This window comes from Motacilla alba, chromosome 2 (assembly GCF_015832195.1).
Source record: "Motacilla alba alba isolate MOTALB_02 chromosome 2, Motacilla_alba_V1.0_pri, whole genome shotgun sequence".
NCBI classification, from domain to species: Eukaryota; Metazoa; Chordata; class Aves; order Passeriformes; family Motacillidae; genus Motacilla; species Motacilla alba.
Genome location: NC_052017.1, coordinates 93,011,013 through 93,155,191, shown reverse-complemented (window position 1 = coordinate 93,155,191; position 144,179 = coordinate 93,011,013). Strand labels below are relative to the sequence as shown.

General features: G+C 41.6%; 1 protein-coding gene across 2 annotated transcripts; it reads right to left on the bottom strand.

Moving 5' to 3' along the window:
• Nucleotides 1–31,985: 31,985 nt before the first annotated feature.
• ZNF516 (zinc finger protein 516) lies at nt 31,986–134,037 on the bottom strand. 2 transcript variants are annotated; one of them, XM_038123638.1, is made up of 6 exons: nt 133,899–134,037; nt 89,449–91,467; nt 47,361–48,830; nt 42,385–42,489; nt 41,409–41,476; nt 31,986–34,952 (listed from the first exon to the last, which is right to left on the bottom strand). In XM_038123638.1, exons 2-6 carry the CDS (start codon nt 91,343–91,345, stop codon nt 34,893–34,895), a joined length of 3,600 nt encoding a protein of 1,199 aa, XP_037979566.1. In that variant the 5' UTR covers nt 91,346–91,467; nt 133,899–134,037; the 3' UTR covers nt 31,986–34,892. The 2 variants fall into 2 exon arrangements, with proteins under 2 accessions (XP_037979566.1, XP_037979573.1); XM_038123645.1 differs by lacking the exon at nt 133,899–134,037 and adding an exon at nt 133,753–133,846.
• Between the last annotated feature and the right edge of the window lie 10,142 nt (nt 134,038–144,179).

The following is a 144,179-nucleotide window of genomic DNA, read 5'->3' as shown; positions in this document are numbered from 1 at the left end:
ATGTAATTAAATATGCCAACAGAAAAAAAATAGTCCTTTGTCAGATTGACAGCTAAGCACTTACTTAAAAACATAACCTCAAGTGTGTTCAAAGCTGAAAATCCAATCTGGCTGACATTTTGTCCTTCAACACATGTTGTCGTAATCCCAAATTAAAGGCTGCCCTTATATTGTACCAAACTAAATCACACACATTTCAGAAACTTTGGCACGTAAAGGAAGCACAGTGCTACATAAAGATGGTGTCAGACCAAATTTTCAGCCTTCTTTGTTGGTGTTTTGGCTTTTTCTCAGACCTTCAAGGTTATATACATTTCATGGTTTAATTTCTGTTATTCCCTAAGGCACTGGTGCATATTTACCCACTAACAAAAATAATTCCTTTGAAACATAATAATTTATAATAGGCATATTATGATCCTTTCAGCTTTATTGTGATCTAATCACTAGGCACGTATTTAGGAAATATAAAATCCTTTCAAGACTTTTACCTTGAGACAGGCTAAGAATGCACAATGCACAAGCACACATTCATAACAGTTCCCAGTTTGGTAAGATGATCCATTCTCCAAAGCCATAGATATAAAAAAAAGTTAACTGAACATTAGCCACCTTTCAAACCTTAATTGCACAACTTGCTTAAAACAGAAGATTTTGCAGAAATGTTTTTGTAAATTAAAGGCATGTTCAAGTTGCAGACATAGAGAGAAATTGAAAAAGTCAATTTTGGCTACATTGTCACTTTGGTATGATTTTATCTTTATGGATAAATGTCAGAATCTAAATACACTCAAATAATGGTGTTTTCTATCCACTGATGGCCAAACTTCAAGAGTTTTTCCTTGAATTAAGAAGAATGCCCTATCACCATATTCTGTATCAAAACCCCTTTTTAGTGGTTTGGTTGTTTTTCCTGCGAGTGCAGTGAACTCTCAAGCAGCTCCCAACCCCTGTGCAGTGGAGCTGTATCAGCAGAACAAAATCCTGGCACACCACACCATTTTTGCTGGCAGGAGACTTTATGTAGTAGTGATACACCAGCCTCAAGGTTCCCTATTCCTGCTAAGGGATTGATGATGATAAATAACTAACTACAGTAGGGCAAGTAGGTGACGAGAGTTGGAAAATTCGGTAAAATAATAATATGCAGTTTGATATGGAGGATGGCTTTATTCAGTTATTTCATGTCATGGGATACAAACTTGATTCTTCAGTGGATGAACTTGAGCTGTGCCTAGTGTGAAGCAGAGAAACTTAGTGACTGCAATGAGTATGCCTATTACTGCTAATAAAATATGTGCTCCCAACATTTCCTTAGTGAAAGGACCTCTTCCATCAACATCTCATAATTAAGCAATACTCATATTGTGTCACTACCTTTTTTTAAACTACCAGTTGCAAATATCTACCAGGAAGTCTGGCAGACACGTTATTTTTTGAACATAAATTTCTAATTGTAATGTCTACAAGCTAAAGCTTGAAAGCATGAACACTTAAGATTATGATACCTGCAGAAAAATAAAATAAATCCAAATCTTTGCAATTTAAAAACCAGTTCTGTAATCTCTTTCTTATCATCTTAATTCAAATTCTTCTTTTAAAACTGTTCATCTCTGTAAAACAGACTTACAAAGTCCATTATTTTTGTTTGATGCTTACCAGAGAAAAAACCTCTAACCTGATGGGCTACAAAGTAGGTATTTCTTATGAAACCAGACAATTCTTCTGTCCTTATGCAATGAAGGTTAAACAAGAGGCATGGGTAAAGGTGGTTCTTTGACCAAAACATCTATCCTGTCCCATAGTTTGATTTTCCAGGTATTTATACTTTTTTCCTATTTAATCCATTTAGAATAAAATCCTGAAGCAAAATTCCATTTTGAAAATATCCCATCAATCTCACCATCCCATAATTCCTTATGGTTTGACTTGCCCTTGGTGGGTTCATGCCATGCTCAGCAAGGAGAATAAAGCAGCTTAGGGAGGGACTTGATAAGTTTTGGTGCAAACCAAAAGTTTCAGAGTTCTCCAGTGCTCTTTAGGGCTGTACTAACACTAAGTGTTGGGGGCTAGGAGGGCTGTGAACAAAACAGGGGAAGAAGAAAAGGCAGAGAACAACAAGCCACTGGATTAGGTGGGGGGAAAATTGGAGAAAGAAGGACTGCTCTACAACCCATAGCCATGGCTCCAGCTCAGGTTACCTAGATATCAGATGTGGATATGGTTATGGGTATCTCAGCTGTGTGTCTCCATTTTGAGCTACTTCCTAGTGTCCTAATAAATGAACTGTGGGTAAAAGCTCCTTCTGTAGTGGTATCAGATTGTCAGCCTAAAGAAAATAACATTACTACTCTTAGTACCAGTGAGAGTTTTTCCTATTGTTTTGTTCGTTTGGTTGCTTTTTCTGTGGGCAGTAATAGGAACCTCGGTAAACTTTAATCAAAATACATGGAAACTTAGATGGACTTCAGGTAAAAGCTTCAGTGACAAAAATAAAGAAAGATATAGATAGATAGATAGATAGATAGATAGATAGATAGATAGATAGATAGATAGATACAGATAGAGATAAAGATAGATAGATAGATAGATAGATAGATGATAGATAGATAGATAGATAGATAGATAGATAGATAGATAGATGATAGATAGATAGAAAGACTGCCAGACAGTTATAGACAAAACAGGGTTTTTATCTGTGATTTGAACTTCCATTGCAGATGGGTACTTCCAGGTTAAACACATACACAAATGTCCTCCCCTCCTCCTTCTGTGCAGCCCTGCGGGATAGGGCATAGCCTAACCTTACTCCAGCTTCTCTGTTTTCATCTGCTGAGGGACAGTGAACAGATCAGGAAGCCTGTTGTTCCAAATCTGAAATTCCAAGTGCATTACTTGTTCAAATTAAGCCATGTGATACTGTTTTAGTTCATTGATTTGACAACTGTGACATTTAAAACAATGTTTCTGATACAGAAACTGCTTGAAAAGCAAATGAAAAATGTCCCAGAAGCAAACTGTTGTGGAAAGTAAGCACAGCTGGACCCTAATTCTTTAATAAATTGGAATGAATATTCCCAGAACAAATTTTCAGTATTTTGCTGTGTTTTTAAATTGGAAGACTTCTGAACTTGCATGACACCTGGAAAACATACCATCCTCCCTCTCTCCACAAACTGAGTATTTCAGGAAATTTTCTTGTCTGTACAAAGAAAAGCCTCTAAGTTCAAGGATAATAATTTTTAGGTATAAAGTTTAAAGCTACAATACACCGAACTTCTAAATAATTGAAGCATCTAATGGTACAAATACTTGTTTACTGAGATGTTCAAAACTACCAAAGCTGCTTAAAACACCCCAAAAGTATATGGATGTGTCACTTGGGGACATAGTTTAGCAGTGAACATGCTGGGTTATGATTTATCACACATATGATTATGATGCTGAGATTTAGAGATAGAGATTTATCACACTGATCTTAGAGGTCTTTTCCAACCTTAGCAATTCCACTATTGTATGAAAGTGACTTTAAAAATGCTGTTATCTGCTTGTACCCCTGCTTTCTGCCTTTCCATCTCCTGTCTTCTCTTGTCCCATTGTCTCCATTGCCGGCCTTTTTTCCCTTACTTTCCTCCAAATGCCAGACTAAAAATACTTCCCTTCAGCTTTCTCCAGCTCGGTCTCAGCATGCTGACCATATCTTTGCCTTGATTCCCAAGAACATTAAAAACAGTCTGTGAGGGATATTGCTGCACAGCTTGATCATGTAAGCAACAATGCTCTAGTGTACCTGTAAGATGCAAAGGCACTGTAAAAATAGAGAGGGAAGAAAAAAAAAAAAAGTATTGTTCTCATTCTTCCCAAATGAAGTAAGAGGGTCATGGAAGATGTTTCCACACTCTCTCCCTAACCAATTTTTTGGCCAGACTGCTCTTCCTTCCCCACTCATCCATGAGGAGTTGAAAAGGGCAGAACCAAAAGCAGCACGAAATAGGAGTGAGACTTGTAAAGACAATGAAACAAAATGAATAGACATAAGTAAAATAATCCTAAAACAATGACAGCTCTCTTTATTGTAAAAACCGAGATGATAAAATGGATAGTAAAACTTTTAATCGCCTCTTTACCGCAGTGCAAGACTGCTGCTGTCAGAGTCCTGCAGTCAAGCCGTGGTGAGACTGAGCAGGTTTTTTAGAGTTTCATTCTTCATCTGCAGATTTCAGGAATGAAAGGATTGTTCCTAAGAGAGGAAGTTAAAATTTAAATTGCCCAATTTCTTCCTTAGGCTGGCATATATCAAAGGTATCAATTGAGTTACGCTGGTGGGGAAGAGATGAAAATCTGGTCTGCAATCTTTAAAAGAAAATGTATTTCTATTGCACATTATTAGAAAATTATTTTTTGTTGCCTCTATAAGACAACAATAAGAAAGGGAGGGAAAATAAAATGTTTTAAGTACTGTACTATGTCCCATGGACTCTTTTTGGAGTACCAGTCAGTCATCAGTCCCAAAATAAGATTTTCCAAGGCTGCAAGGGATTCCAGGTATGCAGGAATCCAAAACTTGTGGCCAGAAGCCCCGGTCCCGACAACAGACCAGGAAAAAAAGGCAGACTTCCACCACAAATCTGTCAAGCTTGAAACATTTCCATGAAGCATTTCAAGTTAAACTAATCACACCTTTTTGAGTTTTGTCCTGGCTCTACTCAGGGGGCCTATAGTTGTGCCAGGTTTCTGTAAGAGAAGAACAGGAAAGCCTGAATCAAATGCATTGAATTGTAGATAACAGTGATCTCCAAAGTCCTGTTCTGAGTCTGGCCTGAGGGGTGTTCCAGTTCTTCCTTTACAGTTTATAATTTTCCCCCTACATTTATTTCAAAACCACAATCTTCTCTTCTAGTCTTGGACTCATTTAATGAACTGAAAGCAATCTGCCACTCCTGATGACTGACTGATGGAGTCTGCTTCTATTTTTAAAATAAAGCCATGAGCAGACTAAAGCATGCCTGAGCCAGGCTAGGATGAGAGGGATGCTTGAATGAGTGGGATGGTTGCAGTAGAGAAGGGACAAATCAGATATTTAGGCTCTGTGTGTCTTCTTGGGCTGGTGACTTAGCAGACAACTTTGCCCTTTACCAATAAAATAGGAACAAAACTACCACTCTCCCTGCTGTTCTGCTGCTTTATGGCACAGGAAGGGAGAAAAGAGAAGAATGTATTTGTTTGGAGCATCCATCCACCATTCAGATCCTGGAACCCACACCCCAGTGTTATGACCTGGCCACACCACCACATCCCAGGAACAGCCCTCCTGGGAGAACAGGGCGCTCCTGGCTGCTGCTGTGTGTCTGACAAAGTTGGTAGGCAAACTAAGATGGATTTGAAACTTCTCCTCCTAGCACAGGAGGGGAAAAAAATTAAACAAATGGGCAACAGGATGTCTAATGGTGCTAGTACAATCAATGGCAATAGTAGCTGTAATAGAGCCAGCCTTGAAGCGAGCTGCAGAGTGGTGATGTACTTTATTCTTTGTAATGATCGTTGTTAACTAATATTTGTCTGCTGAATGCCCACAGGTCTTTGTCAAGGATCAGGCCCCCACTATGGCTGGCCCTGAAGACAACCTAATAAAAAGCTGCTGTCCTCTAGAGCTTGAAATTGAAGCACAAGTCAAAAGACAATAAGTGAATTCTGCAAAGAAACAGGTGGACCCCAGGGTAACAATGAGACAAATGTGTCATGACATGGCCTGAAAGTGGCCAAACAGTTACATGCAAGAGAATGAGAAATGCTGCTATTTCTGTTAATTTGAAGAGTCTCTCGGACAGTCTATCTAAGTTAAAGTTGCCAGGTCTTTTGATGCCTTTTCAGAGTTGAAGTCCACCTCCTGGTAAGCAGCTGTCAGCAAGGCAGGGAAGAGGTAGCCTCTCTCTCAAGGTGACATGAAGTGAACGTGGGAGCAGCAATGTTGATACCTAAGGCTAATTCTCTGCACACAGTCCATTTGAACTGCATCTTCCAGAAGCCAAATCAGACTTCCCAGGCAGCTAATAAAAGGGATTTGTCTTCTGTACAAACTGGCTGCTTCCAAATGGCCACTGCAGAGTGAGCAGCCAGTCTCCTTCCCCAGGCTCGCACTCTTCAGAAAATAATGATGGCTTTGCTGTCTCTGCTGACCAGCTCTGTACTGAAATGGGAAAGGTTCCATACGTGTAATAGGAGCTCAGAGACCATGGTAATGAGTATGGTGTAAAAAATGATAGATAGGTGGATGGACAGATACCTCTTTATCATTTTTCTGAGCCATCCAATTTCCCCAGGCACAGAGTACACCCCGGAGATTTGGGTTTAAGGCAGAGAAAGCTTTACACGATGGATTGAGTGTTGTGTAAATATGTAAATAAAGAATAGCTCTTTAATTTTTTATGAGGAGTGCATTTTAAAGCCCTGCTTTGGTCTTCTTACTCGGGAAAAATTGCCACCTAACAAAATGGCAGTCATACCTGAACAAACATAACTATGTTCTGCACATAAAACACCTGTATTAAAAATTAACTAATGAAAAAATATTTGAATAATATTAAGAAAAGCAAAAAGCTTGTGCATCAGACAAAAGCTTCCTGGGGTATGAAGTGCATTTGGCTATCAAGATGCTCTTTGTAGGCCACATGCTGCTTGCTGACATGCTTGAATCCTAAATAAACAGACTTTATACAGGGAAACTAACAGGGTTCAGGGGCAAGTGGAATGTCACAGCCACCCTACTGCCATGTGTGACGTGTCTGGAGGCGGTCTGTGCACAACAGCGTGCACTGGTGGCACCGTACAGGACTGAGCTGTTCAGCAGCAAGACTGGCACCTGAGCACCCAGAAGATGCCAGGCCCTCAATATGACTCCTGCAGGACTGTCAAGAAAGACAGCAATGGGATTTAAGCACACCAGCTCCCAGACTGGAAGCTGGCAGAGGGAAGTGGAGGGCTGATCAGTGCCCTCTGCACTGTCTGAGCTGGCTGTAGGGTGCTGGGTCCCAGGCAGGCACATCTGCACTCCATGTCTCAAACACACGGCCTGTGCCTCAGCACATCAGCTCAGGGGCCCCTGATGTGACCCCAGTTTTTGTGGTTTCCTTTGTCCCCTCACAATCCCTCTGTCGGTGCTGCAGTAAGGAGACCTGCATGGCTCAGTTCCCAACTGCACAGAGGAACTGGCCTGCTCCTGCCTGCCTGCCTTGCCCTGTCCTGGTCTGCCCTTACAGACCGAAACCAGGAAGGGAGAGGAAGCGAGCCCCCAGAGCAATGCATTGCAAGTGGTTTACATGGAGAATGGCTAAGGCAAAGCAGCATGTGCATCTGGGAACAATCCTGAGCTGGTAGGAGCACAAACAGCACAGTCCAGTCATAATTGCTCTATTCCCCCTCCAGGATCTCCATCAAGATGAGAAAGGTTTCAGCAGTTGATCACCATCATTCAAAGGGAAAGAATAATTTCCAGAGCTCTGGTTCTGCTTGCACATAAGAAAAAAATCTTGGAGTTTTACTGCTAGAAGTCCAAGTGCAAATATCATCCATGAGAACAGACTCTGCCATTAAAACCATCCTTGCTTTGTTCATACCACCAAAGACACTGTGTTCTGCCTAACTAAAGGTCACAAAAGAGTAGAAATTTGAATGCTTCTATCAATGCTTCTAGCAATCCAGGAGATTTCACATAAAGCCTGTAATCCATCCAGTAAGCATATCTACATGCATGCATACTTACAGACATTTATATACACACACATACACACAATGAAGGAGGAAATACTCCCTTTAATAGCATGACCTTGTTGTTTTGTACCACTGTTTAAGAAAGGGATTATTAATGAAGCCAGCAGAAGTGCAGCAGTGTTTGTTAAGGCATCAAAACCACCCATTCCTCTTTTTTTTTCAGCAGAACTGAATACCTCACATACATCCAGACTCTTGCAGTGTTTAGGTGTAAATAACACCCGGTGTGTACAAAGCTCCCCCTTTCATATTCATTACTGTCATAGCTTTGAAAGGAAAAAAGCAGAGGTCATTTATTAGAGGTTACTTTTCATGCAAAACACCCTGTGGTTGCTGTCATTCAGAGCTACTTAGTCTACGCCCTCAGTCATCTATTAGCAGGGCTTCAGGTCATAACCTTTAGTGGCATTTGGAATCCCAGAACCTCTGATTAGTGCAGGATTTACATATCCTTCAGTAAAAAATGCTCAGCTATAGAAATGCATGAAGTGTTGTAAATTTGTTTGGCCTTTTGTCTGGAATACATATGAACTCTGCATTCAAAGTAGGGTGCATTAAACTATATTTGTTTATCGTGTTGTAGCTCCTCTATTAATGTGGCGTCCATTAACCCATTAAAGACAAACTGTCCTTTCAAAATGGGCTCATAATTGAGCACAAAGAGGAGGTAGACGCCAGTGCAATTAATAGGTTCAGATCCCACAAGCCAAATGTTGGTGCTTCTTTAGGCCTGTTCTGCTTTTCTCAGAGAAGTAGCCATGCCTGTACAAAGTTTGATTTAATGGTCTCTGCTGGGATCCGTATCATGAAATTTTACTGGAAGGTGTGAAAGTACTACCAAGTTGCTGCCTTGGCAGATGGTAGCAAGGTGTAACCAATCACACATTTTTGAGTTTCAGTAGTGTAGAAACATCATTCATTTGCAATATAGGATCAATACATGTTGGGGCTTCGTGTTGCTAGAATTTAGAAATAGAGCCAAATTACACAGTTCTTCTAACAGAAATGCCATTAACAAGCATTAGCATGACTAATTGGCTGATTTAGCTCAGCAGAGAGGATTTGTCAAACAATACTAAAGCCAGTTTCCTAGATATTTGAGTACTTGTGGTGCTCTTCTACATTCTGATGTACTTCAAACAAGACCTTTTTAAAGGGTATAGCATTCATGGCACGTGGCTGGAATCAGTCATCTGTGCGTCTGAGAGGACCTCACCTGAACGGAAGTTCTCAAAGTCATACACAGTGAGAGACCATCTATGTTTTATTTAGGTTGGTTATGACTCTCTTTGCCTGGATGTGAATCCTAATAGTGATAATAAAAGTGGTACCCTGTGCAGTGGGGGCTTCTCTGTATCACCAGAGAGCTTCACCTGGACATTCCAGCCTTTGAGTCAAATGAAATTCCTGCCAGAAGTTCATTTAGCCCATGGTCTGCCTCCTTGGAAATTTCTGTTAATTCAGATGTCAGTGAGCTCCAGTGAGAGCACAGCAAACAGAATACTTGCCGGGAGTATTTTTAATACATGCGTTATGACTTTGTGTGGTTATATGTCCCCTCTAGGTAAAACTGGAGATATTTTCACAATTAATTTAACAAAATTAATATTATTTATAAGTACTATTAATACCTCCTCACACCAAATGAATATATGACCTTGCATATAGGCTGGTGGACATCTCTGGGCCCCAGTTTCTTTCCATTTACAATCCAACTGAGAGGTGACACAGTCTCAAAATTCTTTGTTGAAAGAGCAACCTCAGCTGCCTCTGCCAGATCCATCCTTATTTCTGCATGTCTTGGTGTTCCATACACTCAGATGTGAGAGGAACTGCTTCATGCCCTGCAACCAATATCAATGGGAGATACAGTCTGCAGGGATGCTCCCTGCATGGATGGAGTTTTGGCTGACTGATCTATGGTCAGCAGAGAGGATATCACCTTGGCATATCTATCACATGTCAAGATGCAAATGACTGTCCAGTTCTGTATCTACTCTTTGGTTTGCCTGCAAGTTGAGAATGTCAGAATGGCCTGGCCTCCAAGTGTGAAATTTGACTTTTGAGGTCACATCAGTGCATTGCTTCATTCAAAGGCTGTATCTCTGGAGGATTTAAGGTATTTAAATGTATCTCCTGTTTAAATTAAACTCAGTGATTAGAGGCAGAGGGACCCCACATTTGGGTGATTTGCTGCACTGGCTTGGAAGCAGCCCACCCTCCAGGGGAGCAGAAGGACACAAGCTCACCTTTAAATTGGCAGCAATGGGGAAAGACTGAACCTGTGAGCTGCATCTCAGGTGATTATAGTAAACTTGACTTTTTCAATTCAGGAAAGTGTGTGAAGGCATACAGGCTAAAAACGAGAACCCTGATCTAGACACAGCCCAAGAAGAAACCCTGGCCCTTTGTCTCTTTCTTACCACAGAGAAGCAATACCTTTTCAATTATAAAAGACATCAAAAGGTCTATCTGTGACAGACAGAAGGCTAAAATGCATACCTAGAAAATGTCATTTTCCTGCAACATCAGGTTCTGGAATGGGTATCTTCACTGATCAGGCTTTCTAACTCCTCAAGGTTACCAAACTCTTCAGGGTGGAATCATGTGTGCCCATCTCACTTTACCTTTCATATTTCCAGGCAGAACCAGATGAAAGGCAGAGTGCCATTTTCCATTCTGCAGGATCAGAAAAGAGAATGACACAGAGCCTACAGTTACGTGAGCTTATGAGCAAAGCTGAGAACATTTCCTTTGGGAATGTGCAGTGGAGAATGATCAACTCCAAGACATACTGAAAATAATATCAAGGGTCCAGCCATGTCTTCCATTCATTTTTTGAAAGCTTGAAATGCTACTGACTCTCCAATGCTGTAGTCAGAAGTTGTAAGAGGCAGGATACGGCCAGGTGAACATGCCATCTGATATACCTGATCCACACAGAGAGAGCCTGAAACACACAGGAAAACCTCGCTGCCACTCTTACCTAGATGTGGTACTGCCCCAGTGCACATTAATACCTAGAGTAAACAACACATTTAAAAAGCTCATTGGTAGGTATCAAGGGATACACGTGAGAGATGGTTTTCTGGGCTTTCATGGGATTCCAGGAAAAACTCATCAGTCAGCCCCTGATGACAAAAGGAGCTTCATGCATGGGACAGTGCTCACCACCCACAGAATAAGAGCCCTGGGGGACATATCAAGGGTAAGGAAGGATTAATAATGGGAAACAATGAAAAGTAATAGAGAATGGAAAGTAAGAAGTAGTAAAAGAGATGGAGCAATGGGATCAAAGCAGTAAAATCACTCTGAAAGCAAACTTTCTCACATGGTCGGTTGAAAAGAACAGACGGCACATGGACTTAACTTATTACAGCTGCTTGTCAGCACAAGTAAGGCAAGCCTACAGATACCTCTGAGCCCAACGACTTCAGCCTGCCTTTGGCATGCACATTTATTCAAAGTTAAAATGGTTACAGTTGCACTCTAAAACAGAGATTGTTCTGCTAATATGAAGAGAGAAAACTGGAAACCTCTGTTCCACAGTGATAAAAAAAGTGACCAGCTCCAGCAATTTGTAAGAGAACTTGCTTTCTTCTAATATTTAAGCAGATAATTTTCATTCATCAAAGCTTTTACACCAACTTTTAGGCTGTTGAACAACAACAGGACTCTAGCCCACCTTTAGTTAAGATGGAACACAAATGTTTTGCTAAAATGACATCCAAGGAAATAATTGTTTACATAGAAGTCATGGAATGCTTTGTGGCCACCTTCAGTGAAAGAAGACTGAATTCCATGCTGCATGGTTACAAATCGTGTTTTAAAAAATGAGTTTAATTTAGAAATCATTTCATTAAGATAAATACAATTTTTCCTAAGAGAAATTCTCTATCCTTTGTTTTCCTCAAAACCTGGTTATGTGAAAGTATATTCAGGAAAATATTTGAAATACTGCTATTGTTTAAACAGAGGATGATAAATAAATTCAAGCATTGATCTGTCCCTGCTACTGAATAGAAGGAGCTGTGTTGAGGTCAGCACTGAGAAGAGTTGTCACCAGATCCCTGCCATGTCCCATCAGTTACTCATGCACTTTTGATGTACCAGACACCCACTGTGGTTTAGTTGAATTAGATGGGTTTAGCTTCTGTTGGACCTTGAATGTGAATCACATATTCTCACCTAAATAAGGAAATAAAATTAAATACAATTTTGGTCAACCCTCTACCACAAGTGAAAGTTTTGTGTTTGTATCTACAGGTGCTTAAATCTCCATACATGCAGACAGTTTTTAGTCGGTTATTCCAATTGTCTGTCTTACAGATGCATCACATTTGCTGTGTTTAAGAACACTGTGACCTTCCCCTGCATAGGAGACTGTGACTGCAAGAAAAGACATATCCATATGTTCTCCCCTCTGCTTCTCCCTCCTCTGCTTCCATACTCCCCCACATCCTGACACTTGCTCAGACAAGAAGGTCTGATAATTTTCCCACTGCACAGGTTAATTCATTTCATTACTCCACCATTCTTCAAAATTCTCCACTGCGGTGCCTATGCACTGCAGCACCTCCAAATAGAACTCTCCTCTGTCTTAGGGGCTTGTGCACTGACCTTATCAACTTCTCTTGGAATGATAGCCATAAACAGCACTTTAAACACCAGATTTATTTAAAAGCAAAGTGATCAGGAGAGCACAGCACAACCAGAGCTTAGGGAATGTGTTTTTTCCCTCTGGCTCTCCCACTGACTGGCAATAAAGACTTCAGGCAGGTTACTGAGTTCCTCTGTGCTTAAGTTCAGTGCTCAGACACGTTTCTTTCTAAACTTCATGGTCTCAGAGACAAGGCCTGTCTTTTGCTCCAGATTTGTAAAATGACTGGCACAGTAAGGCCTTGTTAGTAGCTGGGGTCTGTGGCTATCATGGCAATACCACAGATGCTGTTAACATTTCATAATCAAGTAATGCACTGCAAGTGCATTTAGCACCCAACAGTCAAATAATGTAATAGGTCCCTGCCATAATCAAGGTTAGGTTTCACTTAAAACAATAACACTAAAGAAGCCGTCTGAGTGTGGAAACTGCAGCAGACTTGAGATGCAGCCTCTGTGACATTTCCCTGGCTTACACAAGCATTTTCTGCCTTCCATCTGAGCTGCCAAGGCCTGACTTGCTTGCTGTTATATAAGAGAAGGGGTGGTGGGCTTAGGGTCACAGTGGCCACAGGGCTTTTTGTCAGCCAAGCACGTGGGCAGCATGGGTGCTACTGCCTGAAAAGGTGTTGTGTAGAAATATCCTCACTCAGCAGATGACTGAGAGTGAAGCTGCTCAGCAGAACACAAGGTGAACAAATGGAAATGGAGCGGGGAGGAAACCACCATCTCCTAAACGACCCTGCAACACCCTGTGCCCAGCCAGGACTCTGCTGTCCCCTCCTGCAAAGAGGAGGTTGCAGTAGCTATGCAAACATCTACTGACCTCACTGAAACACGTGGCAGAGATGAAGTAGGTGACAAACAGCAAAGGCACCATTTCCTCGACAGCCATATTTATAATTTGTAGGCATACACACACATACTGTAGAGCAAAACTGGGACCTAAACAATTTGTGTGCATTGATTTTTGTATTAGACTGAAGCTGTTCAGTTCACCTCTGACATCTCTTAGCAGATTTTTTTTTAAAACTAGCATGTGACACAAAGTGAAAAATCCCTGTTGAGCTGTCTCCATCACAAGTGTCTTCACCTCACTGAACTTTGCCAGTAAAGCATCCAGGAAACACAATGATGCCACTTTTAGTCATTGTCTCATTTTCCAGCTGTTGGTAATGGACACACTGTGCCTTAGCCTGTTATGATAAAACTGAAACCACACTCTGTGTTTTATAGGCCTCTGCTATTTTGAATTTGTGACATCTATGCTAAAATAGGTCTTTTTTGACTACAACTGGAAAAAGGCACCAATAAGCTGAAACACATTTTATTGCAAAAAGGTGAGAAGGATTATTTTTAACAAATTTCATAAACAGATTGGTGGGTTTTTGATTTTTAAATACTGAAGATTTATAAAGAAAAACAAAATAACAGGTCTCTATGGGTCTTGTCTTTCTGTATCACAGGGAAAAATCCTTTGAAATGTTTTAGATGTAGATGCTGCTCAATGAAATATCTCCTAAAGTGGTCAGGTTGAGGATTTTTTTGGAGAAGAGAGGTGCAAAGCCAGCAAATCGAGCCAGACCAATGTATTTGTATAATGTGCGTGAGCAAACCTCAGTGAGCTGGGACTGAGACTGCCTGGTGAAAACTAAGGTAAAAGCTGTAGCCTGGAATAGGGAGGTTCCCTCTCTCTGTTCCTGGGAGTCTTGTGCATTGCCATAAATGACCACCTGAAGGCTTTTCCAGAAAGACAAACAGCTGAGGTAGTGGGTAGCATTTTAAAATCAGGCTGTGGCACAGTTCCAGCTTGAGGGACTCCAGCAACATGGGACTGATGAGAGAACCCCCTGGGTGAGTGGGTCACACTTGTGACTACATTAAATTATAGCAGTACTGAACCTTCACAATGGGCTAAGATTTGGGGGACCTGAAAAAATATAATGAAGTGGCCAGTGCTGTGCAGCCCCCTGCCCCCAAATGGCCCTCGGGCTGGACTTCCCCAGCCAGCCAGAATAGTTTTCAAGGTGTGCTCTGCACCAGAATTACCCCCCATGAACAGTGTCCTACATTTATCCCTGCTTCTTCCACTACCCACAAGAGCAAGTGCAATGCTGCAAAGGAAAACTTCCAGCTTCTATTCAACAGCTACCAGTGATAATATCTAGGAATTACTCCTTTTGTTTTCCCATTATTATATGCATCACAGGGGAAAACCAGGAGGCGGGGATGGGAGAAGAGAGACCACCAGCTGTTTCCAAAACTCCCAGCTGATCTATCTGGAAGATGTTTCACACCTGGGAGGGAAGTTGCTGCTGTGTGAATGGTGGTAGTTACTTAATCCCTAACAGCCCTGGAGAACTGGAGGAGGGCACAAAGGCTGAGGCAGTCCTGCTTGTTGCTATTGCCAGCCCTTGTTTTAGCAGCCCAGCACCATGTCCTCCTGACCTTGCCCCTCTCTCCACTCTCTCACCCCCAGTTTAAACTGGAAACGAGTCAAATGTTTTCCTTAGGCCTGCAAGTCTAGTTCTTTGTAGGTTTGACTTTTGTGTTGGAGTTTTTTTCAGATGAAAATGCCTTGTTATGTGTAACATATGGATTTTATAAAGGTGGCTATGTATTAGAGGTAAAACAGAAAAAGAAAGAGCAAAGTTTATTATTTTACACAGTGGAGTAGACACCTCGTATGGTTAATTCGCGAGTTAAATGAGTTTTCCAAGAAAATGTTTAGTCTTTCATTGAACAATTATTTTAAATACTCTGCCACCAAGAAGTAAAGCAGTGTAAGTTTTATGAACATGTATTTTTTTTTCCTTTCACGGAAACATTTGCTTGACTGATCCCTTATAGTTCCAGAAACAAATACGAGTGCATTTGCTTAAAATAACAAAACCACACACAATACTTAACTCATTAGGATGATTTAGCAGCGGTTCAGTATTTCTTTTGGCTGAGTGCTCTGGATGAAATCCTATGTACACAGCCTTGTATTTTACACTAATACTTTTACTTCAGGTTATACAGTAATCTCTGTCAGGCGCTGTGCCCCAAGTACAGAATTAAAAGCTATCTGCTGGTGGAATGTCTCTGTCAAAAGGGCATGTGCAAAATAGATTCTAAAAATTAAACTTGTTTAATGCATTACACTTCATGGGTGTTAGAGCGGAGAATTAACTGAGATAGTAAACCCATACTCCCCACCACTTAAAAGATAAACACAGTCACTGAGCAAGGGATATATTTGTAACTGTGAGAAAAAAAATTGCCTCAGTTCTAGAAAAACTGTCTCAAACTGTCCTCTTTCCTTTTCATGCCTGACACATGTAGAAATTAAACCTGTTAAGTTGTAAATTTAATTAAAAGAAACCTCATAAAATATATTAATACAATCTCTAGGAGCACTCCTCTGTACAAAACTTTTATTGGCTTCTCTTTTTATATGCCAGAATAATCCTTTGTGAAATTTCTCCTTAAATATATTTAATTTATATCTCTGTGGCTGGTGACACTCACACTTAACATCCCTGCGGTATGGAGGCAGCTGGCTGTACCCTACAAACTGTGTTTCGAATGTGTGGCACAAGCTTTTCCAGCTGAAACTTGCCAGATGCTGTCCTGTGACCCCACAATCCTCTGCCTGCTGCTCATGACCATTTAGGTACCAGAAAGTTACTTTGAGGAAGGGTGACAGAATCTTGACCTAAAGAAGACCATGTACTTACAGGCACCATTCTGCCATCCTTCCACAGGTTTTTAATGTTTCTAGTTTCCTACTGGCTTAATTAGAGCTGCAGGGGAGCTTCTAATTTTTCTGGTCACACTTTATTATCTTCTGATTACTAATCATTAGTCTTCAACTTTCTCTACAGCTTGGGTTTTTTTGATTTTTTTTTTTGGGGGGGGAGGGTGGTGCTTTACGGTTTCTTTGCTTTTTTAATTTTTTTTTTTTAATGGCCAGGAATAAGATATATATTGAAAATCAATTTCCTCTTGTCAAAGTAATTGCAAGCTGGGCTTGATAATTTCTTTGTTCGGAGCAGATACAGAACTATTGTCTTGGCCTCCTAAATTGGTACGCCGTACCCCATGCTGTCTGCAAGCATGAGTGTGGAGCCATGCACAGTAGATGCTGAATATCCAATATAACTGTGGTGTCCCTGTCTAACAAAAACTAACTCCTTCTCCTTTTTTTTCTTTTTTTTTTTTTTTTAATGGAAGAGAAATAATGAGACAACCACACAGCATTTTAGTCCACATTTCTCTATTTCCTTCTCATAAAAGGTCTCAAAGAAATGCAAAGCACCATTGAAGAGTTCAAAGACATACCTCAGAATGTGACTGCACATTCAAGGCACACTGACATATTCAAGACTGGATAGCTCTATTGGAGGGAAAAAAAAAAAAACAAGGAAAGAAAGAGAGAGAGAGAGAAAAGAAAGAAAAAGGCTCAGCATACAAAACACAATACACAATATCTACTTCTACTGTGTGAAACTCACTGCATTCATTTTGCTCACTGAGCAAACTAGGTCCCAGAGTATAACACGCACAATAAATCGAGCCCTTTTTTTTTCCATAGGACCTGATTTCAAGAGAAGCTAAAAATTACCCAGTGTAAATGATGCAGAGGCTGATGCAGCTGAATTTATAAATTGGGTTGAAAAGTTTGACATGCTGAATTAGATTATACTATATAATGCATCACTAAGTAATTGATATGTGCATTACATGCAAAGAAAGCCTCGCTAACTCATGTGTAACTTTCTTTTTTTTTTTTCCACATTATTGTGTAACTTGGCCGTTGGCTCATTGTCAGTTGAACAAATTTTAAAAAGGTGATTTAGTCCCTTATGAGCTGAATAAAAATTTTGCTACATTCTGGTATTTTAAAAGTAGAATACAGGACAAAGCTACACTTTTTAAAAAGTAGAAAATATATAGGAACGCATCAGAGCATTTAAAGCCTCTTTGGTGGCCTTTTTTCCATTTTTAGGGAAGTTTTCCTTACAGTTGCTCAAGAAATGTAAAAGTCCAGATGAAAGATGTGCTGTACTGGCACCAACTGGAGAGGTCATCAGAAATTTAAGGGAATGGGGAATACACCATTTCCTCAGCTAAAACCAAACAATGTAACACAGATTTCTGTCTTCTGGGAGTACACTAGAAATCTTTCTTCAAATCATACCAGAAAGAAATTTCAGTTTGATACTGGCTGTTCAGTATATTTACAGTCTTCTACTGATGATCTGCATTTATTTCAAGAAGATGAGAGCATTTCCCTCTGCAATTACTAGCATATCTGCTCTGATGCAATGCTGATTGCAGCACAGGGCCTTAAATCTCTGTAATCTGTCTGAAATGTTATTAAATATTAGATTTCACTGTGATTTGTTTTCTTATCATTTTACTTGTAACTTTGCTGCCATTCACCGCCAAGAGACCTTGAACTGGAGGCTATGGCTTTAATCTCAATTTGTTATACTAAAATGCAAAATTAAAGAAGAATGAAAAAGGTTGAATATTACCAAGGAATGTAATTGATAACACTGTGTCAGTTTTGAGTTTTAATATTATAAACTGAATTTTATGATACTCTACCCTAATAGTGACATATTTAACATTTTAAGACTGGATATAATAATTTTATGGGACAAAATGGGTATTGTTAGAAGGTTATACAGTAGTACTTTATCAAGTCCTTGTATATTAAATACCAAAACACTATGATAAAATAATAGTAAGTCTCACTTCTCCTTGGAGAAGAAAATCTGTTTTTAATGTCTCATCTCTGGTTCAAGACCTCCTGGAGGTCTCTGGTCAGGAAGCAGTGCAGTGCAGTACATGCCACCAAAGCTCAGTGCACAGGGCTATGGGCAGACAGCATTTACAGAGTTCTGGCAGCTTTCTTTTGAAAATACAAAGCAGGGACATTTTTTATCCTGACAAATCCTGCTTTGCTTCCAGGAACTCCTAGTTTGGTAATTGCCCAAAGGACATATACCAAAGGGAACAAGCATGAACATGCTTTCAAACAGTACAGGAGCAGCCAGAAATGGATGATTTTGTTTTTCTTCCCCTGTTTGACGACTTCCCAAAACAGAGGTTCTCTCTTCCGTATAACCAGCCAGACTCAAACTTCCTTACATCCAAATCCTTCTAATGCACCTCTGGCATGCTGCTGGCTATGATGCTTGTTAATTTGCATCACATTTTCCTTCCAAACTTCTCTTCTCCTGACCTCCATCTATCTCCCTCCCAGCCCATCCCTAAACTGTGGAGAACTTGGGATATATATTAAAAAAAAAAAAGAAATATGTAGAAATTCAAATCCATGTTTCAAGTGAGCTACCTTGCCAGAATGTGGCAGGATGTCATCATTTGTAACATTGGTACACATCTGTCATGGTAAAGGCAATTTTCTGGATGGGAAAAGGGAATAATTCCCTCTTGACAGGAGTCTGAAATTAAGACAATGTCCAAATGCAAAATAAAACTAAAAAAAAAATATTGGTAGAAATATTAGATGCTAAGGCTGCAGTATGGCAGCAGCTCTGGAGATGAGGTATAATATGTGAGGGTACAGATGTACAAAGAGGGAGGATAGCACAGGACTTTCAACCATGGAAATATCCAGATCAGGATACTGACCCAGCAGCTCTATTGTGCTTTGTCTGTCTGAATCACCCAAGCAATGTTCTTCCTTAACAGTCTATCCTTAAAGTGCATATAATAAAACGAGGCCACTGAGACTCATACAGGGCTGGAGCTCTCCACTGATTTTAATTCACTAACTAGAAATGCTGCACAAGGTCAGTTTATGTCGAAAAATCTGTATCAGCAGAGGATGACATTGACCCTTTTTTCAGAAGAAAAGGATAGGATTTGAAATTGGGGTTTTGTATAGATTGGGAAAAGTGTCCACAAAAAAGAATGGCCACTGCAATTTTATACATACACGTATGAAGGGCTTTTGAAGAGCTGTGCCGTGCTTTTGTTAGTTATATAGAGCTCTTTCATGATGCACAAAGATCAAAACAATTGAAAACTGCCAGGTAAAAGAGGTTTGAGGGAGGTTTGAAGAGGGAGGGAGAGAGGAAGGAAGGAATGAGGGAAGGAATGAGGGAGGGAGGGAGGGAAGTGGCGGAAGGAAGGAAGTGGCGGAAGGAAGTGGCGGAAGAAAGGAAGGAAGTGGCGGAAGGAAGGAAGTGGCGGAAGGAAGGAAGGAAGGAAGTGGCGGAAGGAAGTGGCGGAAGGAAGGAAGTGGTGGAAGGAAGGAAGGAAGTGGCGGAAGGAAGTGGCGGAAGGAAGGAAGAAAGTGGCGGAAGGAAGGAAGTGGCGGAAGTGGCGGAAGGAAGTGGCGGAAGGAAGTGGCGGAAGGAAGTGGCGGAAGGAAGGAAGTGGCGGAAGGAAGTGGCGGAAGTGGCGGAAGGAAGGAAGTGGCGGAAGTGGCGGAAGTGGCGGAAGGAAGTGGCGGAAGGAAGGAAGGAAGGAAGGAAGTGGCGGAAGGAAGGAAGTGGCGGAAGGAAGGAAGTGGCGGAAGGAAGGAAGGAAGGAAGGAAGTGGCGGAAGTGGCGGAAGTGGCGGAAGTGGCGGAAGTGGCGGAAGTGGCGGAAGGAAGGAAGGAAGGAAGGAAGGAAGGAAGGAAGGAAGGAAGGAAGGAAGGAAGGAAGGAAGGAAGGAAGGAAGGAAGGAAGGAAGGAAGGAAGGAAGGAAGTGGCGGAAGGAAGGAAGGAAGGAAGGAAGGAAGGAAGGAAGTGGCGGAAGGAAGGAAGGAAGGAAGGAAGGAAGGAAGTGGCGGAAGGAAGGAAGGAAGGAAGGAAGGAAGGAAGGAAGGAAGTGGCGGAAGTGGCGGAAGGAAGGAAGGAAGGAAGGAAGGAAGGAAGGAAGGAAGGAAGGAAGGAAGGAAGGCAGGCTTGTACTTTGGATATCACGAAATATGAAAAGACTATCTATCTACATTTGATGTTCATGAATGGGTTAACAATAGAGTTGGCTGCTCTAGAAAGTGGTGTCCAACAAGCCCAGGTGTCCCTGATGTAGAGCACCAAGCACAACACTTTATTGCTTGTATTTGTCATCTCTTACTGCAACTGTAATTTAGGGACAGATTTAGGGAGAGATTTAGGGACAGAGTTCTTTTCCCAATTCATCGCCACAAAATACAGGTCACCAAAGGTCTTGTCAGCTGCTGTATTTTCATGGTTTGCGATCAAATTCACATCACAGATGAATACCCTAACACTTGCAATGTCTTTGTCTCTCTCCTTCTTTGTGTGCATTTACACACAACATGAAACATTCTTCATTTTATTCCATCAGAGATATATATTATTTTCAATTTTATTTTTTTCATTCTAGTGTATCACAGGATTGGAAAATGTTAAGAGTAAAATAGGGATAGCTATCTATAGCAAGAGAAAGCCTACTAAAACTTTCAAAAACACAAAGGACAACATTCACCCAAAACAGGATCCAGCTAGAGTCTGTCTCCATCCATGGACAGTCCTGGAAAGAAAGGTCACTATCATCTTCCTCTTGGAAGAGGATCACAAAATAATTTCTGAGATGTTAGTTTCAAACAGACATCAATCACTCTGCCTGCAACATTATCCCAGGTCTCAGTACAGAAAAGAAACTTTTATTTAAACATGCCAGCTGTGTTCAAAGTGAAAGGAAATTCCCCTAAAAACCCTTTCAAAACAAAAATGAATATCAGTTAAAAAATAAATAAAAATCAGCCCATATTTATAAAACAAGAAGAGCACAAGAAGAGAAAAAAAGCCTGTCTGATCGCACTGCAGAAGTATGTGCGCATTTTGTAGTACAAAGAAAGGAAGTGAAGCTATAGCTGATTTTCTCTCCGTTTTGTTTCTTTTTTTTACTCAGAAAAGAAACACACACAAAAAAATTAAATAAAAAGTGAGTTCAAAAATGCACAGGGAAAAGGAAACCCTCGTTCTCTGTAATTCCACCTTTGGAGATGTCAGCAAACATAAAAAGCTGTGCCAGCAGCGGGACAAATCATTAAAAATATGAGGAGCCACATTTTGCACCAGGTTGAAGTCCCAGGGGAACTGTGACACCCAAGCAGGAGCAGCTGGCAACTCCCCCAGGGCTTTTGTGCCTGGAAACAGGAGGGCAGAGCTGGCACTGGAAGGGGCTGGGGCCAGCACTGGGCTGGATTGACTGTCCCAGCATCAGGGCACTGCAGCAAAAAGAAGGGCACTCTGTGTGCTTGCACACTGTGGGGTGCTGTTCTAAAAATGACTCTTCCTGACACATGACTGCTGTGATTTGGCTCACTGCTTTATCAGAGCAAAAAACCAAAATAACCCCCCAAAAACTCAATAAACAAACAAACAAACCAAATTTAAAAAAAAAATATCAATCTTCTAGAAAAATTCTGTTAACGTTCAACCTGGAGACAAAGGCTGAAACACCCAAGAGGCTGATCCCAGAGCCGCAGCACCCCAGCAATAATTAAAGGGAACATTTTTGTTTTATGGCACAATATAGTCATGGTGTTTGGACTTGTCAAAACAAACAAACCATATTCAGGGAAATCTGTGGTACAAAAGAGCTAAACAAATTATGGGGTAGAGGCAAACATGGCCACACCATCAGCATTCAAGACCTGAAGAAAAGAGTGGAAACTTTCAGGGTCTGAAAGCGGGAGTGGAAAAGCTAATTGAGCACAAATGAAAGGATCTATTACGGCTGAAAGAATAAGTGAGAGTACAGGCAGGACAATACTCTCATTTATGATTCAAATATCCATGGATAGTGCAGTACAGCTTTAAATACAATTTACAGCCTTGATTACAAATGACTATGTGCATCAACTTGGAAGCAATGCAAAGACTGTGAGCGGGAGAAAGAGCCTGCCTTGTCAGAAAGGAAGGAGAAGGGGATAAGTGACGGCAGAGCTGGGCTGGACACTCAGAAGCAATTGGAATGTGCAGAATTATGAAATAGGGCTTTTAAAAACCTGAAGATGAACTGATTAGTGGGCAAGAAGGCTCACATTTAGAATAACCAAATTGCCCAGTGATAAGATTATAAAGGGAGATTTATGTTAGATAATCACAGAGAGATCAGGGGCAAAGGAGCATCATTTTGTCCCTGTGTCTTCTAAAAGCAAAATATAAATATATGAATGTGGTAAAAATAATAAGTACTGGAAATGAAGAGCAAGGACAGGCTCTTATTTTTATGGAAAGCAGCAGCAGCTTTTTTTCTCAGCCTGCATGAGACCCAAAACTGACCTGAAACCACCCAAGTTGTGAATTACTTTCTATGCAGAAACTGCTTGTATCCTCACTGCCTTTTTTTTTTTTTTAAGCTATTACTTCTGTTAAATTTCCAAGAGTTGGAAAATTCTAAAAATCTTACAAAAAGCATAAAATTATTTGGGCTATGTAGCAACAAAATTAGCACTGGATGGACATTGGCACCAAAGACAGTGCACCTTGAGGTTCCACAGGCTGTATATTTTCTGTATATTTCTTCTATTCCACATCCATTCTGAGCTCCAGCCATTGAGTACCACAGCAGCTAACAAAAGGCATGAAAATGTAATCAACCCTCCACAGGTCCCACTTTCCCAGTTCTCTCAGAGCCCGTCTGAAACCAGGAACTCACTAAAAAGCCAGTGGTGGGAGTAGATCTCAGTGACAAGGAGACAAGCACAAACAGAAGCAACAGCTGGATGAAGGTCAGGAGGACATCAGTACCTGAGAACTCAGCCGTGCCGTGCTTTTCACTAGGATTGGCTAAACAACACTGGTAATTACTTTGCATTTACCTCTTCCCAGAGACCTCATTGTCTTCCAAGTGGAAATCGCTCACTCAAAGTGATCTGTGCCTCCAGGAGTGTCAGTCTTAATCATAGGCAGTGCACCATGTTCTCAGGAGTGAAACCCAAATTTTAAAAGCCTCCATGCCTCATGCAATATATAGCAATCCCTTGACTAAACCAAATTTAGGGGTGGCTAAATGAAATTAAGGAGAGTTGAATATATATCCCTGCAACATCCAAACCCATTCCCACTGAACACTTGTCAGAATCGGTTTTCAAAATTTACAAGTAGTGAGAACAGCCAAACATCAGGAATTACCCCTCCTCTCATAACCAAAAGCCACAAACTCCATAATTATGTGCACGGGAGACTGGAACTGTGTAATGAGGAGGAAGAAAATGAGAGGCTTCTGATGGCTGATTCAAGTCAACAAAGCCCTCATCTCTGAGCCCAAAGAATAACCACACAAAGGACAAACCCAAAGTCTCTTCTGTTTCCCTGTCATAACCATTCACTGCAGAGCACAATAATGCTGGGGCAACTGTGTGTCATTTTACATCTTTTGTAAGGGGTCGGGTGGCACCTTTCTTAAGCAAGGCAGCTAGCAGGAGTAGCCCAACACAGCACCCTTTCTCCACAGTTATTCATTTTTTAAGGACACTGTTTTTGAAACGAAAAGAGAATGAAACTACATGGCATGCATTCCCAGTCTCAGATCAGGAGTGGAAGAAAATAATGGCCACAAACTGCTATACAATTAGGTCTGTCTTGGAAAGAAATTATACTGATGTTTTTCTAAGCAATGCCAGGTGGTTTATTCACCAAATAATGAGACACTAAATGAATCTAAAGATTCTTGGCGACTGGTAAATACTTACCTTGGACTCCCTATTCCTCTCTTCAAGAAAAGGCTTGCTTTTCCCAAGAGTTTTCTTAAGTAGCTCCTCAGCTGTGATTAAAAGTAAATAACAGTGGTCTGAAGGTTGGTTAACTTACACTTGTTTAATGATACAGCTCAAGGAACTGCAAGTGCACCTCAAATGCCTCATTGATTTAGTAAACAGCTTCAGCCATCAGAAGACCTTGTTTTTAAAGTACACAATTCGCTTCCAGAAACAAAAAAAAAAAAATCCCAAACTGTTGTAGTTTACTTTTCTCTACTTGATCACAGCTCAAAATCCTATTAGGAAAAAAAATTATTAACTCTTCTAAGCTTCATTATTTGTAAGAGCAACAAAAACATGGAATTTTTTCCCTGACACTGCAGAAGGAGGGAACACAAGCTCTGGGAGCAGGAGGTGGCCACGTGTGGGCAGCAGCACAGCAAGGACTGGTGGTGTCCACAGCCCAGCACAGAGGACCAAAGGAGCCAGGCTGCCTCCAGAGCTGAGCGAAGAAGGGGGAGACCGTGTGTCACCAGGCTTCTGCAGCCTCTGGGCTGTGCATCCGCTCTGGAGCAAATCGGCAGACAAAGTAGGACCTGAGTGCACCTGGCTCCAACACTTGCCCAAGTAAAAGCTGGTGGGACGGCCAAGGACCTCAGAGCCAACATGGCAGTAACTCCCAGAGTCATCCTGTGCCCCCGGGGCCAGAAAAAGACCAGCTGAATGATCCCACTGACCACTGGGAAACTCAATGTTCCAACAAGAGCTCTGTCCTGATACAATCCCTGCCCTATGCTGCTCCATCTTTGAGAACTAGAGAGGGCTCCAGCTCCAAACAAAACTGACCTGGGGACAGAACCCCACCTGTACAGGTACAAAGCAATTTAAATAAACCTGGGGCTGCTAAGGGCAGGCTTAGGTGTGGGCTGCTCGCTTTTCCCCCTCCTGCACTGGTGTGGTGGGCTGGGGTGGACACCAGGGTCGGCAGAAGCACCAGCACCCAGCAGGTGACAGCCCTGGGGTGTCACTCAGGAAAAAGGCTTAAAGGGAACAAGCCATTTCAGAACTATCAGCAGACAGCAAATAGAGCAGCCGATGGATTTTGCTTCCCTTTCTTTTTGTCAATTTAAGGAGAGAAGCACATTATAAAAATATTAATAATGAAAAAAAATGCTGTGAATAATTCTTCGCTTATGGTTTCTCCTCCAAATATTCAGAATTAGTATTGCTTTGACCATCTTTGTCCGAAGATCGCTCCCATTTCAAAAGATGACTGTTCACAGCCAGAGATTCAGAATTTCGTTTATGTGAATACAAATTGATATTTATGAAAAATCCTACATCGAAAGTACATCTGCTAGTGTAATTTTCTAGAATATTCCACAAAACTCTAAACATACCGAACATTGCAAGGCTTCCCAAGAAGAACTAATTACAATGCCCAAATTAATATTTGAAGAAAATCTTGACGCAATGGCTCTGTTCTCATTTAAATATGTGACTACTCTCTTTATAATGTGCAAAGCATTATAATCATTTATATATGTTCCAAGTGATATATTACTGAGTTGAACCTAGATTCCCCTTCTTTTGTTCTGGGTTCATAACCTTGCTGTATTATCTTCCATAACTCTATAGCTTGCTAATGCATAATTCAAGCCTCTCTTATTGACAAAAGGCGGCAGAAAGAAAGAATATTTCAATGCCACTTTCCCACGTAGATAGTATTGCTTTCACTTCAGCTGGTATCATTTCCATACTAAAGCCAAATCTTTTAAAGTACATTAAGTATCATTTTCATAGCTTATTCGCAATTGATTCACTGGGACAACTACATCTGTTTACCTCCATCTTCTGAGACTACTTTATTGCAAGTTTTCTGTTGGGTTTTATTGGGGTTTTTTTAGTCGTTTTTTTTTTTGAAGTGGGTTTCTTGCCAAAAGAAGAAACTTTAGTTAAAATGTTATGCACTAATGCATGACATCAGCTTCACACTAATCTCTTGATTTAACTAGAGCTTTGCTTTAGGACTAGTGTCACAGCTTCCCCAGATACAAGTGTGGAGCAGAACCATTTTGCCATCATCCTGCAAACCCTGTTCTAATCCCTTCCCTGTGTAAAGTAACTGTAAACAGGCAAGTATCATGTTCCCATGCGTCTCTGAGTGCAGGTCAAATTTGCCCTTACAGTCAGCCATGCATCTGTGCAAAAATCCCACTGATGCAGTTCCTTCAAATACACACAGGTGGGAAGGAGAAGATAGTCCCATTTTTTTTTGCCCATTTCCCATATGGGTGATGGATACAGAGAACTTCAGTGGTTTTCAGCCTCCTCTGAGAAACAGACTGCCTTCCAATGGTACAAAAGTGATACAGGCCCATTGATAGAGACAGAATAATTAAAAAACAATTAAAGGCTCCAAGAAATAGCCAAGTATCAACCTTTCCTTTTCATTACCTGGGCAGGTTAAGACTGTCAAGTTCTTGTGTCTCCACAGACACTCAGTTCAATGTCCTCTCATTACAGCATTCTTTGGAAGCCTAAAAAAGGACACATCTTCCTTTACAGACGGCTGTAGGGCAGCGAGCAGCTACTCTCCCAGCAAAGAGATGGTCACCACACCCTTCCCACAGTCCCTGCTGTGTGTGGCCCAGCACACTGTGCTGTGCACGGAGCTGTGCGAGGTGAGGCTCCTCTGCAGCCTCTCTCCCTACCTGTGCATTTATCTGAGCTGTGAAACCCTGCTCCCACCTCATCTAACTTGCCCTGGCAGGCAGCCTGGGCTCAGTCTACTCTGCCTATACATGCAGCATCCAGCACCCAGCCACCATTTGTGCCATCCCTCGGCTGCAGTAAGAGCAGAGTTTCAGGCAGGTCTGTGAATCCGGGAGTGCCAGGGCCCATCCCCACAGCAGGTAGCACCATGCACTGCACCTTGCTTCTCCAAGCTGCAACTCCTTTGCCTCACAGGCAGCTTAAAGGCATTCAAGCAGGTAAGTGCCGTGGTCAGAGGGGGAGTTTACCCTCGAGGCTGGTGCAGCATCACTTCTGCATGGCTGCCCATGGCAGCTTTAGCATCAGGAAATGTCTCCTACCATACAGTGCCCAGCAGAGATGGACACCTACCTAAGAAGCCCTTTATATAACGAAGGAAACTGCAATCTTACAAATTATTCTGCCAAAAGTGGCATGAAAAATTATCAGAGGATAATGGCAAGGCACCTGGACTCCCTGGAATCATATTTACCAAACCAGCCTCAGGAATAACACCATCTAGCTAGGTTTACAGCGCTGGTGCTTCTCTCTGTGCCACCTCAGCCACTCACCTCTTTCTTGCAAGTTCAGCTTTCTGAAGCATTCTGGCTACAGTCAAAATGATTTCTCTAAATTTAGGAGCTTGTTTATTTTTTTCTAAAAACTCTCAAAGACTCATTTTCTGCAGAATACTCAGAAAACACAGCTTGAGAAGCAAAATTCAGGTGGGTTTAATGGTGCCTCCAGCTGTGTCTCATTTTAAAGTCACTGTTTATTCAACAGAATCAATGCAAAGCAGAATTAACTTAAGTTACCAAATAGTTTAAATGTCATGGTCTGAAAAAGTAGCAGTTTAGGAGAGTAACACTGCTGCCACTTGGAATATTCCCCTTCTACTTGCCTCACCTTAAAAGTCATAGGATTTCTCATATAAGCCATCAGATAAAACAAAATGAAAATGACTTAAGTAACATTGTAGGGAATTCTGTATGTTTCTAACTCTAAAAGCACTAGTACTTTAGGGGTAGTGTAGGAAATGGTGCTGTGACATAAATCAGCAGCCTTGCCAGCAGCAAGAAAAACGCCCATGTCACTTTTGACACTTGCTCACTGCCTGTCCTTTCCCTGGAATTTCACTTGGGTCTGCCTGGATTTAATTCTAGCACTTGCAATCAACGTAGCTCAGGAAGTTCCTGCAGTTCTCAGAGATGTGAGAGAGCAGAGCAGAGAGCAGAGCTTCCCCATTTGTGGCTGTGAGCTGGGAAGCAAGCAGGTCAGGGGAGGGAGCCCAAGAAGAGCCATGCCCATGTGTCACTGCTGGGCAAACAGCAAGCACAGGCCCCTTCACCACCCGAGTGCCAGCCCAGGGAAGGTGGCAGCAGGCAGCCTTGCCCTTTCAAGGCACAGGGATGGTAAGCAACCAGAGACTGAGGACCTGAGGAAATGTCCACATAATTCCACCTTGTTGTTAGCAAATTTCCAAATATCTGTCTTTGTAAAGAGACCCTAGAACCTACCACTAGACCTACAATTCCTAGAGATAAAAAACGTGATTCATGTTGCACCTGGACTAAGCTTCCTCCTGTCCCTCTAACAGTGCAGTCCAACACTCCCTAACAAGGACACTCTCTACTCTTGTAAATATTCAAAAAAAAAAAAAAAATCAAAAATCATCTTGGGAAAAGCCAATCATTCCCATATCCATAGCAGGCTTTTGCACGTTGTCAGCATGGACACGCAACTGATTTGCCATTTGTCAGGACAAGAAGATAGGAAACTCCAGCAGAGGGGACAGGACTAGGCAAACTCCTGATGTGGACTTCTTGTAAACAGAAAACTCTTCCCAGCTGCCTGTCCCCACCGCTGCTTTGGAGATGTCATCTCCTGTGAGGTGCAAGCAACCAGCCCCATCTACGTTCTCTGAAGGAGGAGAGGAACACAAGGAAGAAAAATTTGAGAAAGCAGTAGCCAGTAAACTGGTAACCATTCTATGTCCATGGTCTTCTGTGGGTGAGGTGACTGCTGTGACCTCCCACTGCTGGCTCCCGTGGGGAAGAACAGACCCAGTGTCCCTGCAGCAGCAGCATGACTCTTGTCAAAACTCATAGTAAAAGCAAGAAACGGTTTGGTTTGTGACCTACCTTCACTAAGGGAAGTCCCTTACGGAAAAACCATGCTTATTGGAGCACTGCTCCGGCACGCTTTAATAACTTGTACACCTCAGAAACCACCACTGGCTCGTGAATTGTCCCAGGCAAAGCACAACACTGCCCTGTCCCAGAAAATTAAGCTAAATTCTGGGAGTAAGATGAACCGGAGGGTCAGTGTCCCTTTTATGTCATATCATAACAGTGAATATTTAGAAGATAAAGAAATCATTTTTCTCTGCTTAGAAAAACCTTCTGATGTTCCTGTGGTATTTTGGGTTGACGATGATGAAAGATGACATGCACAGCTTTTCACTTACAGAAAGGGAACATGGGCAACTCACATTTTCTAAATTCCTCACAAGTAACTCACCTGATGACACAGGAACAAACAAATCAAGCCATCTGTACCAATCTCACCTGAACAACTTCAATTTGAGATACAAAGGATTTCACAAAGGAAAGAGCCAAGTGTCTGAAGCCATTTTAGTATTGGACATTTTTTCTTAACAGCTTTAAGCATCTCCAGCTCTTTTATCCAACATACTACAAGGCATCTTAAAACATTCTGTATTACAGAATGCTATCTGAATGTACCCTCTAGCATCCTCAAAGGATTGCTCCAGTTCAGCATCTGTTTAAAACACTGAGCCTTCTTGCCTGTCTTTTTTTTCCCCCTTCCTGCTTAGGGCTAATCAGTCTACTTGTTTCTCTAGAAGAGCAATATGCTTCTAAGAATGCCTGAGGTATTGGAGAGACTCTTCAGTCCCCCCTCAACTTCTACCTCTGATTCACTCATCAGTCAAGAAAGCAGAGATCAAAAAAAGGATTCCCTTATTTTCTGTCAGAACATCATTCAGCCTAAGAACATTTTTGCAGAATAAGATGATTCACTGAGATTAAATTATATGCTTATTTTCAGAAGTTTCCAATCCATCTTCCCAGAAGCTGTCTGCACACTCCTCCTCTCTTTCATTTCAACAGAAGCCCTCTGCAATAGGCACACAGCTCTTCTGGTTAGGTTTCAGAGTTTCTGCTCCATCTCCAAATTCTTTTCATCTCTCAAATTGTTGACTTTGCCCTTTTTGGCAATATTTTCACTCAATGGTGATTCCCCTCTGAACTTCTTGCTCCACTTCTGTCCTCTCCTTGGTCCTGTTCTCAGCTTCGGCCTTCCTCAGAAACTGCTTTCCATCTACTTCAATTTCAGATGGTCAAAACTTAGCCCTTTATGATCTTTCATGGGTTTTCTTCCTTTTCTTATGGCCTTGTGAACAACATCCACTGCAGTATTCAAACCCACAGAGCTGGGAACCAAACAAACCCCTGGTCTGTGCCTGCTTCCTACTCACAGCATACTCCTTCCTCTCTCACTAGCAAAAGCATCCCTTACTTTGACCAGTAGCTGGTGGTCAGTTTGGAAACACTTGCTTATACCCAACATATATGGATTTAGTTTTTCCCTGTATTTACTCTGTGACTAGCAGCCTCAAACAAAAGGGCATTTTTTCCTAGTGTTTTGGGGTGGTTATGGTTTTCTTCCTCCCAAATGCAGTATTAATAAATGCATGGGGAAAAAAAAAAAAACAAACAAGCAAAAGTATCATTGTAACAGCTACTCTATACTTGGAGATAGCTAATGATGTCATCACATGGGTACAAGTCCCTCTTGAAAATGCCAGCATTCCCAGGGTCCCCTATTAGCTGTTTTCTATGGGATTATGTTTTCAATTACCTTCAACTGCTTTACACCACTTGCTGCTCCAGAAACAATGATTTCATAATTTGTAATTAAATTGTGGAAGTTTTTCTATGCACAACACATTCCATTTCATTTGTGTTACACTCCAGTGGGAGTGGGCTGGTGTTCCTTACCTGCGAGCTCTCAGTGAATCCACGCGTGCTCTGTCTCTGAACACGGGACTGCCCTGAAGTGTGGGATCCTCAAGCACAGCAGAAGAGAAAGGAGAGAGCACAGGTGGAGAAGACTCTGCAATTTGGTGCTTTGCACAGAAGTGCTGGCTTAAAAATAGTGGCTTGCACGGAGGCTGGTAAATTTGACTTGTCATAAAATGCAGCCTTTGCCCCAGCAATCCAACATATTTCAAGTATGAAGAAGTTACCTCTAGCTTTGTTCCAGGCCTTGTGACAGATTGGTTTTTCAAAGACAAATCCCCACCTATGTCAATGAATTCCAGCACTCCTGGTGGAGCTGCTGAGATACACTTGAGGTAGCCCAGCATGAGAATACGGCAAGGAAGAACAAAACCAAGCACAGGCCTGGTCAGAAACTCTTTAGGCGTGAGAAGGAGTGAAGAGGAGGGATGCACTCCCACTAGGATTTTGTAAGATGGCTCCAAGTATCACACACGCTGTTATGGCTCCAGTAGGATAAACAACACCACAAAGTTTCCCAAAGCAACACATTTACAGGGATTACCATGAAACCTGCAGGATATCAGTGTCTGGAAATCCTCCTAGTGAGAAATTTGCATCCTGCAGTCAATAGCAAACCACTTTTTGCCCCTACCAGTACATGCTGCTTTCTAAAGGATAACACTCAGTTGTTTTCATTAAAGCTCAGTCTTTGATAGGACAGAGGCAGCAATTTATGCTAAGGTTTATCACTAAGGACTTTTAAGAGGTTTTAAAATACAAACCTAAAAACTGTCTTGGCTTTACAACTGGCTTAACTTGTTGTAGAATGCAGCCATTTATACTCAACATTTCTGACAGAAGGAATTTCAAGAATGCAGTATGGCGGCAATGTAGCTGATTAACCCTGTGGAGAAAGTTTCTCCAAGTTGGACTTTTGGTCAGTGTACAACATTCAGGATACAAAAATACTCTGGAGGTCTTTCACTTCAGCCATAATAAAAGAGATCTCCTAAACTTTAGCTAAAATAAACCACACACAAACCAGAGAAAGAGGGAGATAGAGAGAGAGAGATGGCAGATACACTGAGAATCTGCAGTGTAGATAATCAAACCCTTTATTGTCTAAGTTACATTAGACTTGCAACACCATAAAAACCTGTTAAGAAGAAGAAACAGTAGATTGGTAGAGGTAGTAGAAAGTCCCTGTAACAGTCATAAAAGGGCTTTACAGGAGTGTGTCATGCCAAAAAAACTTATCATGTTGCTTAAAAGAGCTGATCAAAGCCCATTTGACTAAATAAATAAGAACACAACTCATTTTAAATACTATGGTCTAACTAAAATAACAAATCAATACAATACAATGATAAAGAAAAAACCCAGAAATCGTGGGATTCACTTTCAAAAACAGATGGTCCTTAAGGTTGGTTTTCCCCCACTCACTCTTATTTCTTGTTCAATTAAGTGAGAATCTCACTTCTGTGCTATACACAGCATATAATTATTTAAACTGATTTCCCCTACTGTTGTTCTTCATGAAGCTAAATTATGATTGTAAACTTTGCTGATTAGTACCCTGGCAATGGCAGTGACAGCACTAGCTTCTCTGGCAAGAATTGGGAAGAAAATTCCAGAAAGAAGATTTTGGCTCTAAATATTAACTCAGATTTTCTAGTTCAGCTTGCCAAAAAATACAGTTAAAAAAAAGGAGAGAATTTACAAATGTACACTACACTTTTGTGCCATTTTGGGTATAGAAGAGTTTTTAATAACTAAACCACAAACAAACAGGTTCAGCAACTAGCTTTTCTGCATTCCTGAACTGTCACCATTACTTTCTCCCATGGAAAATATAACTCAGAAAAGCAACAAAACAAAAGAAAAAAAGAAATTTAAAAAAAATCAAAAACAAAGAGAAAGCTAGTGCAAACCCAAAACGATAATCATTAAGCAACACAGCAAAATATTTAATTTTTTCTTTCTTTTCTTTTCTTTTTTTTTTTTTTGGTGTACAATGGAATGTGTCTATGCGACCTCCCTCAAAATAACTTCACAGAACAGTTAATTACAATCACTTTTAAGTACTTGCACAGACATTCCTAACTACACCGAGACTTACAGAGAATTCTGGTTTGCATCTCGTGTAATAGCATAAGGAAAATCTAGTTTAAAAAAAATAAGTAAGAAAGTTAATTTGCATTGTTGCAAGTGTTGCAAAGTAACAAAACCTGTCAAGTAAGTCAAAACAAGTAACAAGTAGTATCCAGCCCAAATTACTGACTAGATTTTTTTTAAAAAGTAACCCCCCCGCCCACCTGTTAGAACAGAACTGTTAGAACGGAAAGATTATGTTTTAAGGTTTTTTTCTGCCTTTTTTTTTTTTTTAACAAACCTTTTGTCAGAAGCCCATTTCTACAAAAACAGCACTATTCCATTACTGTATTAAGTAAACTGTGGTCTCACCTGTATTAAAGGTTAGCATCATTTCTGTACATGTAAAATTATTGCTTTCTTGAAAAATATATTTAGCATGCTAGTTGTTTTTTTAACTCCATTTCCTGCCTTTACAAAATGTTACAATTTAAAAAAAACAAACAAACTAGTAAAGCTTTTGCAAAAATTTTCACAGAACATTTTCTTTCAAGGCAGCAGTAACTTTTGATAATGCATAAAATTATATGTGCAAAATCTGAAACTTTCAGAAATATTACCATCACACATAGTGTCACAGCAATAAGAAAAGAAAATATTTATATCTGTGGAATACATTTTTAATTGCTTACACTGCATGGTTTAACAACCTGTTATGTGCCACAACCCCACCTTGAAAACTTGCAGTTAAAGAGTTACTGTAGAAGAGGTATATAAAGCTTTTTTTTTTCTTTTTCTTTTTTTCCTAACACCACCAGTGATCACCAAGTACAAGACATGACACATTTATATGAACATTAACCTGCCACCACAAAAGAAGTTCCTCGTCTTTCCAGAACATCAGTGGGCCCAAGGAGGAGCAGCAGCTGGTCTGCTGAACCAAAAGCAGGAGCAGAGAGCACCTTATGGCCCCAGGGCTGCCTGAATCCATTCAGTGACACCTTTTCTCTTCCAAACAGACAGATCAGCGGTGTTAGACAGCTGAATGTTGTATTTTCTCCTTTTCATTTTTCATTAAGTGAAGACTTCCTTTGTGACCAGGTTGAAGAAAGTAGCCCTGTTACAAAAAAAAAGGTCCTGAGAGTAAAACACAGAAGCCTGTTTTTTTTTTTTCTCTTAGTGTTCAACTAGCTTTTCTTTTCCAAAGCAGAATAGAAGCTTTTCTCGGGAAGTGTTTCAATTTCCATATTCACATACTATTAATGGTGCGCAGTCAAGAGCAAGAGCACTAGAAATGCAAGTGGTCCCCAAACTGTAATGAAACAAACCATTGCAGAATGACGGTCTTTCTCCTTAGTCCCTTTAATCCTTCATCAAGCATTGCTTTCTCAGCACCGAATGCCACCTTTTCCCTGCACCCCCCCATTCTTCCTCTCACTGTTGTTTGTTTTGTTTTTTTAATTTGCTTTTCAGCATGACAGGCAGTGGCAGTTTCATTAATTAATACTTCTCCAGCCCTCGAATCCACTGCTGTTTTTCAAATGTATCAAATAGTCATTGTGAGCATCAGGGAGGTTTTTGTTACAGTGCTTAACTTCTTCATGCTGTCCAAATCACATAAAGTTTAATTTTTCCAGTGTCTCAAACTTCTCTTGATTAATATAGATGCCTTGTGCCGCCACAGTGCTTGCCAACTCCACTGTTTATTATAAAGGAAATAAGGAACCATGGGACTGATTAGCACGTCAATTTATATATATCTTGCGTAGCATCTTCATTTGTTTTCAGATGATTAACACCCCCCTCCTGGCAGAGCGCTGCTCCCAGCCTCGCGCAGCAGCTCCGGGTGCGGCCGCGGCGGGCAGGGGGATGCTCTGGAGCGTGGGGGCTGCCGGGGCTCCTCCGCCCGGGATCTAGGTTCCCTTCCGGAGATGCAGCATGTGGGTGACCTCTGCGCTGCCGTGGTCTCTCCCCTGCAAGAAGGACAACACGGGGAAAAGCTCATTCTCACCCCTGCTCCCAGGCATGACCCTCCAGCACGTTCTGCCGGCATTCGTTACCCTTTATTAGCATCATGTACATTCATCTTGACCCACCACGTGAGAACACTTCAGGGTTTTTTTTTTAAGCATCTCCACCAAGAGCAAAACGTGTCAGGCCCATATATAGTCCCATATAAAGATGGACCAGAACAAGAAGTAACAGGATCTGGCGGAGCAGCTCAGAGAAGGCTGAGAACAAGAAGGGAAAGAAGAGGCCTCCAAAAAGTGGAAATTATGTGCTAGCCAAAAGGGATTCACAACTGGATCAGTGTTTTAAAAAGGCTGAAGTTTGAGGTCACAGAGGCAGCTAAATGAAGAAAAACTGAATTCTTGTGCAGGTCTGTCAAATGCTAAGGCGGCTTTTTTCCCCCCTTGTCATCTTCCTTTTATTTTCTTAGACAATTTTCATGAATAATTACCACTTTGAAAAAAAAGTAGCAGGGATATTCTAAAATCAAGTGAAATTAAAGACAACATCATGAATAAGTGGGAGCCTGCAGCTCCCAAGAAAAGCTTTAAAATGACATTTAGAGCATCACTGTCGGAACAATGCAGTTTACAATCCTGATCCTAAAACAACATGGCAAGATTAATCTTACATAAATGCATTATCCTTAAGCTAAAGTCTTGATGAAGTGAAACAGACCATTTTAAATTAATGCAACATAAAATACAGCACCCATGTAAAATCCAAGCAAGTTTCAAGCTGTGCCTATGGCAGCCCTCGAAATAGCTAAAGAAAGCCCAGCTCTGGTTGACATAATGTATTAAGTGCATCTCTTTTGTTAATAGATTTAGAAAATTCCTAATTAAACCTGGCCCGAGATTCATGACATTTACCAGTCAAAGTTTGGTTTTAAGTCGGAAAGATTTGCAACAAAATTAAAGAAAGAAAAAGCTGCTGTACAGACTGCAGTATATTTGAAATGTAGGAAACAGTAACTGAATGAGAGATGTGATAAAACTTCCTTAGTTGGATGCTGAATTTCCCGCAGTAAACTAAGAAAGATGCTTTACATTTTTGCACGGCTGCATCATGCCTGAGAGACACAGCCACAATTCCAGCAGGAGGCATCCATCACCGGAACGCGTCGTGTCGAACCGGCTCCACGTACACGGGGGAGCGCGGCACAGCTCCACGGGGCTGGGGAGGAGGGAAGGAAGGGAAGAGAGGGGATGGCAGGCCCCTTGCCCCACTTTCCCTGGGCAGAAACTGAAAAAAGGGGTGTAATTAGGGGGCCCTCTTCTGGCATGGATGGCCTCCGAGGCGGTGAAGGCGCACCCTGCATGTCATGGACCACACAGCTCAAGGGATCCAGGAGAAGGACAATCCTTCCTCCCCACACCTGCAAGGACAGCGCAGAGGGGCTCAAGATGCTGTGTGGCTGGGCCCCTCTCAGGCACAGCTGTGCTCCCCATTTCACTGGCGAACAGAACCTGAGCTTCACGGGTGCCAAAACCCACCCAGGGGCTCACCTGCCTGTACTTACACCATCCCAAGGTATGGTCACATTTTGAACCAGCTGATACAGAGCTGGATTGAATTCTTCCTGAAATTAAATTTTTTTCTGTTTTAAAAACTAGGCTTTCTTCACTTTCAGTGAAAAGCAGCAGATCTTTACACGAAACCTACAGCTTCCATGCCAAAAGCTGCTCTCACAGCAACTTCCAGGGCTTTTCCCCAGTTAACAGGAAAAACCCAGTTTGTGCGCAAGTTAATATGCTGGAGACAGATCACTGCATGACATTGAAGTAAACTGCAAGGAGTACAGATGCCACTGCAGTTTGCTAGCAAGGGACAAGTGTTGGAACAAGAACTACAGCTCCAAATGCTGTCTCTAATGCTCATAAAGTAACAGACGTACAGCACATGCATATTACTCAGATGCCAGTACAGCAGCCTCCATGGTTCCTTGATTGTTTGCATTATAATCTCCATATGTATGAACGAGACAAATTAGGTTGCCATTTATTTGTTCATTATCTATTATTTTGATTAATGGAATTCTTGTTCTCAGAATAACTATTTAAAAATAACATTTGCAATAATGAGGACTGAACTATTAATCATGATCTTTGGAAGAAACTCTGCAAGGAACTGGGGCAAGACATTTCATATGAACAAATGTCATAAATAGGACTCCTAAGAGACAGTACTAGAATTTTGAGTGCAAGAAAACCCAAACCAGCCAAACTGAGAAACCAATAGTTTAAATAACTTTTTAATCTGGGTTATGTTTTTTTGCCTCCTCCGTTTCTCTGTAAAGTTGCTTTAGGACAAGCAGAGCCATAGTGTTGCTGGACTATAAAAACATTACAGGTAACAGATGTCCCCAGCTTCTCCCCCAAGCTCCTTTACAACACACATATAGACACGTATATAGTGTTCTCTTGATGGCTCTTTCCAATCTTTCTATCCCCCAAGCTCGGGCTATTCACATTTATGTGATGTGAAGTACTGAATGCTGCAAGAAATATTTTTAAATACTTATAGTGGAGAAAATAAAGGTTTATGGACTCCTTAATGAAGGGTCACACAGTATCCTTGTCGCACAGTATCCTTGTCACACAGTAGGTACAGGACGTACTGCACACCTGTCTTTTCAGTGAATGAGGCCCAAAAACTGTGATGTCCAGAGCTGTTTCACAAAAAAGGCCAATCACGGCCTTCTGGCATGGGGAAAGCTTCAGCCAGAGAATTCAAGATACCCAAAACCAGTTTGGGTTTTTTCCCTGAGCTGCAGCTCATAATTGATTTTCTGTAAATAAAAGACTGTTCTTCTGGAGAGCACAAAGGTTGGAGTTTTGGGGATTTTCCTTGTTTCACTCACACAGAAGATGGAGAACTTGGTGTCTCTGCCTCCAGTGCTGCAAATATGGTTCACGTACATATACACTCAATTAGAGAGAGCTCTCCCTCATTGCCAACCAGGAAATCATGCCTTTTGAAAACCTGATTTCTTGTCCCTTAAAAATTTTAGAGAGTATTGATTGACACTGGTAAGAGCATAAACTATATTCCTAAAGCAGACAAGGTTTTTATGAGGCTTTAAAAACGCAGGAGTCAAAACCACACGCCGTACGCATTTTAGAACCTGCCACCACTGCTGTCACCACGGTGAAAAAGCAGGCTCCAGACTGACTCCTGTACCTCTGGGAATTGGGCTTCTGGCTGCAGCATCAGGCAGTGCCTCTGAAATGACCCCACGCTTTAGGAGAGCCTTGCTTTGAGACACACACACGCACACGTGGTTGCAGGGCCCCTTCTGAAGGGGAGCCAGCTTTTGTCTTGCCATGTATGAGCAATTGGAGTGTACTCCCCGAATTCATGCCTGCTAAATCGTGTCTCTGGATGCTGCTTAAGAGTATTCCAAATTAAGATACATATTCATTGTAGATAAGCAAGTTTAATTATGTATATACTGGGATATTTAGCATTTATAAAAATATTCAGAATATTCAATATGTTTAATATGGCAGCTTTTCAAGAGAATCTATGTGACTTAGCACAGATTGTATTGACTTGGGGTATGTAATGAGCATTTTTTGTCCTTTAGATAAAGAAAAGTAGGAAATATTCCAAAGTTCATGGGAAATTAATTTTAAGTAAAAATGTCATTTGATTGGGGTTTTTTTTAAAGAGCATTCAGGTAGAAATAAGAAACCACAATAAATAATGCTATGAATGAACATCTTATTTCCTACATTTCGTTTATATTTCATTGGTGCTGATAACAAAGCATGAAACACAGCCCAGTGCCAACAGCAGCAAAACTGTGTGTGTTTGATCTTTTTTTCACACACTCCTATAGGTAACCTCCTTTTCACAAATGCTGAACACCTGCACCTCCTGTTGGTGGTTCACTACCCTAAAACAGGGTTCTTATTTAGACACCTAAATATAGATTTAGCTGGTTCTTTTTTGAAAAAGCCTGGCTGTAGAACCTATTTTTAACATGCAGAATTAGAATTATTCTGTGATGAAACTGTTCAATGTAGCACTGCTGTAAGCTACCATGCTGGGGGATTTTAAAAGCCCTACCTAACATTGTTTCCTGAAGGAAACCTTTAGAGATGATCTGGCTGACTAGAGAAGGGAATGGCGGAACTGGGAAATACTAATGTTAATATTTTTACTCTTTAACAGACTACTCAGGGGAAGCTATTTTACCTGTGAGGTGGAAACATTATGTAAAGTGAATCATTTCCACTTGACATCAAAAAAAAACCCCTCTTCCCTTCTCAAACTACCATATAGGTAACTATTGTTTCTTGCTCGGAGCGTGTGCACGGCACTTCTGTAACTTGAACTGACTTTACACCCTAAACTCTCATGAATAGATCTGTCCCCAATTAAGAAACGAAATGAAGACATGGAGTGACAACGTCTAAAGTGGGAAATGGTAATGTTAACGGAATGCTGTAGGCGCCGTTCTCACTGAGAGCTCATTTCTGCGCTTCTAAAGGCCCCCACAGCTGACTGTGGAAATGAGAGCATTCCCTCTGTAACGCCCAGGGACTGTGCAGGTGGAGTCTTCTGGGGCAGCACAATGCCTGCCTGCGACGAGAGCCAGCGAAACAGCAGACAGCTGAATAATCCCCCCGACACAGACACTGACAAATTGAGACAAAGGTTGGTACTGAGGAGCAAACAAGACAAAAGAAAGGAAACGATCTCCTGCAGGAGTGATCACACCGCATCTTCTGTGGAAGAAACACTGACTGGCACGAGATGAAGCCATTGAAGAAGCTAACCCCTACTCGGTGCTCTGCTGTACTGAGAGATGCTGTAATTTCATCAAATGCTTCGAAGGCAGACTGGCAGATAGAGAGAGCAAGCTCCCTTCACCGTGGAAGAAGTTAGTCAATAAATTCTGGCATGACAATAGTTTACAAAGATTACGAGTCAATTAATTGTGAGGTAATATAACCCAAATTACAAAGGGAGTCCAGATATGGTCTGAGCTGCCACATTTCTTTTTGGATACATATGGCCATTCTAGAATTTTTTTGGAAATGTATTTCCAACTTTGACCTTATATTTTCTTCTAGGAGAAAGATGCCTTAAGAATGTGACCTCAACTACACATGAGGAGAGAAAACAACGAGCATGAAAAGATCAAAGAGCATTTTACAAGATGCTTAGGTTTACTATATCTATGTTACTAAACTGATGAGAACCAAAGACTAGCTGAGCGAGCTGGCAGAGCTGCAGTGTTTCACTCTGTTACATTGACTGTATCTGTGTCTCTGTTACTCAGAGATGTGTCCTTGCAAAATTTTATCAGATAAACATCATAAGGGGGACACTGCAATGTAACTTTGCAGCTACTGTCCCACAAATGCATAGCAAACATTGCCCACAACAACAACTGAAGTGCTATGCCATCTTGGTGTCAATTCAGACACTCCTGTGACAGAGGTTGGGTTCTCCATGCAGCCTTTGGGCCAGAAAGATGCAAGGGCACAGAGAAGGTGCCAAGAGTCTTCATGAAGGGTGCAGCATATGAACCAGGCAGTGCAGTGGAGCCCAGTGAGAATGTTTACTGAGCAAGTAGAAACCAGTTCCTAAACTTCATCATGTTGGGGGTAGCATGGAGATGCATTCTCTAAGCATGGCTAAAAACGTCTGCAACAGTTTAGTAAGAGAGAAGAGGACAGTGGCTACTACAGTGAAAATTAAACTAAGAATGAGGATGAAAGGAATAGAGAGTGATGCTGGAGGCAGTTTCACAATGGAAGTGTGTGCTCTGAAACAAACCTGCCAAGCTGCAAATGGAACGGGAAGGTCCAGGCTATGACACTGTTCTCCAACGATGTAAGATGCACAAAACAAATTCAGTTTAATGATTTCCTATGTAACAGCTTTGTCATGTATAATTCAGAGCTCTGAGAAGTGTTTGTTAAGACAGGAAACAGGAAAGCACACTAACAGAGTCCATGGAAACTGGTGGATGAGAGCTATTCAAAGTCAGATACTGGGTATCAGGGTGCAAATACTCTTCAGAAAAATACAGACTAAACATTAGTTGTCTTGTTGCAGCAGAAAACGTGTTAATTGTAAAAGCAAATTTCCAGGAATTCTTTATGTACTATCTCACTACTACACGTCAGTGCACATTATAGAGTTACCCATTCCACCCAGTCCCCAAGTAAGCCAGTAACATGTTTATTTAAACACTAACTACCTGCTTTAAAATTAACTGACTCTCTATATAACAGATTCTGATAAAATGCTTTAAAAATTTAAGAGCTAAAAATTAAGCAATACCGTTATTATTTATACACGTTACAGAACAGTCAGTGCTTTAGTGATGAGTATCCCTGTGCAATTTTTTCCCAGCTACCACATTAAAAACCAAACACCCAATTAATTGTAAAACATACTTGTTTTGGGGCATCTGCGGAGGTGGTGTGAACTTCAGTACCTCGGAGTCCATTAGACTCAAACACCACTGTGGGAACAAGGGGGCTTGTTAACAGATGAACATTCAAGCTTCGTTAGTGTGTGTACATTTATTTGAGACCATTACAGATTAACCACGTTCAAAAAAAGACACCAGCTACTAGCCTGTGGCCGGAAAATACCAATTTACCGTAACACTTACTGTAAGAGAGTGTGCTAATGGCAGCCTAGGGCCACTGCCCTTTTTAATTCAGACTTCAGCGCTGAAGAAAGCAATCACTGACAACATTAATTATCAGTGTGTGTGTAAAGGGACCCACTTCTTGCATTACTTACCATTTGGCTTCTGTCATTTTGCATCAGACTGGCTTATGTATGCATCATTCACACTTTTGAGGAGGAACCTGCTACTCTCACTGTCTCATGCAATGCTCAGGAGGGCTCATGACACTGGTGGCTTCAGCGTCCTCCAGCCTCAACCACAGACCGTGTCAAGTTAAAAAAAGGCTGGTAGGGATTTCCCATTTTAGGGCTGACCACTCTGAGGGAAAATCTCGTTTCCCACAAAAATGTTCCTGTCAACAGCAACGATGAGGCAAAACAAAGCCTTATGTTGTGCTGAAAGGGGTACTTTGATTTCAATTTGTGCTGGTGGCAACAGAATTCATTAGCATATTCATTTCTGAGTACCCTACTCTCTAATTAAAATAAAACATTTGCAAACAGACTTATCTTAAATGCATTGCAATTTTATGGAGTTCAGGCAGGATCAGGTAAGCAATATTTGGAGAACAAGAGCAATAGTCATAAAAATAAAAAACATGTCTATTAGATTTAGGTACTGGAATTACTTAAGTTAACATGGTACATGAAACGTAATTCTTGCCATTTTTTTAGCTGAATCTGAAAGCAGGCAAGTGGGAAAGGGAGAAAGCAAGAGTGAGTGTGAAAAGATACCTGTGTGGGACCTCTGATGAGTCCTGAGGTGGCTGGGTTGGGTAAAGCATTTTCCACATTCTCTGCAGACACAGTCTCCTTGGCGTGTTTGTGTCCTGAGCATCCCTGTAGTCAGGAGAGAGGGAGGGAAGGGGGGAGGAGGGAGTGGGGGGGGAGAGGAGAGAGGAAAGTTGAGAAGAAAACATTATGCCAGAAGAAAACATCATTAGTATGTCTAATGTGTCATTATGTGAGGCTACCTTCAGGCCCTGGATGACAACTGTCAGCCTTCATCTAGGCACTGGCTGACAGGCCAGGCACACACAGGACTGCAAGAATGCATAAATTACATTGAATTAAAAAATGCTCCCCATGATGTGCCCGCACCAGGACTGGCATGTCAGGTGTGCGCTTTTCAGAGCAGCTGGATCCACTTCTCAGCCATCACCCAGCTTTGTCAAGCAGTACATCAGGCAAATCAAAGTGACTCCAGCGTGGCGGAGACAAGTCACATGGATAATAGGAAGTGAGTAGGACCAGAGCCCGACTGTCCCCCCCAGGCGGCAATACCTCAGAGACAAATGCAGAGCGAGCGGAGCCATCGCAGACTGATCAAACCTTTCGCCCCTGCCTACCTGCCTGCCGGTGCTGCTCTGACCCCGGACCTCTGAGGCACAGACGAAAGACATCTGTGAATGAAAGTGTCATTCCGGACATTTTGAGCTGGTAGCAGCACAGCAGCCTTCCCCCCAGCCCTGGGTAAACATGTTTTCTAGGCCATTAGCATTTGTGGAAAACCGCTCAAACCTCTCCTTTTTCTCCAAAGGTCAGTTTACAGCATCTGACTTAAAGGGCTGGTCTTTGTCTTTTTGCTGCTGATCAAAAAAGACACATTTGACTTTTATTGGGCTTTTTTATTATTTAAAAAAAATGTTTGAACATCATCTTTTCTATTTTGGTAAAACACTCTCTTTGGAAGAAAAGAGCTGATGTTTTCATTTGCCACTGGAATACTTTGGCTTTTAAAGAAATTCGAGAGGGATGTCAACAGAAGTGAAGTTTCAGCTTTTCTTTCATATTCCCCCCCTCCCCCCAGTTACAGCATTTAAAAAGAATAAAATTGTGACCAAAAAAGTGTCAACAAAAAACCTCCACACAACTGAAAAATCAACTGCAGGATGCCACAAGATTAATCCAAAATATGGATGCTGCATCTAAAAATGAATGGAGAAGAAGACAGCTGCCATTTACTCTGCTGGTACGATGCCAAGCATCCTGGGATGGTTTTCACCAGACCATATTCTGCAAAGGAATCTCTTGCTGCCAAAAAAACTCCAAACAAACACCCCACTCACAGACTGTTTTCTTCTTTTATAATAGCACCTCCTGCAGATGGCAGCACAGTCTGCATTATGCACCTGAATACTCACTCACAAAATTAAGTTTCTGACCGTCAAATACAAGACGATCATGATTTGGGGAAAAATCTAGATCAGATACACACACAAAAAAACCACAAACAAACCAACAAACAAAAAAAAAAAAAAACCTAGGGAAAAAAAAAAACTCTTAAAAAATTTAGAAATCACCTAAGTGTTCTAAAAATCAATGAGAACCTTACTGAACTGTAACGGGATGGGTTTGCCTTGTAAGGAAGTCAAGATAAAAGCAGGATTTCTGAGCTGTTATGACCATTTCTCCCCTCACTGTACAGAACTGTAGCTGCAGGCTGGAAAGCAAAGCTGAGGGAAGTGTGTGGAGGAACCAGTTGTGGCCTTTGCGGGAGTGCCATGCTGACTGCTGAACAGGCAGGGACTGGCAGAGCAGCTCTGTGAGACCCAGGAGAGCTAGGTTCCTCAGGTCATGGTTCTGACACCACTGGAAAGACATTCAATCCCTCTGTAACCCACGTTTCCTTCTGTTGAAGGGGAATACACTGATCTCGGCAGCCATCACCAATCTGATCCACCAGCCTTCATGGAAGCACCTCTCCTACCCATGAGGGAAGGTTTATCATGCTGTTTATAAACGGATGTTTAAAGACAAAGGATGAGTGGGTTAAGACCTAACCCCTCCCAAGCACTCACTTTATGGGAGTTATTCAATAAGCAGGTGGAAAAAAAATGGATTGCTTCCAGGTGTATTTGCCATTGTTGCATTTCCCAGGTAGCACCAGAAGGCTTTTCATAGTTCAGAGCTTTGAGCCACGGGCGTGGCTGCCACAAGGCAATACCCCTGTGAGTCATCACTCAGGTTATCCTCTAGGTGAACAAAAAGGGTGGATGACTACAGGTGTTCGATAATTCAGGTAAAGGAGCACCACTGTGTGAATGGGAGCTCCTGTGAAATCCATGCTCAAAGCTGGTCTCAAAGGAGCCCTGAAGACAGAGAGCATCTGCTGCCATAACCCACCCTTTCCTAATATATAAATGGCACGAATAAAATAAATAACCTCTATTACATGTAACAGTAAGATTCTCTCCACAGGCATTTCAGAAGGCTGGGGAGTGTGAAACAAACCTAGCCTAGCGCAGCAAGCTTCATGTTTGCAGCTGTATCACAGCAGTACACACAACAACTCTCTTCCAAGGACACACTGGAACAAACACAATCATCAAAGAAAGAATCCTAAAAACAAATGCAGCCACTCAAAAGGAAGTTGAACACTGTACTACCACACACTAAAATAATCTAGTGTGATCCAAGATGACATCATATACCAAAAACCCAAGGAAAGTCTATTGGGAATATTCAACTGAGGGGAAAAAACATGACAAATAGTATACATAATCCAGATTTTTGGATGTCTTTTATGTCATAATTGCCATATTCACATTACAGTATTAAAGCTAGATGGGATGATGCATACTGACTCAGAGGACTCAGCCTATCTAGAGCCATATGTTATTTCAGATGAAGTTCAATTACCCTCCTCTGTTTGCAGTTGGTAGGATCTCGTTCCTTTTGCCTGAAGCAGCTTTTTATTTGGGTGCTATGAAAAAGAGCCGTCATGCCAATTGGTTTGGAGAAACATCAGCAACCTGGAAGTTGTATATAAAATGAAGACAAGCTACATTAAAAAAAAAAGAGGTTTCAAATTCTGAAAACTTGATTGCTGTAAAACACTTGGAATGAAAGAAAAGGTTTCAAGGCAGAGATGGGCACTAAATAACTTCCAGTTAAAGTGTCTCTAGAAATCACTGCCCAGCAAAAAACATTTTGGCAATAAAACCCCTCTTTTAAAAGGCAGGTAAACAGAGACCTCTTTAGAAACCCTGCCCCTATTTTACTTTGTTCCGAAAGTCATCATGAATTTTCTGGTCCTTGCCTTCACTTAGTCATCTTCTATTTCCTAGCTTTTACTGTTTTTCTCTTATCCCTCCTAACGTGGCTGGGAGCTCACTAGATCAGTAAGATTTCTCTGAGCAGGCTGACACCATGTACTATTAAATAACATCAAGGAGGGCACCCACGCGAAGGTACCCCCAAGTTGGGAGTGGTACAATTAACTGGTACTTAGAGCAGGAAGTGGGCAGGGAAAAACTTTAGACAACAATCCACTGGGATGGTGAAAGCAAAGCTGACTGGACAAAAAAATCCTAAGGAACACTGAAACTGTAGTTTCAAACACTAAGCATGTCCTCCTCTGCTTCCTTAACAAAACCCAGGAGCCTGATGTTGGTTGCAATCACCACACAGGTCTGAAGCTCCTGCGAAATGATCTGCTCGATAAAAAACAGCCCCTACGCAGCACCACCTTTGAAGTGACTGAGCAGAACTGGCAATGGAGGTGGCTGAAAGGTGCCACTCATGGACTGTGTCAGATTCTTCCCTCCTGTCTCCCCCACAAGGCCCTTCCACCAAGACCTGACCTAACACTCTGGGCTCCTTCCTTGCCTCAACTTGCACACACCTTCTGGGCTCTAGCTGTCCTCAAGACTACCAGCTTCCAAGGGTCCTGGGTTTTGTACACTTGCAAAAGCTCCATTTCACACATGCTTCTGACCAGAGTGTATTATGTCAAGTGAGGACACCAGAACACCAGCCTGGAATGTGTGATCTTTTCATGAGGAGTTAATTTGCACGACTTCTACAAAGAGAAGAAGGGTATAAAAAATAGCACGGTTTGCAAGTGGTAAGAGGTGAGACTACGGCTCCAATTCTCCTCCCCAATAGACACACACACATCTCATGTGTAAACAATCAGTGTGATTTTCAGTTTCCACTGAGACAAACTAATTCTGCAGATCATCAGAAGAGTATGGTTTCAAATGCAAATACGTAGGTATATTTTTATTTATATGGCTGTTGAACATTTTTTGTCCCCATGCTTTTAAACTGGCTATTTGTGCAACTGATTTTTCTGCTTATGTGAATTAGCAGGCACGTGTTCAGCTCTACCTCTTTTTAATTATAAGCATAAAAACAGATCCAAAGACTCGTTTGAAAAATACCTAGTAGCCTTTGATATGGACAAATAAGATCTTAAGACTTTTGTCAAGAAAGACAAAGGACACTGACAAGCGATTATCCCTCTGTGTTGCTGGAAGACTTGTTTGCAGACAAAATTGAACAAAACCTCCAAAATAACATCACAGATAAGCCCCAGAGGATGTTTATTTTGCCTGAAGCAAAAAGATGATGATGTGTGCCAGCACCAGCATATCAGGGGGATCTTCCTGTGACAGCACATCTGTGTAACTCTAGCCTACTTGAAGCAAGAGGACAAAAGAACAGCAGTACTCCAGGTGGAACCAGATACATTTAACCTGCGACAGAAATGTCACACAGTGCACAAGGGGGGATGCTACAATGCTAAGAGAGCAGTAAACAAACCTATTCAAGCCTATCCAGCAATGATAAAAACAGTGAACTTGTAATCCTAACTGTTAAAGGCAGAGAAGGAAAAAACTGGGAAACAGCATGTCATGGTTCTGAACACAGAAGGAACAAACAAGCTATGTCCCTATCAATGGAAGGGCTTGTTAAAATCTTACCTGTGTGATCTAGGACAGGGCTGTTGGCACCACAAGTTTGGTACAGTGAAGCAAGGTCCTTTGGAATGTATGTTTTAAAGATATTTAAAATGTCCAAATGTTTCTCGTGCCCATCTGATGCCAGATCCTGTTTGCTGGAGTGTAAAACCGGAGGAACTCCCACGGCACCGGGCTGAGGCTGCAGCACTGGACTGCCTCGTGCTACGGTTGTGCAGTTTGCCAATGTCCTCAGCTCACTTCCAGCCTTCACGTGAGGCTCCCTCTGAGGCACCAAGGGCTCTTCATGTTTAGGGTACTGCTCACTCTTACACAGAGGATGGTACTGCAGCGGGGGGTTGTATTTGGCCTTCATGGAGTCGGATGCACAGTGCTTACCTGGAGAGGCAAAAGCAGTACTTCCTTGGGGAACCCCATACTTTTCCACTTGCTTACTGTTGGTGGGCTGTGTGCTAGGCCTGGATATGACTGTTTGAGTAGGTGTTACACTTCTGCCGTAGGCTCCCGTTTGCGGAAGTTTGGAATTTGCTTCGTATTTGCTTTTTTGTTGTGCTGCTATGCTGTACTGCTCCTGGGCATGGTTTAACTTGGGCTGTCTGTAGCCATCCAGGCCTGACACACGTGAACCGCAGTGGCCGAGCGCATGACTGTCCTTTGACGGATGCGTACTCCCGGACTTTGCAGCCATCCCGACAGAAAGGGAGCTGGGTTTGGAAGCTGGCAACGCGCTTGGCACTTGCGTACGTGTAAATCTGGCAATGGGCAAAGGCTGGCATTCCTTACCACCGAGAACAGGAGGGGGGCCAGTGCGCCCACTCCTCGCCAGAAAGACCAGGTTGGTTTTAATACTCTTGAATCCGTTTTGTTGAACCCACGGGGGTACCATCGAGTTACAGCTGATTTTGTGCAAAATTCTTTTGTGCATCCACAGGACTTCAGGGTAGTAGGTCTTGTGACTGCAGAAAGGACACGGGTAGACAATTAAAGCAGCCTGCAAGGATGTATTCAGATATTTATTGCATGAATTATCCCTTGTTGATTTTTCACTCAAATCGAGTGGAGCTACCTCTAGAGCTTCAGCACCTTTGTCTATCAGAGGATGCTCCCTGTGAAAGTCTAGTAAATTTTCTCTAGCACAACTAGCCTGCACTTCAAGTGATGTTTTCAAGTCCATGACCATGTCTAAAGATGTCTGGCCCATACCCGAAGCAAAGCTAGCAATGTGACTGGAGCAAGGAAGCCCCTGGCTGTGATGAAATACTGGCATCTTGATGTCTGCAGAACCTTGGTATTTTGAAAAGGGTTCCTTGATGACACTCTCCAGTGCTGAGACCAGAGCAGGAATCTCTGGTTTAGATTCCCTGGCCTCATTCTCTCTGGCACTGCGGCCTCCCAGCTTTGGGAGTTCATCCAACTGAGATGTTATCATTGGGGTTTCCTCTTCGGGGAAGTTGCAGGGGTATGGCTTTCCATCTGAATGGGAGAAACAAAAAAACATCATGGTCATTTTACACAGAAAGGAGCCCAAAAGACAAAGAAGAATTCGAGATTAGAAGAGGACAGACTTTGGTATTAATATGGTAATGATGTGCTACAGACCAAATGTACTGTAGGAGCAAGAAAATCTTGAAATAAGACACAACAGTTCAATTTACTTCTGAATATGACTGTGTAGTCTGGATAAACTCTCTAGTACTGTGTGTTCATGACATTTGGAAGAAAAAACAATTCAATAACATACCCATGTTAAAATTCTGGGGCTGCGAGAAAAATAAACAAATCTGCAACCATTTAATGCTTTAACAAAAGCAAAGATAATGGAGCCAGATAAAACTGACCTAGTTAAAGGTCTGTCAGCGCTTCCATTACAAGCCCCTATTTTCAAAGGGTTTATAACTCAGCAATAAAAATTGGCTCCACACGGAAACCAACCATATAAGCAGGTATAGCATACAGAATAAATTGCCCACTTAAGGGAGACTTTTGCAGTGGCCAAGTATCAAAGATGAGTTATAGAGGATGTAAATTTTGAATTTTCTGTCCTTTCGTTTAAAGCAGATATTTTTCTTCTGGTTCAATTTTTTTTTCTTTATAACATAAGTTTATGTTTGAGTCAAACTTTAGGAAAACTTTGTGACTGCTCAATCCATAGGAAGATAAGAATCCAATATTTCAGCCATTTGATTACAGAATTCAAAACACACTTTTAATTTTTCTCATTTCCTTTTCACTTCTCAGCTCTCCAGAGTAAATTTATCCACCTAACATATGTCCTGGAAAGGGAACATACTGGCCAGTAATTAAAACTGTTTAGAGTGAAAGAGAAGAGTAGGAACTGTTTTGCTGGGAGTGTGGCTACATCTGCCTGCTCTCCTGAAGCTGACCTCTGAGAGCCACTGATGAAGCCAATGAATCCCTTTAAAATCAGTTCACAGATCAATTCCACAGAGATTTTCATCACAGCAGTAATACTGCACTGAATCCATTTAGCATGTAACTGAATTGAATCATCTGACAAACTTTCAGTTTCAATTAACACGCACTTAATGAGCCACTGCCAGGCAAGTATAAGGAGACCGTGTTCCATCTAAAACCAGTCCAAAGCGATCACTGCATCCATAGGAGGGGTGAGAAGGGGAAAGGAGTGAACTGCTCTAGAGCTGCATATCCTCTCACATCAGCTCAGAAAAGCCAGCCCTTCAGAAAAGCGAGCGCCCTTCATTAGTGCAGGGCACTGCCACGGGCATTATTCTGCAATGGAAGAGCCACGCTGTTGACTGGAGCTGCTGTGCACATAAAGTCGACTTATCCTCACCTTCAATTCAAGCAAGAACATTTTTAAGCTTTTGTTTAATTCGAGGTAATTAGGTTAAAAATAACCCATAGGTTTGCAGCCTCGCAGGGCTGAATGCTCACTCTGCTAAGACCATTTTCCTTTCGAACTCTCCAAGGGAAGTCTATTTGGGGGAAAAAATCCCCACAACCCAGAAACTTATTTTCCCATGTTGCAGGCGACAAGGTTTTTGGGAAAACACATGCCCAGCACTACTAGCCAAATTTACTGTTTGAAACAAAGACACTGCATGCAGCAGTGAAATCTGACACTGCACATCTGTGTTGTTTTCAAAGCATATCTGTCAAAGCTCAAAATACGTGTGCTCTTAAATAAGATTTTAAGGCTTCTCTTTATGATCACGTGGAGTGCCTGCTTTGATCATTGTAGTAAATAATAAAGCAAAGCAAAAACAAATCCTTTGGTTGCAGCAGTACTCAATGGAGAGAGAACTGACCTGCTGGCTGTACTGGGCAGAGAAGGGAGGTGGGAGACCCCTGCCAGCCCCATTCCAGGGACTACACAGCTGGGAGGCTCTTGGTCCACCTCTGCAGCTGTGATGAAGTGGGGCATCAGCAGTATGATATCTGCAACTCCCAGGCTGCTCTGAGTACCACAGACATTCCTGTGTACTTTCTTGTTTGGTCAAAATCTATGTACCAAGCTGTTTCAGCAAGGAGGACAAGGTCAGAGTGTCAGAGGTGGCACATCTCAGATCTGGGCTTGGTCTTTAGGTCTGGACTGTTCAGTTTAGATCTGTACCTGGGGAGGGGAGGAGGAGGAGAAAGCAGAGAGATAGCCCACAGTCCCATGTGCCCCCCATAAAGCCTGGGACTGCAAATTTTGAGGTGGATGCGGGTCTTTTTGCTCTATTTTCTAGTGCATCCATCTATGAAAAAGAGATTTTTCACGAGGAAAATGTAACACAGAGCAGGAAAATGATGAAGACATTTCTGAGGTGTACAGGCCTGCAGTTGCCCCAATGCTGTCAGTGCATTAGATGAAAATTTGTACGGCTATTACAAAACACAACCATAAGCTTCTAACACCTCTTCATAGTGTCTTGCTAGATTCAAGTCCTCGGATGCCTCACAAGAGCAGTAATGAACTTACCAGGAATAATTTTAAAGCTTAGATCAAGAGGCTCAATAGCAGTATTTATGCTAACTGCTTTTTTTAAGTGTACTTTAAAAAAAAGATAAACAAAACAACAACAACAAACGAATGAACAAACAAAAACCCAAACAAACAAAAAACCCCACATCCATACCCTACTTCCCAAGCTTTGGACAGAAAAAATTTTCATCTGCAGGCCAACTCAGACTTCCTTCACAGTACAAAGCATAGCCTATGGTCTTCCCTAGTCCCATCCTGCCCTCCACCAGGGATCCAGCACTACAGATCTCGACACCCAGACTGCCTCGTGCCATCCTTCCCATCATGGCAGGTGGTCCAGGCTGGGCAGTGAGCAGGTAACAAGAGCCAGGTGGAAGAAGGAATGCAGGCAAGAGCACAGGAAGACGGTAAGCATACTCAAAAATATAGGTAAAGTCTTTTTAGAAAAATAGATTAAATTTATTTCTGCCTGCTCCCAGCTACTTGCCCCAGCTGAAAAGGGGTACTAACAATCCTTTTAAATCACTGGTATGAAATATTGTTCTAACCAGCCCAGTGCAGGCATTACTGTCACCAGAAACTTTTGAAATTTTATCATGGCCAGGTCAAAGCAAAAAGCCATGAATGAGATGACTTCTGCTTGATCTCCAGGGACTATAACTCATATTCCCCATTGAAAGAGTTTCTGGCTAAGCATGCTCTCGCTTTTATCCTACAGTCTCCATCATCTCCTTATATTTTGTCTCAATTACTTTGTTTCTTACCCCAAACAGCTGTTTTTATCTCTTGTACTTTAGAGTGAGAAAGGTCCTTTTACTACAGGAGAAGTGTTCCAGTTTTTCTGTATCACAGATAGATGGGCAACAGCTAAAGCAGAGGAGTTTTCCAAGGCACCTAGCTAGGAGGTAGCTGCTGATGCCACCACCAGCTTCACTGCAGCTTCCACTATCAACAGCATCACAGGCCACAGGGAAAGAAAAGCAGGAGAATACAAAACACTTAACTATATGAAAACCATGGTCTAGAAACACAATACTATTCAGGGATTTGAGCAGTTCCTCAGAAATGCACCTAATGCCCTCACCCACTTACTCACACACACAGACAAAAGCAACTCCCCTTTTCCCCACACACACATATCCCTCTTCTCTCTTTCCCCCCCTCACATGCATAAACTCCACTTGTTTTCTTCCCAGCACTGTTTCTCCAAAAAACAGAATTTCAGAATGGGCTGCACAGCTGTTTTAATTCATGAGGTTTCCTATAAAGTAAACCAGGCTACAAGGCTGAGGACAATGGAATCGTGATTCCTATTCAGAAGAGCAGAACTAGCTAGAAATTGGCCCCTTTTCTGGCTAGTGTTACAGCACTAGGAGTCTAAGGAAAAGGAGCAGATGTGTTGTGTTTGATTTTCAGTAAACATTTGATAGTGATTTGCACTTTGAGATGAATACTGTGGCTTGATTTGAAAACCGACTGCAAATAAATCATGATAAAAGCAAAGGATAACAAGGGAAGAAGGTGCAATATTGCAAGGACCTGTATTAGGTCCTATTTCACTTGGTATTTTCTTTAATGTTCCAGAAGAGATTCTAGACAGCATGCTAACTTAAATCTCCAGGAAATATCACATTTGGAGGAGCTGCAAAAATGATGGGGACAAGGAAATAATGCACAGGGACTCAGAGAGAATAGAGATGCAGTCTGAAAATAATCAAATGAGATTCATTCTATGGAAGAAAAGCAGGCTAAGACAAGTGAAGGGAAATGATCCAAAAAAATCCATGCAGTGGGAAGGCAAAATCTGGGAAGAAGCAATGTTGAAAATAACTGATGTTACAATAGACAGCAAGTTAAATATGAGTGTACTAGATGAAGTTCTCCAGCTTAGCTTTCAGAGATGAAAGCACACATTATAAAAACAAAAATAGAACTATCCCTCTGAAGAAGACACGATGGCCATGCAGGTCACACTGGGTTTTGAATATAGAAAATATATATTGAAAACATATATTAAAAAATCTATATAAATATATACACACCATAATAATAGGCACTATGCAAAAGCCCACAGTAAGCATAATACAGTGGGACCCAGCAGGGGAAAAAAGGCAAAAAGCATTTTTGCCACAGAAAATTCAGGTCTTTTATTCTGTGAAAGGAAGGTTCAACAAAAACAGTCCATGCCCCTAGAATATCTGTGCAGATCTGCAAATACAGGTAAATCAGAAGGAGTTCAGAGAACTGCCACAGAAAAGTAACCTCCCCAGAAAATAAAGACAGAGAGTTCCCCACATGGCTGAGGGAAGACAGAAGGGTGACAGGCCAATGTCTGCAGCCTCCCCAGGAGTTCAAGCTCCAGAAGAATTATGTCATCCTGAGCACTGGAGTCTATCAACAACAATCAGATCCACTTGCATTCTGAAAAACTCATGATTAACAGAAATTAAAAAATAAAAAAGTATTTGCAGCTTGAGGAATAAATGTCAAGGGAAGAGGTGAAACACTACTTGGACTGCAAAACCTGCATGGACAAAAATATGGACTATCAACACATAAAAATCCATCTTTTTCATAGGGAGGCAGAAAGCATGAGTTACTCCTCCCCTTTGCTCTCTCAGCACAGCAAAGCAAAACCCCACATTAGCCAGTATCCACACACTGTAACTGCTTCACAGACATGTGCCAAAAAACTAGCCTTCCTTTCATATTGATTCCAGACACACTTAGCTTAAGAAAGGACTCTTGGAGCATTCAACAGCGAGCCCATGACAGTCCTTAGCAGCAGGCTTATCCTCTGAGCCTAGCTCAGCTGTTCAAAGATACCTAGTGTCTGTTTTTTCAGAGGAGAATTTGTCTTAGCTGAGCCATGCCCCCTGTTCTAGCTGCCTGTGGGTCAGGTTTTTTATACTCCACATGCTGCCCACCACTTCCCCTGCTTTCTGATCCCGTTTTGCCACACAGAGGATCCCACATGGTGGCAACGTGAGCATGAAGCGAGAGACAACTCCTACAAACCCTCTTAGGTTTTCTTACAGCACAAGACCACGTGCCACAATGAGATACTGGGAAGATAAAGTTATGCTGTTTTGATAGGAGATACAGCCTCTCATGTGCAAAGCTCCTCTTGCTTTACACGTTGTTAGATGTTTTGAGGGGTTCCTACATGAGCTTCTTAATAATTCAGAGAAAGATCAAGGACTAGACTGGAGCACTCAGCACCACAGGATGGGGTAGGGTAGCAGCTAAGAAAGTGATACTGAGGGTAGAAAGCACACAATCATCTAATATCCCTGCTTTCTCTCCAACGAATTTTAGAATTGACGGTGAGTGGTTTTGGCTGAGGTTTGAGGTTTTTAACAGGGCAGAAACCCAGCATAGCTCTTGATGCTGGCTGACACAGATGGTTTGTCAGTCAGACAGCACACCCTGTCCCACAGAGGTTTCCCTTCAGCTACACTAGGAGGGAAAGAGACTAATGCTGTCCCACACCACAGCCCAGGAACACATGGAAAGCAAGTCCCAGGTGCCCCGAGAAATCCTGCCTTCGTCTGGTCATGAGCAAGATGCTTCTGGTTTATATCACACTGCTTTTTTCTTATCACTTTAGAGTATTTCTCTTAATTGTGTTGTGGCTAGTTGTTGGGGAGTTAGTTTTACAGTTCCACGAAATCAGCTATACATTTCTAGCAACCCTATACATCCTTAGCAAATAAACCCAGGTCAAGGGCTGACCAACCAGAAGTAGCAGCCCTTTGGTACAGTGGGCACCGTCTCCCCATTCTCCTTTTTCTACATGTAAATTTTAATTATTTCCCACTGACTTTCTGAATTCATAGCCAGTAATTTCAAGCAAAGCATCCTGATGAGAACTCTTTACTTTCTATCAAGTATTTATTGGGGAAGGATGATGACTATGAAAACCCATGATCTCACAAGAAGAGAGAGGTCATGCCTTGTTCTGGTTTTCTTGGGGGAGGGGGGGCAATGGGCCCAGAGTAGAAAAACAATTATCTGATGACAAAAAAATTATTTTTTTTTAAGGCACTCCTGGTTTTGGCCGGGACAGGGTTAATTTTTCGCAAAAACTGGGAGGAGGCATGGCCAGGACCCTAATGTTATTCGATACCACCTCAGGTCATTGCTAGGTGGAGGGGAAAGGGAAACTCTATCACTGTTTAGGAGAAGGGAGAAACCTGGAGACCAGAGAAGTGCTGTATTTGTTTGTTGCTGATTTTTTTTTTTCAGTGTAAATAGTTTCTTTGTCTTACACCTCTTATTATTAATACTGTTTCTGTTTGGCTTTTTTATCTCATTTCTGTTCCCAGTAAATTGCTCATCTCAATCTGTGATTTCTGCTTTTTGTGCTTGCAATACAAGGGAGAGGAGGAAGTGACCAGCAGCAGCATGATGTTAGTGGGAGTTCCAAATTGAAGAATACTATTCCTAAAGCACAACAGGCACCCCAGAGTAACAAAATTTAACATTTTGTATACCATTTACTTCCCAAACAGTACTACTGCTGTTGCCACAATGATTACATGACTAACGGTTGGTGTCTTCAATTTTTTAGGACCGTGCTATGATCGCATAGCATTTTTCAGCAAATTTTCCTCTTTTTTTTTTTTTTTTTTTTTTTTTTTTTAAGGCTTCCCTTTATTCCTGGAACATCAACATACTGATTTATTTCAAAGTCCGTTTTCCTTAATTTCACTAACTTTACCCTCTGCAATTTCTCACTTTAGCTACAAGTTACTTTTTACCCTCGCTGTCAAATGCATGGTCCTTCCAAAAGAGTGCAGACTCTTTCAGAGAGTGCAAACAGCTGAAGGGCCCTGTTGCACTGTTCATTTCCCTTCCCCTGCAGAACTGGGGGACACTGCAGGGGACAAAAGCAGGACAGGCCAGCCGAGCCCACCACTTCCAACGCTTTCCAGTCTCCATTTGACTAATCTCTCCAGCATTGTCCAGTAGGACACTTGCTGCTTATGAAAACAAAACCCACAGAGCTCTCAAAATCCAGACAGCAAAAAACATGAATAGGTGACCATCAGACTTAATAATGGACTGTACATGTTGAGATTTCTGAATTATTTTAGATTATTAGTGTTATTAACATCAGAGATACTGTGTTGGTTTTGCATTTCAGAAAGAATCTGAAATGTCACCAAAGTGAGTGGAAAAAAGCACAAAAAATTTAGTTGATTACATTTGAAACTTAACCTTTTAAGATGAGTGAAATCTGAGTCTGAGAACAGTAACAGTACAGTACACAAAAGACCCCTCTCTACAAGGTATTCCCTAGCTCAGTAAAATTACAAATTCCTCCACACAGCAGAAATGCTTTAGAGTTATGTCACACTTCAAGATCACTTTTTTTTTTCCAAAAGAAATGGGAGGTCTGAAAACATCCGCACAGCTACAGATGCAAATGCCAGCAAGGTTATTGGAATTTCAAGCATAATCAAGAGAATAGGCACCAACAAAGTAACTAAGAAACTAGGCTGGAAAGGGTATCAGGTCCAAAATCTCTCAGACTGAAGTACACATTGTTAGATACTGGAAAAACAAGCCTGAAAGTTCACAGTGAACTTTTTTCTCTCCAGCTACAATGTTTTCTTTAAGACTATTTGGCTTTGTTGTTATCTAGGGGACTGATTCTACAAGGCTCCCAAACATCAAGTGGCTGAACCAGCAGCTCTATATGCAAATTATTCCAATATCCTCTTGCACAGTACCTTTTCATCACCCTCAGCTTTGCACCAGTGCACATCAGGCGCAAAAAGCTTTGCAGTGAACCCCAAACACAAACCCTCTTCCAGGGCAGATGCTTTGGGATCTGTCCCAGGTTATCAGCCCTTCCAGACGCAACACAGACATGGGGCTTACAGAAGGAAAGCATCCACAGCAGGGCACTTCATTAAGTGAAAGTGCAAATGTAAATGTGGGTAAAATGGCTGCTGCTGGCAGTGTGCCACAGACACGACATTTTCACTGTTCATCACATTCCTCTGTATCTCCTCAGTGACATCTTTTGATAAGTCACTCTATACATGGTACACAGGAATTCTGGGCAGTGGCAGAGCTAGTTGTGACTTACAAGTCCTTTCACCCATGTGTTTCTCACAGAGGTCTGTGAGCATATTCTCTGCCCAGCAGCAGGCAAAAAGCACCACGTACTTATCTGCAGGTGAAGCTGTAGCTCCTGTTATCACAGCCTTTCTAAGTGCCTTTCTCACCCTCCATCCGTATTGTATCAACCCAAGGGTAGTGAAGACTTCTCTGGGGCTTTCACTATTGCAGAATGAAGTTTGTCTTTTATCTAGAGCTGAGGGCAGGTGACACTGGTCTGACCAGTTCTAAAAAGTAAGGCTGCAACTAATGCATCTGATCTCCATCCTGACCCCACATCCTGCTCTCATCCCCAGCACAGCCCCTTCTGGGACTTGGGACCGGACTTCCCGCTCATGGACCACAGCCCCTCTATGCCCTCTGAGCTTCAAGAGCATCCTGATGTCTTCCTATCTCACACATAGCTGTTTTAGCTACAGTCTGGATCCTGAAAAAGGTGAAGGAATGGTAAGTACTTCCCTAAAAATTGTGGGTAAAATAAAAGGGCCAGAGGAATACATATACAAAACCAATACAAACACATTTGAAAGCACTGCTTGCCAAAATGAAACTGTACAATTTGGCATTGCCTGAAACGTTGCTGCTCATAATATACTTAAAGAAAATTATGGGATATAAAACCCCTGGAATGCTCTTCAAAATTAGGAAGCGATTAGGCCAGATGATACCAATTTGACTCTTAACACAGCTTTGTCATAATTTCAGCGTTAACAGCAACACAGCAGAACTGTTGCAAAACCTAGGCAGAATACCTCCAGTAAGCTCTGTGGCTGCTGCACATTTCTCTGTGTGTGGCCCTGCCTGTGAAGTTTGGTTCAGGTAGATGGGGGGAAAAGAAAGGGTCTAAGACCATTAACACAGCAGGATACATAATTAAATTTGAGAGAGTTAGATTTGGGCAAGGGCTGTTGTAGGTTTTGTGGGTATTGGTTCTTTTCTTTTCATTTAAGGCATAGGAAGAGAAGTGTGATTGGCTTTGATGCATCAAAAATACTTGCAGAGGAGATGGAAAATCATGACTCAGATTTTTTTAAGCAAGTGGCAGCGTGCCTGTACAATCCCTCCAAACACAGATCCAAACAGTTGTAAATCTTACTGGAGATTTTTTCCTTTCATTCCAACAGTCAGATTTGCCACAATGTCTGCTCCACAGCATCTTCTTGACCACCACCTGTTCATCTTCCTTCAAGCGCATTAAGGAGGAAAGCTTTCCAGGCCAGGACTGCGGACTGGCAGCCGTCCCACACAGCTTAACATTCCTCATCCAATATTTCATTTCTCCCATCATTTGTTAAGCATGGGTAGCGTACTGCCATACATCATAAAGCCCTTTACAACAGCTACTCAATCTAAAAACAGAGGGTACAGCTGTGCTGTCAGCCAGCATTCTGCAGAAATACCTCAGCTACAGCCGGGAAGCCCAGCGTGGTAACAGAGGCAGCAGTCACAGAAATAAGAAGCTCTGCATGACCTAATTTGCCTTGTTTCTCCTGCTGAAGGCCACGCTACCATAGCTGGTGACTCTGCTAACAGACTTAAGGCAGTCGAGAATCTCTACTGTGCATGTCCATCACAAAAAATACAGGAACACATGACAGAAAGGGGAACTTAGATTGTAGGTATTACACAGATTTAAAGATGTGGTAGTTATACAGTGCTTGGACAGAAAATAAGCTTTCTTGGACTTAATGTTTTTCTCGCTTTCAGAGGAAAAAGGACTTTGAAAAGAGAATGGAAGCAAATAGGGTTGGAATAGGGAAAGAAGTACATACTATCAAACCCAACACATAGGCTGGACAGAACTATCATTCTTTGACAACCACCTGGAAACCGGATGGAAACATGATGCCCTTGGTGGGGTGTGGCATTGCTGGATCATAATTAGCACCATTATGTGGTGCTGCAAGCACATGGCAGGACTGATGAGGGACCAAGCTCTGCAGAGTTTCCTCAAGGTGGAAGAAGGACCTATGAAACTGAAAGATCAAGAGTTGATTTGAAAAGCTCTGACCAAAGGGAACCAAGGTTCCTGAGGAGGATGTGACTGTAGGCACAAGGGCAGCCTTTGGCTACTCAGCCAAAGCCACTGACTCAGTACCCACTGCAGCTGAATTGCACCGAAGGCACTGTCCATGAGACACAAGCTGCAGCCCAGAGCCAAAGGCCTCAAGAGAAGAGGCTGGAGGTGCCAGACCCAGCTTGCCTGTAGCCACCTCTGGCTTGGCATTGGCAGTGTTTGCCCCTTTTGACTGCACAGCACACGGGTATTTGCAGGTGGGTAATTGCTACAAAAGCACCTTCCCTTTCCCCTTCCCCTTCCTTCCACTACCCTCCCTTGGGGTAGCAAGGACAACAGAAGGCACTTCTGGAAAAGTAAATGGTCTTTCAGACCTGGCTTGAAACAACTCTGTGACAGCCTTATGCAGATCACTGAAGACATCAGCCCTTTACTCAACTTCCATAATCCCTTTGAAGGGCTGACAGACAAAGCAGGCTGGAACCTAGCACCACCAGCACAGCAGCAGAAAGGGCAGCTGTCCACAGGCAAAATGTGCTCTTAAAGGGATTTGGAGCTTTAGCATTTTTCCTGACTCCATTCCTTTTATACTGAGGGGTAAATGTGAGAGCTCATGAGAACACCAGAGCTCTGGCTTCACTTACATTCTTCCTTTTAAAGTCTTACAATTCTAAAAAAATAAGTAAAGGGAAAAAAATAACTTTCAGGATGTCATTTAAAAGACAAAACAAATAAATACTAATGTCTATTAAACTTTGGTGGAAGAGACAGAGGAAGTCCTCTGTTTGGGAAAGAAGTCAGATGACAGTCATCCCAGGGTGCATCATGTAACTCAAAAAGGTCAGGAGACAAGGTCTCAAAGATATATTGAAAAAAAGAAGAACCAGCTGTAAACTTGTTTTAACGAATCTTTCAAATAACAGAAACTTTGTTATGCTAAAGGATGATGAGGAAGACAAAGCAAATCCATTTGGAAAGTGGCAATAGAAACACATCACTTAAAATAAGCTTCAGAGACAATGAAACAGTAATTCTGCACCTGTGAGCCACAATTATTTATATCACCACCTCATTTTAATAACAGCTGTGTGAAAATGCTAAAACATTATTAAATCTGAAACTAACTACTGCATGTAGCACATAGGAAGCTTCTCCGCTTTCCAATTAGCACCAAGGCTTAAGCGTTAAAAGCAGCAGAAGCAGAAGAAATGCTGAAAAACACTGCCACAGGCTGGCTTAAATTGGAATTTCTCCTTTTCAAAAGGATTAAAACCAGAAAACTTAACAACCAAATACACACATCCAAAAGGGCAGGAAAGTACTTCGATTTATTTCCTTCCCCCAGCACTCATTTTATTGCATTCCTTACAAGTGAGCAGGTAAGTCTATTTAAGGGCAACTTGAAAACCTGGTTTGATAAAAAAGAATTTCTACACATGTACCTGCAGCATTCTGCAGCACCACTCTGGGTGAGGGGCTCTGTTGATGTTGCTGGCATCTCTCACCTCCATATTGAGAGCAAGCCCTGGAAAGATCCCTGGCCCTGCCATGGGATTAACAGAGGAAGATTTTAAAATGTCGATGATCAGTTATTTATGAGGTGTCCTTAAACAGAAAGATGTCTGACGTTTCAGTGCAAAGCTTGTCTGCTCAGACATGCAGACCTGGCAGGATGGAAGAGCATCTCACTGGGAACAAGAAATAAGCTGCACCAGCTCCTGGGCAAGGGCTTGTTGTATTTTTGTAGGAAGCAGTACTGACACGTCTCCTCTTGAGGAGTTTAAGTGTTAATTATTCCCCGGTGTTAAGGACTAACAGGGACCTGATTTTTTGGAAGCTCAGGAAGGCCATCTGCTTTCCCAGCAGCACACAATAGGTGAGAACAACTCTACTGGGGAGTGGATGCACTGGGGAGGGATGAGGGGAACTAAGGTAACCAAACCACCCTCACCCCACTGTCCCAGACGTGTACCAACTGCAGGGTCTGTTTTTATGCACATAACACTCCACAGGAGGAAAAAAAAAAAAAAAAAAAAGAAAGATTAAGTTACTAATAAAGAAAGAGTTCCTTGGATCTCCGATACGACTTCCTTATCATCTACCCACAGCCTTCTGTTACAAATGGCAGCACACCACCCATCCCAAACACAGTTGGCCCCTTAAGACTGCTTCTAGACAGAAATAAAACTTGTCTACAGAAGAATAGACTTAAGAAATTATTCTGGTTAATTCAGATTCTTAAATAGTAGACAATCATACTGAAAAACACATGTTTGCTCAGATATTTACTAAGAGCGTGTGTGTGTCTTCCCAGGATCACCACACAATGAAGTACTTAGTACCACAACTGCTCTGAAAAAGATGCAGATTAAGCCAACGTCACAAAAATAAAAATGTTTTGAAAATCCTTCTCAAAGTCAGAGTAATTTTAAATCTATTCACTAAGAGGCATTTAATCCGCAACTTAATCCACCCACACACCTGACTACACACAAGTTCCAGGTGATATCTAGTCCTTATGTACAGACATCGCTCACATCAGGCCAATTTCAGCTTTAGTTCTTTAATCAAAAGGAACACACAGCCTCTGAAGGGGCTTCAGGCCCTTGTGAGGGAGCTTCCACAGCAAACACATCCCTGGAGTTCAGCCACACGCTCTCAGCACCGCGGAGCTCACACTGGCACCTTCACCTGTGCACAGGTAACGTGCTCGGCTGAAACCCCACGCAGGGACTCACTGCCATGTGCAGCACGTTCAGCCTGCTCCTGCCACCAGCGCAGCTCCCCAAAGAGCCCAGGGACGCCCATTTGCACAGGACATCGCCTTGCGGGACAGCTCCGGTATTTTCACTGCCACTAACAGCGCAGTCACTTTTCCTGCATGCCGATGTCACTCCCTGGCTCGGCAGCAAGCAGACACCGGGCAGCTGCGGGCTGCTGAGCAGGAGAGCAGGCCGGGCAAGAGAAGGAGGAGGAGGAGGAGGAAGAGAAGGAGGAGGAGGAGGAGGAGGAAGCGAGGGGAGGTGCTGGCGCCGGCCGTGGCCGCCAGGTGGCGCCGCCGCCCAGCGGATGACGCCGGGGCCGCTTCCCAAAGGCAGCGCCGCAGCCTCCGGCCGGGACCGGGTGGGGATGCAGCCCGAGCGTCCTGCTCCAAGCCCTACCCACAGCCCAACAACCCCCACACAGATAAAAAGCAAACAAACAAGAACAGGAAAAAAAAACCAAAACAACACAAAACAAAAAAAAAAAAACCAAAAAACACCAAACACCAAAACAAACAAACAAAAAACCCCAAACAAATACAAAAAAACAAACAAAAATCCCATGCCATCCATAACCAAATTTATACATGTCATTCCACCTCTGTGTACTGGGGACACAAGTCCTTCGGTGACCAAGTGCAGGGCTCCTGTCAGAGCTGTGGTGCAAAGTGATGCTCTATCAAGTGGCAAATGCTCCCTTCAGGACTGAGGTGTGCTGATGTGGTTGATGATGACACCCAAATCACCCTAACTCAAAGTGTCTGCCACTATCAAGAAAATATAGCTGTGGTGATTCCAAGAACTTGGAGAGTAATGACAGAAAGGCCAAGGGTTTCCTATAAAATGAACTATAATTTTTTCTTTTTTTTTTTTTTTTCCCAAGTTCTCTTTATTTAAATAGCTCTAACATGGTAATACAGATTAATTTACAAGGAAGCACCATGCAGATGGTGGAAAGGCATCCATTTTAAAGGAGACAAAACCTCTAGCACAGACCTTTTGACTTTTGTTCACTGCCCCTACTATGTAAAAAACATCCATGTCAAAGCAGGCCGAAGTTTGGGTGGTCAGAGTAGGATGAGGTAATGCCAACCTCTATCCTTCTCTACAGAGTGTCCTCCTTGATGCATGGTCATCAGTTAGCCCACATGTTCTTTTCCACAGGAAAGGATGGCTTCAACTTTCCTAGCCAAGCCACTGGGGAAAATACAGAAACACGGGAGAAGAGAATACAAAGACCTCACAAATGCAAAAACCTCTGCCTGCCAAGTGCTAATTGAGAGAACATTCTTGCCAATTAAAAAAGTGCTCTGCTAGTGGGAGAAGCTTCACTTAGAGCTAACAGGAAAGCAAACTAATAAGCAGTAACTTGCACACGAAAACAGGTATCTGTGGAGATGACAGCTGACATTTGCAACCAGGTCAGTTTTAAACTACTCCAGACTGCTGGTTTGTGGTTACAGGAGGGCAAATTAAGATGTTGCAACAACAGATGACTAAATTAAAAATGTTTGGAGAATGCACGTGAACAAAGACTTCAGATTTTGCCAAACGTAGCAAGGAAGAAGAAAAGTACAATATTGTGTTCTGAATTCAACTTAAGACAAAGACCAGGAGAAGGATAAATGGAGCCAATTCTATTCCCAGGGAAAAAAAAATCAATTCTTTAGAGGAAGGAGTCCTGAAATGAAGGCCTAAGTTTTTTGAAGCAATGAAAGATTTTCGGTACTCGTATTTTATGACATTAAAACATATTTTATGTGCTTTCATTCACAAGGCATAGCTTCCAGAAGACAAGCACACTTCATCATGCTCTGCAGAATGTGCAAACTCTCTGCCACTGGGCACCCAAGGGCACTTGGGCTCTCTGGCATTTGTTTTCACTTCCAGCTTATGAAGCAATTAGAGCAAACCACTAACTCTTCCCTGATGCCTCACCTGATGCCTCACTTTTCTATTTCACTATCTGGGAATAGAAAACAACAGCAGCCAAGTCAGAACACGCAGTTTAAGGATGTTTTGCAAAGTTTTATAAAAAGCAGCACTTCCAAAGTAAATTCTCAAAAAAATTGACTTGGTTTAAAGATTTAAGGTTAATTCACATAATTCGTTCATCATTTCAGGATGAAAGTTTCCTGAAAAATATAAGAGCACAAATGAGCACTGAATTTACCAGGGACTTTCCAAGGCTCTGTCATAATTCTGTGTGTTTCTTGATGAAACACTGGCTTTCCCAAGCTCATTGCTGACAATTCCTCCTTCCCCGTCTTTTGTTTTTTGCTTCTTAAAGAGCCTTTAAAGTTTTCTTTTGTCTATAATTAAGAAATTTTGCACTATGAGGTACCTCCTTTCATCTTCTTTGGGCTGTGCAAGAAGGCTTCTCATGAGAAGGGAATCCTTGGCATAGTTTCTAGATAAGCCAGGTTTGTATTTAGGGTCAGTGGTGTGAAAGCCACCCTCTTCAGCAGCATGCAGAGCTCAGCAGCAAGTACTTTCTGCCAACTAAAAAGCTGAGTCAACTTTTCAATCTCCTCCACTAAAGGACTTTACCCCAAGAGTTTTCTCCTTTGCCCTTCCTGTTTGAATCTTCACGGCTGTCTTTCTGTATTTTTTAGCCTCTGGAAAAGCTCATTGCTCAGGTATATTGCCTTTTACCTTTATCACAACTACGAAGATATCTTCTGGACCTGTTTTTCCCACACCCTTCCAGTATATTCTGAACACATCCTTCTTGCCAGTCATTTATACTCTTTCTCTGTCCTTTTGTCTTGCTCCATTCTCTGCTTCACAAGAAAAAAACTTACAGAGTGGATGGTTTTGTAGTTAAAGACAACGAAAGACATTCCAAGCCACAGTTTTTGGGTTTACTACATACTTTAGTCCCATAAACAACCATGAGAAAGTTGTTCAATCCCTCTGAGATTAAAGTTCTCTATCCTCTGGAGGAGGAGCACTATTGCTCAGAAGTGTCTCTTAGCCCCAACTAACAGAGAAGATTTGTCCTCTACTCAACTCAGCTCTGCACACAGAAGCCTCTGTGTTAATTTCAGTTGTGGTTCCTTCATCACCTGCCCTGGCCAGGATAGAGAACTTAATAAGCTGGTACACTTCCAGTTTTGAAGATGTAATGCCCTGAAAACAGCCTTGCTGATCCGAACTCCTCACCACATCTAGTCCTCATCATTTACTACAATTGAGCATTTACATCAGAGTTTGTAAACTCCTATTCCTTCTTTTGGTTATTCTTTCTTTTAAATCTAGTTAAGTAGTTGCAGTGAGGCTCAGAGTAACTATGTAAGGCAAGAAAAGTCACAGTCATTATGAAAAAAGGTATATTTAAAATTAAAAACAGCCCTTTACATTGTCCTTGCCTTTTTCCTTGTCCCAACGTCTCTGAACCCCACTCTCTAGTTCCTCAGTTTTCTTTATACTTTTCAGTGCACTGTATTTGCACTCAGGCAAAGTTGAAAAACTCCCTTTAGGCAGAAACTCTTGCCCAAGAAATTCATGTTCCCTAAACCTAAACTTAAAATTCAGACTTCAATTAAACTACTGTGAATTTCATACAGCTGAGAATTACTGGCACTTGCACTGTGCTAAATGTTTTCTTGCTGCTTAGTAGCTGGACTTCAAAGTGACGCACAGTTTTACCCTGGAAATCCTCTCAACAGACAAAACATAAAACTTTTAAGACTCTGGAGTACTTGCAATATTGTGGTAAAGTACAATCCTCATTTTCAACCAAATCAAGAGTGTAAGTGCTACAGCAGCTCTTCTAAAAATCTCTTCATTTGGTTTACCTAAAAAATGTTATTGCAGTGTCATACTCCTGCATTTATAATGAGAAGTGCCTTTAAAATGGAGCTGCATTTTTTGCGCATATCCTATTTTGGTTAAAAATTGAACTACTGCTACTGGTAGTAAATTTAAGCTGTAATGTTAAGAACATAAACCTATATTTTTAATAGAGATTGTTTCTATGTAACCTAATTATCCAGGTTACTATCTGAGTCATCTTGTTACTAGGCTGAAAAAAAAACCCAGAAAAACAAAGCAATATTTTGTCTAACATTACCAAATCACAAAAAATGATTTATTGTCTGTGGAAAGCAGTGGTTTTAGTATTATAGCATCACACTGCTACAAACAATACTTTCAAAATAAGCATATTCAGACCTCAGATTCATTTTAAGTAGCTTTCATTAATTTTTCCTAACCTTCACTTTATTTTAAAGTATGAGAAATTTAATGAATGAGCTCAGTTAAAGTTGCCTCCAAATGCTGGGCTGACAGGTTCTATAATCCAAGTTGAAATACACAAGGAGGGGTAGTAAGGGGTTTCTCTTTGCCTCTGCCAGTGTTATTAAACTCAAATCCTTGCCAATTTAGTCTTCTCCCTGCAAGAGATGGCTGCAGCCTCAAAATGGAGAGTCACCACAGAACAAGTCTCCCCTTTTCTTTGAAACTCCCCCTGAGGAGGTTTTCCATTCCCCCAAAGCTGGAAACAGACAAACAACAGCCCCTTTTTTACCATGGTTGTCTTGCTGCAGGTGGGTGCCATCCTACCTCTTCCAACCAAGCTCCTTCCTGCATCTAAGAGGATCTAAAAAATCCCTCACTTGATGTGGCCTGTCCTCTAAGACATGAAGACTCGGGGTGATAATGGGTCAGTACAGTCTAAAGATAGATCAGCTTGCTCTAACAGCTTAATAGCTCGTTACAGGCAGCTGTAGCACTTAATGAGGCAAAGAACAACAAACTCCGCTCCTTCGAGGTTCTGCTCCCAACTGCTGGGAGTGGCATTTGCCATCCTGGCCAAAAAAAAATTAAAACTACAAAACAAAAACAAACAAACAAAAACAACAAACAAAAAACCACAAAAAAACCTCACCCACCAAAAAAAAAAACAGACAGAAAGTGAGAAACCTCATTTTACTACTCATCACTAAGTCAATCTCAGAGCTGATGACAGTATCTGCATATCCCAGATGCAAAGCCTCTGTCTATGAGTGATACTGGCCAGAGACAGCATAAATCCAGTCTGCCTACTCACTCACTGAACTGGTATCAGGACAGGCTCTCCAGCAAACTGCTGGAAATGGATGCCACCTCCACCACATTTGATGATCAGTTTAAAGGGAAAACAGGAAAGCTGTTGGACTGGAAGCTCTTTTCCTTTTCTTTTGCTGAACTCCAACAACAGATTAGCAGCCTGGCAGACGGTTACAGGTCTTCACCCATTCTCAACCTACGTGTTCTATCAAGCACTGCCAAGAAAGAGCCCTGACACTACACTGCAGCCTCGGGATACACGGTTTGGAAGAACGCAGAAGCTCGACCTTCTTAATTAGTTAATTCCCCAGAAGGAGTTCATTCCACGAACATCTGCTCTTCCAGGGAATGTCAAGCTTTGCTGGAAGAAGCAAAACCAGTAACAGATCCGCAGTGTTCACAGGGCTGACATTTTTAAATGAAACTTGCATGGCAGTTACTTTAAGGGCCTTTTTCTTCAAGCAACCTTGTCACGACTCATCAGTTTGGGACTCCAGAGGAGAACCACCCACATTGCTGAGACATCGGTACGCTTGATACACGCCATTTTCAGATTTGAAAAATCTGCAGGTTTGTTTTCTGCAGGGAAGAAGTAGTAAATAAAGGAGAGGCTACTGCAGGCATGTCTAAGAAAAAAAAGAAAAATGCTAATACTGTTGGATCATTGCAGTCACTGGTTCAAACATCCTTCCATATTGAAAAGTATGATGGTATTTTGGACCTGACAGGAAATCACCAGAATTTCTTCAGTGCTTCCCCTGTGAGCCAAACAAATCAGGAATAGAAATGTATGAGCCAGTGCCCCAAGTGCTCCAATGGTACTCTGAGGCTCATCAGACTGTGCTGAGCAGTGAGGCATCCCTGAAGCACTATAAAACTTCAGTTAGAACTTGTAATTCAGAAATCTCCCAGTGACCCCATTATCAGCGTAGCATGGAGAAAACAGGGCTGGTCTTGGTATATGAAGGCAATGACTATTCAGGGAGCTTTAATCAGAAGGAATTTAACTGAACAAACAGCCGTGGCTCCCAGAGAAAGGACGAGTACTTTTAAAAATTGAAAGTAGCTGAGCGTATGCTCTAGAACAATAAGATAGAATTATTATACTAAAACCCTTTAATTAATGCATGCGACAGAAGCTGTGATTTTTAAACCCTAATCTCCCTGTCATTTCAGTTTTTAAGAAATAGTAAGAAGCACCCATCTGCTCAAGCTGCCACACGAGGCCCAAAGTTCTGTTCTCACACCAGTTTCATGCCGGATGTCTCAATAAATTTACTGCTTATTTACATCAGCCAAAATGGAGAAGAAAGCTGCTAATCTCCTAAGTTTGGCCTTGTGCTGAAACAAAATATATTTTGCTATTACACACAGCATTCTTCCCCCTAAAAGCAGGGGTTTGTCTTCCCCTCCCCCCAAAAAAGAAAACCCATAGGGCATTTCTAAAACCCTGACAGATGTTTAATTACAGAGGCACTAGCAGGCATTATTTTGAGAAGCTCAAGCACAGAACGACTGTATCTGACGACCAAATGGCTAAAGTGTCCGCAGTACCACTAGCAAAGCAAAAAACTCTGCTAATCCACATTTTGCTAATTCAAACATCTAATAATTCACATGCAAGCAAAAAGCTGCTGGTAGCGCAACACATCTGAATAACCATTTAATAGGAGGAATCTGTGGTGCAATCTCATGTTACCAGGGCTGTATTAGGAAATACAGCAAACAGCAGTCAGAGCTATGTTATGAAATATCAAACCCAACTCTTACTCTCAGCATCTAAGAACAAAGTACCTTTTGTAATGCAGGTTTCTCCCCCGTTCTGCATTTATTAATTCATTAACTTCATTCATTTAAATAGGTCCTTTAGTCACTGATGTAAATGAACAGGGAACTACAGTACGCCTGTGGGCTGTGTGGCAGGAAGAGAATAGAGATGGCACTGCCTTCCCCACTGTTATTTCCAGCTGTTTCTTACAAATTTCTCACTGCTTCCCTGGAAGTTCTCACACTAGGTTCCAATTAAAAAAACTTTGTTTTATTCAGACAGAAAATCCTAGTTAGGGCTATTAAAAATAAACAAAACCCAAAAATCCAGTCACACAGACCTTTGACTAAAATTTCTTGGCTATGCCTCTGAATGGAGTGGAACCTGCACCTTCTTTGCCGAGTCAAATTCAGTAGTGAATAATCTTCATCCTTTATCCACCCTCAGAGCTGAGTGAGGCGTACGCGCCTTGCTGTGCTGTAGAATTGTGTACTGAGCACGCAGCAACATGAAATATTGTCCTAACAGATTTAAGCATGCCTCAAAGCACATTGTTCTGACAGCGCCTGGGTCTCCGTCATCACTCTCGTAACTATCAATGATTCTGGTTAATTTTACAATCACAAGAGGTACAAGCCTCCATCTGGTTAGTCTACATATTGCTGCGGAGTTGGAATCACACTGATCAACAAAATATGTTGGCTAGTAAAGCTCTGTTAAGGTGGACTGGTGAGTGGAGAACAGTCCTGCTTTCAGCTACACTCAAGACCCACAGCAAATTCCAGGGAGCAGAGCACGAGGATTGGGGCTCCCTGGGGAAAGGTGCCTGACACTCTAGGGCTGCTGGGGGAGGCCAGACAGACGGATCAGGATTCAGGTGTGCCAGCAGGTCTGCTTGGTAACCTAACACACCACGTATAGTCTCCTGAGTGCCTGCAATGCATAAAGCAACAGCCTGACACAGCTCTTTCCCTGGAATGAAGCTGAAGGGAAGAGAGATCCTGGTTTAATGCCTGTGACTGAAGCAAACTTGTGAGCCCAAGTGGCAGGGTTTCCAAGCATTTCTTGTCCCCCACCTTGCTCAAAACCCAAGTACAAGAGCACCCTCACCTGCAAGGGAATCGTGGTGTAGCTGCCACTACAGAGCAAGTCACCACCATTGCCGTCATCCCTCACTAAGAAGCCCTGCCTCACAGACCTTAGGGGGTGTCAATGCATGGATCCTCACACCAAGAGTAGCAAGGTTACATCCATGCCAGCAGCCAAAACCAGACATCCACAGGACTGTCAGCATAGATGGAGACACCGTGGCAAGACTGCTATTTGTGCTGTTATAGCCCTTCCTCTACACAAAAGACAGCTGGGAGGGTCACTTGGATGTATCTGGGGTCCCCTTTCACCAGACCTACAGGGCTCGGGGTAACGCTGCTCTAAGCCTAACACATCTAACACAGACAACTCCACTGGCAGAACCTGAAACGCAGAGTGCATCTAAGCCTCCTGTGAAACAGGTATCTCTTGCTTATCTTCCAATTCTGGGTTACTTTTGGATGTTGTCACAAACTAGGATTCCCCTCCATCCCCTTCTGTCTTCCAGCACAGGAGCCAGAGTTGATTTCTCCCAAGTCTCACTCAACTGTATTTTTACTTTATAATGAGGCCCTTTCTCTGAACTCCTGGTAAGCAGCATGTTTAAATGCAGATCTGTTTTTACAGATCTTTACCTATAGCTCCTCTCAAACAAATCTGAAAAAACCACTCATATGCAATGTACTCCATAAGCAAAGAAATTACAAATTCAGGAGCTTTTTCTCATTCTGGCATTCAGAAAACACTTCTCCAGTAAGACCCTGAGTAAACTGATTTAAATTCTCTTAAAACTTCAGCTTATTCTCAATGCTAAATTAGCATCCGAGACTCATCACAGCATAGTATGTGTAACGTAGGATTATACAATGGAACTCCCTTACGCAGCAGTTAAGAAGCAAAACACCTCAACCCTTATATTGTTTTGACCTTCTTTTTGCATTAACCTACAAGGCAAACAGAAGCAGTCCACCAGCAAAGGGCAAGCAACACCTCTTTCTCTGCTTTTGTTGAGAACTCCCCTTCCCATAGCTCTGCTTACTTCTACTCACCATCAGGCACAGCACAGAATCCCCCAAGCATGTTTTATTTCATTCATCTAATACTATTCTAAATATGTACATATTCTAAATATGTACAAGAAGCTTGCTGTGATCCCACTGAAATTCTCGATGATACAACTAGTAACCTCAATAGAAAGAGAGCTAGTCCAAAGAACATAAATATAAAAACCAGTAAATTCAGAGCCTCTCCTAGCTCTGGACAGCTGGAGATTTTAAAAACACAGTAGCTCCATAGCTTAAGCAATGAAAAACAGGTTACAGAACTCAGCAACAGGAATTAATAAAAATGACCAGGGGTCATCTGTAGTCTATCAATCACTGTATGGTTTACAGTTCATATTACAGCAGAAAGGTATGAATGTTGTCAGTGTTATACACTGGCTACTCAGATCTATCATGAATAATTGATAGAGGTCATCCATCTGAGTCCCAACCTATTAGTCAAAACCCTAAACCTGCTGTTCACCAACAGTAGAGCTCTGCAGATGAAGGATAGAGGAGCACTTAGAGGGAACTATTTTCAATGATGCAATCAGTTATAAGGGAATGCAGATGATCTGAAAACAAACGCTGAATTTTTCTGAGACTAAGACACTAGTCTTTGTGAATCAGCAGAACAGCATTTCATATATATACATATATACCTATTTTTACAATTTATTGCCAAGAATAAAATCCAAAAGGCAAATCTGAACTTGAGGTTTCAGTCTTAAATCTCTTAAAAGGCTGGGAAGCTTTAAGAGTGTTTGAGTTGAAGGCAGGGAAGTGCATTTGCCTCACACCCCCCCTTAGATATTTTGCACTGAGCATCCACTGTCTCATCCTGACAAAGTGACTTTGAACTAAAATCAAAGAATAAAAAACCTTTGTGCAACAGACCAAAGTTTTGATGTTATTTTCAAAATGAGTAAATAATAAACCAGGAATAGCTATATGTCTGAATACACTGGGTGTTTGAGAAACTAAGACTTGCAACATGACCTACACTGTATTAACCCTGACACAGACATTACCCAAGTAACTTACTCCATGACCGTATCAATTCTAATGGTAGCAAATGGCAGCACACCTTGGAAATTTGGAGGAAGATTAATACACCAAATAAGCATCACTCACTACAAACAGTCCTACTAACTAGTGCCTTGTTTGTTTACATACAATTCACTGTGGCTGAACTGAAGAATCACCATCCTGATTCTCTCAGTCCATCCTGCAGGGTGCAGAACAGATCATAATTTCATTTTAGCTTAAAGGTCAAGCTCACTGAGCTGCCTTTGTATGGTTTGTAAGGGCAGAATAATCCTTTACAACAATGACACCTGAGACACGGAATAGTATTGTCTACAAACAGCAGCCCCACTTTTTAATCTTCACAACAGCAGTTCAGCAGTGGCATTTGAAACAGCCATGATATAGTTACATCCTGACAAGCAACACGTGAAATCCTTCCCTACCTTTGCACATCTTAGGAATCAACAAAAAATTTAACATTTTTTCCAATAAACTGAGAGGCCAAAGTAGCCAAAGTAGTTTTCTCTGCAAATTTACAGATATCAGAGCCTACTTTTAATTCCCTTTGCTGAAATACAAGGCTCTGTCTAGACACCAGCCTTAAGGCACTCTCTTTGCATATAAGGCAGGTCAGGGTATACTGGAAGCATAAGGATTGTCAAAAAACCTGTTTGGGCTTTGGCAAAGTAGTAGTACATATTCTGTAGACAGCACAGTTCTTAGGCTTCTGTCTGACAGAAGCAAAAAGATGCTACAGTATTTTTGACAAACTCAAGCTTTCCTTGCCAAAAGCCATCCTCTCCCCAGCCTGTTAGGAAATCAGCCTGAAGAAGGCAAACCTCCACCTTTTCTTACTCAGAGGTAAGTTTTGTTTATTTTGACTGACTCTTGGAGGCTGCATACTTTGGACTTGCAGACTCCAAGATCAGTAATACCAGTTTTATACTGGACTTTGTACAACCTGCCACTCATCCTTTCCACCAAGTCAGTGGAGCCATATTTCAACCAGAAAAAAAATTAACATCCTAGCCTGAACACACCAGGAGAGCCTCTTCTCCCATGCTTCCTGCAAACAGCAAAACCCAATCCCACTCCCATCTTCGCTTCAAAATATTTTTCTCACACCAAGCTCTTGTTCAACAGCTTGTGTGTAGTGGTCAGGCTGCAGACACCTTTCACATTTACAGTCAGTACTTGCTTTTGATGGGGCAGACTCTCAGCTATTCCACTCCCAAGGCTTATGAATACAGACTTCCAGGCAAGTCTGGAATTGGGTTTGAAACACTGGTTTGGAGACAGGGCAGTTGAAGAGACTGCATAGTTTCCACTAAGAAATTTACAGCTGAATTGGCTGAGCGGTTGGTATGGCGGCAGGGTGAGGTGAAAACAAGACAGAGAGAAACAGATTTGATAGCAAACAAGTAATTCATCACTCATTTAACTCTATTGCTTCCACAGAATTTCTCAGCTAGTTAAAATGTCCATGCAATACTTGACATGGATAGGCAAACACAAACAGCAGCATTTAGCAAATCAGTAATTAAGATTAGTTTTGCCTTACAACAGCTGAGCAAAATACAAGATATTAAGCTCAAACAACTTCATAATGTAGGAAAATAGCTAACTGCCCTTTAAAGAAAGCCTAGTAAAATTACTACACCATCAGAAGGGAGTAATTTATTAATTACGTGATGATCATGTATTTCTGTTCTTTTAAGCTAGGCCTGGAGATGAAATATGAGCCTTATATGGAAAGAAGCTTTGATGACAGTCATTTATTTGGTAAAGCTTTTCCAGTCTTTTTGTTTCACACAAATTATTTGAATGTTTAAAGTATTGAAATAGCTTCATATCTAGGTATTAATAAAGAGATGTTGTCTTTTCCATCTTTCATATTTTATTAAGCTTTTAGTGAAAATGTGGCTGCTAGCTTATAAGCAATTCAAAAATAATATATATACAAGCAGGCAGCCATTTTCACAGTCTGGCAAGTAACAGATTTCCATAAATAACAAAGAATACAGGGTCATGATATCAGCTGTTCAGAAATTTTAAAAAGTCAGATTGCTTCTATTTTTGCAGTAACTATTTGCTGGATTATTTTTATTTATGGCTTGAAAAAGACTCTAGAAATGTTTTCCCTGAACTTTAGACACTATGCTCCTGACTGATTGGCTTTCTCTCTGCTCTTTTTTCACTTGACTTCCATGCATCTGTGTCCAGTCTGAGGGTAGGGAATGGCACTGGCTCAGAAGCTGGCCCTGCAAAGGTCTGTGAACATCTGAATATGTTCCTCATGCATTTATATGCCCATATTGCACAGACATTGGGTTATTTGTTCCCATAGATGGTCTGCTGCCCTGTTACCTGGCTCTTCAGAAGCAGCATTAATTGCACTGTACATCAGTTTTAGGTAATTAGACACAGCTGTAAGCTTGAAAATGCTAATACACAGTGGGAAATCCTTCTGGAAGATTTTGGTCATTAACACTTTCACAGTTCTCATATATACCATTATCTACTCCTTACTTCTCTGTTTTGATCCCTGTTTAAATTTCTCTTTTATTTTTCCCTTGGGGACTTTGCCAAGCTTTCCACTTAAAACTGATTCTGCGACATTGTGACTGCCTCTTTCTAATAGGAAAAAAAATATATATAATTCTATGAAAATGGAGACAGTGTTCTTAAAAGATACAAGGAAAAATAAAAATATAAAAAATGTATTTTTGACCAGCAGAAGTTGACGAACAAGATGAGATTGATGTGTTTTTCTGTTTTAAATGACATATGAAATAATGCGTTTCACATACTTCTTCCTCCCTAGAAAAGCTGACCATTTTTCTAGAAAGAGACAGGAAGCTCCTCTTCTGGGAAAAAAACCCTAAAAACAACAAACACCAAAACTGTCTTGGATCTGCTAAATTAATTTTCTTCCACAAACATAGTTTACAAGCCAAGTTAGTTTAGAACCAGATTTTGACAATCTCATTACCTCATGATTCAGGTAACTAAAAGATGAAAAAAAAATCTGTGCTACAGTTATTCATCAAAATTATGAGACTACTCTTGTTATTGCTTATCTGCTTATCTGCTAATATAAAGAAGTTGGGTCTCAGACATCTTGAAAAAATGGCTTGTTTCATTTTGCTGTATTGGGGGGTGCAAATAAGGAGGGAAGAGATTACACTGGTGATTGTGAAAGCATGAAAACTCAGCGGGCAAAAAGGCATACACAGAAATAAATACAGCACAAATAAATACAGCAGAATAAAATTAAACGGGTTCATCCAGTCTGACTGCATATCTGGCATCCCAGAACCAGAGTACAGTATTAGTTAAAGAAAATGATCAAGCAATTTCTTCTTTGTTTTCAAGAGTCCAGAGAGAAGAACACTGTAAGAAGAGCAGTGATAACACGGTAACCCCAGAAATTAGAGAAGTGTATATTGCTTTAATTTTGATTCATGAGCAAGGATTTTTCTTCCTTTTTTTTTTTTTTTTTTCCCTAACTGCCACTAACTGTATTTCTGGTGTTCTGCTTCAAGGGAGCAAGCACCAAGCTACTAGGGGATTTCCTAAGTGGGATTACCCGTGTTTCTTCAGTTCCTGCTGGCTGCTTACAGTTGCACCTGTGACAACTTAACCAAGTTGGCTGTCAACGACCTGCAACCAAATGTGAAGATTTAAGCTCTCTCAGAAACAAAGCACATGGATGAAACATAACCTCAGGGTGGGATTTCTTCCTTTGGCTGAAATCAGTAAGGACTTCTAAGTCCTAAGAAAGAGCAGAAAATCTAAGCTGGCCTAAAAACTTCCGCCTTTTTGTCAGGAGTCTTGTTTCTCCATTCAGCTTTTGCTGAGGTGTAGTCACAGTGCAGAATATAATTAACTCCTGAGTAAGAGAAGAATGGGAAAACAGTTTCCCTTCTCTTCTCAGGAAAAGCCTTTTGCATTAGGAGGGTGGGCGTCCAAACAGAACAGCGCCAAAGCCTAAAGTAAAGAGAGGCACAATTAAGCTTTCATACAACATCTGTATCACATTTACACATGCACTCACTTCCAGGGAAGCGACAGACATCAAAACTAATGGAGAACATCCCGACTCTCCAAATGCAGGAAGAACGCTTCAGCTTTCCCAGCTGTGCTCTTGGGACTGTAAAACAAGAGATTGGCAAAGGAGCCTATTTTTTATTGCTTTTACTATTGGTTTTGGCCAGGTAGTGTAACAAAGTTCTTAAACAGAGTTATCCTACTGCACTACAAGAATTATGTACACCAGGACTACTGGAAAACAATAGTTGCAGAATAAGCCTCATCATCCTCTGGATGCTATGCACAGTAATTGGTTCCAGGGTCAACACTGCGATGCTACTACAAAGGGCTGTAGCTTAAGGGTAAAGAATAAACAGCAGGAGTTAATGGAAGTTCTGTTAATATATAAATGCCCCCCAAAATGAAAGAAAGACAGAAAATAAAATATTCTGTATAAGCAAAACTGATTATGAATCCAACATGCAACCTTAGCGCTCAACAAGCTGTTAATTTCATTAAAGAAACAAAGCAAGTATTTCAAGTCACTGTAATAAGAAAGCAACACATTAAGATTTTGAAGCTAGTTTGTCAAACACTCTGCTTGCCATGGGTGCCAATTTATTTTTGTATAAAATACAGACAAAGAAAGGTGTCTGAAATTACAGTATTATTCACAGAATACCATTATTAGGGTACAGGCAACTTTGTTCAAAACACCACATGCGGCTGCTCCACTGAATCTAAACATCTGGGGCAAGTTATCCATCTGGCTTTAGTGCCTTTGAAATGACATGCTACATTTAAGCTAAGAGGTCCAGTCACACCAGTTTTAAGTAATCATGTTTTCATAGTCCAGCACTTCATCATTTTGAATCTTTCATTCAATAACACTTTTGATAAAAATACTTTTAATCCTTTTCCCCACACAGCAGGAAAGTGAAACAGATATAGAGGTACAAATGTTTTCTTTCTAAGTATTTCTCCAAATATAACAATTATCTCCTGCCACTCAAGCACTCAGATGAAAAGGTACAAAGGAACATCAGTATCCTTGTGATTTGCCTGGTGAAACACTAAGACGCAACACATGAAAATGAAATCCCTCATTAGTATGTTTCCCTATCACTTCTCCTTCCCTTTTCCATTTCCACTGTTCTCAGGACCCGAAGGAAACTTTTAACTGGTTTTCTTTCACCTGCTCTGCTGCCGTGCACAGCTTCAGATGCTGGGACTGATCATGCAGGGTTGTAGCAGGGGCACTGTGTGTCCTCCTTCCCCAATTCATTCCCACCTCCTAACAGAGGAGGATGACACTGAGTTACAGCACCTTCTTCTTTTGGTGCTCCACTTTTTTCTCCGTGGTCACTCATTTTCTCCCTTCAAACAATACTCTCTTCCCAAATGCCAGCTGTGCCCGCATGGAATGAATTCCCACAGCGTGCCAACCTCCCTGGCACGTGCTGCTCCAGGCCTTGGCTATCCTTATGGACCTCCTCCCATCACTAAGCCAACACTGCGGCACCATTTATGCAAACACAGCATGCTTTTACCTCCAGCTTACTTCCTTGTGCTTTCTGATACACTTTCTGATTCAGCTCTTTTCCCAAGGCTTCTCCTAAGTCTCCGTGCTCCTACATAAACCACCTTTGGTTTGCAGCTGACAAGAGCCTGAAATCCAGACCCTTCAAGACAAACGCTTCCATCGCTTCCTTCAACTCACAAACACATCAGAGGAAAATACAAAGGAAAATACCCCCAGCCAGGTCCCATCCATCACCCAGCTCTCGGCAGCAGCAGCCTGAGTGTCTGGTTTGCCCACAGCAACACCAGGATACATCATAAAATGGCACTCCCAGTTGGGACCCTCAACAGAAGAAATACAGATTAGTAATCCTAGGGCGTATATGCTGTGAGGTAACCTGGATATCATGCATCAGATCAAACATGTGCATGTCAGAAAGCAAATTCACAGATAGGGCAGTTACTGCAGAAAACCACATTTCTGGCTTGTGCTTTAGCACAGCTCTCACTCCCCACTACAACAGGGATCTCTGGAGAGCTGCCAGCAACAGAGACCTGCTTGGAACTATCAATGAGCTTCCAGAAGAAGCTGCTTACATCATCTGGATGCACCTCTAATATTAACACATCGTCTATTTACCATGTACATCTCTTTATCTATACTTGTTACATAAACTCATACACTTTCTGAATTTTTGTCTCTCTCAAATCTTTTTCTGCTTGATGGACTTTTTAATTACATTATGGTTTTGGCCCTTTCCAACCTTCCTTTCTTCCCTAGGTATCAGGTTTCTTTCCTTTTGGCTTCTAAAGGCCTCAAAGAAAGTTGCAAAACTGGAATTTGAGTAAATACTTTATGAAGAGTACTTTCCATGATGCCTTGGTTGAGTGAAGGCAGTATTTCAACTTACTGAATATATGCTAAGATACATTTCTTTTTAAACACAATCTTGCTCTAATATAATTGACCAAGAAATGTCAGTACAGCATAAAATCTTACTTGGCACATAAAAACTTCATTATGAATTAACAGCATTTCATTTCCATTATGAGCCTCACTATTAGACATTTGCATGCTGATAACACCTAATATAAAAAAATCCTAATAACTTGCAAAATTATATTATTATGTTTGAATCGTAACTAATGTGTCATGTCTGTGTGCATTAAATTAAAAAAAGCACAACACTCCCTACTTCCCCAAAAATAACAGCATTGAGGCTTCCTTGTCAAATATATTTAGCATTACAGTAGCAAGTAAGTGATTCTCACTTATGTGCACCCATTTTGTTGTCCCAGAACAATCCAAGTAAAGATTAATTTTTTCCTGTTACAACTTTACTTGTCATTCTGTGTTTGGGTATTTTTTAAGGCTTCTCCAGGCTTCAAAAGTACTTAAGGTTAAGACATTTCTGGGAAATTGCTGTGCATGTGGATACAGATATGTTCAAGGACAAGAAACTTCTGCAAAGTATTATAAGGGGTTTAGGATTAATATGTTCCATGTGCAGTGTAAGCTGTACTTCCTGAATTCTCTTTCAAGGGAAGAGACAGATCTGTTTGCTTCATTATCTAGCAAAAAAAAAAAAAAAAAAGGCTTTACTACCTACTGAATAAGGGCTAAATCACAGAAAACTGATCATACCCTTGGTTCAGTAGCGTTACACACCTACCAAAACATGCAAAAGGCAGCAGGGAAACACAGCATCTGCTTCACTACCTTGGGGTACAGCAGGCATAGGAAGAGATGAAGTCTTTTATATCCCATTATCATCCTGAGTCAGTGCATTCAGTCCTTCACCATCATGACACTGGTGAAAGACCTCTACTGTCAAAATACCCAGAAAATATTTCACAGGAGGAGAGAGGTGAAAGGAAAAAGAAAAAAAAAAGCCCTTTACACCTGAGGTTCACGTTTCCCAAAGAACCCATATATTTCCCTTGTGGTTATGCTTTTTTCTCCCCTCCAAATATTTAGTTTTTGCTGACAACAGCTCGCCTCAAATGCTATTTAAGCAGTAAGACATCACAAGACATATGCTATCCTAAGATAACACACACCTCTGAAGTGCTGTTAGGTGTAGCTGATGCCTTTAACTTCCTGATGAATTTGTTATCTCAAAGAAACACAAGGTTTGGGAGTGCCTTATATTACAAACTAACCCTAAATTTAGTCTTTAAATAAATAAATAAATAAATAAATAAAATACGTGATTTTGCATCCTGTAATAATAAAAAATAAAATAAAAAAAAAAAGAAAATAAAAAAAGAAGAAGAGATCTGACTTGGAGTAAATCCTAACTTCTGGCTCTCAAATAAAACTAAACTTTTTAGCTTTATACCTGTGATATGACAAAAACAATCATTTTAATGGCTATTTCTTTTTCTGTTATTTGAAGTAACATAATGAACTAATAACTGAGGTTTGAGATTACCAACCTGGAAAACAAACTTCTGAAAGCAGGAGGGCAAATCTTTCCCCATGGATCCTGTACAAGGATGAGTATCTCAGTGCTCTAAATCCATGTTAAGTAAGCACCCATATCAAAGTCACAATAACCATCAACTGAGCAAGTATTTTGCCTTTCACATGGACACTTTCTCAATAGAGATTCTGCACTTTAAAAGGATGAAGGGTAGAATTTTTGCCCTCAGCATTGCTAAAGCCTAACCAAAGCCATCAACAGAGTATCCACAAAAGACAATTCTGATACTTGCTCCTCCCCTAGTCTTATCCCATGTAAAGTTTGCATGCTACAGTACATTCCAGGATATGCAATTTACACTGGCATTTATTAGAGAAAAGAAAGATTTCCCTATTCTTCTCTAATCTCAGGCCATTAGGTGCCAAGTGGTTCAACAAAGCAGTTAACAATGATTCCAATCTTACTGTTCCTATGCTTAAAATCAAGCCAGCAATAACTATTACTATTGCTGTATCAGGGCCAAAGTATTCTGCAATTTTCCAGTCCAAACCCATGCTGTTTGAAAAAAAGAAAAACAAATTCACCATGAAAATAAGTTCCCTACACATTTACAAATCCATTCAGGGCATTGAAAATAATGTCTATCTGTCAAATACAAAATATGGGACAGTAGCAATCACACACCAAGCACAAGGATTCAAAAGTCTCCTCCAAGGCCTAAGGCACTGAAAATTATAATGCAAAACTCTAAGTTTTCTTCCACAGTTTCAATAAAATTCACTATATGCTTTTCATGTCCCTAAAAAATACAGGCTTGCTGATGATAAATCTTGTAGGCAATGAAAGGAAAAGTGAGAATAAGAAAAGCTATCGATGCTCCCATCACAAAGGGTTCCCTTAACTGCAGCAAAGTTGCTCTTGACATTTACTGGTACGACTGGTACCACAGTCAGGCCCTTTCACAGTAAAGTAATCCAGTGCCTGAATGAGACTACTGGGTTAAAAAGCAATAAAGTGAAGTCAAGTGAGACCTAGTAAAACTTGTATTTGTAAAACACACCTGCAGAAAACAAATTATCTACCAAGGCTAGGCCCAACCACACAATATTTTTATATCCTGTGCAGCCCTGGGACTCCCAAACGTTTCAACTCCTGCAGAATTCAGCCCATCCCATCCACTGAGAGTACCTACTTGCTAAACCTAATGCACTAAAAAAGAAAATCTGACTCTTGATCGATGGCAAACTGTGAACCATAATGTTAAGAACTGCAAAAAGATTTAACATTAAAGACATTTATACAAGCCCCTCGTTAGCAGTCATCTACAGATCAGCAGAATCCCACTAAGCACAGTCATGGAGCTACCAAAGTATTTGGGAATTAGATTAAAACACTACCATCACAATTTTCATTGCCTGAATCTTGTTTTACTAGCTGGGGGGAGGCAATCCTCACTCACTGATCAGAAACTGCTTGAAAATAAAAGCACTACACAATGTGATCTTTCGACAATAAATGTCACAAAGCAGTATTTCACGCGCTACAGTTTGATGTAATAGAAACATCCAGTACAAAGAATTACCAGAGATGCTAAACTGACTTTTACAAGGCAGCAAGGTCAGAGCAGGTGTCAAGAAGTGAGGGATTTGTTAAAACTGAGGTTCTATGCAGCAGGATTTCCAAGTGCACATCCCTTTATGCAAACATTTATTGTATTTACTGAGGAAGAGCTAAAAGCCCAGTATCAACACTGGAATCCCTGTGCAACTGACTTAAACATAAACTGACTTAAACACAAATGCACAAACTGAAACCAAGACGGCCAATACCTTTCCACATGCTCGGAAATATTATATTTTTTAAATGCTAGTGTATGGTAAGTGTGGAATGGTGACTGACAGCTCAGGAAGGAATAAACGAAGACATATGCAATCCTTTGAAGCAGCTCTTGGACAACATTTGCAAAAACTGTGAAATTAGTAGTATGAAGAAATAATCATGGGCATTTTCGATAAGCTTCAGGGCAAAGCTTATCCTACTATGACCTACCTTTAAGAAACCACACTTCCTTGCTTCCGGAGAGATAAAATAAAGGTTGGGTAAACCTATCTCCCTCTCACCATCTTGTACAACTTTTCTTCCAAGCTGAGCTATGTTTTTGCTTGTATCACAGAAGCACAGCTACAAAAAATGGCCTAAATAATACTTCTATCTCACTGTATCACTTGTAATTTCATATGGTACCCTGCAAAAAAGGAACACTAACAATTAAAGCTAAATACAGCAGAAGTATCTTTGACATGCACAAAGTTCTTCTGCACTTAACACCCTCACTGAAATGTTTGCAAGGAATAAAAGTAGTGCTACAGCTGGTCTAATAACTTCAAAACACTGAATAAGAAATTGTCTCTGAGCAGCAATAAAGGCAATCTTTGTCATGACAAGCCATTCATCTACTGAAGTATCCCAAGCTCAGCCAGCACTCCTTAGTTCTGACTTGAGCTGACTGCGTGTTATCTGTTCCTCATCACCATGTCCCATTTCAAGAGGAACTTGAATTGCTGTTTAACACCCTTGCTGGCCACCCACATTACATGGGACTGGGTAAAACAGGCCTTGGTACTGCAGAGCAAAGTGTGGTAATCAGGAACACAGTGGAATTTACCTAAGATTCCTACAGGGCAATCGTTGCATGTTCCTCAGTCACTATGATGTCAGGCTAATGGAGAGCATTAAAGAGTACAGACTGCTTTATGCCAAAGCATTGCTGCCCTGTTCCAATCAAACACTTCCTGCATGGATTTGCTGAAGCATAGCTCCCACCATCAGCCTAAAATACAGAAGGGGCAAGCAACTTCATGTGTGTGAGGTGCACCTGGCAAGGGGAGTTTTAACCACTTTTTAGAAGTCCCATGGCTTTTCTCTCTTCCTCTCCTCTCAGTACGCACTGCATTGATCCTGGCTGACAGAATTTTTCTTGCTATCCATTTTCTTGGGACAATCAGCATAATTTCTATTTTGTTCTGTTTCCTCGGTAGGTATTCCCATTAAGATCAACCCACATTTAAAGACAAATAGAATCAAAAAATACTGTTGAGGGCAACACCACAGGAATGTGTATACTCACGTAGGAGATACCATCTGCAGTCCTGAGGAGAGTACAAGAGTCCAAAGGGGAGGAAAAAGTAACAAGTGCTGCTGCGGAGATAGATATACACAAGCCTGTGCTGGTCAAAAAGGATGGTTCAACCTGCAGTGTTTAGCAGAGAAACCTCATATCATGAGAAAGTACCACACTGCACATGGCCTCGCTAGCATGCATCACAACTGGACTATCATTACAGCCCATTACATTGGACTTGCACTACAGCAAGGCAGATAGGAAAGAGAAATTTCTAAATGGTATTCTTAGATGTGCCTAAAGTAGGTAACAAACTAGGTAACGGATCTAGTCCAAATTTGCTTTAAGGAACAGCTGAACTCTGCTAAGCCCCAACCAACATCTAATGGATATCTTACTGCTAGCACAGCGTCTTTGCCTCTGCCCAACTTCCCCTATGATTTGAAGCATCAATTTGCTTGTAATTCCAAGTCCTAGAGTTTCACTGATCTCACCGGAGTTAAGAATCCAAACAACTAGTTTGAGCGGTAAGGCTGAAAGGGTTTTGTATTGCAACAAGCACCCCTCAGCAATGCCCAAATTAACTGGTGAATGTGTAATCACAGCACAACACTCTTATCTTCGCTGTTCTGAGACACTGTTCCTTCTTGAAACTGCCTTATTTCTTGGAAGCCTGGGGCAATAGTTACCAGTTGTCCAGCACTGAAACATTCTCCAGTTTTTTATATGCTCCTTCAGCAAACTAAACATGTTAAATAACTTAAACATACTTAAGATACATATAGAACAAGATTTTATTTGGTGTAAAATGCCCCAACAGCATTGCCCTTAGCAGCACAATACTGTGGGATTTACAGTAAGTGAGAGTCTGGCATGAGAAGCATCTGAAGTGTAATTAATAAAGATATGTAATAAAAATGTTTCATTTTTACATAGTGGACAGACCTCCCCTTGCACACAGAGAAACACTTTTCCATGCATGAACAATGAAATCCTGGTACTGCATACTGGCAGCTGTTCCATACACTCATGCTAGCAACAGAAAACATTTACTAGAACTGGCTCTGTTTTCTGGAATTACTATACATTTTTTATTTTTCTAATTTCATTTGCTTAGCTGTTTTATTCTTATTGTTGCTTTTCTCCCAAAAATTACAGCCTCGCTGCTTTACTAAAATATTAAAGCAACTCTAAACAACTTTTACTTTTGAATTATTTTACATCAAAACATTTCCACTTTTCAAGAAAGTTTCTGCTCCCAGACTTGTTATAATTCATATCTGAGCAAAACAAAGTCCAAATTTATGCTTCGTAAATTTCCCCCATTCTTCTGCCTCAGAACTTGCTAATGTTATGTTTCTATTCAAGCATTCCAGTACATATATAGGATTTTCATGTAACAGGCCTGGGATAAATGGTATGTGTTACATCCCCAAGACTGTATAACCTGTAAGCAATTCACAGGCAGTTGTCTCTTCAGTTTATAAAAAAAAATATACTAAATCAGTCTCTGGCCATGCTCTTCTAAGAGTTTTTGAAATGTAACAAACACAGAGGTCCAGACTTTCTGGTTTCCACATGGAAATCCTCTTGGAGTGACCCATCTGAGCACAGCACATCATGAGCCTGTGGAGATTCAGTGCAAGCCACCCAACATGCTGGCAATGCTTTGGAGGGTCTGTACTCTGGTGCCACTGCACACCTCTCTTCAGCCCCCTATCCTCCCTGAAACCTCATCTTGTGGCTCAGCTCCCTTCACCAAGGTCCCGCTTCCCTCCACCTTCCCCCATTCTCCTTTCTCTCCACCCTGCACCTTACTCTCATCTCATCCCATTCCTTCATGGTGCTCACGTTCTAAGCAGGTCCCACCACGCCACCACAGTGATGCCTGATGTAAACCGATCACAGCCACATACACTGTGTGTGTTTTGTATTCACTGTTTTGAGTTTTTTTACATTCTGCACAGCCTTGTGCCCACCTCAGTCAGGTGACAAACCTCTCGGGCTGAAAGCAGTACTGGTACAGGGCCCAGCACAACAGCCCTCACTCGCAGTCAGCCCCTTCCTGCACTGGCCAGTGCAGTAGAAACAATGTGTGCAATACAGGGGAATCAGTCTCTCCTTTTTGAAGCATTTCAAAAAATCAGAGGAGTCTGACAAAAACTGAAGAAAAAAGGCAAAGAGAGGGGAGAGTAGAGGCAGGAGACAAAGGAAACAGAATACACGAGATGGTTTTCACTGGAAGCAGCATTCCAAGGTGATACATCCTGTCATTTCCCTGATGTCCTTCCTTGTCATGGCCATGCTAGAAGCAGCATTCCTCTCCTTTATTCCTATATAACAGTCCTTTTTTTTTTTCTTTCATTTTCTTTGTTTTCCCCTCCTAGATTAATTTTTACATGTACTTCCAGCCCAGACTGACACTTACATGCAAGAAGCACCACCTGTATGGCACTTCCTCATTGGCTGGGCTATCTCAGGTCTGTGCTTTTACTCCATGCTTGCCAAGAACCAAGAGGTATTTAAAAATTCTTTTCACTTCTTTTCTTCATCCTTCTACCTGCCAACAGCAGTCACAGCCTCAAAAATTATTCTTCCTTCTTCATTTCAGGACTGACATATAGCCTAATATAACAAACCCAAACACCTTTGCTGCTAAAACCACCATGGCAATGAAGGGGCTCATGCCTTAAAAACACTAACCACCAAATTCCTTTCATATATCTAAAACTACATTTTAGGTGAGAAGATGAAAGATTATAAAAACAGTGTTTTCCTTTCACTTTTAACAACACATATATAATCCCTCACTACTCTCTCAGTCATATCTCTGGGGTTCCTTTCAGGGAAAAATCAAAATCATTAAAAAAACCCAGCCAAAAACCTCAATTTGGGGAAGAGGTGAGCAACAATCTACAGATGGTTCACAAAGCTTTGGATGCAACTCGGTGAACATTCAGGTACAGTTTTGCAAGTGGCTCGAATGATAAACAAAAATGAAGATTCACCTGGGGCAGGAATACCTCAAAAACATCCAAAGTCTGGTCTCAAGGAAGCAAAAGTGCTCTGAGCAACCTCTTCCCACATGGCTGTCCCACAAAGCACAGACTTCATGTGTGATCTCTGCATGACAGGTATCACACAGTACACTATGTGTAGCTCTACAAAACTCGTTTTTACCCTCCCTCCAACCAGATGAAGCACACTTTGTAGTCAGCCTAGCAGCTGATAAACTGTTTTTGCAACACTACACCCCGGTGCCTGAGAAATCATGATGTTACTCAACAGAGGCAGCAGGGGCAAATTCCTGTTAAAAGGAGTGCCTGCCCTGGAGCCTCTCAACCCCAATTCTTGCTCTACTCCCAGTGAGCCCTGTCAGTATTTTCCTGCCTCTGCCAGCCTCAGCCCCTACACCTGCTGGTCCTAGTGACCACAGAGGTGCCCTGCCAGCTTCTCTGCTGCAAGACCCCGTGCCAGCACTCCTCAGATTATTAAGAATTAAATGCACAAAGAAATACTTTCAGTCAAGGCCACAGCATTCAATGCTTGGCAGTCTCAAGGCCCTTTTCTGACACAGGATAACATAGTAATGCATGAAAGGGGGAAACAGAGAGTAAAGATAGGAAAGCAAAAAAAAAATCCCAACAGATATTGTATAACCTTTTGAGTAGCACAGAATTTTCCTGATTATGGCCTGAGTAAAAATAATACTGTAGAAATAATTTCAGGAACAGGAACTGAGAGCCCTGCTTGTCAGCCTCCACTGGGGAGGAAGCCTGTCCATGGGGCTGGAGCTCTATTCTTGATGGAAAATCTTCACCTGGAAGAGTAACTAAAAAAAGCTGCAGCAAAGGATAGCAAACTACAGCAATTCTAGGACAAAATGTGCTTCAAGGCCGTACCAGAATACCTCATTTTTGCAGCACATACATGAGGGCAGAATCTGGCCTATATTCCATACACATTAAGTTACTGTTCATAGGGGAGGGGAAAAAAAAACCCTCTTGAGTTACAGCAGAATCTGCAAAAGAGTAAAATTAACCTTACAGCTTGGTGGACAGAAGGACTCCAGTTCCTTAGAACACAATCCTAGGGCAGTGCCAATAAACCTCCATACCAAAAAACTGAGACAATTGGGAAACTTTAGTCCTGAACATTTACCTATGAAAACTCCTTTTAAGCACAACAAAACAAATAAGCAAAAAAACCTTAAACTTTCTTTCAAATTAAAAACCCCTGCCATTTGTAAAAAATGTTCCCTTCATTGAGACAGTGATTTGAGTTAAACAACCTCTAGTAATAGGCAACATTTCTCTTGCACTGAAACGTTCCTCATTAGCCAATTAAACACTTGATTAGCTCTTCAGCTGTGCTGTTAGCAAATATAAAATGCTGTATTTTTATACACCCTCCCAGCCCATCATTGCAAATATATCCCTTTTCCAAAATGTGCCATTATCTAGGCCCATCAGTTTGGTGCTTCTTTACAGTAAAAGCAAACAAGGATCAATTTGATACCCAAAGAAGTGAGTCTCCAGTTGCTGGCATCAGTTAAGCCAGTAACTTTAATTCCCAGGAGAGCAAAGTGCTCTGTGACTAACTCTCCCCTTTCAGTCCTGCAGAAAGGGCTCAAAGCCTGAGTTGAGGCAAGAAGCAGAAGACATGAGACAACAGAGATATGAGACAACTCTTCTTGTTAGAAATAAAATATGGAGAGCATATAAGAATGGTTTTCCTATTTGAACATCATACGAAGAAGTGTTGCAGTGTTTTCAGCCCAACTGCAGAGAGATGGTTTTCCATCCAGCAGTTCTGATCACAGCACTGTACGTTACACTGATGCAACATGGCAGCCCCACTTAACTCTAGACAAAGCTGCAGTTTTATCACCACACCTTGTGTCAGCTGTACCAAAGTATCTCAGGGGGCAGCTGATGGACTTTCACACAAAGTAGGCACGTACCCAAAAAGAAACTTCAAGTGTTCAAGAATCCAACAGCACATGGGAAAGCCAAATTTTGAGTCTTTTAAACTTGCAAGTAATCATAACTGCAAATATTTAAGAATCTGTAGGAATCTAGCTTGTCATTAGACTTTCTGGAATTGTTTTTGTATGGAAAGGTGAAAAGGCAAGAAAAACAATTGTGTTCTCGGATTAATTTGAATATATCCACCATTGCTTCAAAATATTATGAAAAACATGTAACAATTTACAAGTCTGGAAAATGTCACTTTGCTGCTGTGGGGTCTGAAGCCAGGAGAAAAGGCAACAATATCCTGAAAGAGCAAGGTAATTGAATAAACCCACTCTCTTCCACAATGGTGGAGATTACTTCATCCACGATGGTCTTGAAAATGAGTTTAACTCTATAGATAACTATGTTCTTCACAACAAAAGGAATGAAAATGAGAGGAAGCCGTTTTTGTTCACCAAACAGAAAACAAACAAAAACCAGCAGAAGGGCTAGTAAGGAAAGAATGGTTAATCTCACATTTCTAAAAGGGTATTATAAACAAAGCATGGTGAACAACAAAAATAAAGGATTAAAAAAAAAAAAGATACGAAAGTGCTTAATGGTGTTCTTTTAAATATTTACTTTGCTGCTATTTGGAGAATAATTTGTTCCATTTAGTAGCATTGGGCTCAAAGGACCGCTTTAATCCAGAGAGATTAATTATAGCCTTTGGAGTTATAAACACAATTTGGGAAGTGAAGCGGAGAAGAGGAGAGAGACTCCTCTCACGCTGGTGTTTTAACAAGTTTATGTGCTTTGGGGCTATGCTACGCAGGCTACACCTGTACACTGCAGGCAGAACACTGCACAGGATGCCAGTGAATTGTGGAAAAACAGCCCCCAAGACATCCAGGGGGCTATCCTGAATATCCTACAGTGTTACTATAGGCAACTAAAATACTTCTCAGGTGTCCTTCACCAAATACAAGTTCACCGGTACATTACAAAAACGTCATCTCGCTTTTATTACCTGCACCAGAAAGGAACTGCCACACTGAGACAAGCAGCGGACACGAGGTCTCTAAGACCTCTCGCACGCTTTCAAATGTTTTTCCCTCTGGTCATCGCTGTGTCCCAGACCAGGAGACACAAGGACCAGCAATAATTACTAGGGCAAAGCTGGGAGCGATCTTACCTAGCAAGGGATTGGCTGCTCCCTCCTCCGAGCTCTCCTCAGCCCCCTCCTCTCCCAAGCCAGAGGTGGCCGAGTCCTCCGGGGCGGATGCAGAGCCAGGGGTGCTGGGCCCGCTGACGGACCCCGAGTCCCCCTCCTCACTGCTGGAGCCGTAGCGGTCCGGCTGGGCGGCCGTCCCGCCCTCGCTGCAGCTCCTCCGCTCCTTGCGGTGCACCCGCGAGTGCAGCACCATTTGGTGGTAGGTGCGGAAGATCTTCCCGCACTCAAAGCACTCAGTGGACTTGTTCTGGGTGGCGCGCCGGCTCTGCCGCGAGGCAGGGCGATAGTCTAGATCCCCTGGGGCAAGTGGGCAGCTCTCCCCCGCCGGGACACTGCCCGTTTTCTCCAGGCGCCCACTGGTGCAGCTCTTCTTCTTGGGGTTGCTGGGTGAGTCCTGGTCTCGCTTGCGCTTCTCCTGGTTGACAAGGATATACTCCCTCTTATCCTTGTCGTAAGTCACGTCTGCATCTGCCAGGGCCTCATCCCATCCCACATACTTCACATACTCTGAGGGCTCTACTACTTTTCCTTTGGTGGCCAGCTGCCAAGCTTGGTAGCTACTGACCGGATCCAGCTCAGCTACTCTTTTCCCAGGCTGTCCTCTCGTAACTCTATCCAGCCCTACAGATGGCCGTAGATTGAGACACTGCAAGAAAAACTGCTTGGTTACCGAGGAGCTCAGGCTCCCATCAGTCAAGCCCTCAGCTTTATCCCCGGTGCTGCCCGGCTGCACACGGTAGTGAACAGCATTATGCACTTTCAGGCTTTCCATATTTGTAAACAGATTTCCACACCTGGTGCAAACTTCATACAGAGATAGTCCGGTCACAATTGTCTCCTCTTGTATCACATCATTGATAGTGGCAATCAGATCCAAATCATTTTTTGGTTTGTTTTTGCTCCCAGACCTGGGGCCATGGGACTTCATGTGGTTTTTGAGAAACCAGGGCTCCTTGAATCTCCTGCCACAAATATGGCACCCATGATCAAACGACCCCCTGTGCTTTTTCATGTGAGCTTTCAGGAACCAGGTTTGACTAAAGGTCTGACCACAGACTTCGCACGGGAACTCGCCCACATTCAGCTCGCTCTTGCAGTTCTCGGTGTAGGTCTCCCCATTGGGGACCTGAGCTGTTATATGGTCTTTCTCTATGTGGTTTAACAGCGTCTCCTCCCTCAGGGTCATGTAGCTGCACAACCTGCACTTGAACGGTTTGTGGACCTGGTGCAGGTGCTGCTCCAGGTCCTTCTTCCTTTCGAATTTGTTTTTGCAGAAGGTGCACTGGTAAGAGGTCAGCTTGTCATCCTCCTCGGCTGGTGCCATCTCTGTGACCTCCTTCTTGCTGCTTCTCAACAAGATCTTGCTGCTATCAACCTGAGTGGTACCGTTCAAGATCTTGTTGCAGGCAGACGTACTTTTAGTGGGGCTGGTGCACCCGCCAAGGCCCTCTGAAACGCCCATCTCCCCCAGCTGCGCCTCTCCCATCTCTGCCTCGTGCCCCTGACTTAAAGTGCCTGTCCTGTGACTGCGGATGTGAATCTTCAGGTTGCCCTTTTGGGAAGCTCTGTGATCACAGTAAGGGCATTTGTAGGGCTTCTCACCTGTGTGCTTCCTCATGTGCTGTGACAGGGAGCTCTGAAAAGGGAAACTTTTACCGCAGATGCAACAGCTGTGGCACATGGTCTTGTCAGCATCCACGTCATTCTTGCTTAGCTTGCCAGGGCTGGAGGATCTCCGTAACTCCATTTCTGCCTCTCTGCTACGATCCATCGGTATTACTGCAACAGGGGGTAAGCGGGGCAGGAGGACAAAAGCATGTCTGGCAGCAGAGGAGGGCTGGACCGCGTTCTCAATCATACGGTTCTGCAGAGAGGCGTTCTAATGCTTCATTCTCAGGGTAATGTTTCTTTCAGCCGCTCCACAGAGTCCACAGCACCAATTTATTTCTGTGTGCTTTGTAAGCAGAAGGCATAGATCACCTGAAACAAGAACAAAATCATACAAATGTACAGATTCTTAAATATATTCAAACCTGTTCATGTTTTGAATTCAACGGCTTCCATCACTCACTCCGCACTCAGAAGCGCACCATATGACAATCTATTGCACCAAAAGGCAGTAGCTTCTCTTTTTGTTGATATTCTAGACTTCAATGACAAGCATAATTACTAAATAAGTAAATTCCATAAAAGAGCAAATACTCATTTCCATACACTGACATCAGTGTCTTGAACGAAGCGCAAACTTCAAAAATATTTTTTGTTTTAAAACCAGGCAGAAGTGGCTAAAAATACACCTTAAATGAGGAAAACATTTCTTGTGGGGGTTATTACACTTTAAATCTGTGGCTTTTCCAGCATGTGTAATTTCATGTAAAATACTTACTTGCCAAAGATAAAAGGCTTTCCTGGAGACTTTAGTAAGTATCATATTCCTGCTGGCAACTGCATTACTTTGTGTCTCAGACAGCTCGGCTGTGCTTGAAGTGGCAGGCACAGAAAGGCGCAAAGGCTGAGGACGCTCAGTACTTTGATTACAGAGCAAACAAGAATGCAGAGCCTGACAAAGCACTCATGAAAACTAAAAGTTATTTCCTGCTGGACAGTGAACTAAAAAGACCCTCCAAGTATAAATTTCAATCTCAAACTAACAAAGCAAAGTGATAATGTAGCTATCAAATTACCTCAAATGTGAGTGATTTATGTCAACATGACACACAGGAAATGACACCACCACCCACCTCAATGAAATGGAATTTTAACTATAAACAAACAAACAAAACAAGAAAAAACTCTGATTAACAGAGCAGATTAATAAAAGTTTAAATATTTTTGTATCTCTTCATGAATAAATCCAAGGGTTGGTATCTTAGTGCAAGATGAAGCATACCAGCACCTTGTATACAGCAAAAAACAATGATCAAAATCCACATAGGCTGTTTCTTTTCCAATTACTACACTGTAAAACAAAATCTTCCCCCCTTCCTACCCTCATTAAGGACTACAAACACCACATGACTAAGATCAAAGAACACAGCATTCTCTAATGAAGAGAACTGATCTATTGCCACATTAAGAAAACATCAGCTTCTTAAAATGTAGCTAAAAATATGCAGAGCACTAATGAGACCACATATTCCCACATCCATCATTTGACATCTATGACTCAACAAAGAGCTACAGATCTACAGCTGCAAATTTTAAGATTTCTCACTGTATTCACCTCGGAGTCTCTTCAATACGTAAATAACCAGTCTAACCACACCACCAGCAGGAGCTAAACAAAAAGCAAGACTGTTGCAATGCTCATCTCAGTTACGGACTACAGAAGAATTTCATTACATTTAATTTAATCTCGCCTTCTTATTTGCAACAAGACATTCATTTCTGGGCTGGATTTTCAGCATATCTAGCAGCCATTTAGCATGTTAAGGAGTTCTCAAACAGCATCAAACCCAAACTACCTTTTCCTCAGAGATCTGACAATAACATTTAAGGGATGAGTTACAAAAGCAATTTCATTTCTTGAATGAAGCATTTTTTTATTATTAAAAAACAGGTATCTCAAATTCAGAAGTCCGTATGAGCAGGAAGTTTACAAAGTACAGAATCTAAACTAATCTTTGAAATTAGTCATTTAAAATCAAACAGAGACAGCCTCAGAAGAAACTTCCTGGGTGAAAAAAGGATGTCAGCCACTTAAATTGTGGCTGCACCAGAAGGTACAAACACACCACACAGAAAATACAAGTTTATATTGCCCATTAATGGAAGAAACGACTTAGAGTAACACCTTTACATATCTGACCCACAAACCTAAAACTGCCAAGTAACAACCCATATTGTCTTATAATCAAAGATTTAACCTAAAAGACATTAAATCATAAAAAGAAACACCAGGTTCAAGTATACCATGCTAAATGCAAGCAACAGCTTCTTCTGAAATGTTCCACAACATTTCAGAAAAAAAAATATAAAGCTTTGGGAACAAATTTTTTTCATGTATTTTATACATTGTTTTCTACATTCTTAATTTTCTACAGCTTACACAGTGAGGATATTGCTTCTATTGGCAGGCTGATTTTTAGACTAACAACTTTTTTTTTATTTTAAAATGTAGGGCCCATTTTAATTCAACTTTCTGCAGTGTTTCCTGTCTGAAAGTTCAAAAGAGCTTTAAGAGCCAAGCTTAGAGAAGAATGCTGTACAGCAGCCCAAGCACATGTAGATCCAAAGCTTCGGAGTCCCTTTGTTTACTTGGCCACAGATTCCCTGGGCTTAGTCTTGACATATTTCACTTTAATTATTTATAGCATTTTTATTAATGAAACTTAGTTATGAAAATGAGGCTATGAAGAAAGCATTACTTGTAAGAAGGGTATTAGCCACTCACAGGAGATCCCCCTAGTCCTGTATTAAATTAGGCCTGAGGGGGGAAAATGTCAGACTTAAAAACTACTGAATAATTTTATTAGTCTAAAATACTTAATGGAAGTGTTATCATCTTCACAAAAATATTCTGAGAATTTTTTTATCTTTATTAGTTAATCTTGCCCAATGCACTGCAATCTGTGACTTAAAAGTTGGAATAAAGTATTCCTAGATTTGAATTATCTGAACTCATGCACACCCAAGACTCACAAAATTTCAAGTTCTGATATTCCACAGACAAAATTCTAGGGGGATGAAGGGTGCTCACCCAATCTGAGCTTGCTTTACACAGTACGTGGAGGTCAATCTTTGGCTTTGGTAAAATATATAAACAACTCACTTCTTCCTCCTCATATCATTTGAGTGGCTACTTAGAAGTAATTCTTCCAGAGGGGTCTCTCTGCAGAACAGCAAAGCTGGTTCATTGGAAAGTAGTAAATAAAATTACAACTTTGGAAAAAAGCTTCAATTTAGAAAACTGAACTTAAAAAAAAGGGAAAAACACTGGTAACACATCCTAATAATAGAAAACAACATTCTGTCTTAATAATTTTTACCTTGGGATTAAATACTAAACATCAAAAACAGCACAATGGATGGAAGACAACTGGTAAATCGAACAATACTAGTCACTCTTTCATTAGGAGTAAAATTTTGCCATAGTTATCTTTGGTCCTTTCCGGCTGTGATGATTTAAAAAGTTGTATTTTGAAATAATTTCAAAATTTTCAAGTATTCTGAAATGATTCTCTATCAGCACACATGGAATGCAGCCACCTCCAGGCGACTGAAAGTGTTTCAGGTGATAAGCAGCAGCCCTTCACTGCTTTGGTCCAAGCTCACCCTGCAGTTCCACAGCACTGGCCCATCACACAGAATCCACAGCAGAGTCACACCCAGCCTGCAGATTCCTGCCAGACTGTCACAGCACAGAAACCCCCACCAGCACAGAGGCAAGCCATAAGAAAACACAAGTGAATGTAAACCATAAATTAATATATAGTCTTTAAAAATATTTTGTGTGTCTCAATGGCACTGCAGTCTATGCCAAATGCCATCCAGCTAATTGGGGGAGCTGTGATACTCTAAGGGGCATAGGAACTAGATTCAGTTTATTTTGTTGAACTAGGAATCAGCAGTTTGTGTAAGAAGCAGCTGGCCAGTATCCATGAGGCATTTTCAGCCCGTTTAATATACACTTATCATCACTGTTTACACACAAGTTTGGTATATAAAGCAAAGCAAGATGGAAGAGAAAAATGAACAAAGCCTGAAAACCAGGATGGGTGGTGTGCTGAGAAATAAATGCTTTTGCACAGCCAAATATTTTAGTTATAAGGTTTCTTCCTGCACCATTGCCTCACTAGATTCTTTGCCTTGACCCACATGGGAACAAATAAAAACCAACTTTGTTTTATTCCCCTGGTGGCCCCAAAGGGAAAACAAGCTTTCCTACATGCTTAAAGCAAGTAGTTGCCAGAATCTACTCTATTTCGAACATTTAGGCATCAAAATTCCTTTGGTTTTTAAAACTAATTTGGACAGAGTTGTTTCCTTTCAGAGAAAGCACATTTGACCAAGGTGACTTGCTCTCACCAGAGCCCCAGAATCTTTTCCATCCCCATCCATGGCTTTCCCAGGGAGGCTGTGGGAGCTGGTCCCTGCTGGCAGCTCAACAGGTACCCTGGTGCATGGCTGCATCACCCTCATAACTTCTGCAAGATCCTCATTTAGCCTTGCAATGAACAGAAGTACAGGGAAAGAGCACTTTGTATAACACAGGAACACTCTGAAATACATATTACTCTTCTCTTCATCCCACCTTCATACTCTGGAAGAGGACCAGGTATTGAGGACTGCCCACAGGTCCTCAAAGGAAAGACACAGCCTCTTAAGGACCTTTTGTGCCTCTTGGAAAACAATTAATAAAAAGAGAAATTGAAAATAAACAACCCAGGAAAAGTGGGGGGAAGATAAATTAAGACAAAAATAATTTAAAAGTTACCACACTGGAAAAGTAATTGCAAATTCATTTCTTACATACAAATATGCTGTGCAGTGCAGACAAAGAAAAACACAGAAAATTATTCCTGTTCCAACACAGAACAAGCAAACTATATATTTCTTTTAAATTTCTCCTCATTTAAATAAGATTTTTAAAATCATACTGCATGATTTATAGTGGCAAGAAGGGAAAACTCTTCAGTAATGAATAAAGAAGAAAATACAATTTGGGAAGCTACAGACACCTACTGAAATAGCACAGTGTATCTTTTAAAACAAACTGCTTTCAGTCTTGGTGCATTTTAAGTCCCATGTGAAAGATAAATGCACCGAGAAATAATCACTCTTCTCATCTCCAAGAGGTTTGAACATACAGTGCAATCACACTCCCATGTTCCTCTGCCAAGAGCAACAAGGACTTTAAACAAAAAAAGAAAACCTATGGGAGGCATGATCATGTTGAAAAATATCTTACTGAAATTCCCTCTAGATGATGAAATGATAGGACACAGCATGTAAATATCTAGGTGAATTTGAGGAAGTTGTGTTTTTGAAGAACAGCAACCTGGAGAGAGGCTCTCTGCTGATTTGAGAAGGCTCAGGTGGCCTCAGAGCCAAACAGGCTTTGCCATTCAGGGCAAAGACGCCAGGCGAGAGCGAAGTGCAGGAAGAGAGGGGACAAAAGGCACAACGTTGTACAGCTGCCCCACCAGCCTTCAAGCTCACTGAACCACAGAGACCTTTCCCCCCTCCGTGTCTTCTCCCTAGGCTACAGACTCTGTCCTCCAACACACACCAGCCTTGCTCCACCTGCACACCCTCCTCCTCCTCACTTTGTGAGGCGACATGGCTTCTTCTGAGCAGCCACATCCCACGGGGCTCATCAGTCCACTGCCCTGACTAAAGGCTCAATCCTGCCATCCTCATCTACACACCAGTCCTACCCAAATGCCTCTTATAGACCGTATCACCAGACTATGGACCACAGACTGCACCAGAGCACAGAAGAACGAGCTTATCTTTAAACAATAAGCCTATACCTGAATTTGCAGGAAATTCTGGCATTGCACAGCCTACAAAGGTAAAGGCAGCATAGTTCTAAGTGCATTTTTTGAGAGTAACCCAAACTAATCCAGCACAAACCTATCCAAAAATCCCAAGCCAGTTGCAGAAGACTGGCAAATTTTCCAAATGCATTCAGTTATCAGAAGTAGCAATCTGGACAACAGACCTCCTAAAGTCTGTTGAAGCACGCCAAAATTGACACAGGCCTAAAAGGAAAAATAAAAAGCTTCTGGAAAAACAAACAAGAAATTTCTATTAATCTATTTCCACCCAGGCTTTTAAAATCCTTGGGCAGCATTTTTCAAAACGTTTTTTGTTTAATTATTTTCAACCAGCCTTCCCCTGCAGCTGGTAAAGCTCTTCCCATTTGCAAAGTTTGCTGTCTGAACCCTGAGATATTATTTTGAGCTTCTCCAAATACATCATGTGTTTTTGTGTCTTTCTCCCTCCATGAGCTAATGACATTTTGCAGCAGGCTTCCGAGCAGCAGCCAGGAAAGCAGAGTCAGGCCTTTCCCAACTGGTGCCACACCCTTAGCAGAGGAAGGAATCCATGAAATAAAGGTAAAAAACACTAATGCTGAAAAAGCTGGAGGTAAGAATTTGCAACGGGGTGATCGCTCTCAAAATGAAGTCAACAAAAGCTCCGTAACCCAGATTTTATTGTGGGTCCTCAGGAATCAGTTCAGGAGCAAAGCTGGGGGTGGGGGGAAGTTTGTTTTCACACTGCTACAGGGGACGTTGAGAAACACAGAGCTGTCACCCACTCAGTACATACTTTGTGTTTTAGTGTACTGTGCGTGTTTGTCTTCTGAGAGACAAAGAAATGTACTTTACTGGTTACACTGTAGTATTCTAAGCAATGAATTGAAATGTATCATTAACATCCAGGACAAGCTTTATCTTGCTACCAAAACAAAGGGACCATTCTTTGAACAAATTGAGGGGGAAAATCCCATAATGACAATGAAGAGTTCCTCTCCCTAAAAACTGTGCTGCACAAGAGTAACAATTACGGGCTTATATTCTACAGACTGAGGTTGCGAATGGCTGCATGAAGCGATGCATTCACTATTGGGAGAGTAAGTACCATTGATGACAAGGCCTTGGGGCTTCTGCTGTTCACAGACCAATCAATAATCCATTATGAACAAACTACATTTCCCCCTAATATGAAGAAATGAATAAAAGGGAACCACTAACACTGGTACTTTCATGGAAAAAAACCCCAACAATGCAGAAATCACAAAATGCCATCACAAGACTTAAAACTATTGGTGATGTCTAACACTGACAGAACAACTCACAATAATCCTTTATTTTACAGCAGTTGCTGGAGACCATTACATTATATTAAAAAAAAAAAAAAAAGAAAAGAAAAAAAAAAGCTTATTTTAACAGTAAGATTTTTTTCAAGGCTACTTATTCTGGCTGCAGGACAAAACAAAAAGCAACATTAATCTTTCAAGGCAAGGAGGAGAAAATGAACTAACTTCACCCAAACATCCACCAGCTTGCTTCGAACTATTTTCTAATGCAACGTAAATAAGAACTTCTAATTAGAAATAACTGTCCAAATGTGACTGGTCAACCATAACAAGACTTTATTGCAGCAGCTGCGTTACCATCCAGACACGAGGCCCTGAAACTGTTGTTCTCCCATTGTCATTGTCAGATGCTACAACACAATCAAGAGAGGACCCATTTAAATAGTACAACCACAGCAAACCTCAGCATCCTGAGCCCAGTTTCTACCCAGACCTCTCAGCACAGCAGAAGAAGGCAGAAGAGAAAAGCTCTCCTGAAAAATTACAGATAAATAAATTTAAAAAACCAAAAACTTACTGATTTTTTTGATGGGTAACAGTAGATTAGACCCAAAAGAAACACTGAAACTGATACTAGTAACGTAAAAGGCAGTCTATGTCCTTTTTTCGAAATGTAAAGACTTAGTAGTTAAAGTTCACCCTGCAGGGTGGGGGCTAGTGGGAATGAATGCACAATGTGATTATTGATCAGCCCTAGAAAAGCCAAGAACTGCACCAGTGCAGATGTGATTTTTCTTTTCCTAGGGTCATTACTGATATATATTGGCAAGTCAAAAGCTCTTATTTTGACACGCTGCAACAGCATCATTAATTCTGAAAATAAGCATCAACTTAGGTTACCTAAAAAAACAAAAAAAACCAAAAAAAAATAAAAAGACCACCTTAAAAAACCGCAGTGATAACAACAAAAAACCCCTCCATTTTACTTCAGTGTAACAGTAATGTTTTCCTATTTGGCCACACCCACCAAGGGAGTTACTTTAGTGGCCTATTATTCCCAAAATCTAAGATTTAGAAGTTGAAACATTTACAGTTCTGATAGTTTCAAATAAAAAAGTAAGTCAGTTACAAGCAAAGTCACCTCAATCCTGTGTATTACCTCCTTATTCAAATCGATGGCATTGATGCTGTCTATTCATGCATGTCTATGGAGATGCATATATATATATGGGCAGCACAGTATTTTCCCAGCATCCAATAGTGCTTTTATATTTAATGATCTTGTTAGGGTTTCCACTGCAGACAAATTTACACGGAGTTGTAAAATGGCCATTTTAATCTTCAGTGTGGGGGCTGATTTCAAACTGTACGGGTGGGGTATTTTTCTCTTAATATGCTCTGTTTCAAGCTCACTTTATATCTTAAAACAGCAAAAGAATTTAGAAGTACCTATTTTTATTTGCAGTGTCATGACAAGGACATACATAGGTTTATTGCAATTTTTACATTATCTGTATAGAAGAACAGGGACTGGATCATCAGCTGGCAGAAAACGCAGGAGTGCAGTATATGGCACACACAGACACATACCCACCCCTTCTTGCTGCCTCTTTCGTTTGCCCCATCAATGCAAGCGACACACAAACCACATCCTCAGCCACCGTAAGTGCACACAGTGCCATGAAATCAATTTGTATCAATTCAGAAGCTGCACCGCTAACTAGAACTGGAATGCCTTTGTGCTGTGTACATCAAGACCTGAATGCAAGAAAAACATCAGCAAAATTGAAGGTAAACATTTTGAATTGTTGATTTCCTACCCCAGCAAAAGTTACATGAAGCAACCTTGCCCTGAGTGCCCACCCAAATTCCACTCTGTCACCACTAACAATTGCACCAGCAAGGAACAAACTTCAGTGCTTTAGCAGCCTCACACAGCGCTGTAACTTGTCCATAGCAGACCTCAAATGCAAAAAGCTGCATGTTTAATACCAAACAAGTTTACATGTGTTCACCAGGTCAATGGAAGGTAAATATTATTTCTATGGGCCACTGCTGCAAGATAAGCTGTGTGAAGAATTAAGAAATTCAAGGTAATAAATTAATTTCACTTATACCTAATATATCCTACTGCTCAAACTGCAACAGTAAAATCATTACCTTATAAATAGAAGCGTTGCCAAGCGTTAACCTCTTAACAGACTGAGAATTGCAGCACTGTGCTTTGATTAACTACTAATGCCTTACTGTAAGAAAAATTATTTCTAAAGTAACACCACCAATTTGTTTGCTTACTTCTTCCTCCTTCACAGTATTATAAAGGAATTATAAAGCAGTGAAACAAAAGCAAAAAGAGTGCATTGGGAAAAAAAATTGGGGGGAAGAGAGAAGGAGTGGGACAGATAGGGCAGAGGGGAAAGGGAGAGGAACTGTGCCCTGAAATATGAGGAGGAATAATCATATGCAATACACCATAAAAGCATTCTGTTAAATATTACCTTCTGAGATAGCACTGAGAAGCAACACAACATTCGCAAAACACACAGCTGGCAAAACCTCATTTGCAGATGTTGGGCTACTTTTTTTTTCTCTCTGTGTGTAGAGATATGCATGTGTAAAGATATATATGTGTATGTGTGTATATATATATATATATATATATATATATAAAGTATTTCACTGTAAGCTCTTGAGAAGCAGAAACAGCATGGACAAGCTCTATTTTAGGAAGCTTTTTTAAACTTCTTAAGAACTTAAGCAGGTAATTCATTAAGACTTTCAATCACAGTTTTTCCATTCTCTGCAACATTTCTGAATGTCAAGCAGGCAGACTGTGCCCAGGCCAAGATGAAGACACTGCACTTCAGAGATCCCTCACCACCCAAGCTGAAGGTTGCTCTACACCAGCTGAGACTCACAACCTACTGTGCTGCTTGAATCGCACACAGCTTTGGCTCCATGACACCACCAGTCCCAAACTGGCAGAGGACAGTTTGTGGATAGCCAGTGCCTTAGAAATACCTTCATTTCACCTTCTTTACACTGAAGTACACAGTACCCCCGAAGATCAGTCCATCCACAAGTGTAATTTGGGATGATGAGTTTATCTTACACATAGCAGTAAGACGGATGACTGCTAGCAGTTCAGAAGGATCAAAAGTTCCTAAGTTCACCAGTAGTTTTAAAGATGAGACATCAGCTGTTGCTTCATTACTCCAACAGTTAATTTTAGAGTTTTCTGCAGTTATTATCATTAAAAGCCACTTCCATTACATATGTGATAAATCCAACTTCGAAATACACTGAATCTTGTACTGGCCTGTCCCTGCCAGCACAGAAAAGCAAACATGCACTGCCAGTACAATAAAAGAGGCATAACCATAAAACATGAGTTGATTTGCATAGTGAAGTAACTACTTTTCTCCTCTTTTCATTCATTTACTTCTTTAAACACAAAGGGAAGAAAATAATAGTCTGGTATGTCAAATGAATACAAAGCACAAGATAACTTTTTCTGGATTTCAAACCTTCCAGTTAGGAGAAAAGAAACTAAACCTGAAATCAAATCTTTCAGCTGCCTGTTGGTCTGGCTTATTTTGGTATGAAGTGCTGAACTATCTCTGCGGAACATCACTGCAGTGTATCACCTAAAAGAGACAAACATCCCATCCACTCCTTATAAATACAATTTCAAAGCCTATTTTACCAGCCCTGTCAACCTTGCTCTCATAACAGCACAATGAAAAGCATGCTTCAGAATTTGGCAGGTCAGGACATTGTGGAATCACAAGATGAACCCCGATAACTCTGTTCAGAACTACTCCATACATGTACTTCTCCTCTCCTTGCAATTTAATCAAAGACTTGGAACCTTTGGGCCAGTCCTTCACCTGCAGTGTACAAGGCAGTTTTCCAGAACTCCAAGGATAGACAGAAATTTACCCAAATGCAGAAAATGATTCTGTGTTAGACTGTGAAAAAGAAGGGCCTGGGTGAACATCTCCAAAACCATTCCTGAGCTCACTGCTCACCTTTAGCACAGGAAGGTAGAGTTTAGAGCATAAAAAAAAGTAAAGGAACAAACCCCACCCCTACTTAGATATTCTGGTAACAGCCTCAACACTCAAATGCTGAGAAACTATTTCAAAACAAACCAAAACCTCTGAAATTATCACTCACAGGATAGCAAGCAAGCAAGCCCACAAGGAAGAAAGGTCTGATGTCACAGGCTGTTGCCGGTTTATTTATTTTTCCATACACCACAACTATAACTTTCAAGACAAATCTATTGACTGGTAAGAAAAACATGAATTACATACACCAAGAACACCAATGTGTTTGCATCACAAAATATTAGTTAAGGCTTTATTACTGCTTTCAAAAAACGAATGTAGGTACCACACGCACAGACCGGCAGCCTCTCCTCTCACCACTCTTCACAACAGAGACCTCAACACGCCACCACGGCCACATATTTCACTGCACTTTCCACCACAGCCCACGTCCCTGCCCATCCCACACCACTTCTGTGGCACTGCTACCCTCTGACCTGGCTCCACCCCACTGCTGTCACCACCATGCCTCCTACCCCCAGCTATCCACACATGCTGCCTGCCTGTCAGATTCCTCCTGGACCACCTGAGGCCAGCTGCCAGGCTCACACTCCCTCCCTGGCCACTGCCATCCTGCAGATGTACTTTAAAAGCCACATTTTTTCCCCAACTCTTCCCTGTCTGCCTGCCCTCCAGCCCTTTCTCAGTTGTCCCCAATGCTTCTGCTTCTTCCAGGAGCACTTTCACTTCCTTGTGTCTCCCAAACCTGTTTGGGCCCTTCATGACTATGTCTTCCATTCAGGCTCTCCCTCATTAGTACAGTCCCTGAGCAGTCCCTGCTCCCTGGCTTGTTGTTTGCCAGGACATTCCAGCACACACTCAAATGCCTCCTCCTTGCCCCTTCTGTCCTCTTCCCCAGAAGAAGCCCACTCTTCAGGCTTTTATATCCTCAGCTACAATAGAACCATCTCCAGCCTCCAGGCCTGTAATTTGTCCCCCTCTGTCTGTTCAGTAACTGCTGCTGTCCCAAAAATCAAAGGATGCCAACACCCAAATGCCTTGCTTGTGAGGTTCAAGCGCCATTCTTCTTCTTCAAGGACCTACACAGTTCCACCCTGCTCCCTTTTGTGTGGGCAGTGACTCACCCTCCCTAATACAGCTTTTATATTGGTTTCCCACTTATGACCTTGTGTTCTGACACTGCATTTAGAACTGGTTTTTCATTATATTTTCATTCATTCTTAAATTATATTTTCCACAAATGACTCAAAATTATTTTCTAAAATTAAATCCATCACTCCGTTTTGTATAGTTTTTTCCCCTAATGCATAATACCTGTACTACCTATTGCTATGTTCTAATTGGTATGTATATTCCTCAAGGCAGGAACTTGAGATCTTTTGTATGTGCTCTTTTATGTACTTTTAAACAGTGCCAAATGTTCCAACTTCAAATAATTTCTAAGAGCAAATTATCATTATAAAGTCAAGATTCACTTTTTCAAAGAGTCAAAGTCCTTCTTTTCATCAGAGGTACAGAGAGAAGTTGAGAAATAGCTTCTTTCCCATGAGCTCCAAAAGTAAACTAACCCCTTCTTCTGCCTACCCAGAGATCATCTCTTAAGTTAACCAAAAGGACCATCAAACAAATGGTAAAGGTAAGCTAGTAAAGAAGCCAACAGAGCATAAATCACATGTCACTAACCTCTAGCCTGTCTGCCTATTTGAAACATACACTTTCAGCCAATGTTATGAATTTACATTTAATAACAAACAAGAAGGATAATGACAAATAGAATTCAAGTGCTGCACTTCTCTCTCCATTTCTTCATAAGCAACCGCAGAAAAAGTAGGCTATGCAGAACATCAAATTAAAGGGTAAGATCCTTAGAGGTGATGCTCACTTTGGTGACGTATTCTTCTTACAGGAGTTAGTCTCTTTCTACACCTGGGACTGTAAGTATGATTTGAAAGCTTTTCAAACTCACTTTCCTCCAGCACGAGCATGCTGCTTTATATCACACATTTTCCCATTCTGCAAATAGAAATATACTCCTTTACCCCTCAGGGCAATGCTGAAGCAAGTAGATTTTCCACCAGAGAAGCACAACATCACTGTGACTCTTTAACTCCAAGAGCAGAATTTGAGCCACAATGCTAAATCCTGTTACACAACAAATAAGCAAGGATTACAGCGTGGCTGGTTCATTATGGGATGTTTTGTGATGCTATTCCTAACACACAAATGCCATTTGTCTTGGCCACATACGTAAAGACCGTTCTCCTATTTTAGGTTATCCATCTTTATCATCACTTTCACTTCTCTGCATCTCACCCATTTATTACTCATTTATTCCCTATGTAATATATTTCTACACCGTAAACAGTGTTAAATAATCATGATGTAACAGCACAGTATTACATTTGCTCTATATATAAATAACTGCTACAATACACTTACCTGACACTTCTTACTACCAAAACAAAACATTTATAACTATATATTACCTTTAGTACTCCATGGCTACTCTACTTGCAGCACTAAACAAAGAGCACAGAAATAAAAAGAAGCAATCTATGCCAGGTAGGTTTATATTTCAGTAGAAATAGCAAGCATAAGTTGTAGAAAATGCCTGACTAAAAGCACATTTTTAGGCAGGTGTAATCTAATTTTGGCAGGTTTACAAGAGTCAGCTACAGTATTTGCTAATACTTTAGAGGATTCGGGATTTTATTTTTTTAACAGTTTTAGATAAGCACACCTGTATTCACTTCCTTTAGTAATGGGTACATTTACCAAAGCTACTGTTTATAATCTGAAGAGATGATTTTCTCACAAGTAAAAACTTGCCATATATGTAAGAAACAGCCTCAATTTGACCAACAGTAAAAAAACCACAATCTTGAAAGAAAAACACATGTGTTGTTACTACTGTGTACAGGGTCAAAAGTACACCACCTTATCTATAAGCAAGTATTTTGTAAAAATAAGGCAACTTTTTCCTTAAACCCCTGTATCAGGTTTGTATTCAAACAGGACAACTCCTTTCAAGATCACAACTCTAAAAATATAGGTTTACAATTAAAAGTATTGTCCTTCCTTCTGTCACACTCCTTTTCTCACAGGCTTTCAAGTATCTCCTGAACTTGATTAATTCAAGAGTGATTCATTCAACTAACATTTAAAATCAAGGAGTTAATTAAATACAATATCCAAAACCAGGTATGGACAAAACTTGCAGAGAAAGCACAATAAAAATGGGTATTATAGTACTTTCAGCTCAGAGCACTAAACCTCATGGGTCAAGCACTCAAATATCACAGTACATCCATCAGCCTAGGTGAGGTTTTTGAACAAAACTTGGCTGTGGATTCTCTTATTTGTCTTTTGAGCTTTTATAGTACACTCAGTCATATCTCAAGCTTCTTCCAAATACCACGAAGTCAAGGAACTTTCTGCTCTCACAGGCTTACATCTTCTCTTTTGGAACCACTGGACAGCAGAAAAAGGTGCTTTGGGATACCTTCTGCACTGACAAAAATGTAAGTGGGAAAACCATAACTGAAGCAAACAGATGTGGTATTCTTCTGTTCTGCTGCTTCTATCATAAAATACTCCTCAGAAGGTTACAACAGCTTACCTACAAACATCTAATACAGGGGGCCAGAACAATCCCATCTGCATTCAGTGGATGAATGGGCAAATGCACAGACCATACACAGTCTCCACTTACTCCATGGGATTCAGAGGTAATCCAAAAATTAGGCAAAGAAAGATCTTCTGCCAGAATGTTTTTTGTAAAATCCTGAATATGAGTAGAATAGATGGTGACAACACCATTTTAAGACAAGAGAGCTCTGAAGGAGGTGACAAACCCCACTGTGTCTCACTGGGTGTGTCATTTGAAAAACTGTGTCTGTCTTGGGTACAGCTAAAGGCAGTTACAGCATCTACTAGCATCAAAATCAGTAAGAGGTCATTTCAGCCCAAATTGCTAGGTATCCCATAAAAGAGAAATCAACAGACCAACCCTCTGAGACACAGCAATAATGCTGGAAAATGAAGTCCAGAATAGCCTCTGTTTCATCACTTATTCTCTAGCGTATTATCAACTTGGAACTCATGAAAACAACATTCCTTCATCTGCTTCAGATTACAAACCAAAGGTGCAAAGGGTGGTCTCATGCTGTTACCTAGCTGACTGGACCAAGAGAAGCTGGTCCAGCCTCTGAAGTGGTGTTTGGCCATCAACGGGCCCTGTCTGCTCAACATGGTACCTCTTGCACAAGGCAGCTGCTCTTTGGGAACCCCATTATGGCAGCTGGATACAACTCATTTCATCAAGAAGTTTCTCTCATCTAGGGGCTCGCAGAAAGACTGCCAGCATACAAGAGGTTTACACCCACTCAAGGCTTTGGTTACAAACTGAGGGTCAAATTCTAACCCGAGTCAGACAAGTGTCCTTCCTGATGTACTGCAATGACTTTAGCACTCACTGCACACTTATACCCATCCGAGAAGGGAGACACCAGCCCTTTAGTTTTTATTTTGAAGTCCAAGGCTGACATTTACCTTCCTTATATATTTATAATTACTTCCTTTTCCACTGGAATTCTTTTTAAACCCTGCCTGAGCCTACGAGGTGCACATCAGCTGGAAACCAAGACACCCAAAATTTAAGTTCCCAATTTGCCTGGAACACCTCACCACTATCTAATCAATTCACATAAGGCTTAAAACTTGCAAATGGACAAACTCCGGAAAGAAAAGCCCATCCAGGCTAAGAAACCAAAAATACTCAGATATGACCTCTAGCTTACGCACTGAACTACAAACTGGTCAAACTGGGAGAGTACCCCAAGAGGCTCCAAGCACTGTCCGAGGAAAGATAGGGGAAGGAGCACATGAATCTTCAGCCTGACCCAGTTCAGACCCTCTTGCATTCCTGTGACTATTAGTAACAAATCCAAAGGCATCTGCTGCTGTATGAGAAAAGGGTGAAGGCCTCCCTGCATTGAGATCTTACAGCCCAGCCACCTCCAGTCGAAGGGTGGGGAGTCACTTTTATGTGGCCACAGAATTTCAGGGCAAGGCTTATCTTTCATGGCAAGCTGCAAAACAGCTGGCACTGCAGCCACTCAGAGCACAGCCACCATCTCTGGCACAGCAGCAGGAATACTCCTTGGCAAGGTAAAGAGGACTCCCTTCCCAGCCTTTTTATGAACATACGCATGAGGTCAACAGCGTCCGAAAGAGCTGACAACACAACTTTCAAACAGGGAAGCCAAAGAGTGCTGATTCCCTGGAACAAAACAAACAAACAAACAAACAAAAAAAAACAACCACAAAACCAAAAAACAAAACAAAACAAAAAAACCCCAACAAAACCCCAAAAAAACCAAAAACAAACAAACAAAAAACCCTAAAGCTCTGAAAGCACACATATGTCCCACTCTGCTACCTGCTCTGTTTGTGTGTCACTACTTCCATCCACACAGGCTGTCAGGAACACAGACACCTCCCTTACTGTAAACCAGACATTGCCATGACTGCCTACAAGAGGCTTCAGAGACATACTCCTTGTGCCTCCATCAAATGAACTTGAGTGACCAACCCACAGCAATTATCTTGCAGGCAAAGGGAAGGAACAAAAATCAAGTTAATAAACTTTGGTAACTAATGACAGGGATTTTTTAAATCTTAAACAATAACATATAAAAAATATGTCAGTAAGATTTAAAGGGCATTCAGTACACAGACTGAGTAAAGGGCATGCTACTATGAAGAGAGGACATTATAAGTGTATTTGCACACTCACCAAACTTCACAGCTCTCACTGCAAAACCAGTAGTTTCTCTGAAACAGTGAAGTTCATCTGTAGAAATTTTGCAGCTAACAAGCATTAGATTTCACTTTCCAGCAACAATACGGCCATCATATTACAAATACCATGAAATAAAGTTTTAATTATTTTCTAAGAGTCAATTGGTAGCTATTAATAAAGGCAAACTGTTAGGAAAATCCAGCCAAAAGAAAGTAATGACCAGATGTGTACCAGTGCAGCAAGGTCTAACTTAACTGAATAACAGCTTCAAAACATTAAAGAGTTGGACTCATCTATTATCACCTTCATCCCAACATTAATTTTAAAGTATTTTTCCTAACCCAGAATCTATATATGCCCTTGACCAAAGTAGTATAGAAATCATGAAATATATATTAATAAGAGAAATGTGAAAGAAGGGCTTTCACATTTAATCTCAAATTCTTTTGAGTAACTTCCATTAATCTCTCTTTACAGATTTTTCAGAGTTCATAATGCTTCCTGCAGCCTGAAATAGAACAAACTGCAGAGATGTCAGAAAGCTATAGATGCACGTTCTAATTACTCTATATTAATAATGTTTGTCATCTACATTAACATTGTCAACAAAAACAACACATGCAGATCCAGAGATGTGCTCGCAAGAGTTTGTACGCTGGGCCACCACGCCTGTGCGCAGCAGCTAATTACAGGGGTGAGCTATGCCAACCTGGAGCTCGCGCTTGTATTGCAAAAAAGAGCAATTCCTAGCCCAGCTTAGGTTTAACTGCACGGCGTGGGGCTTGGGGAAAAGAGCCACATTTTGTACTGATATTATTAGAGCGGTCTTTTTCACAAAACTGAGGAGGAACTGTATTTCCATATACATCAAATAAACCAAAAGCGCAACTAAACCAACACCTCTTGAATCATGCTGCATTTCCTTACAAGGGATCTGCAACCCTAAATATTTAAACTACTCTGATAACCCCCTGACAGGAACATACTAAACTCTAAGGCATAAAAACACAACATATGTTTAGCACAGCACAGTATTATCAAATTTAAAAGCGATTTCATTTGTAAATGCATCCTTATTAGAAGAATGCTTATTGCTTCACTGGTTCATATTCCCAAGTCTCTGGCCTATTGAGCAAGTAAGTGAAACAACATCTATGAATTTTATAATTAAGTTATCTCCACGTTATTGTTCTTGTTCTGCACTGATGAAAGCACTAAATGAAGAAATGCAGCTGCTGAGCACCAAAGGTGCTCCTCATTTAAAGTACCTTACAGAACAAAAGCTGAAGTCAAAAGTTGGTCACATTCATTCAGCACAATAAAACCTTTCCAGAGTTGCCACAATCATCAATAATCAATCACAAAATGTGAAAAAAATCACAGTTTTTCACCCTTCAATTCCAGCATCCATAGGTAGGTTTTCTACTAGCGTTACAGTTACTCTTATCTATAATTATTTGAATCAATTCTCTAAAGAAACACAACCAACAGTTGAAAATCTACATGTAAGATTTTAATTATTCTCTTCATGTCTTGCCATGAAGTTTGCTCTAGCATTTTTCCAGCTGGCCAAGAAAAGGAAACATGCGTCAAGGTCAGAGAGAATTAGTTGGTTCTTGCTTCATTTGAATGCCAGTTCTGGGCCACAAAAAAATTCAGCAATTTAAACAGGAAACTGGCTTAATAGTTCTGAATTCATCTTTTTCCATGAATGGAGAAGCAACATGCAGCAAGCCTGTCTGCTTCTGCTTGTTTCATCAATGAGGGAATGAAAAAAAATTTTTAAAGCCTCAGATTTGGTCTTGCTGAAGCAGATCTGGAAGCAGTGGCTGATTTAATAAAGCTAACAGCACATGATATGTAAATTGCAGACCATGGCAGTGTGCAGCTTTCCTAAAACTACTATGTTGGTTTCTAACATGAATTGGAACCTCTTGTACAAAACTTCTGAGGGTGACCAAGTGCAAGTGCTGCCATGTCACCATTCCTTGTCATACAATTTAGTGTCATTTCAGAGACACTGCAAGCACTCTGTGGCTTTACTATGGCTGACTTTGAGCTTAACTGCTGCAATGTTGGTTGGTTTGGTTTTTTTAATCATTTTTATGGTAATAAATTCCCCTTTCTGACAGACACTGTTCACATTTGGTATCAAAATAACAGAGCATGCATAATCATGAGGACATTTCCTTAAAATCTGAGCCACTACAGCAGTGATTCAGATGAAAAAAATACTTTTTCTAAAACCAGACCCATCCCTCATCTTAAGAAAAGCAGTAAGAGATGAGACCAGTACCCCAACTTCAGAGGGCACAAAGTGATTTAGAAGTAGGCAAGAGCATCCTTCTTTGTAAACATGTCTTCTTGACCCCATGCTTTGACTAGCCCTCTTATGCCAGAAGTCATATGTCATAACCTCTCCATTAGCCTGAGCTGTAATATTTTACTCTGATAATATCTTGGTATAGTGAGTTCCACAGGTCAAATGTATTTGAGAGGTCAGCCCATTCTGGCACCCAACCACTTGAAGAAGTTTCTTTTCACTCAAGCCTTGCTCCAACTCCACAGACAGTGACCAGGAAATACTGGGTTTGAATGGAAGTTCAATGTAGAACACTGGTGAAACAACCTCAGCCTAAAGCAATCTTTCCTCAATGACTACATTTAATTTGAAACAGATATTTTAACCAGTTTTACCATACAGTACATTTTCTATACCTACACATGCACAGATGCACAATACAGGCAGACAGTGGAAGAGGCATAAACTGAAATTTTCAAAGCAGCTGAAGAGTCTTAGAAATGGTGTTGTGGAGGTTCCTTTGAAAACTTCGGCTACGCTTTTTTTAAGTGTCCTCACTGGCTTTTTTATGCAAGAGTTAATCAGGTAATTTAGTGATAAGTACTCGAGAATGCATAGCTAGAATAGAAGAAAGTCTCTAGCGTACAGAAGGAAGTGGGGAAAAACAGAGGGAGGGAGATTATAGTTTTTTTGAGGGAAGTACTTTTTGGTCTACCCTTTAGTGCATGGGAGTTCAACAGGCTTTAACTGCTACTTTGAAAATGCCCCAGTTTGTTTGCAGAGCAAACTAAAAGGTGTCTGAAACCATTAAACTTCCAGGTACCGTTCCCAGAACAGCTACATAAAAGGCCACAGCGATTCCTGCTTAAAATTTAATAACAAGAAGTATTTTATATTGTCTGAGGAAATATATGATGTCCTGAGCTTCACAGCATGTCCATACTGTATGGAACTATTTTAGGATGTATTTAGAACTGCTCATTCAGGAATACACTTTCCTAAAATATGGAGTCTTATCACTTCCATGCTTTGTTGTATATTACTAGAACAAAATTATCTGTTGCACATTATTCACAGTGTCCTAAAAAGGCCTGCAGTTGAGAAAGCCTCAGCCGTCTTCTCATTCCACATAAAACCATTAAACTGCTCCGAATGGTAAAGTAATCATTTTGTAATTATAACTCTAAATTAAGGCTTTTGTGTTGTTAATTCTCCAGGAAAACTTGTACCTATGTTTTACAATGAAAGGAAAAATATCAAAATACATCTTAGTAAAGGTTTATGAATGAATCCATTGTATCACTGATGAAACACGCATAAAGCCAAAATCCGTTCTATTTCCACATCATTTTTTTTCCTTCTACATGAATACAAGGTGACCTAAAATTATTTTCCTTTCTGAAGCCAAATGCAAAGAGTGAGCTGTGCTGTAAACACAGGCATTTCAGACATCTTAAAAATAAAGTTATTAAGAATGGAAGAAAAAGCAATTTAAGCCATTAACTGAAACTTTACAGAACCCCCAGTTCTGCAAACACTTATGCAACTGAGTAACTTCACACACATCAATAATCTGCTTAAGTCCATTGAGGTTATTATTTTCAAAACCACTCATATCTTCTGAATGTGAGTAGAATCATGACACAGTACATTTAACAAAAAACAAAATCAGAGATTTCACTGTGAAACCTGAAAACTTCTTCCAAAAAAACCAGTACTCAAAATAAATAATCAAATTCTACTCATCTGCTCCAAGCAAAAATACCTCCAAAATTCAGAATTATTTAAAATTCAACCTAAAATTTTGCAAAGGATGTGCAAACATTTTTCAAACACTTCATTGGCTCTGGAGATACTAAATAGGTTACTAATTTAGGTAAAGAATTTTCATGTCTCGGGTATCTCTATAAACCATCATGTTTAAGTGCTTAACAAGGAAAGCTTGCTTTTCAAAGTGCTTATTATAGCATTTCCCGTTGACTGCAATGGGATTTCCAAGTACTGAGCTCTTCTGAGTTAGGGAATACTTAATAACAGGACACAGGAGTGCAAATTAAGAAATCTATAATTAGGTCATCCAGATTTTACAGTTTATACCTGAGTAATTAATTTGTACATTGTACGTGAGATGACAAACTATCACATAAACAAAAACAGGAAAAAAACCCAAACAAAAACAAACTCCCAGAAACTGTGACACAGTAAAATACAAAGCACACGCCCTTGCTATGAGAGAATGCCAATAAAAGACTGGAGCTTTGATCTTATTTTCAACAGTCACTCATACAATGGCAGAAATATCCTTAATCTCCCAAAATATATTCAGACAAGACTACAAGATGCCAGTGCTCTCTTCATAAGCATTAAACAGAGGATGACTTCACCTGAGAAGTCCTTTAATCCTTCCCGTATTACTTTGCTTTCTAAGCCCACAGCAAAAACCCCTCCTGTCGTACCTCTCCCTGGATCTGTGGAGAGCATTCTCTACAACGTGGATGCAATAAACTGCAGTTCATTTTTCAAGTGTGGAATCAATATTGTTAAGTGGGAATCTGGGTGGGTTTTCCTTCCCTTGTATGAATGCTTGTAACTATTATTGAATCATTTCTCATCTGCTATCTTGCATAACATCAGCATTTGCTCTTTCCCCTTTGTTTCTGCTGCATCTCCACTTTCAGAACCTGCTTCCAGAATCATTTTGGAGGCACTTAGTCATAGCAGGGTTGAGATCATTTCTCTGAGATGCTCACTTCGTGCTATGTTAAACAAACAAACAAACAAAAGCACACCAAACATACTTTAAAAAAAAAAAAGTCACTTCCTGATACTTTCATTGGTTTTTCTCCTCCTAAACTTTAGGGTGTTAGTGACTCAGCTTCCAAATGAAACTGATGCTGGAAAGCTGTCAAGAAACTACATTTTTCTGGCAAGTTATTAGGTGTTGCAAATGTTTATGTTGTAATTTAGAGAAATTATCTGTTACCAATACTTCAACCGTCTCAATCACTGATTTCCTAACGTTACACACCCATAACCGAAAGACGGATCAATATGCATCTGATAATCACCAAACATAAAACTGCCCCTTTATAGCATTGATCAGCAGCTTTTTCTACACGTGCAGTAGTTTGAGGGAGTAACAGGCACTTGGCAGTATCAACACTGCACTGACAGAAAGAGAAACTGGCTGGCACTCATGCAGCATCGTGTCAGTAGATACCACGTCCATCAAACGCTGACAGTTTGGCAGATCAGATGCTCTCTGCCATAATGTCATAATGACTTCAATTTACTTCTCTGCAGCACCCAAAGGCTGTGATTTTATGAGCTATCCAAGCCTCTTCTCTTCAAGAACGAGACTCTCTTGCTTTTGCAGCCTTGACAGTTTCATATATTTCCTTAAAATTTCCTAGTAGGCATAACCAGAACAGTAAGAAACACAAAGCTGTTAACTGATTCCCTCATTATTTATACAAATAGCTAAAGTTTTATTTAGCAATTAGAATTTCACTCTCAAAATTCAAACAGCAGCAAGTTTCAATTACTGAAAAACAAACAGAAGCAGAAGAAGGAAACCCCATAAAACCCATAGGATAGTGACTTTTTCAAGCCCAAGGTCAACAGGGCTACCTTCACTCCTAACTGAAGAGTAAGATGCCAGCGTTCAACATTCAGGAATGTGCTTCCATGCACCAAGAAGAAGCAGTAACAGTTTCAATCAAGGATAGGCAGCAGCACAGAGACAAAGCCTAGTGCTCACTCCTGTCCACTGTGGATGGAAGAAAGCCTTGGCAGCAGTGTATTCAGGCACCACTGCATGAGGTCACCAAGACACCACCAGCAACCAGGAGATACTGAGGTATTTCCTCACAGTTACTCAGATGCTGCAACAGGGGCAATGATTGTGTCAGTCAACAGTTGAACAGAAACTGCTGTTTGAGTTTTGGCAGAAAAATGCTACACGTTCCTTAATCTGCACTGGTACTTCTAATTGAACAGGTACTTTTGTTTTCTCTGCCTTTCTACCTCCCAGCTCCCCAAGGTCTTCTCTGCTGGCCAAGACAATTACTTAAATATTTTAAATGGTCTTGAAAAGCACAATTTGAATATTTTCCTTTAGAACTTAACAAGTCGAACAAAAAAATGCAGCCATTCTTTTGTAAGAACAGAGAGACTCAGAATTGAGAAATCAAACCTGAGTTTCTGCATGCAATTTCTGTTTGTCACAGGAAACATTTTGTTCTTGTAAAGCACAGGCAGCCAAACCTACACTTCTGGTAAAGTGTAGGTAGAAAATCTACCCACCTGAAAGAGAAGACAGGGGCGAGGAGACAGGCTTTTCACCAGAGGACTTCAAAGCACTCCTCTAACAAAAATGTCTCAACGATTCCATGGAGGTGAGCCAACACCTCCAGGCTATATCCCAGCCCTCCTGTCTCCACCTCTTCCACCCCTACCCCTCCACCAGGGCTCTGCCCTCCACTGCACAGCCACTATGACAAAGATAGACACCATGGCACAAGAGACAGGAGCTCTTTCTTATGGGATTCAGCTGCTCAAGAAGTCTGGCCCACTGGCCTTGAAAGAAGAAGAGACTCACACAGCACAAGGCAGAACTTCCATGTTGTTGAATCTACATAAAGCAACAACACCTTTGTTGCAATTTGCACCACTGTCGTGGTTACATCCTATGTGCAGGGGGAAAAAATAGCTTGATCTTACCTTCAAATTTTATTTAAAAGAAAAATAAAACAACTTGTCATTCACAGTAACAAAAACAATGCTAAGGAAAAGTTTGTATAAGCTACCTCCCTTATACCACAACAAATGAATGTTGTATAAATACAGAGTAATTGCATCTTAAATCCCCTGCTTTAAGAGACAGATCTCATTAATCTGAAGTAGGATGCAAACTCTTTTTGTTATGCTGTGCAACCACCCCAGATTATTAGATCTCTAAGATCATGTACTGTATGACCTAGCTCAAACATGCAGATGCCTGTTACACTGCAGGATGCCTCACCTGTCAGTAACTACAGGAAGAGTAACTAAGCACAGGACAATCAAATCTGACTGCATCCCGGGTGACTGCATCCAGTTGGTCTTACCACATTTCAGCACACTTGCCAATTGCTACATCCCAACCAAATCCCTTCCTCCTCACCCTGGCAGAGTTACACAGGACATCTAGTGTGTTAATGATGTTTGTCAGCAGACCTGGTTTTCACCTATGTCAGTGTCAAAACAACCAAAAAAAACCAAACAAAAAAAAGGCACATGGATGAAATCCAAAAAGAAACCCAAAGAACCACACCTCTCAATACTGAATCAGCCACTCCATACCAAACCTTTCCTCTGAAGGAAGTGGTAAGGCTGAGGAACCCACTCAGGCCAGTATCTCTTGTGAAGGTCACCTCTCCACAAGCAGTAACAATGAAGGGTAAACTCTGTCCCCAGGTGCATATACTGATGTGCTTAAAATAATTTAAAAAAAAAAAAAAAAACAAAAAAAAACATTAAAAACATTAAAAACCAAAAAAGGTTTTTATCCAAAACCTTTCATACTTGCAATACCATGTCCTTGATCTGGATTGTTCTAAACCCAATGTTTCATATCAAAACTAATCATCTCCTCCCAAATATATCCAATGTTGATATACATTTTTGTTAAATTCATGCAATTTTAATGAGGATGAGTTAGGGTTTGTTTTTTTTCAAAGAAGATTAAGTAATTCTTGCTGACTTCTTTGCCTTGCAACCTTTCAACCACACACGAGAGGAGAGTTGTCTTTGCATTGACACCTGCAGTGACTCCCTCTAAGCACATATGCAAGCAGGCAGTGTCAAAACATGCTTCCTAAAGTGATGCCTGAGAGAAGTTTTTGGCCAGAAAACATCCATATAGGAGTTGCAACATGAAAACTTGCAGAGGGGAGCAGATATGTGCTACCCTGCTCAACCGCCCCAGCTGTCACAACAGGGCATGTGGAGCAACCGGGCAACAAGATCTCACCTGTGCTATGTCAGCACTGCATTTATTAAGCTGTTTCCCATTTATGCAAGTTGGTATTTTAGCCTTCCTAAACCTTCTTTCACATTCTCCTCACTGCTTAGAGAAAAAGCCACAGGAACAAGCGTTCCTGCCTGCTCCTTCTGTTTCTGTGTTTGCATCTGTGGCTCTTCCATCCTTCAGGTACCTGGGCAGAAGCATCAGCTGAGGCCAGAGCCCTCGACCTGCAGCAGGGCTATCCTGCACAGTGATATTGCATCATATGCCCAACGAGGCTTTTTAATCATCCTGATGATGACAGCTTCCCTTAGGGTAACTTCAATGGGCTGCCTCAGTCCTCTCTGACTGAGCATAAATCACAGCTGACTTGGGAAGAGTACCAAGCTCCTCAACGTCTTAAAAAACACAGCCAGTGGGGAGCTGTAAAGAAGGAAGACACTTTATAGATCTGAAAACTACATCTGAGCATCAAATGCTAAATCTAGTGCTCAGGGGCACTGTGGATCTCTGACACTTCCAGGAGGACACTGAATGCATAAACTTGTGGATGGATTACATGCATTACACCGATACATAAACACAGTGGTTTCATGCAGCAAACAAACAGCTTCTCCTGCCATTTAACATAAACTACCTGCTTTTACACCCTAGTTAGGAACACTTCAAAAAGAAGCCCTGATAGCAAAGCAATTATTTGAGCTCCAAAATTAGGGTTATTTGTGCTCCAAAATTAGGCAACAGTGAATCACTGTCTCTGAAACTGAACCCCACATTGTACAGACTGACCCACAAGATCAAATCTTTGCAGTCAGTTCAATAGACTTCCAAGTGGCCACCAGTATCCACCCACAGGGATCAGCTTGCCAGACCAAGGAGTGTTAAATTACAAGCATTGTACTCATGGCAAGCATGTTGATTAAATAAGTAAATAAATAAAGATCCATTTTATTAATGGCAGCGTGGCAGCCCCATGCAAAAACTTCAAAACCTCTTTTCGTTTTGAGTTCATTCTAATGTTAGTTAAAAGAATATCAAATCATCAGCATCTTTTAATGTTTAACCAAACAGCTACACTCGTCCCTGGTTAAACTCTGCCACACCGGAAAAGAACCAGAGATTAATTTAATTGAATGAATTTTACTTTAAACCTAGACAATAAAATTTACAAGTATAAAAGCTTAAATCCCAACTGGCAATGTAAGGATGCCTTAGGGTACACTCTGCTTCTTGCCAGCATTACACTCTGCTTCTTACCACATATCCACTTTTAAAGCTTTAAAATAAATCTCTGACTTTTGTTTCCACATGTATAGGCATATACTATGTTTATACTACAAAAAATCAACACTGACTTGCAAGGGTTAATAATATGATGCTGGCTAATATATAAACTCAAAACTATAGCAAACTACAGATAACCTACTTCTGCAAAACTGGAAGTAGGAGAAGGAAAAAAAAAATCTGTTCTTTACCAAGACAAAAAAAGCAGAAATACTGAATGACAACGGGATTCTGAAGTAACTCTACTGAACTGCGTTGTTATCTTCAGCATTAAGTTCACCATACACTTACTCTAAGCGAGCAAGCACCTTTTTTAACAATACTTAGCTAGGTGTCTTCTGTCATACTTGAGGAACTACAGGAAACAATCTCTATTTCTACAGCCATCATCATGACAATATTGCCTTTATTTTCCCATTAACAAGCAAGGCAAGTACCAGGTGACCCATTGTTTAAACAAATACATTCAGAGCATGCAGGTCTATGTCCTATATAAACAGAGAACCAAACTGGCCCGGCCTACACCCCTGAACTCTCCACATCAGTGGGTGGAGATGGCAAAGAGCTGAGGAGAACCCAGCCCACAGTGTCACGACGGAGGCAGGAGGACAGAAGCACATCACATTGCACTGCCATAAACACAAAATGTTCCACATCATTATGTGTAGCCAAGGAGGCACTTGTACCTACAGGGCTGCAGGTAATTCTGTTTGCTTGATTTAAACACCATCAACAACACACATGAAACCAACAATTCCTTTTTTTTTTCAAATCCTTGCCAGGTAACACCAACACTTTTTTTTTTTTTCTTTTTTTTGGGTTTTTCTTTGTGCGAGTGTGTATATGCCCATGCCTAGGCAATGCCAAACTTAGGGTAACTGAGTCATACCATCACCCTCTGGAGCCAGGTTGGGCCACCACTGCTAACACTGGCAAACTCCTACTCACAAGAAAGTGCCTCTAAAGTCAGCGAGGCTCCTCAGATGAGTAAGAAGTGCTCACTGATTTCAGTGAAGATTACCCAGTGAGGGCTTTGAAGCTGCTGTTTTGTAGTGGGGGGGAGGAGGGGGGGGTGTGTGCACATGCACAGGAGCAGACATGACTCCCTAAAAGCCATGAATTCATCATCAACCTACAAGGCAGTATGGCTTACAGTCAGAAAGTGAGATAATGACCCTATGCCATGACCTCAAGGTAGAAATAAACTGGGCGTAGGCAGTACTTACCGATACCAGGATTAACATGACTCAGGGAATACAGGGCTGAAATAAAGTATTCAAGAGGCACAAAACAGATGCCATAAGCACATCTCCTTCTACCAGCCCAGTTCCCTGTCATCCTGCTCTTTCTATGCCACAGCGCATATTCAGCACACCTAATACCAAGCTCTAGTCTAACGTATGCTGATGTGAATTTAAACTAACATGACCAAAGTAACTGCACAAACACCACCAAAATGCACAGTAACTGAGCAAGGTTTAGCCTCTGGGGTCAAGTTGATGGAATGTCCTAAAGTGATGGAATACGTATCATTTTCTGACCACTGTCTAGAAGAAATTACTATGCCATTTACATGTGCAGGGGATGTGGCACCACTTCACTTTCAGCTGCACTGCTCAGGAAATACATAAAAGTAAGCTTCCTATCTGTGCATATTTATACGCCACGCAGCTCTTAGTAACAGGCTGAATTACCAAAACCAGAAAGTTGCCGCTGCTGCTTGCAAAAGGAAAGTATCTTTGCAATGAAAGAGAATTCCATACTCAATACTCTTCCTCAGGGAAGAGAGCTGTACTCACATGAGTATGCCCATGCTATATGGCATGCTAAACCTTTTCCTCCTTGGTCACTGACCTCTTATGTAACTTTTCCCTACTACCCCTCTGTAATGGACACAAAGAGAGAGGGCTAATGAACCATCCTAATATTTTTCAGATAGCTGACAGGTTAATTTCTGGAATGACCTAGGGATGCTGACATTGACCACATTTCTAGGCACCTATGGTGTGACAGAACTAGAGCCCCATGGTGAAGTTTTCCTGCAAGCCTGCGGCTAGACCAGTTTCTGCACAGAAACCAGCTGAGTCTGGAGGAGAGCAGAGGACATTTCTACCCCATCACTACACAGGCAGCCTTCAGTACAAGGAAGACTGTGGCCAAATTTTTGCCTTGTATTATACATATACATTCAAATGCCAGATGAGGATCAAGGACCAAAGTTGGCTTCCCCCCACTGTAGTAAAATGCACAGTAAATTCAATTCTAATAACTTATTATTGTGAAGAGGACTGTGATAATTAACAGACATTTATTAGCATTTAATTTGACAGCAGATATGCTTTGGAGAACTATAATGACCCCTTAATGGATCCATACAACCACATGTACACAGAGGAGATACAATCAAGTCCTGGAACTTATTCTTACTGTGTGTTTGTACACATCCCAGAACAGCAGCAACAGATCATCATTGCTACTGGGTGCCACCATATGACAACAGCTTATAATTATACTCTCTTGATAAATCATAATCTTCTGTAAGCCTAAACCGCTGACTCTGTGTCAGATAAAAACAGATGCCTGCTGTGTTCCCACGCACCTTTACCTGACCATTATGTTGTGGTTTGATGTAGAGGATGATTGTTACCATAAGGAACTGATCAGAGCTACAGAAGCCTGGAAAAGGGAACTGTCGCAAATCCTCATTTTCTCTCCTTTATAATGCTAAAAACATAAAGCTACTACTTCTTTTAAAGAGAGCAGAAACATTATACCCAGCGCATTCTTCACAAAAGTCATCAGAGTTAAGGCTGTAGCAGTAAAAGTCACGTCTAGAAAATGTGCTTTCAGGATAGATTCATGACAGTATTCACAGAAAAGACAGAGGATGAACAACAGACTTCCCAAGTGCTTTTTCTTTTCATGGCTGTTTTTGCTGACATACATCTTTCACAAACCCAGCTAGTTTCACAAATTCTATTCATTAACAGCAATTTCTTTTTTAAGGAAGTTTGCTACCAGTGCTAAAAATTAATCAGTCTTAGGTGGCTGTTTGCAACGTGTCTGACACCCTCCCAACCCTTCTGTGCCAACAGCCTGGTTTCTCAGCATAGCTCAATCCTTCTCACGGGCCCCTTGCAACACCTGGATCACTCCTATTTTCATTCAGAACACAAACCTGCTCCACTTCATATTCCTCCTCCAAAAACTCTCATGCTCAGCATGCCACATCCACCCACTCATCCCAAGTCTCTGCCACCTTCAAGTTTTGAGTGCTGACACCAGCTCAAGTTCAGAAGTGCGCAACAGCCAGGAAAAAGGGACTGCAGAGCAAAGTACGCCTGGGAGACAAGAGACAGGAAAGTCTACAATAATCGGTGAGTTGTGCAGTAGAACCAAGTCTTAAGTCCCTTCAAGAAACTACACAGAAGAAAAATTCAGTTACCTCAGACACATCAAACATATGTGCTCAGCCAACCTCCTCTTCTTCTGTTTAGCATCTCCTCTCTATAACCACCACCACTTTTAATTTTTCCCAGGGCTCTTTGTGATGAAGCAGGATTGCACAAGCAGGGCACCAGACAGAACTCCAGGCATCTCCCATATTCTGCTTCTACACAGCTCTGCACACACTCCATCTCGTTCTGGTGCTGCTGCAGAATGGCAGAGACCACCCAGCAGACCAGTGCCACAGGAAATAAATCAAATCTCAATCAGACCCCATTAATGCATCCCAGATAGCATCATCCAGCAACACTGTACAGGGACATGATGACCAGGGGAGCTCCAGCCACCACCTCAGCCCCACCACTCATGAAGAAAAGCATCACCAAAGGGCAGTGATTCTTTTAATATTTTAACGCAGATAACTGCAGATTCCTGCCATGGTGATTTCTGATGAAAGACAGACACCCACCTACAGAAACTCAGCATTCTTAGGTACAGGGGAAAGTAGTTCTCCACCTTCAACAGTCTTCCTGGACACCCACAGCTCCTCCAAGCACCCACTTCCTCCTCCTTTCTTCTGCATGATCTTGTTACAGTCTTTTTTCCTTTAAGGCTGTGTTCAGCTCAACACACCCTATTTTCTTCTCCTGCAGCTTTTGCTGTGCCTGCTGCTTGCACCAGCTCTTCATCACTTCTGGGCAAAGAGACCGACACTGATGCCAGACGTGAAACGGCTGAGAGATCTTTACAAGTGAACCAGCTCATATTGGCATAGTTCTGCTAATGCCCAACACAAGGTGTAATTACCTCACTTGTGGGTGGAATTACACAAGGAGTAATTCTGGTTACCTGGTCTTCAATAAACTCCACAGAGCTGCTGTAAGATTCCACAAGAATTGAGTTATGACAGGCAAAATCCATTAGACCCTAACAGAATGGGAGGAAAACGGGAAGGACTATGTGAGGAGCATTTTTATTATTCGTCTGCAAAATTATTTTCCTACATTCACATACTGCTATACTACATTGGTATTTTCTTATTTTAAAATAAGATTCAAGTTCAAAACTTCACTTTGCATATTAGAATGAGAAACTGAGACTTTAGCCCTTCAAAGACTGTTATCTTCTTCGAAGTGTAAAATACAATAAAGCAGAATAAACTGTGTGTTTAAGAAAACAAAAATCTGTCTCATGTCTAGCATCTTCTTAGCTGACAGACTCTCATCTCTCATCATCTTGTCCTTTTTCTTACATGTTGAAGAGAGTTTAGTTTAAGAGATAGTGTTCTTCTTCCATGGGGATCACCGATGACAGACTGTACCAAGTGATGAGGTTTTTCTCCTGTTCAGAGGAAGTACCAACTCAAAGGGCATCATTCCCAATCCCACTGAGCCAGCAGGACAGCTTTAGGCTCCCTACACACTCCAGAGTAACCTGCGCCAGTGTGCAAACTGAACTGCAGGAGAAAATACTTAAGCCAAAATTCAGACACATTTCTTGACCTTGTCACTGCTCTGGGCTGCTCTTCCTTCATCAAGTCTATTATGCTCTCTCTCCCATCCTCCAGGAGCACAAAACTCACAGTAGAGCCACATTAAGCAGGTAACTATCTGTCTTCCTCTCCAGTCTGGTGATACAAGTCTTGATCCTTGGATATCAGTCTTAGAACCTGCAGGAAGCTTGGACAAGCTTTCTGCAAGGACAGAAGAAAACCTAGTTTTTAGAAGGGTAAGGAATTAGCTTGATCTCTTACATCTCAAGGTCCCCATTTCCTTCCCTTTTGCCAGCCTGCCAGATCAGCCAGTCCCCAGAGGATTCTTTTTAAGCTTGTATCTTCCACTCCTCTAACAAACCAAGTCAGCATTTCTCTTCTTGAACTTCTTGTTCTCTCCCTTATCTTCTGTCAGAGCCAAGGACACAAAAACAATTACGGGTCTCTCCACCAATCTTGTGCAGTGCCCCACATCTAGCTAAAAAGTTGCAGAAATGTTCACCTGCTATTTCATTACATTTGACTTAGCAAGTATTGAAAAGCCAAATAAATGTCACTATTTTATCTCAAGCTGTACATCAGGACAAGGCAGCAAAGAGCGCTGAAGTCACAGCATCTCCTGAACTATATAGCAGAAGCTAAGAGTAATATCTAAAGGGTTCCATCATGGGTGCCATCTTTTTGTCCCTCAGAGGGGATGCCCTGGTTTGCAACTCTCTCCCTAGCTCAGAGACATATGTGTGATCTGCAATAAACAAGTGGCAGTTAAAGGATTTTGTTATACAGGGGTACACACAGTTTGTTTGCATGTTAGAATACGACACACAAAAGCCATCAGTCTAGTGCACAGACTGCATGTCATAAACATTGTTGTGAGTAAGAAAAGCCCTGCGTTCTGCACTGAAACAGGAAACACAACAGTAGGCAATTCAGCAACAGGCATTCAAAATTTTCTTACTGGCCTGCAGATTACTGTTTTGTATCATTTTGCAAAATTTTAACAAGCAAAACCACCCCTTTACAATACCCAGGCTCCTTAGACCTCTACTTCAGAATATAAAAATCTGAGGGGAAAGGCTGCCCACAATCCAGAAACCACTTTTGAGCTCCAGACACCCTCCTTCTAAGTGCATGAAACTTTGAAGCAAAATATTAGCAATCCTCGCCTTTTGCACTGCTTACTTTTGTGATGGCAACCTATAATCCCTAATCAACCTAGAAAATAAATGACCGATAAACCAATCTGCTTGTAACCCCATTAACAGATTCTGGCTTCAGTATCAACAGGGTAATTTGCTGAGACTATTTTTAATCCCAACAGCTAAACCATTAATCCCGCAATTTCCACATAGTATTTCCACCGCCCCTCAAATTTACTCAAGGTTACCAACAATTTTGCAACTCATTAAAAAGCAGATAAATAAATAACATTTGCAAATATACACCTCCTGGCACGGGAGAACTGACAGACTCCGATTACTTGGTTGATCCCGTTAAAGCCATTACTTTCTAATTGGAAAGAGTCATTCAGAAGCAAAGCTGTGTGTCTGGCATGTCACTTGACACCTGGTATGTACCGCTCATGATAAGATGAACTCTCCAATATGCTTGCCACAAAGAAAAGAAGTGGGTTATTTCATCATACCACTGATAGTCACAGCTCTCTACTAAAATCTGTTCTAATTTAATGGGACCAAGGTTAGCAACATAAATTGTCATGTTTTCTCAAACTGGCATTAAAATATTCTCCAACTATCATGATTAATGTCAATATAAATTATGCATTGAAGATCACAGCATTCATTACTGAGGTAAAATTTATCTGGAGAAAAAGTAAAAAAAGAGACAAACAGAGCAAGTCTAATTAAAGTAAGCATTTATGGATTTCATACAGCTTTTCTCTTTAGGGATGAAAACACTCCTTTAATAAAGGTCTCAAAATAAGCATTCACAGAGCCATCAAACACCGTACCAAGAAAGCATTGTGTTAATCAGCTAAAGGTACAGTTATACACAGGATGTTGCAAAGGGACTGATGTGATAATACACGAGCCTGGTATTTTATCCAAGGATGTATCAATGTGCTAGCACAACAATCTGGAAGACAGACCCTCAGTTTCATGTAAGCAGCTACACACAGGAGGAAAAGCTGTATTTAGTGTTGGAAGAGTGGTGTTTAATGCTCCTTTCAACTTCCATAAATTACAACATCAGCCATTTCTAATTGGTATACATTAGTATTCAAACACCATGTTGAAATTAGAAGCTTAGCAGTTTTTCGGTACACTTACAGACTCTTCACACAAACACATGAATAACCTTGTTGAAATATTTTTGAGTCCCAAGGTTAAAAGAAATTACTTTAAGAGACAGATGGTGAGCAACTGGTACCTCAGTGAGGAGTGCCACTGACTTTTGAAAGTTCTCACGCAACACACCGTATGGGGCTAACTCCTATTTACTGCACACTTCAGGACTTTGCACAGAGCCTCAGCTCCTGAAACCCCGAAGATGTGCAGAGATAGGACAGCGCAGGGGAAAGAAAGCCTAAAAATACAACTCCCAGGGAAATCCAAATCCAAAGGGAAAATAAGATATCTTATTTCCCTAACTGCATAGCTTAAGTCAGTCCTCAAGCTGCCTGATTCATAGTTTTATCATACTTGTGGCTGCCAGTACTGCTACCAGCTCACCAATGCAGGTGCCTCACAGTCTACCACAAAGGAAGCCAGAATGCATCCATTAAAACAGACAACTAAGCAAACCCTGTGTAAAGACTGGTGGATTAAGGGGGGGGGGGGGAAGAGAAAGACTTTGCAAGCATATTCTCAACCATCAAAAGAGGAGCTCTAGTTTCAGCCAGCAGAGACTGTAACACCTCGCCCCGCAATCCTCTACAACACACCGTGTCACTGGCTATTGTTCATAACTCTTCCCGCAAACCATTTCAACATTCAGAGAACGACTAATTCTTAAGGAAATTATTTCAGAAGGGGAAAATATTGCTTACTCATGAACCTGGTATCATTTTAGCAATGAGGCAAAACAGCTACAGACAATTACATTGCACAATCCTAAATGCATCTTTTATTGTAGTAGATTTCAGAAAAAGAACATTCTAAAACACTGAAATAAATCAGAGAATAAATGTGACTTGTTGTCAGCTAATACAATATGGGTTAAATGCTACCATATGGTGAGTGCGCACACATTACCCTTTTAAAAACAAAGAACATGGCTAATTTCATTCCCAAATCTATTTTTAAATAAGTAAACGTGACCATTTTAAAATTAGGCTACAATTGTGATTAGAACACCTCAATTTCCACCAGCTTCTCTCCCTCTTTCTTTACTGAAAACTAACACCACTTCCCTGCTCACCATCTTCTTAAAAAAGACAAGGAAAAATTATTATTCAGTCAGCTTTATCCCCATAATAAGCCAACACAAGCATTTCTATGCAGTGTAAAAATAGTGACAAGCCAACTCACCGTTCTTCCTTTATTATACCTTCCGGAAAAGCAAAGCATGCATGCGTGCGTGTCTGTGTGTGTGTGTGTGTGTGTGCAGTACATTAAAACTCACTGACACATGATCCGGTTTTCAGCAAGCACTCACAACAGGACCTGCCCGACAGAGAGAGCTCTCATTTTCTCTGCACCCCCCAGCATGTACTGAGACATACAGTTTTGGTACACTCCCAGCCAAAAAAGAACAACAGCAACCAAAAAAAGAGAAAGAACCAAAGGAAACACGTATGAAATACACACAGGGTAGCTGAAGTGGATGTTGTTGGTTTGAAAATTGTCTGTTGGTTTGAAAATAGCCGCTGTGCTATTTGTTTTTATCATTATACTATAAATGAAACATGTCAGGAGTCTAAAAATAGCTACAAATTGTAATTACATATCCTTTGTAGTTTTTATTTTACTTTGAAAAGAAGATTAAAAGCTAGATCATTTTGGAAACTGGCCTTAAAGATTTAGGGAGCCACAAAATTCTTCTACTTTGCAATTTGAAGTACACTGCTGGAAAGTATTTCCTTTGGGACATAAATACGACAGCCCCAACATGGAGAAGCAAGCTCCCAACACCACACAGTCAGATGGCAAGAAAGAAAAGGGAGAAGAACAGACAAAGGAAAAAGTAATTTCTTAGAGATTCTAAGAGTGCCCTGATTATGGATGTAATACTATAAGCTTTAATTAGGCGCTAAGTGCTGTGTGCTAAATTCATCCCCACATCCAGTGCTGTAAATTCAGAGCCACCCTACTAAAGTTACCTTGGGTTTACCACAACAGTACAACAGTAATGCCAGGCCTACAACTTCTGCAACAGCCCATAATGAAATGCGGATTTTGTTGAACAAGCGTTAAGCAACACAATATCCTGCTGATAAAAATGTAATTCTTTTCCATAAGCAATCACTTAAATGAAAGGTTAGCAAAAATGAATTTTAAGTAGTCCTCAGAAGGTAAGCAGTCTTGAATCCACAGAACAGAGCCTCTGTTCTTCCATGACCTGAAACAGTTTATAGACCAGCAGCCTCTGTTCCAGTATCCTTGCCATGGACACCATGTGCAGTGCTAGCTCACTGAATGAACAACTTATCTTACAGCAGATGCGTGCTACTGCTATGAGACCTGCTATAACTTATAAGGCAATAAATAGTTTGGTAGCAACTTGAGAGATGCAAGTTCCACCCATCCGCGCGTGAATTTAATCTTGGAACACACGCCTAATACCCCATGTTCCTTTGCACAAGCGCTGTTGCCGTAATTCAGTTTCAGGAAGGCAAGGAGAAACTGCTAACACCAAGTGTGCAACAATAGTGATGGGCCTCTGCAGATAACCAAGATGTAAACAACATCAAAAAATGAACAACCAGCGTTGAGTAATCATCACACCAAAAAAAGAAAACTCGCTGGCTTCAAATGGCAAAGCAGGTTCAGCAGATCAAGAGACTGAACATTTGCTGACTAACAGTTAGGTAATGAAAGTAAACATTTGTAATGAAGTCATCATCCTAATGAAAGCCTAAGTGGCAGCATTAACCACCTGGATCATAATCCACTCGCAAGTTTTACCGTGGGCTCACTAACATAATATTTACTAGAATCGTTCCTGCTGGAAAAGGCAAGGAAGTTCCACTTACTTTTAACATAGAAGTGACAATCAGGAAACATTGCTATCTGTTAAGTCATTCTAACTCCCAAGCACTGTACAGTTTCTCCGCAGTTACAGTGGGTAACAGAAAAACAGAATTTTGCCTTCAGTGTCTGAGTCAGAACAGCTTTATCCTAGCACTGAAGTGTATAAATATTTGCAGCATGTAAGATATCTGCTTTGAAAAAGCAACATTGCACCAAGTTTCAAATATTTATATTGCAGATATCTAATCAAATAGATGTGACTTTTTTTTCCTGGTGGGGTTGTTTTGGGTTTTTTTTGTTGGTTTTTTGTTTTTTTGGTTTTTTTTTTTTTTTTTTTGCAAGGCTTTGATTAGGTATCTGGATTAAGCTTATGGCTAAAGGAAAAAAAATTACCCTAATAAGTTTTAGTTGACTAACAGCCAATATAATTAAGGATTTAATATACACATATAGAAACTGTAATTCCACCCAGAATCACCCTCATGCAAATCCCAGTAGTCAATGGGAGTAGAAAGTGTGCTTATTATGCGTCAGCAGTGGATTCACAAGCAACAAGTCAATTTTTAGGATGGTTGTACATGGTCTTATCCAACTAAAGAACATCACATGGTTGTGAAAAACAACAATCTGTCCATTTCTCCTTTCTGTGCAGAAATCCAATGCCCATTCAGTCTTAAAAGGTATGTATCTACAAATTCATACTTGTGTCTCAAAAACTTAAACAGGCAGTTTTCTTGTGAAATTTGCAAGCTTGGACAAGCTGCTTCCTGCAAAATGCAATCACTTTGCATTTCAGCTTTCTATTTTGATGACTTTATGAAACAGTATAGACAAAGCCAGATTTCCAGTTTAAGAACACATATACAGACTTCATCACTGGTCTCAACGAAAGCTTTTGCACTGGATCATTCTGCATACTGCGTGTCATCCCAAAGAAGCCCCAGAAGTTCTTGGCCCAAATTGAAGTCTTCGCAGAAGTTAGGCCTTTCAAAGCTGACAGGTTTTGGATATTACTAAATATAGGTACCTTTCATTAGACAGGACCTCAGAATAAAACTCATCAGATCTCAATCACAGAGAACTACAGATAGGTAACTATAGATAACTATAAATATAGATATCTACAGACAGATAATACTTTTTGGTAATTATAACTATATATATATAACTATATAAGACAATAGTTACAGGTAACTAAAGGTAACTGTTGAAGTCACCTGCACATAAAGACCTTAGCAAAAAAATCCAAATAAACAGACTGCCCAAAGTTCCCAAAAATTGGTGAGTACACTATTTCTATGAGGATACTCTTCCAGGCTGCCCCGTCTGGTGTAAGCATCCACAGCAGGGTGCATTTTAAAAGTTATGCATTTTTCAGTCAACTAAAACCAATAGCCCAGCTTTTGAAGGTGATCTGTAAGATGTTAAGACATAAACACCCTCCTTTGCTAAAATGACGATCAGTTCAACAGGCAGAGATTCAGAACAATGGCACAATCGTTTCCATCCCCTTCAATGAACACTTCTGTATCAAAAATTGCTATCATTAAATCTTGGTGACAGCATGATACTATGACCAATAATAAAATCATACAATGAACCTATTTTTTAAGTAAATACATTAGTCACTGCCACAGGAAAACTTTAATCTACAAAATGTTGCTCCGTGCTAGGCAGATAGAGTTATTGAGGACACTTGCAAGTACCAGTAGGTAGATTTCACCCTAGTGATGTCAACTCTTCTATGAGGCACAGAGAAACAGTCGTTCACATTCATGGAGGGACTAATTCATATTTTGTCTGGTACAAGAGTTTAGAAGGTCGTGCTAAGCTTAGATAGGTGCTGTGCTAACAAAGACCACTCCTCTCTTTAAACATATTTTAGATCATTCCTTAGGAAAATGTTATTCTCACTGATGCATTATTTTCTCTCTCTTTTCTGTAAGTGTTATCTTTGCATATTAATCTAACTGTTCAGAGGGACAGCTATAATGCCCTATTGTTCACACAGACTCCACAGTACTTATCACTAACTAGATGTCACTTCAACACCACTCAGCTTTAGAAGAACTAAAGGCTTGAAAACAAACCCCAGGCAAGAATTTCTAGAGATAGCTAAAAACCGCTTTACACCAGGAGCTAGTAAAGGTGTGCTTGTGCCAGTAACGCAGAGCCCCACGCAAATGACTTTATTATACAGAGTTCACTCAAGATGGCTATGGCAGCTGCTCTTGTGAAACTGAAGATGTCTCCTGGAATATCCACACCTTGATACTAATTACACCACAGGTGCTCCTATGCAACCTCAGTTTCCAGTTTCAACAAGGGAAAGCTCAAAAAACCACTGTGCCCACCCTGGTGGGACAAAGCTGGGATGCAGAGAGTAGCAGATGACCAGGCTGATGATGGTGGGTTTGTTGGGACAGAAGTGAAAGACACTTAGGCAGAGAAACAAAGCAACAACATTCACTGACAGACAACTCCTCCGGCCAGCTGCCATGGACAAAACTACTGGAGCAAAACCATCAACATACTCCCCATCGAGGTGAAACTTTTGCTCTCATCACCAACACCCCTCCGTGGCACTGCTCGCCCCAAAACAGCCAACACCTCTTACAATGCTGTTATTTCCAGCCCACTGGCAGCAGCCAGCCTGGGGGTTAAGCACACGCGGGTCTCACTAGAGAAGCCCAGCCTGCACTACTTCCCAAACCTGCCCACGGGACACTGCCACAAACACGGAGACATATGCACACACACGCACCTGCGCCAGTGAAGCATTCCCCCACCCCGCAGCCATGTGAGCCTCATTCTGCCGTGCATACACATCCCCAGCAGGACCTACAGGCACACACATCTGGCTCCCACGCAGCAATGCAACATACCCCATCCCTGCCCTGCATCTGTGCACACAGCAGTCCCATCCACCTGCCACAACAGCCCTCGCGGCCCTGCCTGGCATGCAGCACCCAGCTCCCCAGCATGTACACCTACACACCCCCAGCCCCATCCACACATCCCTCGCAGGGCTGAGGGAGGGCAGCTGAAGGTCACTGCCCTGCCACAGGGTCAGCATCCTCCTGCTTGGTCCGGGACACGGAGGGCCTTAAAACACCGCTGGAAAGCAATGGTCAAAAATCAGAACACACAGCACATCTCACAAAATAAAACTCTCAGCTATCATCCCACCCACACACTATGCCCAGGGATAGGGGCACAAAGGAAATCTGACAGAAGATTTTGAAAAAGACTCCCCCTCCCAAATCAAAATCAACTCATGTTATGCCGCTCGGTTTTTGCTTAAAATTACGTGGGGTTTTTTTTGTTGTTTTTTTTTTTTTTTTGGGGGGGGGGGCGGTTGGTGGGGGAACGAAATACACGGTTGCCAAGTCGAGTTAATGAAAAACCCTTTGGCTGTTAACTCATTTAGTGCAGCAAGCATGAAATAAAGTCCGTGGCATGGGGCCAAAGCGCAGCGGCCCTTTGCCGGGCAGGCTCCTGGGACCTCTCCCCGGCCGCCGAGGAGCCGGCCCTGAGCACGGTGCCCAGCCACCAGTTTTGGGGAGCCACTCTCCAGAAACCGCTGAATCCACCTCACAATAATACCAATATTAAAATAAACTCCACCAAAAAAGTCAAAATATCGACGGCCCCGCCAGGCCCGACGAGCTTTTTCATAAAGGCACTTTTGCACCCACTTCCAAAAAAAAAAACGCCGGATCCCAGCGCTGCGGGGGGAACGGCGAGAGGACAGCAGGAACGAGGCCGGGCCGGGGTTAGCTCAGGGCAGGGCAGGGCAGCGGGAAGGCGGCGGCACGGCGGCTCCCCGTCCCACCTCGCCGCGCCCCGACACCCCGGGGCCGAGCGGAGCGGGAGCGGGGCCGGGCCGGGCGGTGGCGGGGGGCGGGCCCGCGGGATAGGGCCGCCCCGGCGAGGCGGGGCCGCCGGCGGGCGGGGGCTCGGCTCGGCGTCCGTCCGGCCCCATTCCACAACCCCCCCCTTACCGCGGCACCCCCCCGCGTCCCTCCCCGCCGAGGAAACTTCTCCGCTCGCTGGGAGAGTTCGGCTCCTCAGCCGGGGGAGACGCTGGGTGCGAGCGAGGAAGCAGCGGGGAGCGCCCGGCGATGGGGAGCGAGGGGAGGAGGAAGAGGAGGAGGCGGCGAGAGAGTTGCGCCTCTCCCCAAAAAGGGACTTTGACCCCGCACCGCTCTCCGGCGGACCGCGAATTACATATTTTTGTCACAGGTCGGATCCTAACGCACGTCGACACAGCGTCTAATTTATGAACTCATCAGCCTAATTTCATTATTTAATCATGCGCCCGGCAATCGTGTTTCCTTAAGAAAGGACTGACCTATTTTTGGCTGGAGATAAACGATCATGTTAACAGATGTTAATCTTGTAATCTGTTTTTCCTGTAAGCACTTCGCATACCCGCGTTTCAGACATTAAAAAAAAAAAAAAATTAAAAATCTTGCCCAAACGACTTGACGTCACGATTCAGTTCTTATTTAAAAAAAAGAAAAAATTAAATCTCGCAGTGATTTCAAAGACATTAAATCTTTTTCACTTTATAAATGCTGATTTGTTCTGCCTCAACTCCCACAGGCTTTTATTTGCATTTCAAATTCCACAGGTTACACCAGTCGCCTTTTCAGAAAATGTACACCCAACAATAAGGCAGCAAATGCGGGGGGGGGGGGGGGGGGGGGGAGGGGACCCTGCATCTGGATTAAATAAAGAACAGAATTAATGATTCGAAAATAGTCCGAGCAAAATGATATTTGCACGTCCAGTGCCCGAGCGCCTCCGTAGCTATAGGGGTAATGTAAAGGATAAGCTATGGGCACACACAATGCGCATTCCCCAGAAGATCCCTGTCTGCTGATGGGAGCTTATTAACGCTCCTAATAAATGGTGCTGACTCCAAACCGACACTTTTCGGCTTAAAACACAGGGTTTGTCTCCAGCACTTAATTGCAGAGGTTAGCTGGTTTGAGGGGGAAAACAACGGCCGGCTGTCATGCTCCACACGCCTCCCCACACGTACTGCCAGTTTTAGCACCCCACCTTCTTCCCTCATAGCAAAGTTTACCCATCCAAACTTTCCTCAACTTGCCCAAGTGCTTAATTCGCATTAGGATCGCGACTCGGCGCTATGCTAATGATCACCGAAGATAGTAATGGGGGGAGGGAGGGAGGGACGAGGAGGAGAAAAGCTTTTATAGCACAAAATGTCTGGAACTGCATTATTTCTATTCTTCTTTTCTCTCCCTCCCTCCCTCCCTATCTCTCTCCCCTTCCTTCCCTCCTCTCGACCCCCCCCCCCTTTTTTTTTTTAACATGTACATTAAACTCCCTGCCTCCCTCCCCCACCCCACCCGCATCAAACGGGCTATTTTTCCTCTTCTGGAAATAATCGCTACGGAGACATTGTCCTCCGAGTCCTCCTCGCTGTCTATATGTGAATAATTGTTTTCTCTGCCCGCCCACCCCCAACTTCCTTTGATAAACTGTGTACTTCTCTAACGGGGATCACGCAGCGACCGGCTCGCCACGGAACCGAGAGCGACTCGCAAACAAGGGGGGGACACGCACACAGGCACAGCCCCACATCGGGCATCTCACGCACACGCCGGATCAATATTAGCGGGGGTGGGGGGAGAAAGAGGGGGGAACAACCCACTGTTAATAATTGAAGTGGCTACTCGGGGCTCGACGACCCATCACCCACCTTCTTCAGCCGAAGCTTTTTACTTTAAAGTGCGGCAATTTGTTCTTTGTCTCTTAATGGATTAATATCGCAATCCGCCTCCCCTGAACGCCTCTGACGGAGCGTACAAAGCCAAAAGGCTGCCGGAGCCCGCAGGGCTCCCCCACCCCCCGGCACCACCACTGCAGCAAACCCGACCTCCTCGCGGAACAGCGCAAAGTTACCATTTTGGAGCTGCTCCGATGACCGGGGGGGACAGTCCCCGTACCCGGGGGGAGGCGCGAAGTTGAGGGGTTTTTTTCCCCCCCAGAGGCACAGCCCGAGGACCCCCCGCCCCCCCGGGCCATTCCCCCGCCCCGCCGCCCCTCACCTCCTGCGCGGCCGGCGGCGGCGGCGTTCGGGGAAGGGCGCGCCGAGCCGCTCTGAAGGTGAAACCACGCGCCGCATGCGAGCGGCGCCGCGCTGCACATGATCCGCCGAGCGGCTCCACTGGCGCGGGCGGGGGCGGCCCCGCCGGCCCCCGCCGCGCCCCGCGCCCGCGCACCGCCCCCGCCGCGCCCGCGCCCCGCCCGCCCCGCCGCCGCCGCCGCCGCGCGTCCCCCGGCGGCCGCGCTGGTGTGGCCGGTGCCGAGCCCGCACGCACACGCCGGGGACCATTGTCTGCGCGGGGCAAAGTTGGGGCGCGGGTGCCGCCGCCCCCGGGCGCTGCGGGAGAGCGGGGGGGAGGAAGGCGGGCGCCGCGTTGTGCGGGCGCGGAGTGGCGCTTCTGCCCACCCCGGTTCCCACGTACCTCCTCCGCTGCGAAAGGTGCGGGCTGGAGTTGCCCCAGATGCATTTCTATGAGAAACTTTATTTTTTTTTCTTTTTATTCTTTTTTTTTTTTTTTGGTGAATTCCACTGGTAAAATATTTATGGATCTATTGAAATGCGCAGAAACAACAACATTAAAGTCCTCAATCAAGATCAAAGAGGAATACTGTTCAACAGCCACGCTGGGGAAGTTGAAAGACCTCCGAACAAATCAATCTGCCATATGGCTTTAGAAAGAAAAAAAAAAAAAATAAGCAACCAAAAAGCCCCCCCTGGTCCCCTCCCCACTCCTATGGCTGAAAAGTTCAATTCTTGTTTTCCTGCCTGTTTGCGAAGCCCTGTTTAATCACGCCAAATCTGTGTGTGCCACAGGCGAGGGGAGTGTGTTTAGTCTATGGCTGGGAAGCCTAATTTAACGCTCGGTACTAGACATCGAGGGTGTGGATGGAGCCTTTTTTTCTTCTTTTTTTTTTCTTTTTTTTTCCCTTTCTTTCTTTGTCTTATAATGTGCGATGACGTACAATTGACACGGAGCGCTTTTGACGGAGGAACGGTGTTATCTTGACGCCTCGGGCCGGCAGAACCCCATGGCCCCCGGGCTCCCCGCCGGAGTCGCCCCCCGCCCCCGGCCCGGCCCTTCCTGGGCGCACTGGCCCCGCGCTGCCCTCCCTCCGTCTTGCACTTGGTACGCGAACTGCTCCGGCAATGAGAAGAAAACAAAATTGGGGCGGGGGGAGGCTTTAAATCCTGCCCTTTCCAGTGCTTATTACAAGAACCCTCGGAATAAAGGGAAGCGGTGGGGGTAGGGGGCAGCGAGCAAGAGGGGAAAGTTGGTAATGAAGGATACACGAATCATAAAATGTAAGCTATGTGTGATTAATGATCTGCACTAATTTGTATAGCAGGCGTGTTAAAGGTCATTGACAATTGTTGCTGCTTTCAGCATGAATGCCTGAGTGGGATGTATTTGGGACAATCAAATTTAATTATAATTTACAGAAAAAAAAATAACTAGACGTGCACAGCAGCTGGTCAAAATATAGAGAGGACGCACTTTAAAAAATGCACGTTGCCTTTTCTTCAAAAGCAGCTTCATTACATTAATGTGGTGTCTTTGAGTGCCTCAATAGTAAATAACGCATCTGGAATGTCTGGATTTTGTCCCTTATGCATCAGCATCTTTCCTGCACAGTTTTTCAATTGCTGGCCAAATTGTATTCCTAGTTACTCCAGAAGTGCAGCATTTTGTGGGAATTCCGAGTTCACTGGTGCCAGATTTACCTGTGAGTGCACCAGGGCAGAAGTCACCTCTCTGAGCCTGAAGAATCCACCCCAGGCACACGCCTATAACACAAGTGTGTAGATTCTCTAATCACAGTTTATATAGTACTTTAGCATTTCTTTACACAAAGAGTAAGAAATCCATTATAAATCAGCATTCCTGGGCAGTATTTAGAGCTACAGTATTAAGCTAACAATTTCCATATGGCGAAAATTGACAAGTCAGAGCAATGAAAGGTGCATGAGACTTCTCAACTCCTCTACCTAAAAATGTGATTTTTATGACCTGCTCCTTTTCTGTCGGAGTCTGTACAGATTCTTTTCTTTAGACAGTAAAACATGAAAATACAGAACACAGTGCTTGCTCTATTACTTGACAGAGTAATGCTTAAAATGCTTAATATTTTCCATCTTTGCTTCCATAGGGCCCAGTCTTATACTCCTTGTTCTCGTAAGAAAATAGGAGGCTACAGGAGTGAAAGGACTGGAGAACCCATCTCAAGCTTAGTACACGAGGGGTATTCCACTTTAATGGAAAGGCAATTAAAAATTCAGAAGATGCAGAGACCTTAAAAACAATCAAGCGGTATATTAATTTCACGGAAAGTCACCAGCAGAGTTCCTCTGTCCATGTAATTTTAAATAGGAGATTTTCTCACATTTCTTCTGCTGAGCCCAGCACTTCTGGGTTTTAAAAGCAAAACTGAGACAGTGTAAGAATTTATAGACTCAAAAGATATGCAGGATATATTTGCATAATATCATCAATGTCATTAGAAATTTCAGGTAGAGATGATGTTCTTAATGTTTAATGTGTTAGTAGTGTACCATTTCCATGGGTGACTAATTTGTTTGCAGACAATTTGCTCATTTTATCTTTGCCAGAAATCTTCCAGGAGATGTCCTCCAGTTTCAAATTCTTTAAATTACAGTATTTTGTATGAGAATGTCAGCGATATTAATGGCTCAATACGTGTTATACTATTTATAGACTTGCATGTATAATAATTCTGGCTAATGAAATATTTGGAGCAGGAAAGCATTTATTTACTTTTGCTATGGTCTAATAAATTATTTGTTCAGCGTTTGGGACCAGGCTTTCTCAAGTTAGGGAGAATGGCAGTTTGATGAAATTCTGTGCGATGACTTGTCTGCATAACTTAGCCTTAGGAGTGATTGGTGGAAGTTTAGATAAGAAAAGGTTCCTGAGAAACACTGTGGTAGAATAGTGAGGAAAAAGGCCATCTCTGTAAAAGCAAGGCTGAAAGCATAGATAAATACTTCAAGACAGGCAAACAAGCCAAGTTTGGATTACATTTCATATATATGTGTGTGCATATGTGTATGTGTACATGTCACATACACAAATACAGTCTGTGAAATGTAATCTAGGGAAGTCAGTCTCTTTTTCTGTGTGCTTGCTCAGAGTTACTCAGGTTTTGTGCCAATTAATATTTTCAGTTATTACAAATCTGTCTAAAATTCTATTTAAATGTAAGACAGAGATTTTGCTCTCCAACTGTACTTGGTGAGAAAAAAGAGCACACAAACTGATGACAAATCATCTTGTATTACTCTTTACATTTTAAACCAGACTTTTTCTTGGTGTATGTGGAGATACACAACACACGTGCAGAAGTTGCAAACTGGAAGGCACAGGCAGCCCTAATACCCATCTATGTCTGCAGATCACCACACAGAAGCATTCCCAATAATGCTTTAAAAAAAAAAATCTCACATTTCTGACTCCAGTGAAAATGGACCATTCTAACACTGGTGTGCTTCCAGAGTTTCTGTGGGTGGCACAAATTCCACTCTGAAACAAAATGGTTTCAATTAATAACAACCTTATACACTTGGATTAAATACATTGACTTCTGATGTGCACCACAACAATCTTTCTTTCCTCTCTAGTCATGCCTCAGTAGCTGTGCGGTGTGAGGCTGCTTCCACAGTTTGTACTGTGAAAACACACCCCCACCCACTAAAATTTTGCACACCAGTGTACCCCAGGTTTGCATGGATTGAGGTCAAGCTCTTGCACCCTCTTAATTTAGTCAGACATAAATCTAGTGAAAGGATTTGAAAATATTTTTCCATTTGGAGAGGTGCACATATTTCATGATCTGACATGTCTATTAATGTGTGACAGCAATAAGAAACTTGGTCATATCTGTTGACAAATTGTATCAGGTGTCAGGATGTGGTCGTAACCTCTTTACTTTCTACTCATACAAGTTGTCCCCTTGCTATCAATGTAATTGCATCAATGATAAAAGATGACTGGTGTTTGTTTCCATCATCTCATGTATGGCATGTAATGAGCTTTTCCTTGTGGCAGAAATAATCTGGAGACCTTTCTTGAAGAATCAACATTTTTAACTCTAATGTCTTTCATATTTGCCCTTACCGCCAACACAGTTGCTAGGATGTAGCCTGATTTTGATTTTTTGTGCTTTGATCCTCTCAAACCCACATGTTTTTTTAAACCGAATTATCCAATATTGCTTTTACAATGACACTGAGGAAGAGAGCAGAAAAAGTTAATATTGCAAATAAGTACATCTTCAGCGTACACAGCTATTTTAGGTTCATGCTAAAAGTACCAACTTTTCCAGCCCTGGCAGTCAGATTTTCTCACCCATATGTAATTTTATAAACTACATCACGGCTTCACAGCAGGTAGGGAGCCCACAAACCTGTTCTTAATTTCAGCTTAACTGAAAGAATCTCAGCAGCAGCTGGTTTCAGAATAGTTGATCAGACTTCAACAGATGTGGCCCATAATAGGTTCAGAAATAAAAAAGAGCTAGGCCACAAAGTAGAATTAATTTCAAGGAAGACAAATTCAATAAGGATGCGACTTTTAAGATTTTTTTTTTTTTCCTTTGAGACAGAGATCATTGGGAGGGCATATTTCTGTGGCTTGGGTTTTTTCATTCTGTCTACTGATCGTGATACTGCAGTACACTGATTTTCTGGTGGGCTGGACCTGGCTGTTAGTGGGCTGTGCTCTCCCAAAGCAGAAAAACGGGGTATTTCTAAGTTTGTGTTGCCTCCTCTCCCCTCCCCCTCACCCTTCTTATGTTCCTCCAAGCATAACTGATAGTACTGGAGTGCTTGTGCTCTTTTCTGACTGGACCAGACAAAGACGTACAATAGCTAAAAATGACCTGTGATGTTGCAGCGAATGCGACGCTTGGTAAAACTGGGGAAATTGGTTGCCAGCTCTAAACAATGTGTTATCTGGGGTTGTTGCACAAAGTTTAAATAAAGGACTACAGGAAAAAAAAAAAAGGTTTCATAAATGTTCGTTTCTGGAGTTTAGCAAGGAGAAGAATTTAAATGACTTATGGAACGGCATGGCAACTATATCACTGTGCTATCTTCTGATGAGTGAAGAATACCTCAAAAGTAAAAGTGGAACAAAACAGTCACTTGTCCTCGCTAACAAAATTCCCCTTGACATTCTGTGCAGTGGTCTAAAGTGGTTGAATAATCTTAGTTTATATGGTCTTTCAGCTCAGGCATGCGAGGAAAAAGGAACTTCAAAAAGAGAATATTTTACCTGATGTGTACTATTTTAAGGCTTCAGTAATTAGAGAACTGCAAAGGTCAAAACAGCCATCAATATCACAAGCAACAGAGTAGAAGTAACATGTTTGAGAGGAAGTTAGTTGGTTGGCTGTAACATAATATGCCATAAGCACTCGGATGTGGATCTGCAATGACGAGCAGCAGAAGGAACAGTAAAAGTTAACCAGCATCAGATATTTACTTGGCTGAAAGCGCACAGGAACTTGCAGATGAGAAATAGAGATGCTTTAGAGTCTAAATCCCAGAGTTTATTGCCTCACTGCAGAGATGCTGCAACTTACACCGAGGTCCATCCACACAGATCCATTCACAGGCTGGAGTAAAAGTTTGCCAGAGCCTTCTAACCTTTCAGTGAGCCACACAAAAACTCAGCATTCAGAAGCTCCCAAACCTTTTTTCTACCTTCTGGATCTCATTCAAATCAGAAATGTGTGTAATTAGCCTAGTTTTAGCATACTGCTGCCCACATCCTAAAGTAAAATCAAGAAATACTAGATTGGGGTGGGTAGCTAAGATGTTGCTGTGTGTCTGCTACTCCTGAAACTGTGTGTGCCAGCCTGTATTTATGAACTGGCATAAGTTAAAAATCAGTAAAAGTACAATGATTACATCTGAAGCTGCAGTAGTTTGCAACAGTATAAGTCATAATAAATATGCAGAATTTTGGGGAAAATTATTTTGAGAACAGGAACTCTTCCAAAAACTTTCCACTATTTCTTTCATTGCTGATAGATCATTTTTGTTCCCTACACAATTTTATGCCAAATTGGCTACTTTTCTAATTTCCCCATAAATCACACAAAATTCACGATTCCTTTTTTCACATTTGGATCCACAAATCAACCAACAGATTTTTTTCTAGTGAGACAAAGAGGCTGAAACAAACACTCAGGATCATTAGCATAAAATTATCAGCATAAAATTATCCTGACTTATAACAACAAGTTGCAGGCGGCGTCTCATTTGTTGCTTTCATAGGGTTTGAAAGACAGAAGTGAGTCAGGGAAGTTGGTCCACTACAGATTTTGTGAGGCATTTGCCTTTTTTCCCTCATTAAACTCCAAAGCTAATAAACCCGGAGCATTCAGTAACAAGCAAGGCACTCATGCCAACAAAGACCTTACTTAGAGACGGCAAGGTTTTGAGAAACCTCTGCAGCAAGAATTTGAAGATATTTTAGTCATATGCAGTGCACTTTTGGTTCTCTGTTTCCTACAGTATAATCCCCCTTGCTTTCCCCCCTCTGTGTTTTAAAACGAGCGCAGAAAAGGCTGAGTGTTAAACTACACTATTCAATTGTCTGGTAAGTACACAAATTCTGTTCAAATCAGAACAAACTTTCAAGTAGACAGAAAGGGGTATTTGGATTTCTATTTGGATTTCTGTTTTATCCTGGAAACCCTGCTGAACACCAGTGTGATGGGGAATATAGCCATATCAGACCAACAAAAGGCTCCTAATGCAGTGAAGACCTCCTCCCCCCTCCTCTCCAAGGAAGCCGGCTGGCAGAGCTTTTGCTATCAGAATTGTTTGCAGAATAACCAAACTAAAGCAGCTCCCTATGTGGGTGCCTCATTCAGGAATAAGCAGCACTTTTATTCTAAAACACTTATCTAGCTTCCTGAAGAGAACAGGCTATTTGGAAGATACTTCTTTGTTTTGAATGTTCTTGTGGAGCAATACCTTATCTGGTTTTTTTTTCCCTTCTATTTACATTTTCATTTGCTTCTCTGACAAAAGCAGAGATGTACTCACTCAATAAAGCAGTTATCACATACGCCAGCAACTCTTAGATTCCTTCTGCTGTTCAAAAGATTCCCAAGAACTGTTTTTATTGCGAAGGATCCCATTAATATCAGTGGTGCAAACATCCTGTTTGCTCCTAGGGGCTTTATAAAAGGGTTATGCTTTATAAAGTCAAATGCAATAGATCTGCATTTCACATCACTAGTATGACAATGTTCTTGCAATGCAAGATATACCACCAGGCATACTTTTATTGCTATGAAGAATGTTGCTCTGTAATACTCCACATATTTTTCCCTAAGATATAAGAACATTTCATGCCAAATCCCTCTATCATCTCAGGAGTCCAGGACCCTTTTTATTTTGATGGAAGTTGGGGTAACGAAAATAATAGATTGCAAAATAACTGTGGTAACAACGCTGCCAAAAATGCTCACAGAATGATGCTGCTAGAATTGTCCAAGCCAATGTTTTCTCCAGAGAAGAAGGATGCATGTGAGTGTGTGCTGTCAACTCCATTTGGTGTTACTAAGGCTAAAGTGTGTTTTGGTTTGTTTGTTTATTTGTGTTACAGAATTTGAGAGAGTTGGGGTCCCCATTTGGTGCTTAACTCCCTGCAGGTTCTGCCAGGTAGAACTGACACAACACAAGTATCTACATCTGTAGTCCACAGGAGAGACATCATGAGGCATAAGTGGGAAGAAGGGGTCAATGGGCTGTAAAGAGAGGGTAGGAGCCCTCTGGAAGTGCTCTCCTCCTGCCTTGTAACCCCGGTGAATGTTGTGGTGGTTCCAGTGCCAAGTCTGTGAGAGGCCGGCAACTGGAAGCTGGTGTGAACAGCTGAACAAGAACTGCTGCCCTAAGCTGCAGGAACCAAAGAGGGGTGGCTGTTGAGGTCGCAGCCAGGAGCTCTGCTGTGGGACCTGGGCCAAAGCCAGTAGTTTTGGCTACCCACTGCCTGGCTCTACACCTGCTCCTGGAGCCTTCTGTGTTCCCACCTTTGCTTTTTTAGAGAAAGCTACTTGCCATTACACTACCTCTGCACACTCCTTGCTTCATACACAAGTGCTTCTGCAAGGAATATATAACTATATTAAGTTTATGTTCAAGAGTTTTCTACTAAGTTCATACCATTCTGCTGTAAGGCAGGCGTAGTATCCATTATCTGGTTATTAAAAATGTGCTGGTGAATGGAATATTTGCATGAATGACCTCATTTTTCACTTGCTCACTAGAACATTTTTAAAAGGAAGTATTTGCTTGGTTGGTAGCCAACTGTTTTCTCCTTGACTACCAAATGTGTTTAGTCCATGTTAAGGGTAAAATTCTCTCCAAAGTTCACTGGTAATTTCCAGACCCTGCAAGATTTGCACGCAAGAGACTGACAGGAACATTCTTATTTAATCATTTCCCACCATATTTCAAAAAAATGTGGTTTTCCAGATGCTCCTGACTTCCAAATGCAAAGTGGAAAATGTCCAAAAAAGGCATTACTTCATCTAATGTCATTTATTTAGCACACAATCCTTCTGTCCTTCTTCTGCTTTATCAAAAGCAAGGGGATGTGTGACTAGTTTGTATAACTTAAATTTCTTATCTTGACTTTCATAAGTGCATTCAGCAGCTTACTCAGACGTATAGTTAATGGGAAATTCCATGAGTTTTACACTTAAACTTAATCAGAGATATTAATGGAAGAATGTAACCATCAAAGCTGTTGCAGGATCCTTCACTCCCTGACCTTAGGGCCCATAAACCCATGAATAAGTTACATTCATCCATGTACTAACGCATTTTTTTCATCACTAATGCAAAACTGCAGCTATTAATCAAGTTGAATGTCACTCAAACCGCTCACGAGTGGATACCTAGTCCTTACCAAGGGTTTGTAGGACTCGCCCTCTCTTCACCCCATGCAGCACAGGTAAGTGAGGAGAGGGGAAGGACTGCACTACTGAGCAGAGCTGATGTGGCTGCTCTCAGTCCCAGGCAATTCCTGGCTGCCTGTGGCTGCATCTGCACCTCCCTGTCAGCAGGGTGATGTGTGCCATGGTCCCCTCTCCCTGGGTATCCTGAAGCTGCTGCAGCAGAGGATGCAGGAATAACGCATCGCTGCTCTGCTCCCAAAGCACCTTGCTGGATCTGGTCCTCATTGCATGTGCTGGGTTTGAGGAGGACTCTCCACTCACTGCATAAGCCAGTTTTTCTTCTCTCTGAGCCTTATTTTCTTGTAGCTGCAAAATGGGTCAGTACTTTCAGAGAGCTGTGCTCACTACTGCTGTAATGAAATACCCTGAGACCTTTGCTGACCCTAGCAGAGCAAACCATGGCACAGTCATGCTTGGTACCTGTGCTTGGAATTGTGTTTTGGCATTTGTATCTCACACAGCAAGGGTTATATCCATTCAGCAATCTCTGCAGAAAGCAGTTTTGCGCTTTCTTTGAGCTGTCTGCATAACCAGAGTCAGCCACCCAGCTAAAAGAGAATAAATATACTGAGAATAGAACAGAAACTCTGTCCCAAACGTGCACCCGAGAAAAAAAAAAACAACAATGTGTCTGCTGCACATCCAGTGCAGATTTTCTTGCAGTGCTCCAAGATGGTAGATCAGAAAAGCGTAAGAAGGAAGAGCCCACTCAGATAAAGACCTCTGAGATAAAAATATCTCCATCTACACTAAGTGAATATTAACAAAAAGATTCAATGGAATTAAAAGTTAAATGTTTGTTTGTGTTCAGATTTGGGAAGTGAACAGGAAAAAATATCAATATCAATAAAATAATGTTATTTTTTTAAAAAAGTAGTCCTCATCCCAGCTCTGTTTGATAAAATTTAATTTTTTTTGTTTTAATAGAAAAGAGTACCATCCAGACACACCTGTGAGCCAAGTTTTGACCTGGCGCAATTTGATACAGGTGAGATAATAAACTCTGAAGACAAAGTTAACAATGGAAACAGTGACAGACAGTTAACAGCAGTAAAGGGTGGTAGCTGCCATTATACTCGTAAGTTACACACTTTTCACAGCGTGGAGGGACAGCTGATAAACCCTGAACCTCCCTCGCTGCCTTTAGTTTGCCTGTAGTTTTTTTCTAGGAACGACCTTGTGTTTACTGATAAATTCTGTGACTCACTTAATGGGGAATCAGAACAACTAGAAAATTTTTAATATCAAGAGCATTTTGCCTCATTTCTTCAGTCTTTGTAATTTAAATA

Coding starts and splice junctions, on each gene's coding strand:
- ZNF516 (XM_038123638.1), bottom strand. CDS start 91,345: ATGATTGAGAACGCGGTCCAGCCCTCCTCTGCTGCCAGACATGCTTTT. Junction 48,831..89,448: donor AGCAGCCAATCCCTTGCTAG/GTAAGATCGCTC, acceptor TCTCCCATTCAG/ATGGAAAGCCATACCCCTGC. Junction 34,953..41,408: donor CCGCAGATGCCCCAAAACAA/GTATGTTTTACA, acceptor TCCTTCTTGCAG/GGGAGAGACCACGGCAGCGC.